Here is a 144,179-nt window from a genome sequence, read left to right as displayed (position 1 = left end):
CAGATTAGCAAAAACATAAAGATCTGTTGAGATGGGATTAAAGAAACACTGTGAGTTTTGGTTTAGCACTTTAGCTTTTTCAAATTAATGTTAAACATAGACTGTCTGATTTATTATGACCGTCCTCAAATGGGAAAAAAAAATAGCTTACTAATGGCATATGATCCCAGACTGAAATCCCAAGCTTTCCCCACTAGTCAGTGTTGATGTTCTAATCATAATTTACAGTGCACTAGAAAATCCATCCTTCAGAGACACTTTATTTTTCTAGGCATTTTTATGGTACAATTAAACACATCTATATCTAGATTATATTTACTTATAAGAGAAATCAATTTTATTTAAAACTATATTCCTTTCTTCATATATTCAAAATATATTTTTTTGAACCAACTGCTTCCCAGGGCAAAGGTGAATGTGGTTTTCCTGTTTTCCTGCTCATATATACCAGTCTTCAGAGTCTTTTTATCTCGCAGCTGGCTTTACGAGAGAAGTCCTCCAAAGAAAGCACACTCCCCCAGGGGCTGAGTTGGCCTGGTTTTTTCTTTTCTTTTCTTTTTTTTTTTTTTCATAAAAAGGGTGATCTTGCTCATGAAACTTTACAAATTTGAAGGGCAGGGTTGCCATGGCAACTAGTGTAAATGGACAACTCCTGTAACGGGATGAACAGCTGCCTGGAACATACCTCCCACTGGGGGACTGCCTCTGCACCCCCATCCCCGCAACCATTGCCTTATTGGGGCTTTGCAAGGGCTCAGGTCTATATTCCAACCCCAAAAAAGATCAAACCCAAAGACCCTGTCATTTGCAACCTTGGGACAAAATCTGTGTGTGACTTACATCTAGCATTTTCACCCACAGCTTTTATTGGCATCGCAGTAGAATGTTCCAGCCAGGTGAGACTTGCATGATGGCGGAATCGGTGTTCTACTTGGGGAGATGAAAAAAAAACTTTTCTAGACCCATGGGAGCCTGAAGATCCAGAGGAAAAGATGAGTAAAGCTCAAATTTTCTGATGCTTTACATTTTACAAGATGGATGGCTCTAGAAACACAACCAACTGTACTTGCTGATAGGTGGCATGAAGTAGGGGCAAGAGCATGGACACACACTCACTTAACAAATGTTTATTGAGCACCTACTATGTGCTGGATGCTGGGGATTCAAGTTTCTGGAGGCTCCAGTTAGCATTTTGCTAACAGTGTGTGAACAAGGGTGCTTTATGACTCTTTCAGTGGAGAGAGGGCTCTGGAATCCATCTTGCATGGTGTTCTGTACACAGTAGGTCCTTCACAAACATTGCCAGTGACAGTCATGAGGGTGGGGAGCAGCAGGCTGAGATAGAAGGAGCGAGGAATTTCAAACCAGGAGGTCTTGGGACCCTAAGCAAGTCACATGGGCTTCTCCGAGCCCGCTTCGTTGTCAAAAAAAAAAGGAGCGGGGGAATAGTAATATCTCCCTTGCAGAAGTGTTGAGAGAATTTAATAAGATGATCTCCCTGGAAGGGTCTAGTGTTGTGGCTGGTGGGGAGGAGCTCTCTGGAAGGACATCTGTAAGGCTAGAGCCGGTGCAGAGAGAAGGATAGAGAAGTAGCAGGGGCCAGATCATACAAACCACCAAAGGGGTCATATTAGCCATTTTGTACTTTCTGCTAAAAGCAACTGGGAATCCCCAGAGGGTTCCAAGTGACTGGGACAGGAGTGGCTCTGCCATTTTGGAAGCCCCTTCTGGCTGCAGTCTGGAGCTGGGCTGGACAGATGGCAGGCTTCTGCCCTGATGCAGATGAGTCATGATGACAACCTGAGCAAGGTGGTGTGGCCTGGGCTGAAAAGCAGGGGGTGGTATTTAGGTGGGTGCCCTGGGAGGTGGAAATTGCAGGACTTGGGGTCTGGTAGCTAAGGCTGAGAGGAAGGAGCTGTTCCAATGCAGGCAGGTCACACTACTATCCTGAGTTTTTGCTTGTACAGCAGACTGGAGAGTGGCACCTCCCATCCCAATTGCTGAGTAATGGCAGAGGAATGTGTTTTTTGGACAAAATGTAGACTTTAACCTTTCAACACAGAGTGTGAGTGGTCTGCAGGCTGACCCAAGTGGGAGGCCCGGGAGCTTGCAACAAGCCAACAAGCCCCAAGGGAGAATGTGTTTCTCCAGTGAGTCTGGACTGGGCTGGTCTGGGCTTGTGTCTCAGCCACATGTTTTACCAGTCCCATTGCCCATGGTCCCACAGATACTACTGAGCACCAAGCCTACAGGGCCACAGGTGAAAGGGACAGATCTGGACCCCTGAGACTTTTCTCTTGCAGCATGGGAGACATAGAGCACACACACGACCAGGATATGGACAGGATAATTTGCCCCCATTTGAGAAGTGGCGGTCAAGAGGTTGGAGTGTTTGACAGTAGCTGGTATGGGTGGGTGGTGCTGTGACTTTATGTAAGGTGGTCAGGGAAGACATTTAAAATCAGGTCGGGAGAAGGAAAGACCCTGGGCAAGTCACAGTGTCTCCTGGAGCCTCGGATTCAGCATCTTGTGTGAATGATGGTGCTTTCTTTCAGATCAAAGGATACCATCCATCAGTGCAACTTTAAGCTCCACAAACGTGCTGTTACCCAGTAACAGTGGCGGCATGGGGAGGTTTGGGCTCTGTTCCAATGTCCTTGATGGCACTAGAAAGAGAGAGGGGCGTTTGCTTACTGCCCAGCATTTTCTTTAGAATCAGAAGTCCTGGCCTGGTGAAGGAGTCAGGCTTCACGTTAAGACCCTGAACCCCAAATCCTCCGGGACTGGGGTGGGGTGGGGTGGAGGGGTGGTTAAGTCCTTGGCTGTACTGTGCTTTGTGGCCACAAGAGGGCTTACAGCCAACAAATGTTTCCTCCAGCAAATCTTACATGTTCTCTTTTGACAGTTTCACTGAATGGGGCCGGATCCAGTAACGTTTGAAATTGCTATTTAATTATGCACGATTGCCAGATGATTATAAGCATTTCTGTGATAGCTAAACATTAATTTTAGCATCATAATTTTATAAATGTTTAAAAGTATTTCTCATGCAGAGTTATTCAAACGCAGAGGATTAAATCAAATGATTGCATTTATAATTTTCTGGAGGTTTTTTAACTTCCCCATTAAAAGTTGCCTTTTGTTGTACCCTCCAATCAGCTGTTGTTTCACGTTCACGGCGGTAATTGTTCTCTCCCGACCATGTGCACGGTTGTGCCTTCCTCTCAGCCGCTGAATTTCTTAGGCACCTGTATGTGCATAGAGGTCTGCTTAATGATTCACTGTGTGATCCTCCAGTGTCAAGCTGGAAATATGCAGGAACAGGACTCTGCAACAGTGGGAACTTCTGGAGCTTAGCAATGTGCATCTCGCAAGATTCCACAGTGAGATTTCCAGGTTGGCGTAAGTGTAGGCAGGGACATTTGGATGCAGGTCTATCTTTCGCTTAGATGGAAAAAACATTCGATGTTCATGGTGATTTCTACTGTGGATAGGAGGTCAGCAGACAGTTATGAATTTCCCTCTCTTGAGCGTACTTTCCTGCGTGGTTCCCCTGAGCCTTGGTCATGCTAAGAGGGGTATGCCCAAGGCAGTCACCAGGCGAAGAAGTTTCCAGCCCACTGACTCCAGGAGCATTCAACCATCAATACTGGCCGCAGGACTGCCATCACTTACATATCTGGATGGGATTGGGACCTCAAGTTCTCAGAATCCTCCTGAGTAGAGGAGGCCTTTACACAAGGCTGGTGACACTGACCCCAAGGAAAAAGACTTCAAGAATGATACTAATGTATCATTAGTATCAGTATCAGGTGTACATTAGTATCAGGTGTACAACACAGTGATTGGACAACTCTACATCATGCAGTGTTCACCCCGAGCGCAGCTCCCATCTGTTACCATTGGATGCAACAATGCATTGACTATATTCCCTACGTTGTACCTTTTGTCTCCATGACTTATTTTTTCCATAACTGGAAGCCTGTAATTCCCATCTGCCTTTGTCCATTTGGCCTATCCTCCCACCCCCCCCCCCCCGCACCTCTCTGGCAACTACCAGTTTGTTCTCAATACTTACGGTTCTGTTTCTGTTTTTTGTTGGTTTGTTGGCTTGTTGTTTAGATTCCACATATGAGTGACGTCATGTAGTGTTTGTCTTCCTCCATCTGACTTACTTTACTTAGCATGATACCCTCTAGGGCCATCCGTGTTGTTGCAAATGGCAAGTCTGATCCCTTCTGATGGCTGAGTCTTACTCCCTTGCATATCCACCACCTCTTCCATATCCATTCGTCTATCAGTAGGCACTTGGGCTGCTTCCATACCTTGGCTATTGTAAATAATGCTGCACTAAGCATAAGGGTGGATATATCTTTTTTAACTTTTGGTAAATACGCAGGAGTAGAATTACTGGATTGTATGGTATTTCCAATTTTAATATTTTGAGGAACCTCCATTGGTTGTGCCAATTTGCATCCCCATCAACAGAGCACGAGGGTTCCCTTTTCGTCACATTCTTGCCAACGTGCATAATTTCTTGTCTTTTTGATGCTCACCATTCTGACAGGTGTAAGGCGATAGCTCCTTGTGGTTTTGATTTGCATTTCCCTGATGATTCAAGAGGAGATGTCTTTAATGCTAAACTATCTCCTGAAAGAGGCTTATTGGTGCTCTGCTCACCTGGATACCTTGCTAGCTGTTTTTATTCTTTGGCACCCAGGCTAGCGGGTCGTCGGGACGGTGGCATGCTTGTTCCAGGTGGCCGCAGCAGCTGTTGTGGGTGTTATGGATTTGGGAGGGGAAGGGAGAGCATTGTGTGAATCTTGGTGGCAGAAAAGATTCTGCCAGAGATGTAGAAGTCAAGAGAGGGCTTGTCCCTGGCCTAGACTCGGCCAATCGGATACCCTCACCTGAAGCTGTGACACACCGATGAAGGGACACTTTGAGGAAACTCTCAGTGAAAGGTAGCTTAGTCAGGGACAAGGTGTTGAGGGTCCAAGGACAAGCCAGACCATCCTTTGGGTGTAACAGTGTATTTTCTGTTGCTTCATTCTCACTTGTTCTTGCTTTTCTTTCTTTCTTCCTTTCTTTCTTTTTTTTTTTTTTTGACTCTTATTCTTTATCTTTTCTGCCAATGTGATAAAATCCATCCAAAGAACTACTTATTAGGTTAGCTAACTTTGCTTTCTGTTCTTTGCAACCAGGACTTTGTGCTCCGGATAGAGCAGCTCATCTTCTTCGCTCCTCAATTCTTTTTTCTCATCTGAGACAGAGTTCTTTTTCAGCACCAGCAGCAGACCTCAAGTTCCAGTCCTCTTTTGTCTAATGCAGATCACTTCCTGGCCCCCAAACCACAACACTTTCCTAACACTTAATGAAACTTCCAGCCGATACCTGCTTCCTGGCCCTCCCCGGATAGCTGTTCATCTTCAGGCCTACATGGCTCCCTCTTCCTGGAAACACAGGGCTTGGGAGGGTGGATTTTCAAGTCAGAGTCTCAGGGTTCACCTGCATCCTCTGCATTTACCTCTGTGTGGTATTGGGCCCAACGCTGAATTTCTTTATGTCTCAATTTTCTCGCCTGAAAGATGGGCATAATACTGAGTAGCCCTTCTAGTTGTAATAATAATTTAATTCATGAAGACCTGTAAAGGGCCTAGGACACTGCTTGGCATGTGGGGAGTGCTCGTTAACAATAACCATTATTATTAGCATTGCCTTGTCAGTTTGTTGTGAGGATTAAGGGAGGTGACGGGTATACCACGTTCAGCATAGTTCCTGACATGTAGTACTCAGCTGTGGTTAATTATGATTGTCCTTTGTCTGATGTATCTTTCTCATCCTTCAGATACGGTTCCAGTCACCTCTGTGCAAAGTGTCCCAACTTTACTTGCCGCTGGTTGACTTAGCCCAAAGGAGCAAGTGGGAAGGAAAATGAAGTGACGGTGGTTTGGGTCAGAAATTCAGATGACATGGAAAATGACTCTGCCCATTAACTGGGCTCCCTTCAGTTGATGACATCTGTCTTTAGGAAGCCCAGAGAGTTCATTTTAATGGAAAGAAACCAATCAGCAGGTACTTGGTGAGCTTGTCGAGCTGGTTTTCTGGGGTTTGTAGTTTTTTCTCTGATTCAATCATGCTTATTTTCCTTTTTCTCCCACCTTCTCTCTCCTTTGGTTTTAGTACGTTTTGGCTGGAAAATTCCAGACTGCTTGGGGGAATGTGAGAGAAAGGTGTGTGTCCAGAAACAGGAGAGTAGCATGTTTGAAAGGCCAGATCAAGCTGGCTCTGGAAGAGCAAAGGTGAGGAGTTTGGGCAGGGGTGGGGGTGGAGGGAGAGCTGGGATCTGCCTGGGAAGGGTCCCATCCTCCTTCTTCATCCCTGTCCCAGTCCAGACTGTTCTCCTTGCTACCCTATGGGCTCCCCCACTCACTCTCTTCAAAGAGGGTTGGAGAAGGATCTGGCTGGAAGTATGTATTGAAAGGGTCGTCTCTACATTCTAGGGATCTTCAAAGCCAGGGAGCAGGTGCTCTAGGATAACAATAGGGCCATGAGAGGACGGATTTGGCCAGGCAGACACATATTTTGAACAAGATGGGCTTGATCTACACCCTTTGCCTGGGTACCCTCTGACCTGTAGAACTGGAATAACTCTTATTGTCTTAGAATTTCTACTGAGGACATAATCCTTTTAAAATATTGCTTATCAGGACACCTGGGTGGCTCAGTCGGTTACACATCTGCCTTTGGCTCAGGTCATGATCCCAGGGTCCTGGGAGTGAGCCCAGAATCTGCTTCTGGCTCCCTGCTCAGCGGGACGTCTGCTTCTCTCTCTGCCTGCTATTCCCTCTTGTGCTCACTCTCTCTCTGTCTCTCTCAATCTAATAAATCTTTTTAAAAAATCTTAAAAAAATCTTAAGAATCTTAAAAAATCTTAAAAAAAAACTTCACCTACAATTTAAAAAATAAAATAAAATAAAATATTGCTTATCAAATGCTACCCTACCCATAAAGACAATGGCAGTAATAGCACCAGCGTGGACATATCTTGAACATTCTTCCTGGTCAGCATTCTAAGTGTACTCTCCCCATTTAGTCCAGGTAACACCTAAGAGATTAGTCTTAGTATTCCCATTTTGCAGATGTGGAAACTGAGATTTCAAGAGGTTCAGTGACTTGCCCAAGGCCCCATAGGCAGTAAATTGCAGAGTCAGCACTTGATCCCAGGTAGGCTCCTGGAAGGCTAACTGATGGCGGGGAGTGGACATGCAGTTTTTACTCTGGTGTGCACTGTGTTTGCCTGTTCCTTTCTAGTCCGGTCTTCTCAAATCTAGAGTCTTGCCACAGAACACTGGGCCCTAGTCCACAGTTGTAGATTCAGTAGATCTGGGGCGGGCCTGAAAACGTGCATTTCTCACATGTTCTCAGGTGATGCTGAGCCTGTTGGCCTGGAGACCACGTGTTGAGAACCATCATCCTAGAGCAATATCAGCCCATGACTATGCGTTGACCGGAAATATCCAATTATAAGGACTTTGTCAGTTTGGACCCAACTTGTAGAGATTCCGCAATCCTTGACTAGGGCTGGGGTGTCATTTTGCACAAAAAAAATTTAGGTCTTTTCAGTGAATTAATAGCACACATGATTGTCAAGAAGAGGTTTAAACTGTGAGGGGAAAAGAAAATACCCTGCCCTTAGCTACTCCTAGCCTGGGTGTGCTAAGCACAAAGCAAAAATTTGTCAATAGGTTGTTTTCCTGAAAGGAACCCTAATTGCACCTTTTGTGGCATTGAAGAGCATTGGTCCACGAAGTAAGAAAGTTACTCATTTTACAAATCTCCGTCAGTTCTAGTGATGTCAGTGTGGAAGCTCCAGTTTCGTACTATTTCCTCGAACACTTTCAAAAACGGCTTCTTCATTTCCTCTTGCGACCAAGAGAGAGGAAGCCTGAGGACAGGCCACAGTCACCAGAATTGAATACACTGTTTTTATCGATGTACTCTCTTTTGCCATTGACTCATCTACGCCGTATTTAAATAGCTTGGCGCCAGTTATGGTGACAGACTGCCGTGGCTTGAATTGGAACTGCCACTTACCAGCTGTGTGACTGTGGGCAAAATTCTGAACATCTCTGGGCTTCAGTCACTTCGGTTCTAAATGAGGATAAAAATAGTCTCAGCTTCAGTGTTGTTATAAGGATGAAATGAGTTAATATTTATAAAGCACTTAGGAGATTGTCTTGACCACAAAAGTGCTAGATAAGTACTTATAATTACATAAATCAGCAAATAATTCCCAGAGGCGTGAAAAGCATTGTCTTAAAGCAACTCAGCAGCAGAGAAGGGGGGTACTGGAAACCTGAGGCTGTCCTGCCCCTCTCAGCCCGTGTCAGACATTGCAAATCCATGGAGGCCGGTCCTGACTCTGCTTTCCCCTGGCCACAGCCTTCAGGGTATCCACAAACAAGCCCTGATATTTAGACTCAAGATGAAGACCCGTTGGCCCACCCTCGTCCAGACACTGCGGTGGACCTGGAATGGAGACTCTGGTTGAACGGGGTGTGAACAGGCAGCCGCTTTGGTCAGGGCAACCCCCACAGAGGCGAGGTCAGAGAAGCTGAGGAGGGCCGTTGGCTCCAGCATCCTCTCCAGAACCTTCCAATCTCCCCAAACTGAAACTCTAGTGCTAGGTTGGGCTTGGTTCTTTTTGCCTCATTAACAGGGTCCTGAGGGAGCTGTGATCCACCGTCCCCCTCAAAGCCAACCAATGGGAGACTCTCAGACACTGGAGGTGGGGAGTTGGGGCATGTTTGCTCCTAATCTGGACAGTCTGGACATGAGAACCGACGGACCACAAATGAGCTTCGTCTTATCCGCCATCTTGCCTCAGTCAGGCCTTCGCTTAATTATCTCTGGGGCTTATTTAATAAAAAGCAGACCCAGGGCCAGCATTCCCTGAGATTCTGATTCAGTAGGGCATTTGTTTCTGCAATAAGCACATTCGTGATTCTGATAAAGGTACTTCATGGAGCATGCTTTTGAAAATCTTGCTTCTGTCTCTTTTTAAAGGGAGCTATTCCTTTGCTTTTATTGTTTTAGGATCTTCCGTGTAGTTCTTTGCTGACACAAAAGTCCCTTTTGAAAGGAAGAAAGTGAAAAAGATGCCACAGATGGATATGGGTGATGGCATTAAGACAAAGAATGAATTTATAATGTGTAGAGAATTTTAAACATTGTCCCTTTCTCTGACTGACCTTTTCAATTTCTTTTGTATTATGAGGAATTTTATAAATTGGTTATTAACAGGAAGTTGTGTGTGCCTAAAATCTTTAACTAAAAAAAAAAAAAAATCAGAGCTTTTATTATTCTATATCAAAAAGTTCAGCCCAATATGAGTTTCTATGCCAAAATTTTAAACTAGGAAGCCAAGAGTGTTTGAATATTATAACCGTTTTTGTTTTGAATTTTCCCCCTTTCTTCTTACATCCGGTGGCAAGTCTGCTCCATTGGGGCTTCCAATTTAGAACAAGTCAGTGGCCAAGAAAGTACACCAGCCAGCCACAGGAAAGAGGAGGTGAGCATGCAAATGAGAATGCAAATGGATGCAAATAAAAATTTAGAATGGTGAACAAGATGAGTTTTGGGGGATGCTGGGAATCATTGCTGTGCTTGGTTCTTGGGTTGATGTAAAGAGATTAAATTGTTCCCACAGGGGATTTTTATTTTTGTTGTGGTAACTACAAATAACACAACATTTACTACTTAGAGTCTTCCTACACACACAATTCTGTGGCATTAAGTATATTCACACAGCTGTACAGTCATCACAATGTCTACTCCAGAAGCTTTTCATCTCCCCACACTGAGACTCTACACCCATTAAACACTGCCTTCCCTTTCTCCCCTCCACAGTCCCCGGCAGCCACCACTCTACTCTCTGATGCCGTCAATTTGACTAGTGTAGGGACCTCATCAGAGTGGAGTCCCCCAATACTTTGTCCTTTTGTCTTGCTTTATTTCATTTAGCTTCATGGCCTCTAGGGTCATCCGTGCTTTGAAGTGAGTATTTCCTTCTTTTTAAGGCTGAATAATATCTCACCCCATTTTGCCTACCTGTTCATCCCTGGGTGGACACTTGCTTCCTTTCCCCTCTTGGCTATTGTGGATACTATTTCTCTGAATGTGGGTCTACCAGTTGTCCAGCAGCTGATTTTCTTTTTTTATTTTTATGTTTTATACTTACTGTAGTTTTAATGAGTTAAGCACAAAGCTCTCCCCTATCCTTCAACACATATGTTTTACAAACACATATATTTTAAGGAAAGAAGATTTTACCTGAAAGGTAGATCACACGCAGTGTCGTTTCACTGAGTTGAGCATACGGCAATTTCCAGATGCCTCTACACTTAAGTTTATAAACACTTACATCTTAATGAAAGAAGTTGTTACTTGAGACAATGATTATACACAGTGCAGTTTCAATGAGTTAAGCACTGGGCTGTTCCCATCCAGCAGGGGGTTTTAATAATAAAAAAATGATGACTCTCTTCTACCTCCCTCTGCTGAGTCTGGTCTGGTTTTCCAGAGCTGGCAAGGGACTGTCCGTTGCTCGAGACACACTCATCAGGAGATGGCCTGACACTCTTCATGGCCAAGCTCTTCAAAATTTCTCTTGGGGCCAAGTTTTTTTATGAAGTCCTTCAGGCTAGAAGTTCTCAGCTTTTCCCCCGCAAGTAGGCACTTAACACATCCTGTCAGTGGTGGGTTTTTTTTTTTTTTTCCCAATTGAATGAATTCCAAGAATTCTATTACATGAAAAAAAAAAAGTTCCATCACATGATTTGAAACCACAGAAAATAATAATAATGGGGATGGAGACAATAATATTATTGTCGGCTTCAGTCTTTTACGTTAAATGTTGCTCCCTGTGTGTGTGTTGCTTTCGCTTTTCTCACAGTGTGTAGTCGCGGTCCGCTAAACCATGGTGGAGTGGAAAGGAATTTCTGGTGAATTTTATTTGGTGTGCAAGAGGGAGGCATCTGCTGCTGGCTAACTGTCTGATAGATTTATTCTGTCGTAGGTATGAGAGTCACCAGGTAGCAGTGACCTGCATCATGGAGGTTGGGTTGTTTCTGAACAACCTGTAGGGATTTCCCCCTCCCACCTGCTAATGGATCTGTAGGAGCAAGAAATCAGATGAGAATCATAGTGTTCTATGCCTCCCTGTTTCCGAGGCTGTGACGGAAAGGAATGGTCGTCAACCTATTCCGTTTGAAGGGAGGGTTTTCAAAGTTGTAGAACTCTCCAGAACAGTGGTGTGTGGTCAGACCAGAGCACCTGCCTTAAAGGATGAATTTCCTTCTGGTTTTGGCCCCTTCAGGGTGCCTTGGTCTCATTCCTCCCTTTAAACTGGCCAACAGAAGCCCCTGCCTCCCCCTCCCCAGGCAGCACTTCCTAGGAGGCTGGGCCGTTTACTAATTCAGGTTTGGAAAAGGGCTTCGAAGACAAAAAAGAAGTGCCTTCTCTTCATGCAGCTCCCCTCTGGAGTCAATCTGGTCTCAGCCTCTCCCTAAAATTGGCCTCAGCCACTGCGGGGGAGATGCTGCGGGCCTGCCCCAGCTGCCTTCTACCTGGCCTGTGGCTGTGCTAATCCAGGAGGCGAATCAGCCTTCCTCCCCAAACCATCCCCATGGCGCTTCAGCCATTTCTCTTCTTGGGTTCTGAGCTCATTCAACTGGTTTAGAGCTTCCGTAACGAGCAACCCTCGTTTCCCCAGCCCTGCCGGGGCCTGGATAACCCAGATCATGGAGATAGACTCTTCCAGAGCGTGAACTTGGGCACTGCTCAGGATGCTTGTTGGCTCTCTTTCAGCAACCACATTACATGCTTATGTTCCTTCGAAAAGAGGAGCTTTTAGAGCTTCACGTGATTACTTTAGTGGGGCCTTCGTCGGGAGGCCGAGCAGGCCACAGCGGGGCTGCCCCTGCCCTCCCTGAGCGCTGACACGTGGGGCGTTTTCTGTGTCTCATCTGCCACGGGATAGAAAACAGAGTAACCGGGTAGCGAACATCGTACATGAAAATGAAGATGACTGACATTTGGGGGAGCGACAAGGACAGAGCTTCTCAAGTCTGTTAGCTCCGGGTTTGAGGGCTGGGTCTACGCTGTACGGGATGGCCTCGCGGGGCTCGTCACTTCATCTCTGTACGCCTCAGTCTTCTCATCTGTAAACCAGGGGCGAGGTTGGCGTGAGGATCCCACAAGGTGTCGTGGGCAAGGTGTCTGGCACCCAGAACCATTATTAAAATTCGTGGAGGGGGAAGTAGCAGGTACTGTCCCAGCCCCCCGACCCCTCCTTACTCGTCATCTCTTGCATAACGGGTCTCCTAGCTTCCAGCTACAGACGCCCGCAAGCCAGCGCTGATGTCTCTCTGGTCGTCATTGCCTGCTTGGCGAGAGCTCAGAAAAGGCCAGAAGTGCCCAGAAGTACCCTCTTGTTGTCCCAGGGGTGATGCCAACTGATAGATGGCAGAACCCTGGCTCCCGGGCCGGGTGGGGGTGGGGACGACTCTGGGACAAGCTGTGTTGGAGTCTCCAACAGGACTGCCCACAGTGTCACCTGCTTGATGTGGACCTTGCGTTGGCGGTCCTCCCTGTTCTATCCCGTGTGCTCACTTTCTCACGGACTCCCTGGGATCACTTCCTAGATAAGCTGCAAGTCCTCAAACCCTTGTCTTGGGGTGAGCTTCTAGAGGAACCCAAACTAACGACGGTTATGACTGGTAGATGCTGCCTCATTTTCCCCTCAGCATCCCACTCATGCTGTGCGTTGTTTGGATTGCACAGATAGACAAAATTCTCTTTCCACACGGGTACATTGTTACAAACGCTAACAAGGGATTTTTAAGATCTCACTCTGTCGGGGCCTGGGTGGCTCAGTCAGTAAAGCATCTAACTCTGGGTTTTGGCTCAGGTCTTGATCTCAGGGTCGTGAGATGGAGCCCTGCATCGGATTCTGGGTTCAGTGCTGGGTCTGCATATCCCTCTGCCTCTGTTCCTCCCCTGACTCGTGCTCTCTCTCTCTCAGATAGGTAAGTGAATCCTTAAGATCTCATTGTGCAATCACAGTATTTGTTCTTCAGTTAAATTTCCAGAAGCAGGAGAGATGGGTAGTATTTGTTTTCAGAACTGAGTCATTAATAAGATCTAATAACGACTTGTTGGGGAAGGTCATTGAAAGGATGTGACCTCAGGTTCACCGGAGAGCAGGACATCGAGAAGGCTCCTTAATCCCCTCTCCTGTTGTTGGAAGGTGCGTTCTGCATGCTGCCCTCACAGTGGGGCCCATTTTCAAGAACACAGCCTTGAGAGAAAAGGTACATGTGACTGAGCCCAGTTCGGACCTCTGTGTAAACTTTTAAGATTCTGGCGGGCCGGTCTGGAGAGCTTCTCCTCTCCCAGCTCCCGAGACACGGCTGGCATGTAAGTTTCTTTGCTTCTCAAACGTGGTGCCTCTTCCTTCCTGCTCTTCCTGCCTTCCAAGGAGTGGGGGCCAATTTCAGGTTTCAGTGGGAAGCCCCAGAGGTTTGGAACCAACACCACTTGCACTCCAGAAGTCTTAGTCAAGCAAGAAGGGGTGGAACCTTCTGGAAAATGAGAAACCTACTCTGGCATCAAGGGTTACCTTGATGAGACGTCTGTCCAGTTTGCGTGGTGGGAGTGCCCATGCATTCACCTGTCGCTGCCCAGCTGACTACTGCCAAGTGACAAGGGCATGCACAGGGCAGACAGTGGTGCCGTCGTTGGTGCATTTGGTGCAAAGGAATGTACAGAGGCCAGAATTTGTAAAACGACCAGCTCAGGGTGCAGCACTCCTAATCCCTGACACCTGCCCGCGCAGGTCAGATGGAAGACAGGGTTTTCCCCAAAGTTTGCATGAAAATGAGCTTATGTGGCTGCAGCAGTTCACACGCCGGTTTTCTTCGATGTGTTAAGATTTATTTTATTTTTTTTTCTAAGATTTGAAAGAGGGAGAACGTGCATGAGAGAGAACATGGGCAAGGTGGAGGGGCGGAGGGAGAGGGAGAAGCAGGGTCTCCACTGAGCAGGGAGCCCAGTGTCACGGGGCTCTGTCCCAGGACCCCGAGATCACGACCAGACCCAAAGGCACACGGCTTAACCCACTGAGCCCCCCAGGCACCCCGGCTGTGTTAAGATGTAGCATGTGACTCAGGCAGGTGTGTGTACTTTCTTATTACAGCTTTCGAAGTGGTTAAAACGTACTTTAAACCCACAGCCATTTGACTGCAGCCCATGAAGCGGAGCCGGGTTTGAGACCCTCACACTCTGGCCGGCGGCCTGCGGAAACGGCAGCCCTGCCTTCCTTCCGTCCGCAGCGCCCACTGCTCTGCTTTCCCAGCACTGACCATGAGCCGCGCGGTGCTCAGCACCTACGCGCTTCTTCTCACCCGGTGCCCCAAAGGCTGCGCGAGGCGGCTGTAATGACCACCACCGTTTTATAAAGACGAAAGCACAGAGAGGTCAGGTCACTTGCCCAAGGTCACACAGTGAAGGAGGGACGGAGCTGAGGTTCAAACCCAGGTCTGTCCCATTCCAAGGCTTCGTCAAAACCACGCCCTGATGGGCTTCATTGCAAAGTGTGTCCTCTTCCTCCTTCCCTCTGTGAATTTATTAACCGTTCCTAATGGCACAAATGAGGAAAGGCTGAAAATGAGGGACATTGTCCCCTGGGAACAGCGTGTCTTTTTGTCGAAGTCATGCAGGTAGGACTCGGTAAAAACTGGTGAAGAATCATGTGCAATCCTCTTTCTTTTTTTTTTTTTTTTTGAACAAGCCATTTGATATGTAGAATCTACAGCATCTTTCTCCCATAGAGGTCCAACCTCCCCCAATTTTTATCTATTGCCAATAAGTCTTTGGGACTGTGAGTGTTTGCAATAGAAACACCAGGGCAGTGGTCGCTGGTGCTGGCCAACACCCCGTGGCCACCCCGTCCCCAAGGACCCTGCTTTGGAGATGACTCTTAGTGATTACAGGGCCCTCAGGCTGCCCTACCTGGTGACACAGCTGGGACCTTGGCCTTTCATTGGCCTGTTTCTGCTTACCAGGACAAAACCAGAGAAAGTTTTCTGGGTTGTGGGCCTCTCCCTGTTGCTTTTCCCTATGTATATTAAAGATGTTATCAGTGTTTAGATCTAATGATGAGGAACTTGACAAGGAGGGAGGGCTGTCACCTTGCCACTTGGACAAAGGTTGGGAAGAGGGGAGATATGGCACCCATTCTCATTAGCATCCTTTGCATGGAGAAGGGGAAAACAGCTTGTGAATATCACTTATTACTCAAGTGTCAGAACATCTTGTGTCCTGGAAAGTTATAAAACAGACCTGTGAATTGAATAAGGAGATGATACTCAGGTAAAATGGGTAGGGGCCAGCTTTGGGCTGGTGACATCAGTCTCTCCTGCTTTCCTGCACTGACCATTCCTGGTCATGCACATGATCGCTAGAGGCCATGGGGGGATGGAGTCACTCTGGGGTGGGGTTTATTCTATGACTCATGGATGGACAGAATAGTCGCTTTCAAAGATCTTTGCCATGTGTACCATTTAATGTAGGTCCCAGTCATTAGCTTCTTGCTTTGTGGGTGTTGATCTTGCTTTCCTAACGGAACCCTGGTGGCCTGTCTACCCTCTGTGTCCTCCACATATCCCTCAATGGTCCTTGGCACATGGCATCACACTGTGATGGATATAAAGATTTGATCAGGTCTCAAAAAAAAAAAAATCTCGAAAAAAAAAATCTCAATAAAGCTGTCATAAACAAAACCAGGAAGGTGATGGCTCACATAACTGGGAAGTCCAAGTGTTAGCCATGTTAGGCAGAGCTTGTCTCGAGACATCATAAGACGGCAGTGGTGTTTGGTCCTTCCAAATCTTACCTCTGCTTTCCTCCATGTTAGCTTCATTCTCGGCATCCCTGTGATGGCAAGGTGCCAGCTTTCTGAGAGTCAGATATAAATGCTATAGCCTCATTGAAAAAGAAACACGTACCCCAGACTTTATAGACAATTTATGGGAGTTTCATGAACCCACTTCAATCCCAACATTACACATATATCATGATTAGGGAACTTTCTAGGTTTGGGAGTCACCTGCGGCGAAGTTGGCAGAAAGTCAGATAAGGCAGACTTTACTCTCAGGAAGGAGGTAGTTTTGGGTTCTGTGTCTGAAAAGACTGTACAGATACAGGGCCATAGCTCTGGAAATCCCAAGGCCCATGCTGTTTGGGACCACTGTGGTGAGATGTCTGTCTGTCCATCCATCACGGTTGTAAACACATTTTCTCCCTACCGTAGACTCTCCTTAATTTCTTTGAGGGAGAATAGAGAGTGGGAAGAAATTTTTAGGAGCTGGGTTCCAAAATGCACTCAGATATATATGAAGGATATATCTATATATCTCTCTATATATTTATATCTTTATGAAACTCATTGATGTCACCTGTACCATGACAGAAAATACTGTGTTATCTCCTTTAAGCTCAAGGGGCAAATGGACGTTCAGACGGGGGAGACAGGTGTAGCTGCTGGGTGTAGTTGTAGACCCAACTCTTCCCTAAAATCTGGGTTGTCTGAAGGAAGAGACGAGCAAGACAAAATCATGTAATACTATAGTCAGCAGATTCGCCCGATGCTTGAAGCTGCATTCACTTATGTGTCACTCCACATGACAACTACTGATACTTATGGAGAAGCTATGCTGTGCCAGGTATTTTTCAAGGGGACACAGCAGGGAGTGGAAGAACAGTCCTGTGCTAATGGCGATCATCTTCCAGTGAGATCTATGTGGTGGGCGTCGTGTGTGGTGGGCATTTGAAATTTGCCTTCCCAATATCTGTTCACCCAAAGTAATGGACTTTAGCTTAAGGCTTTACTCCTTTTCCACTTTCAATCCTCTTGGTTTGAGAGGTGGGTCTATGACCCAGAGTTATCCTAATCAGCCCAATTACACCCCAGATCTTTAGCCACAATGGTCATGTGACCCACACTGGTCCCATCAGAGCCAATGTGAGGATTTTTGCGGGAGCTATTGAGACACACAAACACACACACACTTTTTCTTTTATCTCTTCTGAACTTGAAGCTGAGAGGCTGTAAGCTGGAGCCACAGGAGAGAAGAATCTGAGGACGGAGAGAATAGAAAAGTAGCACTGAGTGATAGTGCCAGAGACACTGAGGCTTCATACGTTGTTTGAGTTCCTGATCAAGCTGAGCCTGATCCCAGAGTTCCCCTCTGGATACTATCGTCCGGGTCCACTTGAGTGGGGCTTCCTATCAATCTCTACTAGAGAAATCATAATTGATTCATCTGCTGGCCTTGAAGACTTGAAGTAGTTTTAGCTACAAGGATATTCTGAGAACCTGGCGTACACAAGGTTCTCAGAGAACAGATAAGCCAACCTGTGGGACAGGTGAACACGGAATTGGTCACCCCTTCCTTCCTGTCATCAATCCCTGCTACTTATGCCCCAGTCCCCCATCCCCCGCACCCTTCCTCCCTTCCCCAGGCACTGGTCCTGGGTTCCAAATCCACTGTCCCCACTGGAGAGTGCGGGCCGGGGGCATGTCGTGCGGTGACGGGCGCTGACCTCTTATGGGAAGGCTTGCCCTTGGCTTCTACTCTGTGCCTCACCGTCTCAGTGGTCTGGGTGGGTCATGCAACTGCCCGAGTTTCATCTTCCAAAAAAAAAAAAAAAAAAGTGGCTCTAACAATAACAACAATGAAACATTTCCCACAGGAGCTGGTGCTGAGGGTCCCAGGAGTCCATGCACGGGGCAGGGTGCTGTAAATAGCAGACTGATAAGGAGAAGACATCTTTGTTCAGCCTAAGGTGTGAGTTCACTTGGGAGAATTTGCTCTTCAAAAGTGGATCTTTGTTTTGTTTTTTAAGATTTTATTCATTTGAGAGAGAAGGAGCGAACTCACAAGCTGGGGTCAGGGCCAGAGGGAGAGGGAGAAGCAGGCTGAGCAGGAGCCCAACGTGGGGCTTGATCCCAGAACTTTGATCATGATCTGAGCCGAAGGCAGACACTTAACCAACCGAGCCACCTAGGCGTCCCCTAAAGGGGATCTTTGAAGAAGAAAACCCTCATTGCTGCATGAGTCAAGCTAGAACGTGAAACGACAACCCTCAGCGAGGACTGATAAGGGTCAGAGACGCTGCCTACATCCCCAGGCATCCTGTGCGGACACCTGCTCCCCCAGCCCTTGCTGACAGGGCGCCACAGCCGATGCCATTCCCGGGAGAGCGGTTATGACCTGGAGCTCCTGCTTATAAAGGGGAGCACTTTTCTTTCCCTGGGTGCCTGTTTTTGCAGCACTCACAAGGCAGAGGTGGTGGGGAGGGAAGAGGACCGACAGGGTGAATCGGGTGCTTTCCCGTGACACGAGAGGATGAAGGGGACGTGGCGTGGAGCCGTCCATGCCTTCCTCTGAAGGTAGAAAGGCGGCCAGCCCGTGACGATACCAGCGGGAAGATTTCTGGCTATGGGGGCTAAGAGCTTGAAAAGACTCCGAGAAACAAATGAAGATTATAGAGGGGAGGGGGTGGGAGGATGGGGTAACCGAGTGATGGGTATTAAGGAGGGCACTTGTTGGGGCGAGCAGTGGGTGCTATATGCAACCAGTGAATCGTTGAACACTATGACAAAAACTAGTGTTGTACTATATGCTGGCTAACTGAACGTAATGAAAAATAATGAAGAGTTTTCCCCAAAAGAATGGCCGGAAGTACCGAGCGTACCGGTACGATCAGGTCAGCGGTGGGGGCAACAACTTCTACTACGATCGGAGTGCCTCCGTGCAAGGAGCATCCAAGCAGCTTCCCGATATTTTCTAGAAGCAACATTGCAGTTTTGGTCTTTGAGAGACCACCATGGCGGGTTTTTTTTTTGTTTGTTTGTTTGTGTGTTTGTTTTGTTTTGTTTTTTTAAGATTTTATTTATTTGACAGAGAGAGATCACATGTAGGCAGAGAGGCAGGCAGAGAGAGAGGGGGAAGCAGGCTCCCTGCTGAGCAGAGAGCCCTATGCGGGGCTCAATCCCAGGACCCTGAGATACTGACCTGAGCTGAAGGCGGAGGCTTAACCCACTGAGCCACCCAGGCGCCCCGGGTTCTGCTGAACGTATCCGACCCTGCGGCAGACAGTATACTCAGATGAATGAAGGAGTTGGCCCGGTTTGCTTGAGGGATCCCACTGAGTATTTCCTCCACATCCTCTGACCTATTGGTTTTCTTTTGTTCTTCCTCTTAAAAAAAAAAAAAAGAAAAGAAAAGAAAAGAAAAACTGAGCCGTAACGTACACACGATGAAATACACGCACAGATTTAAAGTGCACAGTTGGATGAAGGCTGACGAATGTATGCTCCCTTGTATCCAGCATCTCAGTGAAGTAGAGTATTTCTAATACCTCCAAATTCCCCTCGTGCCACTTTCTTGCCTCTACGTAGAGATAAACGCCAGTTTGCTTCTATTGCCAGGGCCCAGTTTTGTGTGTTCTAGAGGCTCTTATAAATGGAATCACATGGCATGCTCTCTTTCATGTCTGGTTTCTTTTGCTCAAAATGATGCCTTTGAGATTGATTCCTGTATTTGCATGTATCAGTAGCTCCTTCATTTTTATCAGTGAATAGTGAGTATTCCATTGCGTGAACACACCATCATTTATCCATTCTCTTGATAATGAGCAGGCGCGTTGTTCTCAGTGTTTGGTTAGAGTGAGTCAATCTGCTGTGAACATTTGTACACATCCCTTGGGCTTGGCTAGCGCAGAGCAGGACCCCGAAGAGATGGTGGGAGAAATGAAAAGAATCAAGGGGAGCCCATGCAAATCGTCAGTTCTCGACGAAGCCGCCAGGGCAATTCATTGTGCAAAGATAGTATCCTTTCCAAGTGAGGAGGGAACCACTGAACGTCCTAAGTGGAAGAGGAACGTCAGCTCTACTTCATGGCATGTGCAAAAAATTAATTCGAGGCAGAATATAGACCTAAATGTAAAAGCTAATATCACAAAGCTTCTAGAAGAGAGCATAGGAGAAAATCTTCACAGATGTGGAGTAGGCAGAGATGTCTTGGGACACAAAAGGAACAACCATAAAAGAGGAAATCGATAAATTGGGCTCCATCATGATTACTAATATGTGCTTTGCAGAAGTACTGTTAAGAAAATGCAAAGTTAAGGCACAGATGGAGAGAATATATTTGTAAGGGCGTAACTAACGGGACTAGTGTTCAGAATATATTGAAAGTTACTTCAAATCAATAACCACAAGTGAAAACCCAATTTTTAAGAATTGGCAAAAGACGTGCATAGGTTCTTCCCCAAAGAAGATGGCAGAATGGTGCAAACATGCATGGAAAGGTGTTCAACATTACTCGCTATCGCAGAAACACAAAACCACAAGACGATTTCAACCAAGATGCAGCCGGGGGTCATCAGAGGGGCGTGACTATGAAGGACAGACTGGGGTTCTGGTCCTGCCCCTGGCTCTGACCCTGACTCCCCCGGTCGAAGCAAGGGAGCAGAACCAACTCTGTCCTAGGTGTATAGGCTTCTTGATCTTCAATTTGTTTTCTTGCATTAATATTCCAGGATCCCAGTTTGTGCCACAGCATCTTTGTCAGCGAGAATCCTGCGGGGGGATCCCACACAGAGGGTTGTCTTTGGATGAAGTAAGGGCAGTGGTATCCTGACCTTTCACATGATGAATTTGAAAACAACAGACAAAATCCTGCTAGGAAAGAAACTTCCTAACTTAAAAACTTCTAAGAAGTAAAGGAATATTTTTTCCTCTGAAAACATCATTAATTCACATATTTTTCTCCTTAGACGGAATTACAACTAGTCTAAAGACATGAGGGGTTAAATCATTTTCAGTGTGCTTTATATCTTTCCTGGAAGCAGGAAAGTTTTCTTTCATTAGGTAGAATTTGGCTTAATGCACTTCAATGTTGAATCTATAGAGCTAAATCCTCAAAGGTCTTATAAATATTACGACTTGAAAAGGTGAAGGAACTGAGAATATTTAGTTTGGAAAAGAGAAGCTTCTCTGTCTCTCTCTACCTTTCTCTGTCTCTCCTCTCCCTCACCCCACCCCATCTCCGGGTCTCCATCTCTCTTTCCAGTTGTAGAATAATTAAAGCGCTGTTGTAACGTAAAGAAATAGGCGTTAAATTCACTCCACGTGGTCCATAAACCACCATTTGGACCTATGGATATAGGCTGTTTCTCCTCCAACAAACAATACCAGATCTCTCCAGAAATGGAATGAGTGGTGAGTGAGTTCTACGTCCCTGGAGGTGTTCAAGAAGACAGATACTTAGTAACTATTAAGGAAGACATTCATGGACCAGGTTGAACTTGATTACCTCTCCTGAAATTGCTCTTGGCTCCTTGGTGTTTTAGGCACGTCAGCAAGTCTGTACCAGGCAGCCACAATGGAAAGCCCAGATCTGTGGGTCTCCAAAGCTGAGGGTCACCGTGCTGGCTGCCCGAGCCATGTCACACTCTTAGAGCAGTTAGGTAGCTGTCATTGAGATACAAAGTGTAACTTATGGAAATGAGGTTATACGACATTGTCGCAAAGTTGTGTTCTCGAAAGGTGGCTTTGGTTTTTGGAAATAGCTGAGTCTGGCCAATATGGGATCATCGTACTGCACGAGACCGTTTGAGGATTAAGCAAATATCCAAGAGCGGAAGCAGGATTATGGAGGGATGACGGGGACTTTCTTGACATGCTCAGAAGCTCAATATAAAATATGAGAGGTTTCCCCAGAGTGGCACTTTGGAAATGTGTGTGGTCACAAAAGCATTGGGGGGTGGGGGGTGGGGGCGGAAGCAGTGTTCATCTGAGTGTTTACATCCTGATGTGATTTTTCAAAGATCAGCCTCAGGCATGGCAGCTATGGTCCTCACTATGCCTAGGCGAGGGATGGACATGTTCATGTTATTTCTTATGCTCGAGTGAGACTCTAAGACCGCTCGAGTCTCTGAGAGTGCTAGAAGCTCTGATCCATGAGTCCTTCCCCGCAGGGTGCATCCCATTCCACGGGAGTCTTAGGAAGACCCAGCAGGAGCTGCTAAGCCGGGCACCCGGCTGCTTTGGCTGGATTGCTTTATCTGACTTGCTTTCATTTCTTCTCTCCCTTGTCAGTTCATTTATCTGCTGGGGTACAACATGGCACTTCTGGAGACCTCTAGGATTTGGCACGTACCCACAGCTCTATGGCTGCTGGAGCCAACCACCTCCAAACCCATGGAAGTGGCTGCCTGCTCTGTGGGACGTGGGACACCAAGAATGTCATCTTCAGTCCCCTTTCACTGGAGAGAGAACCTGCCTGACCTTCCTTAAATTATAAATTCTTCCACGAGGGAGAGCCCACAATGTCTATGGATCCCGGCTTATATAATGAAGAAGGCTAGAGCTTTCCCTTGAGGCCAGCTTTGGTAAATGAAAAAGGAGATCCTTGGGGCAGAAGACAGAGTTGCTGATGGGAGTGCAGAAGGAGGGGAGGAAGAGACTGGGTGGCAGAGGACAAGCCTCAGGTGGCATCAGGGCTTTGATGAAAGGCAGTCCTGCAAATCTGTATTGACAAAGGCAGGTGCTCCCAGGATAACTTATTCACTGGTGCAAGATCCTGGGCTTAGACGGGAACTCATGGGGCGTGTGAGCGGTCCTCAGTCCGCCTGTGTCTGGCATGGAGGGGAACGTGCTGGCCTTCGTTCCTTTGCTCCACATCAATTTCCCTACTCCAAAGTATCAGTCCCTGCTTGTTGCCCAATTTTCCATTCCAGCTCAGGGGCTTAGTGTGAAGTTTCCACTCCCAGCTTTGGGATCGAGCCTGTGACCCAGGCTTGAGACCATCCCTCCATCATGATTCGCTGGCCACCGTCTTTGGTTCATGTGGGGCAGTGCCAATGACCATCAGCGACACTTTTGCTGGGAGCCCTGGGGTCAAGGTCAAGGTCGTTCCCACCAGATTTGATCCTGAGAGCATGTAACGCTGGGATTCTTGCAGCCCACTTGCAACTACCAACTACCCAGGAACCTGAGATGGAAGCCAGTACAGTGCGGCTGGAGCAGACAGGTGGGAAGAACCAATAGAAAAGAGTCAGGCATCAGATGGGAGGTTGAACTGCCCACTTCTTTAGATGTATGTGTTTCAAAGTCACATCTTTTTTTTTTTTTTTTAAGATTTTATTTGTTTATTTGACAGAGAGAGATCACAAGTAGGCAGAGAGGCAGGCAGAGAGAGAGAAAGAGGGAAGCAGGCTCCCTGCTGAGCAGAGAGCCTGATGCGGGACTCGATCCCAGGACCCTGAGATCATGACCCGAGCGGAAGGCAGAGGCTTAACCCACTGAGCCACCCAGGCGCCCTCAAAGTCACTTCTTAATGACTACAGCAGTGAGATCACTTGCCCTTTCAAACTTCCTCTGTAGGTGTCTCAAATACAAACACAAATGATAAACAGAACGCGGCACAATGATTCTAATTCTGTGATCTTGGTGACGGACTCTGGTGAGCAGCATACTACCACTAACTCTGCACCATGAGCCTACCCTCGCTTTGTGCCTCTGCTCTGCCAGGGAGGGGGACTGACTATACCCTCCAAACCCCTTCCAACCTTCTGTAACTACACTCTTGCCCTCACCCAGGATCTCCTCTTTTAGTATTTTCCTACTCTGCTTACAAGAACCAACTGTCCTCTACAAGGCTAGGTCCTTGACCGTCTCAGACCAAAGGAATGACTCTTAGCTTTTGACCTCTGAGTGATCCAGTTTTCTGAAGCACTACTTTGTACTTAGTAATACTGCTTTGCATAGTTCCTTGGCATTTTTTCATGACTCCTTGGCTCCCAATCTTGAGGAAGGATAGGGATTATGATTCTTAGCACCTAGCACTCAGCATTGTACCAGCTGCACTTGGCTGATGTTTGATAACATGGACTCTTGTTAGTAACCTCTCCTGGAATACGGCCACCTGCCAGTCTCAGTTCTGGGTCATCAGAGTTTACTGGGTTGACTAGGGCATCTCCTACACCATTTTGCCAACTGGTGGGATTCCAGTTGTGTCCAGGATGTTGCAGGGTCCAAGACACAGAGGAGACAGGACCGCACTTCCTCCCTCCAAGTTCTTCTCACTCCCCCTAGACCTGACACCTCAGATTGGGCATATAGTACATTCATTCATTTATTCACTGAAGACTCACCAAGAGCAGTGTGCCAGGCCTTGGGTATACATCGATGGGCAAATCAGACACAGTTCCTGCCTGTGGTCTTGATATGAAGACCCCTCCACACAGAGCTGAGATTGCTCTTTCTCTGCCTGCTTCTCTGTCCCTAGACCCCGAGATGTCTGGGCTTAGGTACTTGGGTCTGTCATCCCCTTGGAAGTAGGGTCTGTCTGTCCTTTGCTGGTGCAAGAACCCTCCTTGGAAGGTCTTCTTTCTCCCTACCTACTCCCCCTTTCGTCCAAGACTGAGATATGGCTCCTCATTCCCAGGGACTACCCTCTAATCCATTTCTCCTGCTCACAAAGTCCTGGCTGGGTCTCTCCTAAAACCCATGAGATCTGGTCTCCCCAGGGACAAATTAATGGTTAGTTTGAACTTTGCATCTTGAATGTCTATTTGGTTTAAATTAGTAAACCTAAGGAAATACACATAATCATGACAGGTGATGGGAAAACAAAGCCAAATTCCTCTGGGCTCTGGTTTGAGGCAGTGACCCCCAGGCCACCAGCCAGGTGATGGTCTGGCCTTTGACTATGAACCCCAAGGATGACGCTCCTAGTCTAACCTGCAGCCTCAGCTGCCTCAGGTGCTCAGGACTGAATGCTGTGTTGGCGACCAGCGACCCGGATGGCCTGTCGTGGGCAGCGATTGTGCCAGTCTCTCTCTCTCTCTCTCTCTCTTTTTTTTTTTTTTTTGATTTTCACAGCACAGCTGCCCAAAGATGCTGAGGGTGGGGGTCGGAAGAACTCGTCCCAGGGGCTGCCTGGTGCTGGTGGCTTGGCGTGGAGCCAGGCTCACCTTTGTCCCCAGTCCGTGTGCCAGGGCGTGGAGCCTGGCTGGCGGTTCTGAGGGCAAAACGAAGCTGCGAGTCTTCTCAGGGGAACTTCCTAGGGAAGGGGGAAAAACAAAGAATTTCAGGTCGGAAAGGACTAGGGAGAGCAAAAAGCGGGAGGGAGGGAGCTCTGTTCAGCAGGGTGCCGGGGCTTCCTGGGCCGGAGTCCCCCAGCGCGCCTCTGCCATCTGCCCACGTGCGGGCGGTAGCCGGGAGCCCGGGGCCGGAGAGCGGGAGTCGGAAGCCGAGCCTGGAGCCGCAGAGCAGCCGCAGGCGGGGACCCAGCGAGCGCGCTGCCCCGGGAGCCGAGTGCAGGGGCCGCCCACTGGCGGGGGAGCCGGGGAGCGCGCAGGGGAGGCGGCGGCAGCCGCGGCGGCGGCGGGGCTTCCCCGGGCTTCCCCTCCCATCCCGGGGCCGCGGGCGCACGGCGCCAGGGCGCGGGGAGTCCCCAGGGCGCCCCCAGCTCGGCGCCGGGCTGCGGGGCTGGGAGCGGCGGACGCGGCGTCCGCGAGCCCCGGGGCCCGCGGCGGCTGGCGGTTTGGGCTGAGCCCTCCCCAGCGCCCGCCCGCCCCCGCCCGGCGCCCGCCTCCCGCCTCCCGCCCCCGCCCGCGGCCTGGAGCGCGCCTCCCTCGCCGCCCCGGGTCTGGCGAGCCTGCGCCGGTCGAGCTGCGAGAGCCGCCGAGAGCACCACCGCCGCCGTAGCCCCGGGAGCTGCTCCGGCCGCACCATGCGGGAGCTGGCCATCGAGATCGGGGTCCGAGCCCTGCTCTTCGGGGTCTTCGTGTAAGTAGTGGCGCGCCGCGGGCGCGCGGGCGCGGGGACCCACGGACCGAGCATCTCTGCGCCCCAACTTTGTTTGCGCCACCGCGTCCCCTCGGGGCCTGGATTCGAGGGGTCCTCCCCGCCCAGTGCCGGGGATGTGTCCTACGGGACCCTCATGATCGCCTTTCTGGGATCCGGGCCGCGGAGGGACCCGCGTAAGCCGGACTAAGACTCGCTCCCGCCACCCCCACCGCGCCAGGGAGTGGGACCGGCCGCCGCTCGGTCCCCTCGCCGGCGCCTGTCGCGGGCTGCGCACCAGCTGCCCGGGGAATCGGGGCTGCTCCCCCGGAAGCGGGCGCGCAACCCCGCTCGCGCCCTCGGGAAGTTTCTCCTTGGGTGCGATCTTCTGAGCCCGACGTTTGCAGTCCTTCCTCCTGGCCCTTCTGTAGAGCCCCTCGCCGTGCCCAGGGCTGGGCTCCATCTCCTAACCTGTGCCTGGCTTCGATGCCCCAGGGTTCAGGTGAGCGTTTTCCAAGGAGACGTTTGCGGTAGTTCTCCGGCTGGAAAACTGTTGCTGCGGGGGCTCCGGAAGTCGGGGGCCGCAGCCGGAGCTACGGGCTCCCTACGCCCTGAGCTCAGTGCGGAGCCCTTGTCCGCTTAGGGTGCGGGCGGGGGCTCTTGGGGACAGCAGCGAAATGCCCCTCCTGTCTCCGAGCGGCTGGTACCTGGAAATAGCGATCTTGGAAAGAGGAGGGGGCCCTGGCACAGGCTCTTTCAGAGATGTCTGAACCCCCGGGCGCCCCAGGGACCCGCTACCCACTGGCCTCCCGGGCCCAAGCGGCTGGGAGCGGTCGTGTCTCTGCCTTTCAGCTGCAAACCCTAAACACACCTCTCAGCTCAGACCCACTCCACAGCCCCTTTGATCTCTTGTGACAGAGGCGCCGCACCTGCACTTGACCCTCCATTAGCTGGTCAGGCTCTCTCTTCCCATCTGCCCGTGGTTGTTTTCTGACAACGCTGTAAATATTAAAGTTGCATGAACTTTCTGGACTTGCTCGCTTCTTTTGAAAAGCCCAGGCAGCCGTTCCAAACAGGAGGCCCCTCTCTGGATTCCTGCCCCAATCTGGAGTCATTGATGGCAGGTGGGAGACTGTGAGTTGACTTCTGTTCCTGCAGCCCAGGGTATATACATGAAAAGAAAGACCCTTTCTTGCATGTTTTTCTTTCCTAGGGATCAGATTCCTCCAGAGTATTTATTCACAGCATCATAAAGGATGGTGAGTTCCCCCAGATGCGGACAAACCCCCTCTCCCAGCTTCTGACCAAACACTGCTGTTATTCAGTGGGAAAAAGGACTGAGAATTTCAGTTGGGTTTTGATGCAGTTGGGAAAACAACAAAACAAAACAAAAAACACTTTTCCCTTCTCCTCCTCTATTTTTCTACCTTTGGAATAGACATTATAACTAGTGATAGCGTGTGATCAGATGGGGACAGTTTCCAGTTGGCAGCTAGGCTAAATCCCATTGAATTATTATGTGATGGAAATGATAAAACAGTGTTCAGTACACGGTAGGATTTAGCATTTATTTGGGGAGTGTGTGTGTGAGTGATGCTGAAATAAAGTGAGGTAGGCTTGTAGGTTGCCTGGTTTGATTGTTGCCGGGAATTGTCAGATTAAAAAAAGGACCCGACGGTGTGCAAATATTTATATTGTTTACAGATTTCCCTTCACATATTCCCCAAAACATTCATGAGCTGTTTACAAATAGATGACGGTCTGTGCCGTGGATTTGAAGATGTGATAATTATTGTTTTACGTGCTTTTTGCTTCCTCAAAGAATGTTATGTAAAAATCAGGCGGTTTATATTCTTTTTTCCAAACTTCCCCTTTTATTAATTAATAGGGGATCTGCTCTCACCCAAGGGAAACACTTGGTCATTGATGGTGTTTTTGGATGATTCCCTGATTTCATATCAATTGGACATATTAACAGTGTGTCCAACGTGTAGCTCTTTGACCTGCAAAGACCAGCTTTGGTATCACTGGAAGGATCCCTGGGTGGGTGGGAATCTTGGATGTTTAGATGCTGTTATCATCAAGCAGATAGCCACCATTGGAAGGACAGACTGGGTGCTCACAGATACAGATGACCCTTTGTTTTCTTAGATAAGCTCCGGTGAGATGACAGAGGCTGACTTTTGGAGGAAGTTTTAGTCTTCCTTTTGCCAGTGGTGGTCTGATGGCAAGATTCCGAGGTTTGTCCCCAACTCTGCTCGTGAAGGTGGTGATCTCGGTAGCAGGCCCTCACCTGAGTAGGTTGAGAAATTTCTGGGCAAGCTGCATCTACTTTCACTGCTGCTGAGAAATTCATTATCTGCTCCTGCTTGGTGTAGGTCTCCTATTTCTCAGGATAAGAGAATCATCTTTTTGGGGGGAAGATACCTTGCTTCTCTGCCAACTTGTGCCTCTGGGGAATATCACCTGTGCACGCACTTGTTCTTGGATTATATTTGCTCTGTGTGAGAGCAGGATCCCACCAGCTGATGCCCACCTGCTCCTAGGAGTTCGAAGTTAGCACTAATGAAATGCAGCTTTGGACCCTTGGGTTGTAGGTTATATGTTATATGGCTATATGCTTTTTCTTTCTCCTTAGGGAACCAGTTCTCTGTCTCTAGACCAGGTTTAGTGCTGAGGTTCAGTGATTCAGGGTCCCAAGAGAATGCTCTCCAGGAAACCCCCATAGATCATCCAAGAGGTACGCACTGCCTTTTGGGCAGCCCTGCCTAAGAAATTCATGCCACTGGAAGAAAACTAGGAACGGGTAATGCAAAGCAGGGCTGGCACATAAAGCTTAACCTAACAGGAAATAAATTGGTTAACAGTGTTTAGGAAAAATCAAAGTATAACATGTAGCTTTGAGGCTGCATTTAGCTGGCGTGGAGGCCCCTTTGCTCTTTCTTGTGGACCGTGGGTGGAGCAGAGAGCAGGAGCGCCAGTGGGCTATCTCTGTCCTGCTGCCACCCAGGACTCCAGCAGAGATCCTGTGAGCTTTGGTGGACGTGCGAAGCCGGCCCCAGACCTTGCTGAGCCAGCACAGTGTGGATCCAAGGTGGTCAGCCAACAGCCCCCAGGCAGGTGCCATAGGACTAGAGTATATTACCTCCCCCTCACTGCCCTCGCTGGCATGTAAGTGCTGTTTGTTGAAGACTTATGATGTGCCAGGTGGTCATGAAGACAGTCACACGTACCACTGAAGCCTTGTACATGCCTGATGGAAGGGTACATTGGCAGCTGTGCTCACGCATGCAGAGGTTGAAGCACAGACAGATTGAGGGACCGCCCCGGTCACAGAGCTAAGAAGGGCAGCTCTGAGATCTAAATCGAGGTGCTCCTTCTGTGTCATCGGGACACTCGGTCACCTCACTATACTGCTCCGGAAAAAATAACAGCCAGTGAGGGGCACTCGGGTTTATTGTGCAAAAGGTGTTCTGTGGGATTTCTCCGGTCTCGTCTTGCTTGAGATGTTCTCCCCACTTTACAGGTAAACCAGCGGTTACAAAGGGTAGGGAGCTTGCCTGAAGAGACTCAGCTGGCGGGAGGTGTCGTCTGGGTCTGAGCAGGCGGTCGGCCCCGTGTCCCCGGGCTGCCGGCCGCTCTTACAGAATGGGTCCAGCACCAGGCTTCCGGGACTAGAGCAAAGGCGACCGCATTCTAGAAGCCGTCCCCGTCTATGACCCGTTGTCTCTGGAGAAGCAAATGAATGGCCTGGAATGATGTGTGGAAAGGGCTGTCACTCTGGTTCTCACATTGGAGTCTCAGGGCGACATTTCAAAGGGGGGGCGGTGGTGGTTAAGGTTCCCGTTCCCTAAGAGATGGAATTAGGACACGTTACAGATTTTGAAGGGTCTTCCTTAGGTCTCTGGAGCCCAGAGGGTGAGATGTGGAGAGAAGATTGCAGGTCAGAACCTAAATGGTAGGATTTAGAACCGGCGGCCAGTAGGCTTGTGTACCTGTTGGCCCTTGTCCGGAAAACTCTTTGTTTCTAGCACTGCAGAATGGGCTCTGGAAACATGAGAAATGCTGCATCAGAAATGCTGACGGAGGAGGTGGGCTACCTCTTTCACCCGTGAATCTGTGTTCCCTGCGGTCCTCAGTCCCTCCCTCTTCCTCTCTCTCCTCTCTGGGGCTCCGGGTGGCCCCCTGGCTGGGATGTCCCTCTCGGAGCTGTGGGGCTGCTTGGGACACTGGGTTGCTCAGGTAATGAACGGCGTTTGCCTCAACTCAGATCAGTCCTGCATCCTTCTTGGAGCCCTTCGTGGGCTGGGAGCCTGTGCCGGGTGCTGGGGATATTTGGAGAAGGAAGACCGGGGGCAGGGGGCCTCCCCAGAGCTCACAGGTTGGTCGGGTGAGCACACAGAGGGCCGCTGTTTGTAATTTTCCCCCGTGTAATCACCGGCTTTGAAAGTTTTGCCTTCAGACATTTTTCTGGGGGCGGGCATTGTGCTGGTTATTTTCTTCCCCTTTGTTGGCTCACTTCGGTTGGTAGGATTCGAACAGACCCAGGGAAACCTGGCACTTCCGCTGATCTGGGCGGTTTGCTTGAGGGCACTGGCTGTCAGGTAGGTTTTTGGAGTATTGGCAGAAGGGAACACACTTTCATTACTACCCCTCAGCATCCCGTCTGGGGCTGTAGGCCGGGGGCGGTTGTGGTAGTTGGACAAAGTGCTCAGTTTATTGAGAGGGAGGGAGTAATGAATCCCGGGAGGGAGGGAAGGAGGAGGCAGGGGCCCAGGAAGGCTGCCCCGAGCTGGCATCCCACCCGAGTCTGGAGCATCGAGTGGCAGGTGTGGAGGGCCTGGCCCGAGGACATGCCTGTGGATAGAGTGTCCGGGAGCCAAGGCTGCAGGGTTTAGAGGCGTATTTCGGGTGGGGATCAGGTCCCTAGGTGTGGCCTCAGCACAGAATGTGGGTTTGGAGGTGGCTGGTAAGAGTGGCAGGAGGTGAGTCTGGGATGAGAATGTGGGTGCCCTGACAGGAGGCATGGACATTCCCTTAGAAGCAGTAACTGGGGAGCCCAGGGAGGTTTGAAACGAACAAGTCTCGTGCTCAGATGCTTGCCCAGGATGGAAAGCGATAGCTCCCTTCGGTACAGAGGCTGTTTGCTTGTGTGACAGTACCCAGCTCCGCCGCTGCCGCTGTGCCCCACTGGGGGCCAGTGTTTTCTTCTGCCTTGGGTTGTGGTCAGCCGCCTCCATGTCTGGCTCCAGACTGCTGACTGCTGGACGGTGGGGGCTGGGACTCTATTGTTATCTTCGTTGTTTTCTTTGTACTCCTAGCCAGACCTTCCTTGGCACGAACGTGGTTGGTGCCTCCTGAGTGCCCACCGGATTGCACGTGATTTCTGGCGGTCATCCAGCCCTCCGAGCGATCAGCCTCAGGGCACGACAAGGCCTCCCCAGGGGTGGTTTGCTGACCACCTGCGTCAGAATTGCCTGGGGCTCGGTTCCTACTTAACTGAATCAGCATTTGGGGATGGCGTCCTGGGAATCTGCATTTTTAACAGCAGCTCCTTCTGTGCATCACATATGGGAACTCCGAACATGCAGTCTACACCCTCTCGTGGTAGGAGGGTCTCCTCTGGTTCTTTCCTCCTTTCTGGCCACACAGGAGACTACGTTTCCCAAACCCCTGCCGTAGGGTGGAGCCGTGTGGCACATCGAGGCAGCGTAAATCCTGGAGTGGCCTGTCATTGTCCCTCTCTGACGGTGGCTAGCATGGAGCTCTATGTTGTGATGACAGAGCGGCAGCATGCGAGCTGTGGGACAGCTGCCCTGGAGAGCCATGCCCTTGGCCGTGGGCTTTGTGGGACAGAAGGAAACTTCGTGTTAACAATGATATGGGGGATGGATTAGCTACTGGAAAACAAGTCTGTTCCGTCTGGCTAATACACCCGGAACAGTTTTGCTTGCTGCCTAGAAACAAAGAGTCACTGAGGCAAAGTGGGATGAGGGAAGCCCACGGACTTTGGAGCTAGGCAGGTCTATGTTTGGAGTTTGGCTGTGCCCAGTGATTAGCAAATTGCCTAAAACTTCTTCATGTGGGAAATGGGAACCACACTCAACGTCACTGGATGTTAGTAGATAAGATGCTCTAAGTGCCGACAGTCCACAGAACAAAGATTAGATGCTTCTCCCCACTCCTGTGACTCTCAGTACCCATGAATGAGAGTGTTAAATGAAGGCGTGTTCATCTTGTCACAGGTGCTCAGCAAATGGTAGTTAGGACCACTGTCCTTTCATTGAGATGAATCCATAACATCCCTGAAGAGAAATGCTATAGGCAGTTAACGGTACTCAGATTCAAATGATTCACTGCAGGATCTCTAGAAGATAATAAACTTGTTTAAATATGTTTCAAAGGATTCCTTTTAGCCCCCATCAGTGACGTATGTGAGTTGCCATGAGCTCATTCAATGGGTTGTCCCCCCCCCCACCACCACCATAGAGCAGTGTGGCTGGCTCGCTGTTTAATGAAGGGGTGGCCTCAGCACTGTGCTTTCTTGCGTCGGTCACTTAAATCGGTGGCCATTTACAACAGTGATTTTAGGACATTGAATCAGAAGGGGTATTAGCAGAATTGCCTTGGGCCATGGGGAGTTAAAATGCTGCATTCCTATCCTTTACTTTCGAGTCTGTGTTCATCACCCAGGGCTCTGTGAGAAGCCCGGCGCAGGGACTTTTCCATCAGACACCCTGTCCACCCCCAGTCGGTGCTGGGCTGAGTGTGCCGAGTGCCTCTCCCCTCCCTGGGGAGGCTTCTGCCTTGTCATCTGATAAATGAAGCAGCCTTCCGTTTGAAATATTATTCGCCACTGTAAAGTGAGTCTGCTGAACCCAGAATTCTGAGAATTGATGATGTTTTGCCACAGGGAGATAAATGCTTATAGCACGGCAAAAAAGGAGAGCCTTAGTTTCATAACTTGTGGGTAAAGTTATCTCAATTAGTTATAAGGATTATGCCTTTTATGACCCACCCAAGGCTCATAAAAGCTCCCTACGTTTATTTTTCTGTGATAGTGTTTTTAAATATGAAAATCATCTTAGTCATAGTTATTTCCTTAAAAAATATAATCTTGGTGTTCTGTGGATGGATTAGGAGCCCTGGTTCGTGGCAAGGAGGTGGACTCACACAGAACCAGACCTGTCCGCGTGTTCTCATTGGTCAGCTAAAGGCACAGAGGTATCGAGGGGCTTGGAGATGTCCGGGATGGGTGAGCAGGAGGCAGCTCTGAGCCCAGGGATGGCTGCATCACCAGCTTTCAGGATGACTGTGAAAAACCATCCTGCAGAGCTGAGGGATGAGTTGTTTTTCTGTCTCCACCGAAGACGAAGGAACGAGAAACAGGGTCAGAAGCCGCAGGAGCATCTAAGTTGCTTGTCAGAAAGGTAGCAGTCTGCCAGTCAGTGCTAGACGTTTCCTTTCTCCTTTACGAGTGGGTTTTAAAAACATTTCTACTCAAGCGTTAGTTCGAACCATATGCAATTGCTGATATTTGACTGTCTTGACCTACAAAAAGAGAAATTGCATTTAGCTCAACCTAAAAATAATATACACAAGGAAAAAAATGCATGATTTATAATTGCACGGCTTCCCAGAATACGCTTTACCCATCAAGCCCCATCTCCCCCCCCGACCCCAGCCCCGGGGCGCCACCACCGTGACTTTGAGCATCATTTTTGAACTCCGTGTAAGTAGAATCATACAGCATGACCTCTTGTGTGTGACCGTCGCGCTCAGTCTGTTTTAGAGGTTTATCGGTGTTGCACTTACTTGTAGCTTGTTAATTCTGATCATCGTAGAGGCTTTCCTGGTATGACGGTACATCTTTCTTCTTTCACTGTTTATGGGCATTTGGGTTGTTTGTTGGCTTGGGTTAGCAAGCATAATGCTACTGCCTGTTTCTTGGGTGAACATACTTTGTAATTTCTGTTGGGTGTATACCTAGGCGTGGAAAGGCTAGGTTATTCATTTGAGGTTTTTAACGAAGGATTTGGCCTTTCTTTATCTACTTCTGACATAGGTATGTAGTCTGTATCCTGCTTTACTCTCCATCTGTCGAGCAGTCCGTGGTGGGTCTGGTGAATGACATGGGGGGAGCCAAGGGCTGGGTCCCCCCTTGGCAGGCGGGTGGGCAGCGTGGCTCAACATGAAGGCTTGGGAATTATTTCCTGACTGCTGATTCTAAAGACGAGCCTTAGCCTTCTCATCTGTAAAGTGGGGACAAGAGTATTGCCCACCGGGATGCTGTACGGTTGAAATAATGCAATGTGTGACAGGTGTCTCCTACAAAACTGACACCTGGGAAGTATTCAAGCCAATCTCCGTCCCTTACTCCATCTTCCTTCCTGTGGGGAGGTAGAGTTGGTGGTCAATGCAAAAAATACCCTAATACCCCGATGAAGTGATAATAAGAAGAAGAATGCAGCTGTCAGCCCCAGAGGAGAGCTGAGCCTTGAACTAGGATTTAGGAAGTTTCGGGGGACCGTTCTAAATAATCTTCCAAGAAATCATTGAGGAGAAGACATGGCCAGTACATATATATGTGGAGGTATCTTTTAATTGAGCTGTATCTCCAGCTGTAGAGGGAGGAGAGGAGACAAGCTTTAACGCTTCCTGTATATCCACTTTGCTCTAGGCACTTGTCATGTGCCTTGGATGATTTAATCTTTGCAACCTCCCAAAAGGCCGTATTGTTGTCCTCATTTATAGAGTGAAGAGTTAATGCTCCTCCTATACAAAAAGCTCTCACGAATCAATAAGAAAAGAGCTCTTTAAGTGAAAAATGGGCAGCAGAACTAACAGGGAACTAACAAGTACACAAATAACTAATGCGCCTTTAAAACTGTGCTTTCCATAGAAATGCAAAATACGTATCTGAAAAGGACAAAATAACATTGCGTATAGATTAGCACGTGGTTTTTATTGTGCCAGGACAAAAGAATGCACCGCCATTGGAATTAGGAGGTAGGCAACTATCTGTTGAAGATACCCATACACTGTCGTTAAGTGATAAAAAGTAGGTTACGTAAGTGTGCATAATGTTACTTTAACGTGGTAGTGTAATAAAATCAATTTGTGTTTATATCTGTAAGAGAAAGAGCTATAAAGATATACAACAAAATCTTAATGGTGGTTATTTTGTGCGGATGGGTTGTATAACATTTGCTTTTTTCTTCATACTGTTTATTGTCCACATTATTTTACAGTAAACATTTATTACTTTCATACACAATCAGAAAAATCAATATAGGAGTTTCCTGTTGTGGGGGGAGAAAGCAGCTAATGGACTGTCCTTCCATAGGGCACTGGGTAGTCCTCCGGGATTGCTTTAGAAATAGCTGAAGTGGGAATGTGTTGGAAGTCAACCTTTCTATATATTTTTTAAAAGATTTATTTATTTGAGAGGAAGCACACGACCACGAGAATGGGGGGCAGAGGGACAGAGGGAGAGGGAGAGACAGAATCTCAAGCGGACTCCGTGTTGAGCGTGGAGCCCGACATGGGGCTTGATCTCACGACCCCGAGACCCCGCCACCTTTCTGTATTTAACAGCAACTGAAATATCGAAAGGAAAACCAGAAAGTAAAGAGTAACATCCAGATGTACAAGACGTTGGTGAAGCAGATGTTATTGGGCTGCAGGCGGGATGTAAATGGACATAACCCCTTAGAAGAGCGGTGTTGCACTGCACGGACAGCTGTGAAAGTATCCTGCCCTTTGACTTGAACTCTTAGAAAAATGTCTTGAGGCACTGATGTAAAAATGCAAAAATCCTCATGTATGAAGATATTCATTGCTATAGTCCATACAAAGCAAATCTATTTGTCAAGTAAAAATAAAATAAATTAAAACTCAAATGGTCAATACTTGAAGAATTATGAACATAAGAGAATACTATATGCTATTTAAAATAATAATTTTGAGAATCAGAAGAAACATGGTAACATTTTATGGTGTGATCGTTGAGAGGAAAAAGTACTATACGAGAATCAATCTCAGAATCAAAGCTATGGGGAATATGTTTGATTTGCACAAATATTAGGAAGGATTACACAAAAGTGCATGTGTGTGCTGGCAATGAATGTTTCTCCTCACTTTCACATTTTCTTTAAATTATAAACTAGTTGTGAAAGTTGAAACAATACAAAAAGTGTAAAGACCTGCTTCCCCTCTGTGCCAGTTCCATTCCCTTGACTTTTTATTTTGATTTATTTTATTTTTTTACAACTTTTTTAAAGTAACATGGGGCTCAACATGGGTCTCAAACTCATGACCCTATGATCTACAGACTGAGCCAGCCAGATGCCCCTCCTTTCATTTTTTAAAGTCAAACTTTTAAACAGTGTGTACTCTTTTGTGTGAGTATTTTGCTTGGCACGTACCTGACATTCATTCATGTTGTGCTTCGCTGTAGTTCATATGTATATGTATATATTACATATTTTATTTAATATATACATACAATAAAAATATCAGTACACATAAAATAAAATAAAAATGGAATAAAAACTGAAAACACATTTTATATCTATAGTTGAAATTTTTTACTTAGTTTAGATCTACTTGAGTCTTTTTACTGGCTGTGCAGCGTTTCATCATATTAACCTATTCATGGAATTTGCAGGTGTTTTCATTTTTTCCTGCAGCACACAATGTTATGATTGTGCTTACACTCTGTAGCGCACCTGTTAAAATATCGCTGTGATAGACTTTTGCAAATGAAATTTCTTGGTCAAAGGCTGTGTGTATTTTAAATTCTGTTGGACACTGCCAAATTGTCAGTCCAAAGGGATATATACACGCCTACATTCTGTTTTTCGACATCCTTGCCAACACTGGATGTTGGTAATGTTTTATATTTATAAAACATTTTTATCTTTTCACTCTGGTATTGGCAATTTTTCTTTTTTTCAATTAATTTTTTAATTTTTAATTTTAATTCCAGTATAGTTATCATACAGTTTGGTTTCAGGTGTACAACATAGTAATTCAACAACTGCATACATGACCTGGTGCTCATTATGACTGGTGCCCTCCTTACTCCCCATCAGGTGATTACATCCCCCACTCATCTTCCCTTTGGTGACCATCAGTTTGTTCTCTCTCTTTCCTTTGCTCATTTATTTTGTTTCTTAAATTGCACCTATGAGTGAAATAATATGATATTTGTCTTTCTCTGACTTATTTCAATTAGCATAATACCCTTTAGTTCTTTTCACATCATTGCAAATGGCAAGATTTCATGCATTTTATTGCTGAAATTATATTCCATCACATATATACCACATCTGCTTTATCCATTCATCTCCTGATGAACAATGGATGAGCACTAACCTTCTGTTTACTGTCTCTGTGAACTTGGAAGTTCCTTTATCTCTATCCTTCTGTTCCCTGTTCTTCAAATGGGAGGGTGGCTTGTGTGATTTCTGTGTTTTATAATTTGTTCTGGTTTCCTGTGTGGTCATATACGTGGGCAATTTTTTCGTGAATTTATACAGCTTGAACATAATAGTCTGTGTTTGGTGGTTACAGAGCTCTAAATATATTAAAGCAAGTTAACTGTACTATTCAGATCCTCTATATTCTCACTTTAAAAAATTCATCCTTCTTAATTTGGTCTTTTCTTTGTTAAGTAGTCTCTACACTCAACGTGGGCCTCAAACTCATGACCCTGAGATCAACAGTGGCATGCTCCGCCCACTGTGCCAACCAGGTGCCCCTAATTTGGTCTTTTTAATGTGAAGCTATGCTACCTCTCAACCTAGGGTAGTTAGAGCATTTACATTTTGGGGGGAAATAACTAATAACTAATATTTTGTCATATTGCTGCCAGCTTATTCTGTTTTCTTTTTGTGGTACTCTTATTCTTTTTCCCCTGATTTCTTGCTTTTGGCTGAATAGTTCAAGTTTTCTTCACTGTCCTCCTTTTTTTCTTTTAGTGATTTGGAGATCAGAATTCCCACATCTATACGTCAAATTAGTGTTCTTAAATTTTATCTCCTTCGGATGAACCTTTTAGTATGAGGAAGTTTTCATCTTTGTGTTCATGTTCCTTATCTTGAAGTATGCTTTATCTAATGCATAGCTACATTATATTTCTTGAGATTAATGTCTGCACAGAATACATTTCTTACCCTTTACTTGTAACCTGTCTGTGTTTTTAATGTATCCCTCTTATAAGCAGCATTTAGTTGTACCTTTTAATTTTATTCAATATGGTTCATCTTTGTCATTTAATTGGAGTGGTTAAGCCACTTACATTTGATGCAATTATTGATATGGTTGAGTTTACCAGTTCGTTATTTGTTTCTTATTTGCCCTATCTGCTTTTTGTCCCTTTTTTCGCTTTTCTTTTAGGCTAATATTTGTTAATATTCCATTTAACTTCTTTGTTGTATTTTTAGCTACACCTCTTCAAAAATGTTAACAGTTTCTCTTGCAATTACAATACACATTTTTTAACCTATCACTATTAAGTCAATATTACATCATTTCAAGTACAATGAAAAAATCTTATGACAACATATTTTCAATTCTTTCCTTATGCCTTTGATACATTGTCATAGAATTCACTTCTATGTATAAGTCACATAAAACATTTGTCTTAATTGATATACTTTTATAGAAATTATATAAAAATATTTACCCACATACTTACCATTTCCAGTGATCTTTATTACTTCTCTCAGATTTGGTTTTTCCTTTAGGATTATATCCCTTCAGCCTGCAGAACTTCCTTCAGCTTTTCTTGGAGGGCATATTTGCTAGAAATGAGTTCTCTTGGCTTTTGTTCTGTTAGAATTGTCTTTATTTTGAAAGATATCTTTGTTAGATGTAGAATTCTAGGTTGACAGTTTTCTTTCAGCGATTTAGAGATGGCTTTGGAATTGTCTTGTAGATTTCATTATTTCTGATGAGAAGTTACCTGTCATGGTCATTGTTGCTTTCCTGAATGTCATGTGGTTTCCTTGTTGGCTGCTTTTAAGAGTTTATCTTCATCTTTGGTTTTTAGCAGTTAGACTATGATATGTCTAGGTTGGTCTCATTGTATATTTCCTGCTTGGGTTCCTGGACTTTCTCAGAGCAATGGTTTGATGTCTTTCATCAGTTAAATATTTATAAGACATTCCTTTTTCACATACTTCTCCTGCCCTGATCTCTTTCTCCTTTCTTTTTGTTTTTTTTTTTCAATTATACAGATGTTAGACAGCTTTTATTACTCCCCAAGTCTTGGATGCTGTGTTGTATCTTTGTTGTTGTTGTTGTTGTTATTATCTCTTTCTTCCCTGTGGCTCAGTTTAAGCTAATTTCTAAGCTAATTTCTAAGCTAATTTCACATTCACCTGTTCTTTATTTTCTACTCTGTCTATTCTGCTGCCACACCCATGCGATGAATGTTTTATTTCCGATGTTCATTTTTTTCAGTTACAGAATTTCTATTTGGTTCTTTTTTAGAACGTTAGTTTTTTGGTTGATGTTTTCTTCTTATGCATCCATTCTCTTCATCTTTCTCTATAATCTTTTAATGTATTTATAATAGAAAGCCCCTTTCTGATAATTCCAATATCAAGGTGATCTATGGTTCTGATATTTTTTCCTGTGGATTGTGGGTCATATTTTACTGCCTTCTTCGCATGTGTAGTATTATTTTGTTTCCTATTGGACATTAAATCATGCATCATAGGAACACTAGATCATTACTGTCTGCCAAAGATTATTGGATTTTTATCCTTATAGGAAGTTGATCTACTGTTAGGTCACCTTCGTCCTTAGAACCTTGGTTCCAGGCTATATTTGTGTAAGTCTGTCTTGGTTTTGCCTTCGATCCTACAGTGCATCCTTTAGTTCTGGGATGTGTTTTTTATTACTGTACTTTGACTCTTCTGAGGTTTCAGTAGAAAGTCTAACTTGGAAAAACTTCAAGTCCAAACTCTATCTCCTGGGACTGGCTAGCTGCTGAAATTTCTGCTTCACTTTTAGACTGTGGCTGTTACTTCCCAATGGGGTCTTTGAGGTCTTGTCTTACATGTTGCAATATCTGAGTTAGTCAGTAATTTAAAGGGAATTTGTACACAGAATTTCAGGTTTCCCTTTTCTGGCTAAACTCCTTTTCAGGAAGGTTTCACCTTTGTTGTATTATCTGGTATTTTATTTCTATCTGCTTTTTCTTTTCTGTAGTTTTTTCCCCCTCTTCTGCTTTGCTGATTGTTATACCTTAAGGCTGTTCAGACCAGCTATAGATTTCTTTAGGTTTGCTTTCTTTTCAGTGGTGTTTTTTGAGAGGAAAGAGAGACAAAATGAATGGGTTCAATCAGCCATCTTGGGCTGGATGTCTTTTTAAAAATATTTTGCAAATTTTTCTTGGATACAATGTTCATGTTTTTAAATATATAAAATTATATTTTTAAAAAATTCATTGATTCTTACTTTTACCCGTGAATATTTTTGTGGTTTTCTGAGTCATCATTCGACTGGCCTCTTCTTTGCCCACTTAAAATCCTACTGGTATTTTCCAAGGCTTGGCTCAGAATTTGCTTTTCTGTGTTATCTTGTCTGAACCTATTAGCCCTGGATGAATATGTATATATAAAATGCTGATGACAGAGTCATATAGAAGACCCACATTTATCTTTTCACTTAATGATGGAAATATTTTGTTCCTGAATATGTTGTGCTTTTTTTTTTCTTTGTAAAGATTTTATTTATTTATTTGACAGAGAAAGAGAAACAGTGAAGGAGGGAATACAAGCAGGGGGAGTGGGAGAGGAAGAGGCAGGCTTCTTGCCGAGCAAGGAGCCCGATGCTGGGCTCGATCCCAGGACCCTGAGATCATGACCTGAGCCAAAGGTAGACGCCTAACGACTGAGCCACCCAGACGTACCATGTGTTGTGCTTTAATTGAGTTTTGTGGACCAATGAAAAGATTTCAGTCATGTAAGGAGACCATGTTAAACTTTAAAAATATGAACATGTACTCATGAAAAATAACATGAAACATAGATGCCTTGCTTTGATTTTTTTCCTGACACAGAAGATCCTCTTACTATTTGCTGAAAGTAGCCAGCTGGAGAGGTTTGGCTCTGAGGGTGATGAAGATGATGATGATGATAACAACTAGTATTTATTGAGCACTTACTGTATGCCGAGCAGTGTGCTATGGCACTTTGGGGTCCTTACGCTTTCACACAACCCTGTGAGATAGAAATTTACAATTCTTCTTATTTTTGGATGAGAAAACCAAGGCTTAGAAAGGTTAAAGAACATGCCCAGTGTCACACTGCTAATCAGTGAGATGAAAGCGCTTTCTGTGAAAAATTTAAATTGAGTATTTTAGGAGTTGGAACTATTCACAGCAGATTTGGGTGCAGAGGGGAAGCGAAGGGATTGGTAGTGTGGCTTTCTGATAATGAGATGACCCCGGCAACCCCCGTGAAGTCACGGACATGAAGGGGAGAAAATGGAACATTGACATTTTACCAGAAGGCACCACTGAGTGGATTATATTATACCCAGTGTCTGACCTGACCGGGCTTTAGCCGTTGCTCATCCATCTTCCTCTGTATTGTCTCCCAGATGGCCTTACTCAGATCCTCCTTGTGGTTCAGGAGCAGAGCTGAGCCTAGAACCTCACTCTCTTGACTCCTGCCCCATAGGCTGCTGGGGCGGCTGACGTCCTTTGCTCCTCCTGTGGCATCAGTTCTGCACAGTCGGTCTTGTCCATTCCCCACCCTGTCGGGATCCCTTGAATGCAGCTGTGTTTCTTTTCCTTTTTCCTTTTAAAAAGATTATTTATTTGTCAGAGACAGAGAGAAGCAGAGAGAGCACAAGCAATGGGGAGCGGCAGGCAGAGGGAGAAGCAGGCTCCCCTCCGAGCAAGGAGCCCGATACGGGACTCGATCTCAGGGCCCTGGGATCATGACCTGAGTCAAAAGCAGACACTGAAGCGACTGAACCATCCAGGCATCCCTGCAGCTGGGTTTCTAAACAGCCTCTGGAGGGAAGCTGGAGAGGAGAGCTGATTTTTATCAAAACAAGCTCTTGCTCAACGGGAAGTCCTTTGCCCAACACCGGTTTCCCTACCATGGTCCAGGTATCAAATGAGTAAGTTCTGGAAACCCCAGGCACGGCGTAGTGGTTGTAATTAACAGTCCTGTATTATGTATTTGAAGGTAGCTAAGAGAGTAAACCTTCAGTCTTCTCATCACAAAAAAGAACTGATGGTTCAGTGCCGTGATGGAGGTGTTAATTAACACTAGAACGATAATCATTTTGTAGTACGTAAGTGTATCAAAGCAACATGCTGTGCCCCTTACACATACACAGTGTCCATTAGATCTCAGGACAGCTGGAAAAAAGGAAGTCCTGACAGTTCCCCTCTGTGAACTTATCACACTTCCGTGGCACACGTGGGAGAGACGTGTCCACAGGCCCAGAGCAAGTGAGGTGACAACTGAGTCGTGCCTTCAAGTCTGTCCTCTCCTCATGGTTTCTGTGACCTGAAGTTTCCTGTGGACTTTGTCTTAAGTATCAGGACAAGGGATGAACCTGAAGTTCAGGAGTTGTTGTTTCTGGAGGTGGGTTTTTTTTTTTTTTTCCTGCAGGTGTTTTTTTTTGTTGTTGTTTTTGTTTTTTGTTTTTAGTGAAGTCCAGCTTTGAAAGCTGGAGGGCACTGCTCGTCTCACTGAGAATACCTACACTTTGGACGGAGTATCTGCGGATGGTGACACAGCACTTTCCTTGGTCCTGTTCCCTTATCCTGGGAGCAGCAGTGGGTCACACGGGGGCGGAGACTGCACTCCCTTCACTTCAGATGCAGTAGAAATCACCTCCATCCTTCACGCCAGCAGATTCAGATGTGCGTTGGTTGTGTCCCATTGATTGTGTCCCATACAGAGCCAGGCCCGAGAATGTGAGATGAGGAATGGTACACGCCTGCCTCACCAGGCCATGTCACCAGTGGACATCAGGGACCTTGGAGATTGGGACACACCAAGGCCAGTCCTTCTGGCTTGGGGAACTGGCGGTACAGGGGGCCTGGCCAGGAGGTGGGAGGGTACAGTGGAGTTGGGGTTTGGGTGGGAAGAATGGCAGTGCTCAGAGATGGGACACCAAATGGGGTGAGGATGTCTGGGAGCAGCGTTGCCCCGGCCAGACCTCGCTCCTGGCTCCCCAGCCTTGGGGGCTGCCCTTAGAAGTGCTTGTCCGGGAGTAATAGCATCTTTCTTTTTGGATGCTTCCTCTGTGTCAGGTGAGGGTCTTTTTTAGCATAAGCACATTTAATTCATTTTAAGAAAGTCTAAAAAGTGAAAAATCACGCCTAAAATCAGAATGACCTCATTAATATATTAAGAATTATATCATTCAACATCAGAAAGTATCTTTATTTTCGCAAAAAACCTCAGCAGGGGTAGCTGGAGAACAGCACAGCCTAATAATTTCAGTGACCACATTTTTCACTGTCAAATCGGTTTTGCCAAATACAGTCTAACGATTATTGTTCCACATCGCTGTTTTGGATGACCTGGAGAGGTCTCTATAGAAATTAGCAAATAGTCAGAATATAGGATTATTTAAAAGAAAGGCAGCTTTACGACTTTATAGAAATACAGTAGTAACAATCCTACTTTTTCACAGTGCAACCGGGTGAGGTTCTCAGGCTTTGTGTGCAATTAGCTCAGCTAGTCCTTACGACACCAGCATGAAGTGAATGCTGTTACCTCTCTCCCTTTGCAGGTGGGGAAGGGCAGGGTGGGGTTGGTGATCTGTCTGTGCTCATTTGCCAGTAGGTGGTGGAGGTAGAATGGGAGCCCAGGTCTGCCTGGCTCGGGTAGCTGGTGTTTCTGTCGCTCTCTTGCTGGGGTTGGTTGGGGTGATAGCTTTGTCTGCAGCCACCCACACGCTGGTCTCCTGGACCCTGTGCCCACCAGGGGTCTTGGTCGTAACAGACGACGGTCAGAGGCCGGGGAGTCTTGTGTCGGGGATCCCGGGATCTGGAGCCAGACCGCACATCAGATGCTGCCTCCATCTCTGCTTGGATTACTTCAACCTCTCCTTTCTCAGTTTGTGAATCTGCAAAGTGGGGATAAAAATAGAACCTACCCGAAACTGTCAGGGAATAAATTCTGGCGGGGTGGTGCCTGGCAGGCAGGGCACGCACTGTAAACGTAAGCCGTCATCATCATGGCGGTAGGTGTTCATCTAGAAATTTCCCCACGCTGCTTCTGGGCCCATCTTCAGAGCAAAACGTCTCTTTGGGTGCATTTCTCCCAGGGGTCCTCTGGTCACCTTGACCTCATCTTGTCTGTGAGAGCCACATGTTTATAAGGTAAACCTGTTTTAGTCTACCATAATTGTTATTTCTTTCTTGAACAAGTAGAGCTTCTCTCTGGATGTCAGTGGGCCATGTTGGAAAACAGTGCTGCCTTAGAATAAGCCAACGTAAAAAGCATCAAGAGCCTTGGGTGAAGCTTTATTAATTATCTGTGTACTTGATGCCTCAAATGTGAATCATGGTTTTCATTTTCCTCTCAAGAACGTGAGCCGCCTGCTTTGAATTAATCCAGGAGAACAGTGTTTTAAAAAATTTCCCTACTGCTTTGTCAGCATTCAGAATTACTGCCTGAGGGCTTTCTTCTTCCTCTTCGGAGAATCTAAAGGTAGGCTGAATACTTTTTGGATTAAATTTGATTATTTCAAGTTTGAGAAAAAGGAGAGAACAGAACTTTGTGAAGGTTGTACTCCAGAAAGAAGTGTTCCCATTGTCAATTTTTTTTTGTTTCTGAGGTGTTTTTAAAACCAGGCTCCTGGGTTTTTCTGCTGGCTTTGTTGGAAGTCATGAGCCCCTGCCTACAGAGGGAAGTCGGAAAGCAGGTCTCATTCTGGAGTGCGCCAGGTTCAACTTCACACGGAACGGAGTCAAGTCCTAAGTACAAATCAATGTCAGATAGAAATGAGACCAGGCCTAATTTCTCTTTGTGGCTTTGGGTTATGAAAGCATTTGTCCTGTTCCACTGCGAGCTTCTTGAGAGGAGGGCTCTGACTTTTGTGTTCACCACTGTCCTTTCCACCCCTGATACATGCCTGGCACATAGTAGGTGCTCATGTAATACTGAGCTTTTGCTGAAATGACCTCACTACAGCTGGTACCTGTGTCTACTGTGGGAAGGACCTCTTCCAGTTGGGATCCCCTGGGCCTGTATGCAGGAAGACAGAGGTCAAGGCTTGCCCTTTAGATGTACAGAGAAGCTCAAAGGAGAAGTCGAGGGAGACCATGGGGCACTCAAGTTGGACCACTTTTCCTCCTGAGGGAGAAATATAGTGAGGAAAAGTCCAGATGCTGGAGTGAGATACCCTGTGGGTTTGTGGCGCTGTCAGGTCCCCCGGAAAGGTGACTTCTGACCTTCTCCCATTGGGCTCTGTCATTTAGAAGGCCGTGCAGGCTAGCACCAAGCAAGGAGATGGCAAAGGTGATGGTGTGATAGTGTGGCCATGTGTGTGTTTGATTTAATGTCTGGACAGACACCAGGTCTCCATCCCTGGCAGGGCCCATGTCCAGAGCTAACTCTCCACAACCTTCTTGTGTGGGGTCCTCAGTGGGGTCAGACCCGTTTCCTCAGGCACAGACTTCACACTCAGTTACTTCCCATCTCTTCCTAGCGCGTGGGCTTTTTCACATGGCTGTGTTACCTCTTAGCCAAAGTTTACCTCTTCCAGAACCACAGCTTTTCAAAATGTTACCTTTGCTAGAATTTTTTCCTTTTATTTTAAATAAGCAATATTTTAAGATTATAACACAAATAGATGTAAACTCAGTGCAGGAAACTTCTACAATATGGAGAGGAAAAAGGGAAGAAAGTGAAATTATTTATGATCCTACTAGCCAGAGAAAAAACACAGTTAACATTTTGGTTTATATTCTTTTAGTTTTTTGTTTTTTTGTTTTTCTCCTCTGCCATAACACGTAATACTTTTCTGCACAAAAGGTCTGCTTTGTCTAAAATATAATTTTGTAGCCTGCCTTTTTCACTTGGCATTATACCCTCATTATCTTCCTATGCTAATAAATATTCATCCTCAACTTGTTTTTGTAAAAGCTGTGAAGGTTGGCAGGATACACCACCCCAAAATATGCCACTTTGACATAAAGATTATTTTGAGTTGAAGGCAGCTGAGACAGATGAGGAAGGCTCCATGCCTTCCCCCTCTTTACCTAAAAGTGGGGCATAAATTTTCAAGAGTTTCCCCCCTCCCTTCTGTTCCAGGAAGGACAGAAATTAGTCACTGGAGACAGCCTTGGGCCCTATCAGTTTGGAGATGGCATTGGAGGAATTCGCATAACAAACCACCAACTAGCTTTTATGTGCCATTCGTTTTCTCTCATGTGTTGACTTTCCCGCAGTTTGCTGCCCTTGAAAGTGCTAAAAGCTCTTTTCCTTTGTCCTTTCATTTCTGCACAAATGTATTGTTCTTTACAGGGGATGCTGTACAAGCTAGAGTTCTAAGCACAGCTTTGAGCTACTCATTTTTCCTTCTACCCATCTACTCATTTTCCTGCTACCCATTTTCACATGGGTATCTCCCATATGAAACTATAGGATACATGTTAATAACCTCATGTTTGTCTTTCTGTTGTTTATCTGTCTTTTGGCATAGGGGGTCCAGCCAAGAACTCAGAAGGGAATCTCCCCTACAGCTGCAACACAGTCCATTAAACTAAGGCAAATAATTTGATACACTCAGCTTGCTGGTGGTGGACATCAGTAGGCTGTGCCTGGGTTCAGGTTGATGTGAACAACACTGAGTTGAACCTTCTGGCTCATGTGTTTTGTGCACATCCCTGATTATATTCTTAGACTTAATTCCTGGATGAGGAATTTCTGGGACAAAGCGTGTTTTTCTTCTACTTCTGCCAAAGGGCAGAAAGGTTATACCAGTTGGCATTCCTCTTTGCAGGGCCTAATCCGTCTTGTTCTTCTCATCTTTTCTGCTCAAACGTCCCTTGCTGGAGGAACCTTTGCTGAACATTTTGTTCAATGTCCCATCCCCCACCCTATTGCATTATCATATCCCCTGTTTTAGTGTTTGGATATACTTATTTTAATCAGAAATGATGCTGTCCATTATATATTGGCATCCTTGTTTATTGTCTGTCCCCACTCAGCAGGTTGTAAGCTCTGTAAGTACAGGAACCTTGCCTGTTGGAGTCGCTGCTACTGGGCAAGGCCTTTCCATCCCTCCTCCATTTCCACCCTACCTGTGCATCTTGGTGTGCAAGACAAGTTTGCCAAATGAGTAAATGTTTCCTCACACTGCAAGTAACTCATATTATGCGTTTTTTTTAAAAAAGTTGTTACCTTTATTCTAAAACAAAGGATGACAAACGTAATTTAATTTATTGCTGGTGACCCGTGGCCCTCAGGCGGTTCTGTGGTTCCTTTTGGTGTACTGAGGTGTAAGGCACCTTTCCCATGCACTAATGGAGGGTTTTAATTAATGTGGTTTGTTTCTTATAGTTTAAATGTTTTTCTCTCTATGTGAAAGGCTATGGACACTATGTTTACTTAAAGCAAGTGATGTTTCTACTACAATTTGCAGCTGCTAATCTGCAAAGAGCCTTGAAAGGAGATAGTCATCTTATTAGACCTGTGTGTAAAGTAAGAGTGAATAGGTTTAGCTTCAGGTCTAAATAGCTCTTCTGTGGTTAAGTGCTTGAGTATGGGGCATGCTTAGGGGCTTTTTAAATTGTTCACTGGTTCTTAGAGAGGAATGGTCTTGATAGTTGTGTTCTGCATGAGTGCGATATTACAGTTCTTGTTACTGAGTTTGTGTTCCCCTGGAGTACAGCAGGAGACTATATCATCTGGCTACTGTAGTAGTTAGAGGTTGAACAAGTAGCTCATCCAGAGAATACAGGCAAAGGCTGTGCATCTGGGGCATAGCTGGGCGATGCTGTCAAGGCCCATGCCTCAGGACTCTGAATCTGACCTGCTCTGTCCAGGGTTTTATCAGCTACTTGGATAAAGACATAGACAGCAGGCTTATCAAATTTGCGAATGACACAAAACTGGGATGGAAGTCTAATATGTAGGATAATAGAATCAAGATTCATAAAAATCTTGGCAGGAATGATGAGTCTGAAACTAACAAGGTAAACCCTAACAGGATTACATGTGAAGCCTTGCAGCTCCCTTCTACGGAGCCAGCAGCAGCTGCCAGCAATGGGAGAGGACTGGCTCAAAGGCAGTTTGAGTACAGAAGACCGAGTAAGGACTGAGGGCTTCCTAGATGCTAATTTTTAAAATTAATTATGCCTCATATGCTTTTTAAAATTAATTATGTCTTGTATGCTATTGATAGCAGTAGGACCTCGCGATCTGGAGGATCGTAAATCTCCTCATAGCACTTCTTTCCTGGAGTACTTCTTCTAGTTCCTCTCTCCCACGCCCTCTCTCAAACTATACTGGCCTCCAGCCCCCAACTGAGCTCTGACTTTCTCTGGGCAGCTTCCTCTGAGCCTGCAAGATGGATAGTGCCCCTTCTCCCCATTACAGTGCTCACCAAACCGTGTGGCTGTTGTCTGATTGTCCATCTTCTGCTTTGGACCAAGGACACGTAGGTCCTCTGTCTGCCTTATTAGATGCTCCTCCCTGAGCAGTGACCCTGTGATTGGCTCACAATAGATGCCCAGTGGATGATCTGATTGGTGGTATGACCCCTCTCAGAGGACGGGGCAGGATTCTAGACCTCACGCCATTGGATCTTGTACCCCACTTGCCAGTGATAGGTTTGCAGACCCTGTGCCGTGGGGAACAGGGCATGGAATTGTAGATGCTTAACTAGACCATGCCCAGGTATGGACCGCCAAGGAAGCAGAGCGTAGACCATCCTGGGGGTTCCAAGACCTCACCGAGGATGTCAGGAAGAAAGGACAATGCAGTTCCTTGAATGAAAGAGCTTTAAAACAGGTGGCACTCTCCAGCCACATCCTGCTGCTTGCTTGGTGGGCATCACCGATTAACCGTGAAAGTGGAGTGCTGGAGGGGGAGTTGAAAGCCCGTGATCGGAACAGCCACCACATCAACAGCACACCCTGCCTGGGCTCTCCCTGGCTGCCAGGCACTTTGTGTCACAGTGCCCCCGGCCTCTGGGTGGGGTTTGGTGCTCCTGCTGTCTGTGTGGGACAGAGGAGGACACTGAGACCTTCTTCCAAGTCAGCTAGTAAGCAGCGGATAACTGAAATCTGCTCCTACTCCAAGGGACACTGATGCTGTGATTCTGAGGCCTTGGGGTGTAGTAACAGCCCCTCCAATGTCTTTAATTACAGAACTTCAGTGGCTGGGACTTTGTGCCTGCCTTGGAGAGGCCCCTTCTGCCTCCTTTGTCTGTTTTCAGGTGGGGAGCTGACCCTCTAGTGCCTCAGTGTATGATCCTGGGAGGCTGGTGCTGGATTCCCCTCTTCTCCCAGGACGGCAAGTGGCCCAGCTCATCTGCATTAACACATGATGCTTGTCCTCTGCAGGCCTTGAGGTGGTGTGGGGTGATGGGCAGAGCTCCCAGACCCGAAGCCAGACAACCCTGGGTTTGCATCCCCGCTGCCGCTTAACTAGCTGCAGAATCGCCATCCGATCACTTAAACTCTCTGAACCTCAGCTGTGAGATGTGGAATTAGTCTCCAGTTCTGTAGAGCACTTGACCCCGGGGCCCACTTGACAAAAGATGGCTCACATTCCCGTCTGCTTTCAGGTTCTCAGCTGTGTGGCCCATGGGCGAGGTTGTTAGAAAGCTGTTGTCTAGACGAGCTGAGCCTTTCCATGAAAACCAGCTTACTCCGGATTTCCACCTGTGTGGGGCTTGGGGGGCTTTTCTGCCTTGTAGGGGTGGGGAGGGGTGGAGGGAAGGACGGAATCAAATCCTCAAACTCTCCCGGCCTCACGCAGCCCAGGTCGGGTCTGTGTCCAGGCCTCTCTGTCCCTTGTCATCCTGGCCTGGCTATGCTTGGCCTTCCCAGTTGTCGCGTGCGTGTGCATGCGTGCATGCGTGTGTGTGTGTGTGTGTGTGTGTGTGTGTGTGTGTAGGACACCTACCTCATTTTCCACAACTCTTTCTCGTAGCCAGAAATATGATTACAGACCATTTGTTGGAGGGGATATCAGCAAATGTATGGGTGTTTTCTTTGTTGTTGTTGTTGTTTTTTATTCTAAAACTTGTGGACAGAGAACATCCATTCCTCAACAGATTCTTTCCTCTGTTAGACGCCAGGTGAGAACTCTGGGTCCTGGAGACATAGCGGCAACCAGACGGAGAAAGCCTTTGCCCCCGTCGAGCTTGTATGCCAGTCCAATGAGAAAGACTAAAATAAGCACAGAAATAAAAATATAGTCTGTTGGATGGTGACGAACGGTTGATAAAAAGGCAGCCGAGGAGGAGAGGGAGGACTGGTTCCCAGCGGGTGCTGCTGTTTTATGTGGAAGTGTGCGAGGACACCGGGCCGGCAGGGTGCTATTTGAGTAGAGACCTGAAGCAAGTGAAGGGCGAGCCTTGCAGGTGTCTGGGAGGTGCGTTCCAGGTGGAGGAAATGGCAAGGACGAAATCCCCATGTGGGGTGCTCTTGGCAAGTTCAGGGGCCCCGGGGGAAGCCGGCGTGGCTGGAATCAAGGAGAGAAGCACAAGTCCGGGAGGGATGTGGGTCGGCCAGCCTGTGGATTCCAGACCCTGGGGGGAGGGCCAGATGCCCTCCTCACCTCTGCTAGTCCTCACTGCGGGGCCAGTGACAGCCCCGGGGATCACAGCTTCAAGTTACAGTTCAGGGTCTAGTGCGGACGCACACGGCTCCCAAGTCCTTGCTGTTCCCACTGACGGGACTGGAAAATGTCTTCCCCATCGCTGTCCCTGACCACATCCTCACTGTCCCGGTTCCCTGCACCCCTGCCCCCAGTCTGGCGGACTCCTGGCCTGCAGAGGGGTGTCCCCCCTTCCCTGAGGGGAGCTCCCTGCTAGGTTCCCACCTCGTCTTCATCCAGGTGAGAGCTGGGATAAATTAGACATTATTGTTCTAGTTCAGGACAGGGAGTCGGTGCTGTCTTCCATCAGCAGAGGGGGTGACAGTGCCAGCGACCTTTCCCAGGCCCCACGGTGGTTTTGAGCATGTTGGGCTGGAGTAGTTTTGCTCAGGTGCAAACAGCAGAGCTTAAAATAACGCCGAGCTCTGTGGGGATCGTGAGGACTGAGTGCTGTGGCATGTGTGATGCACTCAGGAGGTGCTGGGGCAGCGTGAGTCCTGTCCTGTGTCCGCCGTGGTCACCACCGGGGGCCTGGGGTGGAGGGACGTAGACACGGGCTCTGTGTCTACACAGCTTCCAGCCTGGCGGGACCCCAGTGGTCCCCGGATATCGGTGTGGTAGTAAGTGTCACACAGGAAAGTGGACAAGTGTGATGTCACAGTGACTGAGCAGAGGTCACCCGTGTTATCATTTTGGGGATTTCTTTGCATCTGTCTTCTTTTCCTGTTCATGTTTGCATGTCATGTCAACAACAACGACAAAATAGGGGCGCCCGGGATTTTCCCTTCGCCTCACAGCGCGTCGTCACAGCTGGTCACCGTAAGTGGCCAGCATGCGGCAGAGTCCTGTCCTGCAGGGACGTCCACAGCATAATCCCTGGAAACTGTGGATGTGTTACCTTATGTGGCAAAGGGATTTCAGGCCCCACAGCTGCTCATCGGGTCACCGGGTGGTGGGGAGTGTTATCAGGTGGGATCCGTCTAATCATGAGGGTCTTTGAAGGGGAAGGAAGCAGAAGAGGGGGCCAGAGAGGTGCGGGGTGCACAGTTCCAGACCTATTCTTGCTGGCCGTGACGTTTAAATAACAAGGAAGACCTCTAGAAGCTGGGAAAGGCAAGGAAGTGATTGTCCCCTGAGCTTTCAGAAGGGAATGCCGCCCTGCTAGCACGTCCATATAAGCCCAGCGAGGTGTGCATCGGACTTTGTGTGTGTGTGTGATTTCATTTATTTATTGTAAAGGGAGAGAGAACACTCGCAAGTTGGGGGGTGGGTCACGGATGGAGGGTGAGACAGAAAGGCTGTGAAGATATTCCACACGGAGCCCAGAGCTGGACCCGGGGCTTGATCTCACAACCCTGAGATCACGACCTGAGCTGAAACCAAGAGTGGGGAGGCTGAACCAACTGAGCCTCCCATGCACCCCCGCGTCCCACTTTTGACCTCTAGAACTGGTGTCGTTAAAGCCACTAAGTTTGTGACCGTTTGTTACAACAACAATAGGAAACTAAAACGGCTGAGTTTCAGCTCCTCCCACCCGCTCCTTCCCTGGGGATGTGTGCTGTGCCTCGTTCACTACCAATTCCCACGCCCAGCACCGCTTTGGGCTCCGCAGACATTTATTAAACTCTTTGGATGTGCTCGGGGTTGTGCCTCCGAGGTCAGGGCTGGGCTGTGTCCCTTCGTCTCTCTTTCCAAATCCAAACCCTTCTTGATGCTGCCACTGGGAGTGGCGGCCAGAGCTTAGGGACCTGCTGCTGGCCCAGGCCAATCTCAGCCCAGGACGGGGCAGCGCAGACCCTGGGGACGCGGTGCTGGCTTAGCTCATGGCTAATGAGGTCTTCGGAGGGGACTCCCTGCAAAACAGAAGGGTTCACGGCTGGAACGCATCACAAGCACACATGTGTTTTGGTGCGGGAAGCTGGATTCCTTGTCACATTTTAAGAAGGACTATTATGGATTGAGAGGTAAAGACAACATCAAAGGGAAAATCCACAGAAAAGAGAAAGGAGCAGAAGTGAAAGGGGAAGTGTCCCGGGGGCCCCTCGTTGCCTCCTGCCTGTCTCTTCCTTGCGGAGTGGCTCCAGGGCAGGGACCCACCATGGTTCCCCAGAGATTCAGTTTGGATTGGTCTGGGACAGGGCCAGGCCAGGGGTGTTTTTACAAGTTTCTTGAGTGAGTGCGATGTGCAGCTTAGGGTCGAGAAGCGCTCCCCAGCACCTTCTTGCTCTGTGCTGTTCTCGCATCAGAAGCTCTTCAAACCCTAGAAGTCGTTCTGTGGTATCGCTTAGAGGCAACCCAAGCACTTTACACGTGGAGAAACGGAGGTTTAGAGACACAGGTGCCCTCTGGAAGGTTGGCAGTCATTCTGCTGGCCTCGTGGAGAGCAGGGCCTCCTTCTGTAGACTTCCCTGATAGGCATTGCCAAAAACCTCCAGCCGAGATGGTGCCACCAGCTTCCCTCGGTGAGTGGCTTTCTTTCCATTTCTTTAAGGTTTTCTCACTTCTTCCCAAATCCTCCTTTAAAAGATCAGCTGACCCTCGGATGGGAACAGACTCCTCTGTCCCAAACTTTCCCTTGATGAGGCAGGAGCACCTAGTGAGCATGAGCACGGGTTCTGAAGCCACGCAGAGGTGGCTCTGAGATCTGGTGGCACGGATGCTGCGTGCCCTCTGAGAGCCTCAGTTTGACCATCTGTAAAATGGAGGGAATGTTAGTCATACTCCATAGGGTTTGTGGGTTTTTTTTTTTTTTAAGATTTTATTTACTTAATTGACAGGGAGACCTTGAGCGAGAGAACATAAGCAGGGGGAGCGGGACAGGGAGAAGCAGACTTCCTGCTGAGCAGGGAGCCTGATGTGGGGCTCGATCCCAGGACCCGGGGAACATGACCTGAGCCAAAATCAGATGCTTAATGACTGAGCAACCAGGTGCCCCTTACTTTGGAATGCACTTGGTGGTGGTCGGCAGTGTACGCACATTGACCTGACGGGGAGTGAATCCTCTCCCGGAGGGAATGATTGTGAGTTTCCAAGTGCGTGCAGGGTTCGAGGAGCTCTAGCTTTGGAGCGGACGCTCATTGGGCGTTTGCACCTTATTTACACCACCTGCGCTGAGGTCAGCCTGCGGGGTCCATCTCCTGTAGGAGCCCAGGCTCCCCGGGAAGAGCCGAGCCCCCTGCTCGCTGTAGGATTCAGGGGATCGGCTGCCTTCCTCTGCATGTCTCTATTACATAAAAATTTTCCAGGCAAGTAATTGCAGAATGGGGTAACAAGGAGGATAATAGGGGGAGATAATTGTGAATAAATCAGCTTGATTACACTTTTCCCCAAACTCGATTACCCGAATTTGCAGTACTGTGCAAAATCTCAAAAGCCAATTAAGACCTTCCAGTGAGGACCGCGGAATCTGGGGAATCCTCTCCGATAAGGCCAGCTGGCTGCCCAACAGGTTGGGAATGGCGAGAATCCCCCTTCTGTTTCTGCTTGGTTATATTTTGGAAACAGCCGGGAAGTTTTATTGTTATGTTTTTGAACAAAGCGATTACATACACTGGTGAGAAGGTACTGTCTCTTCTGCTGAGAATGTGTAGAGTGATTTAGAAGCACCTGTGGTATTTTACAAGGCAGTCATTCTTCTTTTTCTTTTTCTGTGTGCTACATTTCTTTCTTTTTTTAAAAAAATATTTTATTTATTTATTTGACAGACGGAGATCACAAGTAAGCAGAGAGGCAGGCAGAGAGAGGGGGAAGCAGGCTCTCCGCTGAGCAGAGAGCCCGATGCAGGGCTCGATCCCAGGACCCTGGGATCATGACCTGAGCCGAAGGCAGAGGCTTTAACCCACTGAGCCACCCAGGCGCCCCTGCATTTCTTTTTTAAATTTAAATTTAAATTTAATTTTAAATTTAAAATTTAAAAAAATTTAAATTAAAAAATATTTAAATCCAATTTACTTAACATACAGGGTATTATTAGTTTCAGAGGTAGATTTTAGGGATTCATCAGTTGCATATAACACCCTGTGCTCATTCCGTCACGTGCCCTCCTTCATGCCCATCCCCCAGTCACCCATTTCCCCCTCCAGCAACCCTCAGTCTGATTGGCATTATTGCCCCGCTGCATTGGGTACTGACTCGTGTGAAGATGCGTGATAACACTCATAAATTAACCAGCTCAAAGACTTGGGAATCATTTAAGGCAGAGAAGCAACAGTTGACTTCTTTAGCAGTATACTGTTAACCTCCTTTTCCAGTATTCCTTGGTCTTTATACTCAGTGTTTTCCTAGCTTTACTGAGCTATAATTGACACATAACAGTGTGTAAATTTAAGGTGTATAATATGTTGCTCTGGCACACTTGTATATTGAGAAATGATTTTCACTGTAGTATCGGCTAGCACCTGCATTGCGTCACATAATTAGTGTATCTTTTTTGTGGTAAGAACATTTAAGATCTATCTTAGTATATTTCAAGTATATAATATAGTTTTATTAACTTTAATCACCATGCTATACACTAGATCTCTAGAACTTATTCATCTGATAGCTGGATGTTGCTACCCCTTGAGCACCGTCTCCCCGTTTCTTCCACCCCCCACCTCCAGCCCTAACCATCATTCTAGTCTCTGTTTCTATGAGCGTGGCTTGTTAGATTCCACATATGAGATCGTACAGTGTTTGTCTTTCTTTGTCTGACCTATTTCACTTAGCGTAATGCTCTCAAGGTCCATCCTTGTTGTCACAAATGTCCTTCACTCTTATGGCTGAGTAGTATTCCATTGTGTGTGTATATATATATATAAGTGTGTATATATATATATATATATATATATATATATATATATGTACCACATCTTCCACCCATTCATCCATCGTTGGACATATAGGGTTCTTCCCATATCTTGGCTATTGTGAATAATGCTGCGGTGAACATGGGAGTGCAAATGTTAGGGATGGAGATGTCAATTTGGAAAGACCAAGTTGGGCTGGCGTGTTCCTGGAAACACATGTTGTCCCCACTACAGAAGAGCCCAGGTCCTGGGATGGCCTCCTGGGATCAATATTATTCAGGGAGGGCCTGGAGGGAGGGAGAGAAGCTTGGGAAGGAGAAAGTGGGCAGGGAGACGGATCAGAGAGCAGGAGGATGGTGCCCCAGGAGCCCAGGGTCAACACTAGCCCCTTTGAGTAGAGTCACAGAACCTTCTCCTTAGGCAGGATGGTGATGCTTGTTGAATGCATGGCTGCATGAATGAATGAATGATGAGTAAAAACTAGCATTTGTTGGGCCTGCTTCCTCTGTGCCAGTCATCTCATTGATAATTCTTTTCCAGATGGGAAACTGAGGCACACAGAAATAGAGTGATTTGGCCAAGGTCAAACCAAAGGACAAACCAAAGGACATATATTTCAGAATCTGTGCTTCTCATTTAACTACCTTGCTGTACTGCAAATGAATGGATGAGTAAGTGAATAGATTTCCACTTTATTGATAAAGAAGCAAGGCCACTGTGGGAGAGATCTTCCTATAATTACAAACTAATCAGCTTTTTTGATTCCTGGTCCAGTGTGCGGCTAACTAAAGCCAGGCTGATTCCCGTGTTCTGCTGGCAGACTCTGGGTCCATCCGCTGCTCCCGGCACTCGGTGCTGCTGTCCGTAGCCTCCCATGGTTGGCGTCCACAGCAGTGTCCTCTAGCCCATACTTCCAGAAACAGGGGCCTTGGAAACAGCCCAGGATCATGCTTAGAACGCCTGAGGTTGAGCTTCAGTCTTGTTGCTTGTCCTGCTGAATACCCTTGGGCAGGTCAAGGAGGCTCTCTGGGCCTCAGTTTCCCTCTCTGGACAATGGGGACGGCAGTGCCTACTTTTTCATTGTGAGGAGTGATTGAGGGAAGGTGAAACACATGCCCAGCAGGCTCCTGACAGGTAGGAACTACTCAGAAAGCGATCAGCTGACTCATCCTCCTTCGCTCTGCTTCCTCTCTCCCCTTCTTTCCGTCTGGTTGCCTCTGAAGACAGCATCTCATCAACTCTGTTACTAGGAGCCATTCAGACAGTCTGTGTGGGATCAAACCCAGTTCTCAGTAGTGCCGGGGGCTGGGGCCATGCTGTCGCTTGGGACAGAGGAGAAAACGAGGTTGGCAAATTGGTGTTTCGGCAGGGGAGGGGAGCGGTTGCTGATGGTGCTGGTGGGGGTATAGAGACATCTAAATACGCAAGTGCTGTGACCCTGTTCGTCCTAACAAACCACTCAACAGGCAAGCGCCCCACAAATCCAGGCTCCCTGAGTAAAGAGGGACACACTTGTCCACTGGGGGCTCTGGCCTCATAAAGTGGAGTCCTGGAGACTGTGAAGTGCCCCCCACTTGGGGCCCAGCCAGCAGTCAGCCTATAGCAGCCACAGAGACGAGCCCAGATGTCACATCGCACAGTCCAGCTGGAGGATTCACAGCCAGCGAGGGGAGGGGCTGGGGGCGACTGGACCCCGGGCAGGCTTTGCCCTCCCAGGTGGGCGGCTTCTTCTTAACTCCGTCATCAGCGTGTTGCCCTGGAGGGATGTGGGCCTGACGTTGCCAGACCAAATTCTTCACTGGAAGCCAGAGATTCAGATTTTGCTGTAAGAGCTCCTGGTTTTTAATATCGCCCATGAATTATACATTAAAAAAACAAACAAACAAACAGAAAAAACCCACAAAAAAACCACAGAGCTGCCCAAACCAAATGTAGCTGCAAGTTGCTTTCAGTCCAAGGGCAGCCAGGTGCCAGCCTCTGGCTGAGGATTCCGTGTGGCAGAAGATTGGGTCTTTATCGAAACAGCTGCTGTGGGTTTGTTTCGTCCTGATGCAACACGTGTTTATTGAGCACTTACTGCATGCCAAGCACTGCCCTAAGCCCTGGGGCTACAGCTCTGATCAGAAGCAAACAAGAATCCCTAGTGCCCTCTTGGAGCTGGTGTTGTGTTGTGGCCCATCCACTCAGCCCGAAACCGCTGTACCTTTGCAGCAGCGGTGATGACCCAGCTGTTCTCGATCCTTCTCTCAGGATGGTTTCGAACGAGCAGGTGGATCCCGGCCGTAGAGCCAAGTCGTACTAACAGGCAGCGATCGCTTGGTCCTTGACTCTAGCTGGTCGTTTTCGGGGCCACAGAACCCAGCACGGGGGTATCTGCGACTGTGCAAGGTCAAGCCCAGGTCCACGGGCCAATTTGACTCTGCGTTAAGGATTTGAGGGTTTGTGTGCAAGTAGCCAGGAAAACACTTAATGATGCCTACAGACAACCTAAGGCTTTGGGGACAAACTTTATCGGCTTAAAGGATGTTATGAACATCCTTTATCTGCTTAAAAACCATAGGCTTGGCCATGCCTCAGAGTAGAGGGGAAACGTCTTCCTTCCCCAGACCTCAGCTGCCGAGCAGGTTGCCATGCTAAGGGCAGGTGGTCACCAGTGTCTTGTCTCATATGCTCCCCACATGCTCTCCACCCTGACCCGGCCCCTGCCATCAGCCTTTCCTCAGATCGTGGCTGCCCCCGGCCCTTAGCCTTCTAATCTGTGGCTGTTCCGTGTCACGCATGTGCCTCCTCTCACCTAGCAGCCCAGCTGAAGAATATTCTAGAACATGGACAAGCAGGTCATGGAGAACATGGTCAGGGGCTTCGTTCAAGTCAGGGCTCTGCTGCTGTCTGCCAAGGACTTGGGTAAGAAAGGCCTGCTGCCTCCCTGCCGGCTGCCGACTGACCCCAGGAGGAAGTCAGATGAGGCTGGAAGGGAGGAAGAGCTCAGAGACACTCCAAGGGCCCCTGGCTGGTGTGTCTGAATGAAAATTCCAGCCCAGAAGCCCCTTCAAATTAAGTTCTGTCTTCACTGGGTTTTGTCCTGAGTTTTGAGTGGCATTCTATTCTGCCCCAGTGTTCTGCTCAGTGCGGCCTGGTCCATGCAAGGCAGGGAGAATGCTCCAGAGTGCTTTACGCTCTGGCTCCATTCCTGAAGACTTACTTAATGCAGGAGCGAATGCTTCACTGGGCATTCTGGAGTCAGAGTTTAACTGGAAATGAAGTCTGTTAGCAAAGAAATACATGCTTCCCTCTCGTTTCTTTTACTAGGTTGGTTGTTTGATTGTTTTTTTTTTTTTTTGGAGTGGCTTTTGTTTGCCTATGGCTCAGACACAGTGTGAGCAACATTTTCTGCTAGGAGATGTGTCTGGCTCAGAGGATGTTCGTTGCAGAGGGGAGAGCTTTCTTGGGGGAGGGGACTCGGAGCTCCAGGAAGCCCTGCAGCCCGTGGAAAGCAGATTCCCTGGGTTTCCTGGAGTCCCAAGCTCGGTGGCCTGGCTCTGCCCATAGTCACCTGTCACCCACGGCTCACTGTCACTGACCTCTCACCACCCTAGTTTTTAAGAGCCTCCTTCCCGACATCCAGTCTGGGCAGCATCTGGGCCAGGGAGAGGACTCCTCATTGCCGCAGGCTTGGGGTTTTCAGATAGGTCTAGGGGTGCAGGTTTTGGAAGGAACCTCCTTTTGTGAAGGACGTGACCTCTTCCCTTGTCTCTCCTTTCCTTTTGCTGAGTTTTTTTCATTACTCTTTGTGTTAGACTTGCCTGAAATGATGCTTTCCAAGAGCATCAATTGCTTTGGCTGATAAAACACTTAATTTTGTAAGTATCTTTTGGGCCAATGAGCAAAATCATTTAAAAAAAAACTTTTTGGTGTGGAAATTGTCAAATACCCCCTGTCAGTTACCAGCACTTTGATTTCATCCGCTCCCCCCTCCCATGCTATTGGTGGAGTATTTTAAAGCGAAGGCCAGACATGACATCATTTCATACATCAATGCTTCAAAAACCTCAACCAATGAGAACTTAAAAAAAACAACAACAACTAAACTGAACCAGCTCCCCAGGAGCACCATACCATTTGTAAACCCCGATCAAAAGAACACCAAATTTCTTTGACTCAGGACCCAGATAAGGGCCACACATTCTTATGTGGTATGCATGTTTTTAGGATTTTTTTTTTTTTAAATCTGGAGTTTTCCAGTGATAAGTAATGCTCATGCCAACCGTTGACTGCTTCTCGTGGACCCCAGTTCTGATACCCCAATTCTCACGACATTTCAGGTGAGTGTGCTGCTCATTTTACAGATGGGGAGGGGCCTCAGCCACTTCTCCAGGTCACGAAGCCCCAGCTGGACCCAGTGTATTCGCTGTTGCAGGCTACGTATGTGTAGACCAGGATTTTCTGTTTGAATTCAGACAATTAAAATGTTTTCCATCTTCTGTTTACTTCTAGAGGGGAGGCACCCTCTGCGGAAACGTTCAGAAATCGGTGGCTTAAATGTTTGGAGTTCCGGATTGATGTGCATAGTTTTGAACACGGTGCTTCTGTGAAATAGACTTCCATGTACGCCCCTGCTCCGTGCCCGGCGGGTTTGGGGGTGTCCTGCTTTTTCCATGCTGTGGTTTGAAAATGCTGTTGTGACAGGAGACGACTCTTGGGGAGGGGGCATCTGCTGAGCGCAGCACAGTGGGCTCTATGTGGAGGTCCTTGTGCACGACCTCACTGTTCCTTCCTCACTGCGACCCTGAAGGCGGGGGTAAGGGGTGGGGTATGGTTAGCTGCACTTCTAGAAGAGGCACCCAGGGCTCAGAGAGCAGGTGTTCTGTGCCTAGGGTCACACAGGTCGTAAGCGGCAAAGGTAGAACAGAAGCTATTCAACGTCCCAGCTCTGCTAACACTGTATTTCCACTGCTATATTACCTCTGTGCTATTCTCCCCTTTGGGGGTTTCTGCTCCTGGACCTCTCTATACCAGCCTCTCGTCCTGACCAATTTCCAGTATACAGAAAAGTTGAAACAGTAAAACGATCTTCCATCCACTCCCCCTAGACTGGGCAATTAACATTTTACGCTATTTGCTTTATTCTGTAGTTATGTGTTTTATGTACAATTTTCTGAGCTATTTGAGAGGAAGTTGCTGACAGATCGTTATCCTAAGCTCCCTAAATGCATCTCCTAAAAATTAGACATTCTTCTCCATATCCATGTGCTTATGACACTGAAGGAAATTAGTACTATTCCCTGATGATCACCTGATACCCGGTTTGGTCTAGTCCTTGTATTACCTTAGTTACCCTCCACATTTCTTTTTATGGCTTTTTTACTTTTTTGACCCAAGATCCAGTCAAATGTATGTTACATTTGGTTGTTTTGTCTCTGCAGATTCTTGTAGTCTGGAACATTTCTTCTAGCTTTATTCCTGGACTTGTCTAATTATTTGTTTGAGGGCATTTGACTTGTTCCCCTGCCTCTATACTCTGGAAGTTGGATCCAAAGACTTGATTAGGTTCAGAGTATACGTATTTGGGAAGAATGTTCCTTGAGGTGCTGTGTACTTTGTGCGTCAGAGGCACACAGGTGTCTGGGGTCCCAGTGCTGGTGACCACAGGTGGGGGAGGCAGGATAGGGCTGTGTTCCTAAAAGCTGAAGAAGAACTGGCATGAATAGGGAGTCTTTGGGGCGGCAACTTGGTTTTATTCATGCTGCCTCCTCTTGGTCCTTTCTCGTCCTTCCTGGAGCTTGGTAGGTCAAGGACATTCCCAGGCCTGGCCCACATATTTCCACCACTGTCTCATCCCATAATGTTCAGGAGGGCCTCAGCCAGAGGTATGTGCTCTGATACCCTGTCTTCCCCCCATTGACGAGGAGGGATTCCTACCCTGGGGTTCGGGGATGGCCGTACGTGACACTGAAGATGGGACAGAGAGATGGACGGAGTTTGTTGGTTGCGTATACTCACAGCAGAGAAGGAGGACGTTGCTGGCCGGGCAGGGCTAGGAGCGGGGCAGAGCAAACCATCAGGGCCTGTGGAGGCCGGCTCTGTAGCACCAAGAACGTGGGTTGTCCCCGGTTCCTACAGGAGGATGTGATTGGCCTATTCCTGGGCTGGGAAGGGCTGGAAACCCAATACTCCAGGATAAGCAGAAATTACAACTGGTCCCTTGATAAAGGAGGGTTGTTTGGTGGCAGGACCTTACCTGAGGGAGCAGAGTGGGGCGGGGAGCTTGCGGTCAGGCTGTTTGAAGTCCATGTGGTTTCAGGTGTCAGGGCAGGACGCAATATTGGGCTGTAGTTTTAGGCTTTCCCCTGCAGGCCAACAACATATGCCCGTGCCCTTCTAGGCACTTCACATCTTCACCTTGTTTAGAGTCTGTCCAAGCCCCCCGAGATAGGTGTTCTTGTCAGCATTACTTGGCAGAGTAAGGAGACCAAGGCCAGGAAGGGAAGTGCCTTGTCCAAGGTCACGCAGCCAGTAAGGGAGAGTGGAAATCCAGCCCAGGCTGCCCCTCCAGAGTCTGTGCCCACGGAGGGGGAAGGGCATGAGCATCGGAGCCAGGTTCTGCCTGGGCCTCGGCCCCGGGTGGCAGTCGCCCTCGCTCAGCCTGGCTTCTCATCCTTCGTGAGGCTCGCTGCAGAAAGGAAAGAGCCGTTCCTCATCTGGTCCAGGGCTGGTCTCCTGGATGACGTTCTCCCAAGGGCAGGTGAGTGGCAGGTGGCTTTGGTGCGGGGGCACCTGCTTCTCCCAGGAGCGGGGAGGAAGGGGCTGGCGGAAGCAACTTCTCGGGCGCTTCACGTCTCTCGTGATTTCTTCCCTTCCCTCCTTCACGACAAATGTCTAGCTGATCTCAGTCTTCCCCCTGACTGAGAACTGAGATCCCCATGTTGCCTTTCCCAAGAGTAAGGCTATATTTCTAATTGTGGAAAACGGTACCTGTTACTAAAATAATTGCAGATGTCTTTACACTGGTGGGCAGTGCCTGCGTGCGCGTGTGTGCGTGTGTGTATCTGCATGTTCCTTCCTTAAAGTTCCAGAGTATGTGCTTGGGAGGACGTGGGATAGCGGACATTCCATGGCACATGGAGCTGTGATGACTTAGGCAAGAGACCCTTCTCCTTGTGGCCTCAGTTCCCCCATCTCTAAAATGGGGATAACAGCAGTTGCTGTCTCACTGGGCTCTTACGGAGAGTAAATGAGTAACGTTGGAAAGCACCCAGTCAAGGGCACGGTGCAAGATGGCTCCGAACACGGTAACTAGCTATTTTTATAAAAATTGTTACTCTTGTCTTTGGGGCAGCCAGTGACCAGACTCCGGAGAAGGCTGTTCGGGGGCACGTCCGTGTCCTGCTGGCTCATTGAGATGATTTATCAGCATGTTCTCTTTGTAGCTTCATCTTACCCCTGGCCCCAGGACTAATGGTAAATCCAGTCCCCTCCTCCCTCGGTAGCAGCTGCCTGTCTGCTGACCACATCCAAAGCCCATTTGTCCATGTTTTCCCTCTTGCGCGAGAGAGGCCCACTAGAGAGGACAAATCCATAGTTCAATTAAGAAGTGGGCTTTACTTTGCTCTTGCTTGGAAAACTTCTCTTTCATGAGTCTTGATCTTCCCTCCTGCATGTTGCAAGGTTCAGAAGTGACTGCCCAGGTCCTTGTTGGCTCACAGAATGGCCCCGTGGTGAGTGGTAGTTGTTGACATCCTGTCTGATTCTCTTCCCTGGGCACGGAACCTCATGCCCCTCGGTAGGGGATCCTGGGGAGGGGTGTCCTTCTCAGACCCACAGCGTGTCCTCAGCACTGTTCATGCGTACGTTGCAGGAAGAGCATTTGGCTGAGGCATTCATTGCCCCCAGACACCATGCCAGACCCCAACTTTTCTTACCACTAATGATAGCAGTATTATTACTGCCCTGGAAGGTATGGCCATCCTGGGAGGGGTTGGGGGGGAGGGATATGAAGTCTCAGAGAGGTTAAGTGACTTTTCTCAAGCCACCCAGTGGGCCAATGCAAGCAGGGATTTACACCAAGTTTAAGGGTCTGGTTAAGTTCATGTTTCAGTATAATCTTGTGTTGTTTTTGGTTGGGAGTAAAGGAGGTAGAAATCTGTGCCTAGTATGTGACTGAAGTGTTAACCTTTTCTTGAAAAGGGTATGTTATCAAGGTCCATGACTTAAAGATCATTGGCAAGTCTGTGGAGTCTTTTAGAAGGTGATGGGGAGATTCTGGGCCTTTGAGAACTTGACTTTGAGTTAGAAGAGGCATGGGGGACAGAGGCATCACTAATTCCTTGCTAGCGCGATGTCAAGGTGGGCCATTCTTCTGGTTTCCTAACTCTGGGCTAAATCTGTTGGCACATTCAGCCTGTGAACAGTGGTAGATACACATCCTATAACATTTCCAGGGGTCAAGGTCCTTATAAGTGGCTCTAGGCTAGAGGCTATCTCTTGGGTCTAACTACTGGAACACTCCTAACCTGGCATCTCCTCAGAGCAGGGTGGGCTGGCGATCTGTGTAGACAGCACTCTGATACCTGTAACTGAAGACTTCAACATCTCATTCCCCAATCAGTTGGCACTTAGGGTCCCCTGACTGTAATCTTTGCAAGAGTGGGGACCACATATGTTTTGTTCACCAGGGTTCATAGAGCAATACCAGGCATATCACAGACACTCAGTAAGAGTTTGCTGAGCGAATAAACAGTAGGCAGAGTTGATGGTCTGCTGTCTGTCCCCTACTGCACTCCTTCCTATATAAGCAGATATCACAGGCTGCTTGAAGTCAGGCTGGGCTGTGAAAACAGGACTGGCCACCAGGGGGGAGAGAGAGAGAGAGAGACAGAGACAGGAGATAGGAACCCAGCCTAAGGAGGGCGTACACATGAATTAAAGAGAGAATTGCCCAGCATAAAGTTGGAATAACATCTTTGAATCTTCACAATGTACGTTTCCCAATTTCTTCAGACCGCATTATCAGAAAACTGGGGAGAAGACAGTAACACTGTTCTCCTTTGCCAAGAATTGATATGTAGTTTGATTAAGATAATTGTCAAATTCAAACAGCCACGAAATGAAAGAAGCATGACTTGGATCCACATCCAACAGCAAGTTACCTGACTTTGGGCAGTTAGAATTTTCACAAAAGAAAATTACATGTTTACTTTAGTAGTAACTCTTTTCTTTTCCCATCAAAATGTTTTGACCTGCTTCCATGACCGCAGCGGTGCTGGAGAGAATTTTATGGGCTTTGTGAGGTGCGTTTGGAGGACAGACGGTGCGTCCCCACCTCCACACTCATGGGGAGGGCACCTGCCGTTGGTCCCCCTCACCTGTCCCTCTGTCCTCGCTGCCTCGCGGGGAAGCTCTGGGGGGCTTTCAAAGAGAGGGCAGACGAGACTCCCAGGCAACAGTGCCAAAGTAGAATGTAATAGCAGTCTTTGGTTTTCATTGTATTTATTTTGACATTTACCAGCTGTTTATGGAGGGAATGCTGATTTCATAATTAAGCCCTGACATGAAGTTTCTTCTAGGCTTTGAGTTTAGAAAGTCTCACGGAAAGTCACGGTCTGGGAGGAGGGGGAATAAGGCAAAATTGGCTGACTTGATTCTTAAAAGGCCAAAGCTGGGAAGCACCCCATTTCCCGCTGGAGAGCTGTGTGTGTCTGACTCTAGGGCTCCTATGCTTCCCCTGGGGGTTTTATTAAAAATGAAGATTCCGATTCAGTAGATCTGGGCTAAGTCCCAAGATTCTGCATTTTTCATAAGTTTCTTGCCTGTGAGGTGGATGCCCTGGCCCCTTGCAAATCAAGGGTTGACCACAGGTCAGCGGCATTGGCACCACGGGGCAGCCGGCTGGAGTTGCCAGCTCTCTGGCCCCTCCCGGGACTGGCTGTTCCGTAAGCACAAGACTTCTGCCGTAGAAGCTGGGTTTCCATTGCCTGGCTTCCAGGCCACTTCCAGAGAGCGTGTGGAAGGGGGTTTCCAGGCCTGAGATGTCCTTTCGTGGTAACCACCCTATACCATCTCCAGAACTTTCCATGTCACCGCGGGCCCATCTCTGCCCTCGTTTGCTTTCCGCTGCGTAGCTGCCTCACTGTCTGGATTCTCGCAGGCAGACACTGGTGGCTGGAGCGTGGCTGGAGAAGGGACATCTATCTTTCTTGGCTCTGCTGCTCCCAGAGGATATAATTTGCTTGATAGATGCGTTCTGGCTGCAGCTCCTCGGGGTGGGATGTGAAAGTGTGCAAAAGGCTGGGTGCATGAGGCTTTAAAAAATAGCCAAGAGGGTAATAACATCTGGGGCACAAGCCGGGTGAAGAGGGATGTGCTCAGTGGTGTGGCCAGCTGCATGGGGAAGGCACGGAGATTAAGGTCCTGGGGTCTCTGAGAGGGGAGCTGTGGGCCCATTACAATGATGACAGCTGGGGGTTGGCATATCATTATTTTAAACCCAAGTCTGTTATCTTAAGCAGCCCCTCTCTGGTGGGACCTTGCTCTATCCCTGCCAAGAAGGGGCATCCATTCCCCTCTTGAATCTGGGCTGACTGAATGACTCACATGTCACCAGATGACACCACAAGACCTCCGAGACTAGGTCTGAAAAGACATTCAGCCTCTGCTTGGCTCTGTTGGACACCCCCCCCCCCCATTCTGAACTGAGTTCGCCAGCTGGAGAACTGGGCTGGTGGGTCAGTCTGACAAAGCAAACCATCCCCCTGCGGGCTCTGTCCCCCCGACTCCCTTTCCGCCCCATTTTACTCTTGATGGTGTTTGCTTTCCCTCCGCCTGGGTGTTGTGGGCTCCCGGGGTGTGGGAGGGCTGGGGAGGGTGATGAGAGGAGGATGTGGGTGCTTAATGCTGTCTGGTTTCTTGGCAGCAGCCCCAGAATCCTCCCCATTTTCCGTTTCCTTCCCTCCCTTTCTGTGTTCCTCCTGCCCAACCAACGGTCTTCTCTGGGAGGCTTCTCTTGCTCACTCTGCCCCCTACTGGTGGAGAAGTGTCAGGGCGCCATGGGGGTAAGGGAGGGAAGGAGCCCTTGGTTTGTTCTTAACGTGGTTCCTGGCGCTCCTTCACCTTTGCTCCATGTTGAGCCCATTTCCTTCCCAGAGCTGCGCTGCTGGCCTGGCCTTGCCCCACTCTGAGCTCCCCCAGCCCCATTCTGCCCTTCGGCTCCTAGTTCACTTTGAAGCCCTGACTTCTACGGTCTTTGTATGTCAGCTTTGCCGCTGTTCTTTTATGCCCAGAATTGGGCTTTGGTGGCAGGTGCTGACAGAAGGTTCTACAGAGTCTCAGTAATTCTTTCAATCCATGTTGCCCTGCCAGGGCAGCCTGTTACTCCCTTCTCCTCCCCCAGCGGCTGGATTCTCCACCGAGGGCCTGTGGCCGTGGTCTTCTCGGGAACTACAGGCGACGGATGAGCGCTCAAGCTCTCACGTGTCTGTCTTTGTTTTGTTTCAGTTTCACAGAGTTTTTGGACCCATTCCAGAGAGTCATCCAGCCAGAAGAGATCTGGCTCTACAAAAACCCTTTGGTGCAGTCCGACAACATACCTACCCGCCTCATGTTTGTAAGTACCGTGATTTCATGACTGAGTTGACCGGTCTCCCAAGTATGAACCAAATGGGTTTCCATTTCTGCCCTGCTGAAGACCGTAAGCTGTCCAGAAGAAAGAGGAGGGGAACAGCCTGTCCCATGAAACTCAGTTCCAGATCATGATGGACGCTGCTTGGTCATGTGAGAACTGGTAATTGACCTGCCACTTTGGAAGGAGAAGGGACCCGCCTACCTGAGCCGGGCCGAGTTGTTTCCCAAGTATTTACAGTAAAATAAGACCAGAAACCGATTTCCCTGCTCCATGTCCTTCTAGGATAAAACTCGATTTTACCAGACTCAGGCACCATAGAAGGTCCTGTGAATGGCTCTTCTGGTTCTAGCGGGTCAGGCAACCACGGGTGAGACTGCCTTGTATGACTCAGTCCCGGAATAGTGTTTTGTGTCTTTCTGCCTCTAGAGTAAATGGGCCGGCATCCAGAGAGCTGGAAGATATAGTGGCGTTACTTTTACCTCTTCACCTTGACCCCCACCATGGCAATCAAGGCCTTTTATATTTCATTTCCAATGGGACGGGCCCTTTGCTGAAAGCTTGAGAAAGAAGGATTATCTCATTGAATCCCACCCAGCATTCCAGTGAGAAAGCGGTTAGTCTTGTCCACATTTGCAGGTGCAGAATCGCATCCCAGAGAGAGGAGGGAACGTGCCCAGATCCACACAACTAGTGAGTGCCAGAGCCAGGATTCAGATCCAAGCAGCCAGCTCTGAGCCCCGGTCTCAGCCATGAGGCTGCCTTGTAGGGTAGGAGCCCAGTGTCCGGGACTCCTTATGGATGCTGATCGTCTCCTGGGGAATTGCCATCAGGCTTTTCGGTAGCAGAGGAAATATTTAAGCTCCTCTTTGTTACAGAACAGTAATGTGACTTTTGGTTGGCCAGCCTTCTGGTGTGAAGTTCATTCCTGCTGACCAGCCACTGTGTCTCGTGCCTCTGGGAACGTAAGTGATGGGGCCAGAGATTTCTTAGGGCACACGAGGAATCTTTTGACCTTTTGAAAGAAATCCCTCCAATGTTATGTAAGGAAATCTTATTAATTAACGATGATTAGAAGGATCTTTGTGTCTGCAAACATCCTGAAATACCCAGAACATTACATCAGCTTTGAAGTAGTATTTTAATTACTCTTTTTTAAAATTTTTATTTAAAAAAATTTTTTTAGATTTTATTTATTTATTTGACACAGAGAGAGATCACAAGTAGGCAGAGAGGCAGGCAGAGAGAGAGAGGGGAAAGCAGGCTCCCCGCTGAGCAGAGAGCCCCATGTGGGGCTCGATCCCAGGACCCTGGGATCATGACCTGAGCCGAAGGCAGAGGCTTTAACCCACTGAGCCACCCAGGTGCCCTTTAATTACTCTTTAATAATCGCAGGACGCAATCCCAGGACCCTGAGATCATGACCTGAGCCGAAGGCAGAGGCTTTAACCCACTGAGCCACCCAGGTGCCCTTTAATTACTCTTTAGTAATTGCTTTTCCACTGGAAACTAAACTGGGTTTTTGTAAATTTCAGGGAAATTGAAGAGTTCAGGCATTACCTAACACTTGAATATGAAAATTAGACTTTTTCCATTTCTGCTCCAACTCAAATCTCCTATAAATCCTAGACATAAAGGAATTTGTGTATGTCAAACTAGTTTACTCCATGGTTTTGAAAGGGGGGAAGCTCCTACTTACCACTTAGCCACATTCCTCCCAGATTTCACATTTTATGTGCTATAAAACACAATTTGGAGATGAGTGTTCATGTGGGATATGGTGAGAAATTTAGGCCTGTGCCCTAGATTTACGAACAATGGATTGTTTTGAAGTCTAGATACCAATGCCACAAAAATTCTGGCTGCAGACACAAGTAGGAGGGGGTGCATTTGCATGTTGGCAGTGGAGGACCCAAGGCAGTAAAGGAGTTATTCAGTGCTGTGATTCTCAGAGAATAGAAGTGTATTCAGCCTCAAATCCTGATTCCTACCCTCGAGTCCCCTAATGAGATAAGTTCAACCTTTCGTTTTGTTAATAGTAGTTGATGCATTTCATTCATTGGGTCACAAGACTTAATGTGATTCCATTATAACCCAAGGAAAGCAGTAGATACATTTATAATACATGTAACACAAAGAGGAAAAATACTTTGTCACCGCATTAATTAGATTTTTTTTCTCCTGGATTTTAGTAAGAGCTTAATATAAAATATCATTTGTTTGCTTTGATCCTTTAAAGCCTTCAGATATTTATGGAAGACTGTAATAAAACATGTTTTTATACTTTTTTAATAACCATGTTGGTTGCATTAGAAAGCTCAAGTTTTGCTACTTAATAATAAGCAAAATCCTGGGGTCTCTTTTGCTTTTGGTTGGAATGTTTTAATTTAAAGGCAACATTTTTAACTTTTTAACCAAAATGTTATTGGAAGACAGCTGGTAATAATCCAGATGTCTTTTGATTGGGATATTAGGCCTCTGGAGGGGTGTGTGTGCGCGCGCACGTGTGTGTGTATGTGTGTGTGTGTGTGTGTGTGTGTGCATGCACACTCGTGCACATGTGTGAATTTTAGAGGAGCCGCTTGTTCAGATCAGAATGGTTGGGGATTGAGTTAAGCAGAGTGAATGGTGATCATATCACCCAGAAGCCCCTTCATTTGTTCTGTCTTTGGCACTTTGAGTGAAGACAACTGTCTGTCAGCCTGGAAGTTGAATGTAGTTGGGTTGTTTGATTCTGAGAGTTTGTTTCTCTTGATGACTCTGGGTTCCTGCTGAGCAGAGAGACAGGCGGAGATTTCTTTTCACATATACTGAGTCTTGAATTAGCATTTCCTGGGTGTTCACAGACCATTAGCTGTCTTTATGGAAGGCTGCTCCCTTATTCAAAAGATGTCATGGTTCCTTCCTGAGTGTGTGGGGTTTATCATATCATCTTTGGAAATCTTCTTTTTGGTGTAGGAAGACTTTGTGCTGGATTTTGCTTTTTAGTATACTCTTTGTTGCTGTCTTAGTAGTTGTGTATTTGTGCATTCAGGGAACACTTCCAGGAACCTGCTGTGGGTAAGGAAAGCCATAGGAGCTTCAGGTGATGGGAAGTCAAATGAGAACTCGGAATGGGGGGTTTCTTTAGGAATATCCTTAGAGGGTATCCTGGGGGAGATTGCACTCTAAAGAAAAACAGAATTTAGAAAGGGCTAGAGGCTCAGGCAAACTTGTAGAGAGCCTCATCATCACCCTTACCCATATCATCATCACCATCATCATCACCATCACCTCTATCATCATTATCATCATACCATCATCTACCATCATCATCACTACTGCCATCACCATCATCAGCATCATCACCACCACCATCACCCTTGTCATCACCATCACTGTCATCACCATCACCACCATCATCATTACAGCATCATCATCATCATCACCATCACCCCATCATCACCACCGTTAGCATCACCATCAGCATCATCATCATCACCATCACCACCATCATCACCACCATCATCACCTCACCACCATCATCATCATCACCATCACCCCATCATCACCACCATCATCATCACCATCACCACCACCATCATCACCATTCTCATCATCATTGTCATCACCATCACCCCATCATCACCACCACCATCACCATCACCACCATCATCACCATTATCATCATCATTGTCATCACCATCACCCCATCATCACCACCACCATCACCATCACCACCGTCTTCACCATTACCATCATCATCACCACCACCACTACCACCACCATCATCACCACTACCATCATCACCACCACCCCTTCATCATCATCATCATGGCAGTAATAGCAACATCCAACATCTCTTGAATACAGGAATTGTGCTTGCCACTTTGCAGTGGCATCTCAGATAATCTTCTCACCATCTGTTGAGGTCAGCACTTTTGTAATCCCATAATTTCAATGGATAAAATGAAACTGTGGTGAGATTTAGCAACTTGTCCAAGGTTATACAACCACCAGTTGCTGGACCCAGATCTGAATGCCAGCTGCCAGAGGGTGGACCCTCGCAGACCCATTCAGCTGTGATGTCTCCGTGAGGACTCGGGGGATGTGGAGAGGTGGTGAGTAGTGGACTGTACACAGAAGAGCTGGTGTGTAAAGGCACAGACATGGGAGAGCAGGGGCTATGTGGGCGCAGTGAACAGGAGTGTGTTTAGTGTATCTGTGTGTAAAGGGGCAGAGGAAGGCAGGGATAGAAGCAGACTGTGGACAGCATCAGGTCAGTTAATTATTACTTAATTCGACTGACAGTTACAAAGCACCTGCCTGAGCCAAGCATGGTGCTGGGTGCTTGAGGAGCACTGCTGATTATTAGACAGTTCCCTGTCTCCTGGGGGACACAGACGTGATTGGATGGTCACAGCCAAGCTCTGGAACAGGTGAACTCAGGTAATGAGTTGAAGGAATGATCAGTGTTCCCAGTTGCTCTCCTTGGCTTAAAAAAACAAGTCTACCCAAGACCTGTCCTTTGTCCTGGCCACAATGGGTCCAGAAGATTTACTTCTGTAGGATGTTACTGACATCGTGTTGATTTGATAACAGGGTTTCCTATTTTAGTAGAGGATGCTTCTGAGGAAGACAGAAAGTCAATTTTGCGGGGAGGAGGGAAGGAAAAGAGACAAAGCTGGCCCGTGATAGACAGTTTAATTTTTAGACTTTTTGGTTAAGTCTTAGACAGCTCTTTTCTCTGCGATGGGCTGTCATTGTTTACCCACAGCAGGCCCTTTCAGCTGTCTGCACTGCTCATCCTGAGTTGTCTCTATAAGCACTTTTCAGCACACCTTTCTGTCAAATGCCAGAAATTAAGGCACTTTGCGCCCATTGTTTGATATGAATGAACCCCAGTGACAAGCTCTTCTCCAGCAAATATCCTAACATCAGGGCATTCTGGCTTTGACCCCTTTGGTTGTTAAAAGTTCTTGATATACTTATGCCCCTCCCACTTCTGATGTGCTAGTCCGGCTTTGTTATTTTCCAGAAGCATTCTGGCCACACTGTGCCTTGCATCAGCACCCTGGGTGGGGACTGACAGCACTTCCTGGGTTGGTTTCATTGGCCGATACACAGGCAGGTCCTTGGTGGAGATGTCGGTCACGTAGGGAATGGCAGGGAGCCCAGGCAGATGAGGCTCTTCCCTGTCCCTGACCTCCTCCCTGACTGCTCAGACCTAAGGGAATAGCGGGCTGGAACTTTAAACGCTTTGTTCCCAAATGTCTGGTCTCAGGATCCTGGTTCTTCTTTACTGGTTTGGGTCATTTGTTCAGTTTTCCCTGGGAAATAATGACATTATAGCCAACAGCCAGCATTCACCGGAGGCTAACTCTGCTGGACTCTCTGGGTAGGCAGGTTCCAGGGTGGGTGGCTTGAGATCGACTTTGTAGCTTTGTGGCTTGGGAGAACCACCTCCCCTCTCAGTGTCTCAGTTTCCTTGTCTATAGAAAGGGGCTTTAATAACATTTGCCTCTCCCTCCTACGGTGCTGAGAGCATCAAATGGGGTAAGAGACTTACCGCAGTTTGCTTAGTGTTTGGGGCATTGCAAGCATTCAGTAACTGCTGGTGAATTCAAATCTTAGCAACAATATTTGTTATGGATGTCATTATACCCCATCTTATGGATGAGGAGACTAAGACTTGGAGGGGAAGAGGTAGAGTGACTTGCTCATGGTCGTAAAGCTGGTAAGTGTCAGGGCTGGAGCTTGAACCTGGCTTTCCTTAGTCTGGGTCTGTTCCCTACATTTCCCTCTGCAGAGCTCTGGCTTCTCAGCCCGGTGCATAGCATCATGCAAAACCAGCTACGTACCAGATCCTGCCTGATGATTTATATATTATCTTGACATGTGGGCTGTGTGGAGTACAATTAATCAGTAGCTTGCAAATTTTTTCTTTTTTGAAAAAGCCTACGGCACCCGGTATTCCCAGGCAGTCTCCCATCTAAGTACTAACCAGGCCTGACCCTGCTTAGCTTTCGAGATCCGGCGAGATTGGGCACATTCAGGGCGCGTGCAGTCCATAGACTACAAAATGTTTCTTAATGCAAGAATGACCTCAGCCTCAGTTTTCTCATCTCATGCCAAGATGAGGCATTTGGGCTTAGGTGATCCCTGTGATTCAAGACTCCAGCCCAGGCAGCATGGCAGCCCAGGTTGGGGGTTTCCTGGGCCCACCACGTGCATGCCTTCAGGAATTCACTTATTGCTCAGAGTTCTAAGTTTTGTGAGCTGAGCAAGAATAATGTTTCCCCCAACAGAGTAGTTAGAAGATTGGACAAATGGGAGGAACGCCCCTCACATGCTTAATCTGTGACACCTGCCACTGACATTTCTGTGGCTTATCTCTGTTCCTGAACATGAGCCACTTACTTCCTCCTCCATTTCTAGAGAAACGGCATTTACCATGTTTTATTAATGCTTCTTACTTCTAAGGTGAGAACTGCTATAACACCATGGTTCAAAGCACAGAGCTTAGGGGTGCTTTGGTGGCTCAGTCATTAAGTGTCTGCCTTTGGCTCAGGTAATGATCCCAGGGTCCTGGGATCAAGCCCCTTGTCAGGCTCCATGCTCAGTGGGAAGCCTGCTTCTCCCTCTCCTTTGCCCCCAGCTTGTGTTTCCTTTCTCACTTTTTCTCTGTCAAATATATAAATAAAATCTTTTTAAAAAACCCCAAAAAACTCTTATTTTTAACATTAAAAAAATAAAAGCACAGAGCTTCATTTAAACAGGCTAGGTACAAATCTTCACTTTACCACTTATTAGCTGTGTGACTTTCAGCAGGTTGTTTAACCTCTCTGTGCCTTAGCTTCCTATCCATCAAGTAAGGATGTACTAGTGTGTATATTTGCCTCAGGTGCCTAGAACAGACCATGGCCTTTCGTAAGTTTTCAGAGCACGTTAGCCAGGTTATCTGACACTTATGTACGTATACTGAGCAGCCCCGTTCTCATAACTAGTGAGGGAAACTCAAGCCTGAAGAGAGTTCCCTCTGTCCCCTGCATCCTGCAGCAATGAATGGCTGGTTGTTCTGTTCTCTCTCAGGTCCCATTTAATAAGCACTAACCATTCACTGTCTTTCCACTGGGCTCATTCCCAGGATTTTCAAAAGAATTTTGAAGCCATGGAAAGACTAACCTGAGGGAGAACTGTACCAGGGAAATTTTCCTGTCCCCTTTTGCCCTCCATCTCCACACCTGTTTGGAAGTAGAAGGAATCATTCCCCACTTCCCTGTCTCAGTGTCCATATTCCCCTCATGGGCTCGGGTGGCCGAAGAGCAGCTTCTAAAGCCTTGTGTGGGATTTGGTGGGGGGTGGGGTACACCAGGGGTACACCAGGGGTAATTCAATCTGGTTTGTCAGGTGAAAGGTGGGCGGTACAGAGTGGGCGGTACACCAGGGGTAATTCAATCTGGTTTGTCAGGTGAAAGGAGGATTCATTTCTCTTTTATTCAGTTCAGAGGTGCTTTTGCCCAGAAGGAAGTTGTTTTCCTAATGTGTTGGCTTCTGGGGCTAGTCTCTTAACTCCTGTCTTCTAGTTGGAAAATATTAGTAAAAAGGGGAGCACATGGTCAATGTAAATATGTCTCTGTCTGCGCTGATTTGAAGACCATGCTGTCTGAGGATACGACAGCTATGTATTCGGGAAGAAAAATTGGGACTGGAGCCCAAACATCATTAGGATGATGGCAGGAGAGAAAGACGGGCGCGCGGCCACGCTCAGAGATTTCTGCGGCCTTCTGAGTGGGAGCTTCATCTGAGGGATTCCCTCCTGGGGAGCTCATGAGCTGGGGAGCCCTGGCCCTTCTGGGTGCCTAGCACTGGCCCAGGAAGCCATTTGTCAGTGCTTCTAGAAGAGAAACCAACGTGAATCTACCTAGGAGAATCCTAGAATGGGTGAAATGAAGTGCAGTCTGGTTGGGCCATCAGAGTGAGGATCTGGTAGAAACAGGGGAGCTGGGGCAGGGAGCAATGTTCAGGGAGACCCCCTTGGCCACTAAGCTGCAAGCCTACTGGGCAGCCGTAGTGCCTTCTCCAGCCCCTCGTCATGGGCCTGGAGCTGTCGGTCTCCCCTGTGGTGTCTCTGTCCGCTCTTGGCTGTACACTCCCGCTCACGATCTCCTGTAGGCAGCCTCCGAAGTAGGGAAAGTCTTGCCAATTTATATCTTTTCAGGGGTTTTATTCACTCTAACCTTAGAGTACGTCATCTGAGATTGCCTTGGAATGTTTCCTTCAGTCGCACGTTGTTCTCTTCTTTGACTGTCAATGAGGTCATTGCCAAGCTGTTCACTGCTCAGTGAGCTGCTTTCCCCTGTTTGGGAGTGTGCAGCCTGCTCTGCACGCCTGAGGCAAGAGGAAACGAGGATGTGGGGGCTTTTTTGACCTTAACCATAACTTTGGACGTCAGCAAACAAGGGCTTCAGTCATCACTCTTCCATCACTGAACGTGTGAGTCAAAACGCTGACACGGTGTTTCTCAGTAACCAGCAACAACATCATTTGAGATGCTTGTTACAAAGTGTCAATTGCCAGACATGTCCTGTGAGTATACTTGAGGGACTCAGCACTGTAACAAGCCCAACTGTTCTTCAAGGGTGAGAGCCACCGAGGCACTCAGGGGAGCCTGCCCGCATTTGCCAGAAGTATTAACTCGCAAGTGAGTCTTGCCTTTTCCAGTCGCCTTTGGGGGAGATTCTCTGCTTCAATTCTGAATCTCCTCTTCTAAAGCTGCCCTTAGACTTGTATTCTTCCAAGTACCCTCCATGGTGATAGGACTTGCCCATTTGGTGTTTAAACAGCCAATTCACTTAGGGCCACAGCTGATCAGGAGGCTTGGCAAGCTGGTGACTACCATTATGGTGGGAAAGAGACTGGCCAGTAAGGAGAGGGCTTTTCTCATGTCTCATGAACTGCCTCTAAAGACAGTTCCCAAAGAGGAGACCCCAGGATGTGCTGAGCTCTGGCAGTTTGGTTGTAGCAAGTGTGTAGCACATCTCCAGTCATTTTGAAAGACTGTGTTCACTTGGGTGATTTCTATTTTTGTAACAGAAAAGTGTCTCCCAACAGTGCCTTAGCCCGATTAGAAAGCCCCTTTCCACAAAGTGGCATTGCATTTGAGTACAGGTGGAGATTTCCAGAAGTGTGAGCAGTGGTTACCATACCCCACCCTTCCTGCCAGTTGTGGATTTGCAAGATATCGAGTCCCTTCTGATACTGTTATCCTGAGATGTTATAGTCATAAGGATGTAACTGAAATACCTTTTTCTTGGTTGTTGGAATGTCAAAAACAACTTACTAATTGTAGAATGCTGAATAAAGGCTAGACATGGCAGGCAGAAAACCTGGTCTCCAAAGCCTAGCCTTGCTACTCCCCACCTTATGTCCTTGGGCACATCATTGAGTTCCCAAACCTGGCAAAGACACTCACAGAGTCATCATGAGGATTTAAGAGATGCCAGTACCTGATGCTACCTAGACACAGTTCCTGCCTCATAGAGGGCTCTGTAATGAGTGCTGCTTGCATCTGAATTCAACCAGCTTGATTCATTAAACACTTATTGCACTTTTGTGTGCTTTGGGCCAGGGGAGGGAAGGCGAGGGAGGAAAGGAAGAGAGGTGGCAAGCAAAAGGATTAAACTCTGCTTTGAGGGGGAAATGAAATTCAACAAAAGAACACCGAAGAAATGGATGAAATGGATGAATTGACTGTAAGCAAATCCACCGTACTCCCATGTTGCCAGAGAGCTGGGGATGCGAGGCCAAGGGTTCCTGCACTGTTCTGCCGGGGAGGATGTGAGGGGGTTGCTGGCAAAGCTGAGTCATCATGATTATAGGCTATGCATTTCTGTTTAAAAAGCCACCACTTTAAACATGGCTCCCAGCAATTACAAATCAATTATAACCCACAATCAGATCTCCAATTTTTTTTTTTTTTTTAAGTCTTCAGAGTCTCTAAGTATAGATAGAAATCCTCTTTCTTTGTTTGAGGTCAGGAGTTCAGTAAGATCGTTCAACTAGTGAGTCTGAATGAAACTAACTTGAACTAATTATCAGTCAGCCCTCTGATAGCAAACTGCTGTCCTCATAAGGGATTATTTGTTATTTTTTTCCAGGCAATTTCTTTCCTCACACCCCTGGCTGTTATTTGTGTGGTGAAAATTATCCGGCGAACAGACAAGACTGAAATTAAGGAAGCCTTCTTAGGTAGAGTATTCACAGTTCCTGCTCTAGGGGATGGGCTGGACTTAATTAGATCAGTAGATTTTAAAAATCTCTGTTGCACCCAACTGATTTTTCTCTTGGTCAAATTAAGCTTGGGAGAAATAAGGAAAGATAAAACTTTTAACCCTAAGAAAAGCCAATGCACAAAAGTAAGCGTCTTACCTTCAGCCGCAGCCTTGTTGCTGTCCATTGTGCTGAATGTGAATGTCCCAGCGTACCTCTGAGCTCAGCCATGAAGCAAAGAGAATCTGAAACTGTTGCCATTGACTGTCCAATCCCACGTCTGTGGCTAATTAGTCTGTATTACGGGCAATTCAGAAATCAACCATAGACTTCTTGACCAATCACCATTGGCTAGAGGCACAAAGGTCAAAAGCAGATGTAAAATATAATAGAAATTGGAAATAAACTCCATAGCTCATTTTTTGAGGGAGACATTTTGGCAGTGAAGCAGTTGTTATTGTATAAAGAGTGCCCCAGCCTTTGCCATTGATTATGATACCGTTGTTAGAAATTCTCTCCAAGCTAAGCCATAGCTGCCTATGACACAAGCTTGACATTTTTAAGAAAAAACCAGGGATGCCTGGGTGGCTCAGTCCTTAAGCGTCTGCCTTTGGCTCAGGTCATGATCCCAGGGTCCTGGGATTGAGACCCGAGTTGGGCTCCCTGCTCAGCGGGAAGCCTGTTTCTCCCTCTCCCATTTCCCCTGCTTGTGTTCCCTCTCTCACTGTATCTCTCTCTGTCAAATAAATAAAATCTTAAAGAAAAATATTTTTTAAAAATAAGACAAAACCATTTTTATGATCTTCATATTAGTTAAATGACTGAGTAAATGACAGTATTAAGAGAAAACAAAGCTAATTCACTTGCTTAGTAACCAAAATAAACTACCCAATAGTCAGGTTTTCAACTTTCTGAATTATGTTTATTAGAAGTACTGAATTATGTTTATTTTTTTTGACACCTCAATAAAAACTATCCAAACCCTCACATAAACCACTTTTGGTATATTGTATAGACTTACCATTCATTCAGTTAGATATATCTGAAAAATGAGATTTCCCACCTCCAAGGGTATGTTTATAAATTATTGGGCTTTGAGGAAATGGAAATGTAGCAAAATATGGTCTTCTCTTTTCTTGGTACAGGAGTGAGGGTGGTAAGGGCAACATCTGGGATATGCAGAGCAGCGAAGGGGGTTTGTGCTCTGAAGCAGAACAGGGAATATTTCTTACATAACCAGACTTTGGTTGGGCTCTAACTGAACAGAACAGAATCGCTCTCCAATTAGCTCATATAAATTAGGGGTTTAGTTATAGGACTGTATGAGCAATCTCACAAATATCCAAGAATAGGGGGGAGAATGGACAGAAGAGCTTCGTGGGGACTGGAATTGGGAGCTGGGCCAGCAGGGGTGGAGACACACTCCTCTCTATAATGTGCCTTCCCTCTTCCCATCACACATCCTGCCTAATCCTGCCCCGTGCCTTTGGTTTCTATGAGGTTTTGGCTTGCAGGGGTGGGTGCTCCTGTCCCACACCTGTAGAACCATCAGCTCCAGGACCCACCTCCAGGTAGCTCTGTGTCTCATGGACGAGACTTCCCAGGCAGACCCTCTGGCTCGACCCATTTTTCACATTCGGACACAACAGTCACGAGTCTCTGGTCAGCTTGTAGGTGCCCTGCCTCGGGTCAGGTGCGTACCCAGGCTGCTTATCTATGGTTTGGGGATTTGGCGATCACATGCTCAGAGTCCCCTCAGCTGAAGTGGCAGAAAGGTCAGGTTTTCCAAGGAGGGCTTAGGTGCCCTCCCCATGTAGCCCGAGCAGCCAGGGCGGTGTTGGGATAAATATCCCTAATGTGTCTCCAACGTCCTGCTGGTAGCTCTCTCAGTTGACCTGGAAATCCCTTTGCCTCACTTTTTATTCTAGTTGTTTCCCTAGCTCGGAGTCCCTAGATGATATGACTGTGGGTAAGAGCTGTCCTCTGTGGTTATGGTTAAAATTTACCGCCAGCTGTTGGAGTTGGGTGTTGTTGTGGCAGGAAGTTACTTCTCTAGACTTTTTCGTTTTCCACGAAATCTCCCTTAGATGACATTTCAAAACTACACACCACACCCTGCCTTCTATGTGTTAACAGAGAAGGGTAGAGTCTTCGGATGTTCTCTTTGCCTAAATAGATGAGAGCCTGCCTGGGGAGCCTCCTGTTGTACACGACTTTTTTGTTTTTGTTTTTTTAAAATCACTTCTTTTAGGACTCCTCTGAAGTAGGGGGTGAGGGACTGATCTTTAAAAAGTCCAGGACAGAAAACCAGGTGTAGCATTTCCAATGTGATCTGGAATTCAGGACTTTCTCAGCGAGAGTGATTTGGCGCTCAGGTCCCTGAATCCCAAGACTGCCTCTTATCTACACGTCCACAGTGGCCACCTTCATGCTTCTGCTGTGGATGAGACAGGCGAGGACGCTTGCCCCTGCGCAGCATCCTGCTTTTAGGAATTTCGGCTGCAGAACAGCCAGTCGATACAACAGTCTCCTGCTACAGAAATCCTGCAGCTCCGAATTCTCAACAACAACAAAAGTAACAACAAAAGCTCTCTAACCTCTGGGATGTGTATGACCAGTAGTGTTCTCCATACAGGCCACTTGTGGGCTAACTCACATGCCACATTATTTTGAATCTCTTTATTGGACACAGCCTGGTTTGTCGGTTTGTCTGTTCTCTCAAACCCATAGTGCTGTGGGATGTTGTCAGCACGGCTCTTATGAAAGCAGCCCACTGGGTTATTGTTAATCAACAAGCATTCCTGATTGGGGCTGTTCATTTCCTGCTCAGGCAGCCCTTCATGCCTCTTGATCTGGGCCCAGCCTACCCTCTGCTATCGGTGAGAGGCCCTCATACTGGTCCCCTAGGGGTTGTACTATTCAGATGAAAATAATCCCTTCGGTTTACTTCCAGAATGATGAGAGGACTTTCACCCTAAATGTTGTCGGTCAGTAGCCCCATTGTTTTCTGTCTCCTTCAGGCTTCTGGATCAGAGAGGGAAGTTGCCAGCTGTTGGCAGTTACATCACATCTACAGGTTTTCTAGCTCAGTTACTTGAAACTTTTCAAAGAACTGCTCTTTGCTACAATAAAGCCAACCCAGTACTGAGACTGGGGATGTGTATGGTGTTCTGCATTGATGTAGCAGTCTGTGAAGTTCCCCAAGGGCATTGGGAGATCAGCTGGTGATGCTTGTTCCCAGAGACGTCCTCTGTGCTAAGGCCGTGCTAGGACCTGGATCAGAAGGAGGCCGGCCCAGCTGGGAAAACACAGCCGTGAGCCCGCCGAAGCAGCTCTACCAGGAAAAGACCCCAGTCATGCCGGCTGATCTCACAGCCTGTTAATTGTCCTGGCTCGGGGGAGAATTCGGCAGTGAAGAGAGCCCAGGGCATTTTCCCTCCTCTCTGCAAAGGAGACCTCTCAGGGGGGCTCTGAGCTGTCTAGAGAGAAGGAAAGTCAGCATTTTAGAAGGAAGGGTCTGTGCATGCAGAATGGTACCAGAAGATCTCTCTGAATTCCTACACACTCGTTTCCAATTTATCGTCCCAGTTGCCTGCTTGGGGTGTTAATGGCGGTGCTGGGCTGTGACTTCTGCTCGGCTCGCTCCGTGCCATCTGTCTTCTTTCCACACTCAAGATAGGGCCCATAGTGGCCCATCTTGCGCTTAGGTGATTAGTTTCCTTTTGACAAAGGTATTCATTTGAACTGGCCCCTCTGTTCTCTCTGCTTCCCACGACTTGTTAAAAGCAGATAGGTTTTGTATCAATCTCTGTGGCCAGTGCTTGGTGACGGTGGCGGCCATTGCACGGTACTCTCTGCTCAGAGAACACGTTTGTCTCCCTTAATGACCATGCATTGCTCTAGGCAGCTCCTTCCTGGAAATACCTCTCCACCTCTGTTTTCTTACATAAATCTCAGCTACTGTTGAACAGTTAATGGCTGCCAAAGGGAAATGGTAGCTCACGTGCTTTGTTATTCAACAAAGCATTGGAATGGGGCATCAGTAGGTTTTTATGCAAGGCATTTGACCTTCTATCACATTGATTCACCCTTTGTGCAGTCTTGATAAAATAGGAGAGACTTGTGAGGTACCCTTTGAATGATCTGTACCTTATCCAGCAACGTCCTTCCAAGCTACTTAGAAAAAGTCCCCAGGCTTTATATTTTTAAATAACGTAGTCCAGAAGTTCCTACTGCCTCAGGTGGCAAAAAGCACCACGTAGGCAAACCTTCTTAAAACCCAGGGAGGTGTTGGGACTGTTTACCTTCTCAGAAAGTGATTTGTTTGGTAACGAAGGGACAGCTGTCAGCAGGTGATGGGTCAACACAGAGATAATCGCCGAGTGGGAATGTCCTGCTCTGAAGAAGGAGTCCAGCAGCTGCTCTGATTAGAATTATGTTTGAGGAGTTGCCAGAACCAAATAAAAAAGTTATGGTTTGTAAAGAACATGTGAAAGAAACTCGACATCGTGTAGTATTAAATTTGTTCGTATCAGGCCAAAACATAATGGATAGTTTCCTTTCCAGTCTTAAAAATTTTAGTCAAGGAGAAGAGATAAATTTTGTGTCCCAGAAGCTTGGGATTTTATGAGCCACTCTCCAAAGTCTTGCCTTAATTGTGTTGTACTCTAGCCACTCAGACGTCCCCCTGTCTTTTAAACTATTGGCTCATATGTCCATGGTCATAATGAATAGTATGATGATGCAACAGTGATGACGATGATAACGTTGATGACGATGATTGTGGTTTGAGAGCCAGCTGGTTATTCTTCTGTCTGTTGGTTTTGTTTTGTAGCGGTGTCCTTGGCTCTTGCTCTGAATGGAGTCTGCACAAACACTATTAAGTTAATAGTGGGAAGGTAAGTTCCAGAAAGAAACAAAGGGTGGCTTGGACTCTCAAGGTCATCTGTGGATTGGCGTTTGAGCTTTGGCTTAAGGAACACTTCTGTTGCCCCCGGGACATGATTTCTCTTCTCCATTTATCTTGCCTTTTCCCTCGACTGCTCCAGAAGTGAGCTAGTTTCCATAGAGATGAACAGTCAGAAAGACCTAGATCTGAGGCCTGACTTTGGCTCTTGGCCTTGGACAGGTTAGCTCCCATCTCAGAAGCTCGGCATTTACTGATTATCTACCTGGGGGAGGGTGCTAGCCAGGCACCTAGGGGGCAGAACGTGGCTACAAATTGGGCAGTGCCTGACTGCGGGGTGGTGGTGTTCTCCCAACTTGCTGTGTTAAGAGTTGCCTTGGGGCCTCGATAAAATGCTGGTTCCCAGGCCTTGTCTGCTCCGGGGTTCTGGTTCAGTAGGTGAATAACCACACTTGGAGAAACAGTAGCCGAGTACGGGGGAGAGAGTACACCAGAAATTCTGAGAGATTTTTTGATACCGATCATTGATATTTTATTGATATTGACAGATTATTATTGGGCCTAGATCTCAGAGCAGGGAAGAGTCGGTGTGACGCACTATGTGCACAAAAGGGGCCCTGTGTTTACAGCACCAGCAAAGCCTTGCCCATGGCTGGCCTTCAGCAAATATTAGCTGAATTAATGGGAAGGGATTGGCCATCACCCATCTGTGTGAGAATCCTCACCAGAGGAAGGCAGAAAAACACAGGGTCAAGTGTGTCGGTGCAGGAATCCAGTCACTGGGGCGCAGGCTTGCCTTTTCCACTTGCTGGTTGGATGTGACCTTGGACAGGAGTGTAATCTTTCTAAACCTTGATTTTTGCACCTGTCCGATGAAGGAAGTCCCGGGGTTGGCCTAAGAATCACGTGATATGATGGGGGTGCCATGCTTGGCACTGTGAGTGGTACCTGTTAATGGCTCCAGAAGTACCAGCTGTGTCTGCGGCAGGGGGTTTGACCTTGGGCCCCGCTTCTGCCCATGCCCCGTGAAGTCTGTGTCCCCAGACCTGAGTCAGGGAGGCCAGCCTGCATGATGGTGTGCTCTGTACCATGGAGCTGAGCTGTTGGGTCCTTGGTCTCAGTGAGGTTAGGTGAGACCCGCTATTTGAAGAGGAGAGACTGACCATCCAAATTCAAGATGTGGGGACATGGGGAGCCTGGAGTCTGGGCTTCTGGGAGCAGCTGCTGAATGGGAGCTGTCGCTGGAGGCGGGAACTACCTTTTCCGCTGTCACCTGCTTAGGTGCCTCCCATCAGTCCTCTCCTCCAGGCCTCACGACCTCCCCTTGGGGCAGGTATTCATCTCCCCTTTTACAGATGTGGAAGCTGAGGCTAGGGGAGGCTATGGGACCTTCCCAAGGCCTGAAAATGAGTGTGTGGCAGAGTGGGAGTTCCAACTCAGAGCTTTCTGACCCCGAAGCCTGAGCTTTCCCTAAGACCACTGAGTCTGGGGTGGTGCCCGGGGAGCATTGGTGTGGACGGCAGGAGGAGGAGCTGGGGCAGTAGGGAAAGGTGGGGGTCAGCTGGGGGTTCCTTTGTGATGACAGCATGTTATATTGAAAATGTCCATGGTGTCTTTTGTAGACCTCGCCCCGATTTCTTTTACCGCTGCTTTCCAGATGGAGTGATGAACTCAGAAATGCACTGCACGGGTGACCCTGACCTGGTGTCCGAGGGCCGCAAAAGCTTCCCCAGTATCCATTCTTCCTGTAAGTTCCACGGCTGGGATGCCCTTTAATTCCTGGTCATGTCTCCTGACCACTTTCCTTGGGAGTTTCAGTGGAGACGAAAGTGCTGGGACATGAATGTTGAGCACATTTTATGTTTCTTTCCCTGTAGGCTTAGAAACATGAATTCAACAGGAAGTAATAAACCTGGGGATGAGGCCCTAGAGTTTACAAGACATTATATACATTGCTTCTGTGAGCTCAGTGGAGCACGACATGGGACATTTGGCCCTTTGGCAGTACGATTCAGGAGCTTAACAGGGCAAAGCAATTGACCGTGTTCCCTGGGAACTTGCTTTTCAGCTCCATGTTCCCTCTGGCGTATTCGTTCAGCGATGGTACTGTGTGTGTGTACATGTACATACACACACAATACACACACGTGTGTGGGTGCACGCCTCACTATGTAGTCTGGTTATAGACATGTGGGCTGGGACCAGCCTTAGAGCCAAGACTAAATGTTACGATCAGGTGTAGGGTGTGTAATGGAGAGGACACAGGTCTTTGTAGTGACAGACCCTGGCTCTGCCATGTCTTAGCTCTGTGACTTCCCCGCTCTTGGTTCAGCACCTGCGGTGTACCATGGGAATGATGATGCCTCCATTCCGGCTGGGGTGAGGGTTAAGATAAGGACTGCTGGTCGCTGACATTTGGAGCAGCTGTCATGCCAGCACGTGTAGGACATTATCCCATCTAATGTAGTCACTGTGTATGTGAAGTACTCAGGATGCTGCTTTAAATCAGCAGTATGTACCCGTATCGTTGTCTGTAACCAGAGCTGAGGTTCCGGAGTGTCCTGGTTCGTTCCAGCAATGTTTGTTGAGTGACTGAGGTGCCAGCGGTGCTAGGTGTTGGGGACACAGAGATAACTAAGACACAGCTTGTGTTCCAGGGATTCTAGAGGCAGTGGAACACTGTATATTTAGGTTGGTGACCCTGGGATCGTTGGAAAACTGTGGCCACAGACGGCCACTTGGGAGAGGCTGTTCTTATGACCCGAAGTCCTCGATTTCTCACTGGTGTGACATTATCAGCCATTGGCCGGCCTGTTACCTTGATCTTGTCTGTTTTTTCTAAGTATGTAAGACATTTCTTGAAAGTAGCTTGATCAAAGAGTCTTTGGATGCCTTTTCCTGCCGTGTTTGTTGAATATTTTCCTCAGAGCCTTTAGAGAATGGAGCCCTATCAACAAGATATTGGGGTGCCAAGCACTCTACATGAATGACTGTTAATCTGTACAATGGCCTCACCAGGTTGGGTTATCCCCATTTTACACATAAGGACAGTGAAGCTCAGACAGACTCTGTAACTTGTTCAAGGACACTTAGTTGACCTTCCTACCAGCCTCTAACTCGATAGTGTCTCAGGGCTTACCGTGATGAAATACAATGAAGTATCCCATGTTCATGTAAATAAATAACTCATATTCTTGTCTGCTTTGTTGGACTATAGGGAGTTGAATAATGTTCCCCCTAAAGATATGTCCGAGTCCTAACCCACGGAACCTGTGAACGTGACCTCATCTGGAGTATCACCATCGCAGGTGTAATTGAATTAAGGACCTCAAGATGAGATCATCCCGGTTTTAGGGTGGCCCTAAATCCAATGACAGACGTCCCCATTAGAGAAAGACATAAGAATATTTGAGACACAGAGACATAGGCGAGAAGACCACATGAAGATGGGGGTAGAGATCGGAATGGTACAGCCACACGCCAAGGAACGTGGAGCCACCAGGTGCTGGAAGGGGCAAGGAAGGATCCTCTTCTGGAACTTTCAGAGGGAGCATGACCCTGCCCACACCTTGATTTCAGACTCCTGGGCTCCCGCATTTCTCTGTCGTCTTAGGGCATGTTTTGTCCTCCCGGAGGCTCGGTGCCAAACTTGAAGGGGCTTCCGAAGCTCAAAGCTGAAAGAAGTGAAACCCTGAACCCTGGCTTTTAGATGGTTGACTGAGGCCTGCTAGCACAGTTCAGTATCCAGTGCTGCATTTGACCTCGGGCAGGAAACAGCTGTCGTGTGAGTAACTTAGCCCAGAAGACTGCCGGTCCTGGAGAGTAGAGCCCAGGCCCCACAGAAGGGTTCCTTTTGGAAGCACGCCTTCCCTATCAGATGCGTTTTCTGAGGGCTGCCCGCCAGCTGCCACGTCAAGTGCGTGGCTGATGTCCCACCTGTACTCCACTAGCTTTTGGACAGAGGCTGTTACTAGCTTCTGCTTAAGACACTATTTAAAATGTTATGGGTTTTTACTACTTGGCAGACATGGAATTCTACCCATCCTCAAGGCTTCGATGAGAGTATTTTTATCTGTTCTCTTTCTTTGTTGTGACAGGTCAGTGATTGCCTTACAGGGAGCTGCCACATCCACTTAGAAAAGCCATCAGGGCTGTTGTTTGGATTTTGTGGCTAACAGGAAGTGGTTGGCATGACTCTTGGCTCCTGGAGGAGGTGCTGGACCCCAGAGGGATGACCTTAGTGGACCCCCGGGGTGATACACACACTCCTTCTCCCTTCAGTCAAATCAGCTTTGTAGGTTGCTCGGGAGTGAGTGGACACCGGCGTTCTGGGCCACGGGATCTCCGAAGACGAATTCCTCATGCTCAAGAATGACAGCCTTGCTTTGTAGATAACCGGCGACAGGAAGGTAGTCGATGTCTACATACCACCCTGCAGAGAACTTGGTTTTCTTTGAACCTCAGAACCAACGCTGGTTTCTTTTGGAAACAGAAGATCTTCTGCTTAATTTTTTTTTTAAATTATTGAAAGATTTTATTTATTTATTTGACAGAGAGAGAGATCACAAGCAGGCAAGAGAGGCAGGCAGAGAGAGAGGGGGAAGCAGGCTCCCCGCCGAGCAGAGAGCCTGATGCGGGGCTCGATCCCAGGACCCTGAGATCAGGACCCGAGCCGAAGGCAGAGGCTTTAACCCACTGAGCCACCCAGGCGCCCCTCTTGTGCTTAACTGACCAGCCAAACAGCTCTCTACTAACGTGCTCACGTGGTGTCCCGCCCTCCGACGGCCATCTTGTGGGACTTGCTCCGTAAGGAGTCCCAGGCCTCCTTTGTAGGAAAAATGGAGTCACAGTTTCAAAGAACAAGTGGTTTCCTCCAGAAACGAAGAAGTTACCAGAAACTTGGGATTTATTTTTTCATTGTTTTTGAAGATTTATTTTGGACAGAGAGAGTGTATGTGCGTGTGCATGAGCAGGGAGAGGAGCAGAGGGAGAGAGAGAGAGAGAGAGAACCTCAGGCAGGCTCCCTGCTGGGCACAGAGCCTGACACAGGGCTTCATCTCATGACCCTGAGGTCATGACCAGAGCCGAAACCCAGAGTCGGGCACTCAACCCACTGAGCCACCCAGGTGCCCCAGAAACTTGGGATTTAAAGCAGAGAAAGGCAATATAGCTTTAAAGCAGGGATATTCTGAAAAGGGAATTTTCTTTCATTGCAGTCTTGGGCTTTTTGATTGGGTATTATTTCACATTCCAGAAAGAGGATAGCTTTCAGAGAGAAGAATAGAAAGTAAATGTTCTTGAGCATTTACTCTTGTAGGTATGGGGTTGGTAGTCCGGGAGGGTGCAGGACGGCCAGACATGGCCAAGTCCTCTTTAGGGCAAGGATGAATACCAGTTACGTAACCACAGTGGTCCAGAACTGGGGACTAGGAATTCCAAGGAGGGGACAGGAAGAGCTTTGGGAGGAAAAGCACTTTCTCCTATCATTTCCCAGGGGAGGATGTATGAGCTACAATGTTTTGAGATACTTATGTTTGAAATGTCTTTTTTCCATTCTTTTGCTGGATGCAGAATTCTAGGTAGAAAAATCACTTCGGCTCCGGATTCTCATTTAGGAGAGTGTTTGAGAGAAGCCTTGTGCATTCCTTTCCTTGATTTTATTTTTCTTTCTCTCTCTGGAACCTCTTAGAATCTTCTCTGTCTCTGGCCATCTGAAGTTCTGCGGTCATGTACCTTACTGGGATTCTTATTTAAGCTGTAAGCACTAAGCTAACAGGGCCGAGCTCGTTAATTAAGCTTCACTGAAGGACGAATGGGGAGTGAGCCGGGTTTTCACTGGTTGACCCCGAGTGTTAGCATCTGGCCTTTTCTTTGAGGCTATTTCTTTCCCCAGAGGAGGCTCCCTAGGCTCTTGGCAGGGGGACCTGCACCTGGCATTCTGGAAGCTGGGCTGGGAGACTGGGGTTCTTGTAGGTCACCTTGCGGACTAAGCCTTCACCCTTGCTTCTGTCTTGTTCCTCAGCCTTGGGCTCTCCTTGCCTGCTTTTCCAAAGTGCAGAGCCTCACATTGTTTAACATTTTATCTTTAAGAATCAGGAAGGTGGCAGTTTCCTTCCTGGGTTGTAGGATGGGGTGGAGGGTTTAACTGGTCATAATAGGGACTTCCCCCCTGTTTCTCATCTCCATCCCCTGCCTCCCCCTCCCCGTCTGCAGTTCCCAGGGCCTCCAGCTCAGAGCTTTGCAGGCCCTTGCTGGTGAATGAGGGACTTTCCTACTTCCCATCGGCACCAGCCTCTGCAGGCTTTAGACTCGCCTTCTCTGGCTCTGGGAGGTATCCTCTCTGCCAGCTGCTTGCCTTGGCATTCATTGTGGTGTGGACTCCAGGTGCTTCTAGCTCCATCTAAGATAGAATGTATGGTCCTGTTTGTATCAGTCACGGTTCTCCAGAGAAACAGAACCAACAAAGAGTATATGTGTGTGTGTCGGGGGGCAGAGGAGAGGAGGAAAAGGGAGCAGTTATTTTAAGGAATTGGTTTGCGTGGTTTTGGGGGCTGGCCAGTCTGAAATTTGTAGGGTCCGCCTGTAGGCTGGAAGCTCAGGTAATGGGCAGTATTGTAGTCTTGAGTTTGAAATGGGCAGAGCCAGCCAGCAGGCTGGAAAGTCAGGCAGGATTTCCATGTTGCTGTCTTTTGAGGTAGAATTTATTTGGGAAACCTCAGTCTTTCCTCTTCAGGCCTTCAACTGATTGGGCAAGGCCCAGCCCAGCTGGGGAGTGTGAGTGAAGCACCTTAAAGTCCACTGATTGGAAATGTTCATCACATCTAAAAATACCTTCCCAGCGACATCTAGACTGATGTTGACAGAACAGCTGGGCACCAGGGCCTGTCCCCGATGACACGTAAAATTAGCTGTCTCACCGCCGTTCTTTCCTCCTGACATTTAAAAATCCGAAACACCACCAAAACGCTCAAATACGTTAGTTACAGAGATACCGCACGTCAGAAGGTTCTCGATCAGCCTCGGTGTTACTCTGATAATAGAGTCCTTGAGAGTGGAGTGCGCCCACTACGGCTGAACGTCTGGGCGTTTGCTTTCCCTGAACAAATCTGAATGCATTTTAAGTATGGGTTGCGAAATGATCACAGGGTCCCATGTATGCTAACTGGCCAGGTGTGACTCCATGAAGCATGAATATTCAGGATTATAAACCAGCTGGTTCGTCGAGTGTTAGGCGAGCTTTTGCGTAAAGACGCAGGAAAAGGAAAACAGGAAATTCTAAGATTCATTTCTTTTGCATCCTTGAGTTAATTGGAATTGCCATCCAGGGGTTTTGCTGGGTGGGTTTGAGTAGATGAGAAACTTGAAAAATGCCCCCTTTGTCTTCATTTAGAAATGGTATATAACGGCATGGCGGCTGAGGTCGTTGTTCTGGCCAGGACCGGCCAGTGGTCATGTGTCTGAGGTCAGCTCAACTTGTGTGGTTTCCATTAGAACTTAAAGGAAAGCGTCCGGCATGTCGAGGGACAGCCTCAGACGCAGCAGGAGCCCCTCATGGCTTTTTTCCTGTATTTGTATTCTCCTACCTCTCAAGCTTTGAAGGCAGTTTCGAAGGTTCTGGGAAGTAAGCGCTTCCTCTGCCACATCTTTCTCAAGCAGAAGAGTCCCCTTCCTCTGGGGCTGCCAGACGCAGGGAGGGAGTGATTGCTGTCAGTAGGATGCTAGACCTCTTCGTGGGAGAGGTTTCTTAATCTCTCTTCCATTATCACGCCTCCCCCTCGTTTCAGATCTTTCTCCCACGAATTCCTCCTTTCTACTGTGAGAGTTTAATGCCACCCATGTTCTGTCTGTGTGTGTACCATGGCCCTTTTTGGGGGGGGCCACCCGCAATGATAATCCCTACGACTTTTTCATCTCCCCCAGTGCCAGTGTTTAATCCCCTTGGCAGGGGGCAGTGCTGTCCTGGTTGAGGATGCCTGGTTTGGGGTGGGAGTTCTCAACTTCACAGTTTTACCCACCGGGAGACTTTCGGGAATGTCTGAAGAAAGTTGCAGTTTTCACAAGTCCGTGATGGGGGTGGGGGTGGGGGGTGGACCGAGAACGTCAAGTACCCAGAGGTCACCCGTGCTGCTAGACATCAAGACACAGGCCCCACGATACAGACTTAGGTTGGTCCGGATGTCAGTAGTGTCCGGGCTGAGAAACCCTCATCTCAGGGAATTAGGTAGACATGTGGCAGAAGTCAGTCACTCACATGTGAAATTTGTCCCCTTTCCAAGGTCCCGGTCTGACTAAGTAAGATAGGTTGAGAAATGGGCCCTGTTTTAATGAATTCAAAATACTCTCCCCCTAAAACTCGACCCACTATTTGATTTCTATTTAAAAAAAAAAAAAAAAAGAGCAGGGTAAGAGGAAAAGCTAGATACAAGCTGAATGCCTTTTTCTTTCTTTCTTTATTTTTTTGCTTTAAAAAAAAAAGATTTTATTTTTATTTATTTGACACAGAGAGAGAGAGAGACAGTGAGAGAGGGAACACAAGCAGGGGGAGTGGGAGAGGGAGAGGGAGAAGCAGGCTCCCTCAGAGCAGGAAGCCCGATTCGGGGCTTGATCCCAGGACCCTGGGATCATGATCCGAGCCGAAGGCGGACGCTTAATGATTGAGCCACCCAGACACCCCTCTTTTTTCACTTTTTATGATACAGAATTTCAGACCTGTAACAGAAGACAAATCGACTGAACACCCACGGCCCCGGTATGAGGTCCTGTTCTTGCTTTCTGCTTTTCTTTGTCCATTTCCTACCACGTTCAGTACTCATGATACTTCGGAAGAAATTATTTTAGTAATTTAAGGTAAAATTTATATCACAGTGATAAGTCATCGCCATTCAGTTCCGACAGGTGCACCTATCATGTAACCCTATTCCTGTGTGGATATAGAATATTTCCATAATTCTAGAAAGAAAGTTCGTTTATGTCCCTTTTCAGTCCATCCTCATTCCCTCAGGATAGCCACTGCAGGTTTTGTGTTTTTGTTTTAGTTTTTAAACTTCTGATTTGTTTTGCCTATTTTAAGACTTCATATAATTGGAATCGTACGGTATGTCCTTTTCTGGTCTGGCAGCTTTTGCTCAATATAATGTCTTGAAATTCCTCAGGTTGTCATGAGTATCAGTAATTTCTTTCTTTTTTTTTTTAAGATTTTATTTATTTATTTGACAGAGATCACAGGTAGACAGAGAGGCAGGCAGAGAGAGGGGGGAAGCAGGCTTCCTGCTGAGTGGAGAGCCCGATGCCTGGCTCGATTCGAGGACCCTGGGATCCATGACCTGAGCCGAAGGCAGAGGCTTTAACCCACTGAGCCACCCAGGCGCCTCATCCTTTTTTTTTTTTCCTTAAGATTTTATTATTTATTTATTTGACAGAGAGAGAGATCACAAGTAGGCAGGGAGGCAGGCTCTCCACTGAGCAGAGAGCCGGATGCAGGGACTCGATCCGAGGACCCTGGGATCATGACCTGAGCCGAAGGCAGAGGCCTTAACCCACTGAGCCACCCAGGCGCCCCCAGTAATTTCTTTTTATTGCTGAGGGAAGAGAAGGAGGGGGCCCTGTGTTCTGGGCTGTTCCTGCCTGGAGTGGAGTCTTCTATCATCCTAGGGTTCGAGTGAGGAGGAGGGAACGGGTCAGGTTCAAATGCCTCAGATTCTTGCTGTTCTTACTGAGTTTTAGTGCATTTTCTTGAATAAATGTTTATTTAGTTTTTGTATGTTCTTGGGACCATCCAGAGACTTAAACATTTTTTTAAAAAATAATTTTCCTCTGTTTCGCTTGGTAGTGGGTCCACACAGCTCCTCACATTGCCATCCTAGAAGTGGAATTACCTTATGTCAGTTTTAATCATATTTTTAAGGAACTTATACCTTTCCTCTAGCTTGTTGGATGTATTAGGATAAAGTTGTTTATATTATTTTGCTCTTGACTTTTTTGATGTCTGTACGAGCGGTGCTGACAACCCTCTTCCGTTTCTGTTATAGTAATTTGTATTTTCTCTACTTTTTTCTTGATTAATTATACGTGGGGCTTATCAATTTTATTAATCCTTCCAAAGAACCAACTTTTCTGTTTGTTTTTTTTTTCTCTGTTTTTGTCTCTTTTTTACATCATTGATTTCAGCTCTTATTTGTATTATTTCCTTATTTTTAATTTTTGCTTAATTTGCTCATAATTTTCTAATTTCCTAAGTTGGAAATTTAAATCATAGTTGTTTAAGACTTTTCTTTTCTAACTTAAGCATTTACAGCTATAGATTTCCCTTAAGCCCTGTGTTAGCGGTGCCCCCACAATTTGGAGTATTGTATTTTTCATTGCTGTTATGTTCAAAATATTTTCTAACTATCCTTGTTTTTTGTTCTTTGATCTTTGACTCTGTCTCAGACCTTTTTATTTAGAAATGAGTTTTTCACTTTCCAAATGACTTTTCTAGCTATCTTAATGTTTTGAGTTAAGTCTTTAACTTCATTTTATTGTGAACAGAAAACACGTTGAGTATTTTAAAATTTATTGAGATTTGTTTTATTCCCTACTGAAAACTTTTTCTTAAGGAACTTTCCATGCACACCTGAAAATGTATTTATTTATGCACATGTTGGGTGTGTCATTCCATATGTGTTCATTAAGTTATCAAGGTGTCATTCGAAAAAAATTTTTTTTTTCATTCGAAAATTTTTGATCCTTGCTTTTATTCTTTTTGTCTCAGTGTTCTCTAAGAATTCTCAGTGTTACTAAGAATATGGTGTGAAGCTCTTCAACTAGGACAAGAGAGTCATCTGTTTCCTCTTCTAGTTTTACTGGGTTTTGCTTCGTATATTTTAGAGGTCTGTTCATAGGCACATACAGATTGATTGTTGTGGATTCTTGGTATTTTGACTCTTTTATCATTAGGAAACATCCTCTGTTCCTCATCCTACCTCTTCCCATATTATGTAATGACTTCCTGTGGGTACAGGGCTCTTGGGTCTATCAACTGTCAAAAAATTTTTATAATAGATACCTTGTTCTTAGCCCTTGGAGAGGGAATAGACTTGAGTTGTAAAGGAATTATTCAATAGACACCTCTTTTGTGTGGGCTCCTTTTATCTTTATATCAAACCATTGACTCTTAATACAGTCTTCTGAATATGGGCCCAGAGACCATTCAAGATGGTAGCTGGATTCCAAAAATAGAAATGCAAATCATCACATGTCCTCTGTGATGGACATCTTTTGGGATATGTGTGTATGGATGGAAAGAGACAAAGAGAAAGGGAAAGAAAGAAAAAAGGAAAGAAATCAATCAACCAATTGACCATGAGCCAACACTGTCCCACAATCCCCTTCTCTGGAAATTGTCCCATTCTGAGTGGATCCCCTTCCTTAGATGGGGCCCTGCCGTAGAAACATTACCTTTTGGGTTCAGAACACCAGCCTTTTTCTTTGTGTCTTCTCAGATCCACATCTAGCATGCATAGCCTTACCACCAGTGTGCTTTCTCTTCCCTTCTGGGTAGAACTCATAAGAGTATGGACGTTATTTCCGTGGGGGTCTCCACAACAAAGTTTTCATTCCAGTCTTGCTTCCTATGTCTCCCGGTGGGTCTGGGGGCTGCCTCTCCCACCTCTGTTGGCATCTTCTTGGGAAATGCAAAGTCATTTGAATGTTAGCTGGAGCCAACCTAATCAAGAAGCAGAGTCTGCCAAAGGAAAGTGAAACAGGATGATTCTCCAGCCAAGTCTGGGCAGCCTTCAGGTGATTCACACCAGCACTTCTTTGCTCCCGTCAGTCTCTGGAGTCTGCTAATTAGTGCTAAGTAACACCTTCCTTCTGGGAGTGGATTCAGCTCTGGGGATCTAGAAGCAGGAAAGGCATTTCAAGCTTTTGAAGAGTATGACATTCTAGAAAGATGACGTCAGGACACCCCAGAGCTTCACACTCTTCAGTGGCTTCCCAGGCTCCTACAGGATAATCCAGGCCCGGATGATGCTCTGGCCCCGGCAGCCTCTTCAGTCTCATGTCCTTTGCTCCTCCCAGCCTCACTTCCTGGGGTTCAGCTGCTCTGTCCTTTGGATGGCCCGCAAACAGCTGTCATTTATTGAACACACAAAATGTGTCAGGTTCTGCATTAACGGCCTTAAAGGACTTATCCCGTTGAATCCCCACAACATACCTGTGAGGTCAGCACTCTCATTTGTCCTCTTGTGCAGATGAGGAAACTGAGGCTGAGGGGGAAAATGATTGGACTCCACACCACAGAGCCAGCGTGTCACAGGGCTGGCATTTCTGCCCAGAGTGTCAGACTTCAGAGCCAACTTCTTTTTTTTTTAAGATTTATTTATTTGAGAGAGATAGACTGAGAGAGAGAGAGGGGGGGGGATGAAAAGGGGGAGGGGCAGAGGGAGAGAGAATCTTAGGCAAACTCCCTACTGAACGTGGGGCCCTATGTGGGGCTCTATCTCACAACCCTGAGATCATGATCTGAGCCAAAATCAAGAGTTGAACACTCAACCACTGAGTCTCCCAGGTGCCCCCAGACCCCAACTTTTGACAGCTCCCTCCAAATGAGATTTTTTTTTCCTTTCTGGGCTTTTGCACTTGCCCTGCCCTCACTTCTCAGACCCTGTCAGAAGCCTGCCCACCTTCCTCCAGCACTCACGGTGTCATGCATACCCGTCCAGTTCCCCGCTGCCAGCCCCTGCTTCTCTCTGCCTGCAGGCAATTGGGTGTGCCGGGAAGGAACACACACCCGTCCCCTCCAGCAGCCCTCAGCCGCGGACTCACACGCTGGTGTAAGACTATCCTGGCTCCCTTGCCCCGTAGGTGGACCGGGGCGGAAGGGTGGATTTTACCGTCTCCTAGAGCCCCAGCGGGGGTGGGCTCCTGCCTCCCAGAGTGGTAACGTGTGTTACCAGTGTCATCCATCTATGGCTTCCTTCCCATCTGGGTCTTTCTTCCCCACTGGTGTTTTCTTGAATCATCTTCCTAACAGACAACTTGCACTTGAATCCACCTCAGGATCTCATCCTGAGGGAACCCAAACGAAGACATTACCCTGGCTAACTCCTATGACTTCCTTGAGTTTCAGCCTCTATGTGGCCTTAGGAAAGCAGCCATCCTGAACACCCCAGATGCTTTAGCCACCATTTTTTTGTTGTAGCACTTAGTTGTGTCTGTACTCAACCTGGTGGTTTGCTTGTTTTTCTCTACTCCTGCTCCGTGAGGGCAGGAACCTTATGCTCTCCAGCGCTGATGTGTCCCAGGGCCCAGCACTGTGAATGCTCAGGATTGGTGCCCCAAATAGTTACTGAACTAACCGATCTGTTGTCTTAACTGAATAAAGCTTTAACGGAAGCTACGTAGATGCTGCAAATGTGTGAGCAGCACCCCAAATTCATCATTGATGCCAAGTTCCCAGAATGCCCCACACTTTCCTTTGTTTAGAGTGAGAGAGACCTGAGCTGTTAGGGTCAGGTGCTCAGCTGTCCTGCCCCACAGCTGTGAAGTCTAGCAGCAGACCCTTGACCGCTCAGTTTTCCCCTTGACTCTTAGAACATGAAGGGGTAGGGGTGGGATAGGGTGGCGTAGCTTACTTTGATTTTTGAAGCTCTGTGGTTCTCCCTTGGTGTCATCAGCTTTCTGAGAAGGTTCAGTTTCTCTGCCAGAGAAATTCTTGTGAGATTGAAGGGGCCAAAGGTGGGGAAGCACCTTGCATGGCGGCCGGCTCGTAGTCATCGTCCGTGTCCTCCGGTGGAGCTGGGAATCTTGCTAATGACCAGGAAGACCACTTGTGTCACTGGTGTCTGGAAGCCTGAGCAGGACCTGGGGACTTGGGTGTGTGTTGAGGGGGGAGACAAGCTAGCTTCTTTAGTCTAGAGCATTGACACTCACGACTCCTTTTTTTTTTTTTTTTTTTTTTTTTAATAAGCAGACATTCAGAGATTAAAAGTGTTTTGGGAGCCTCTTTGTGCCTGTTTCTACCAGTAAATGGACTCGGTTTCAGGCTACAGCTTGTTCTTTTCCACAGGATTATTTCCCTTCATTTTTGAGTTATGAGGAGCTCTGCAATATTTCATCAAGAAGGAAGGAGAGAAGGAAGGAAGGAAAGAAAGAAGGAATATTCTTTTTTTAAGATTTTGTTTATTTGATAGCGTGAGAGAGAGCATAAGTAAGGGGAGCGGCAGGCAGAAGGAGAGGGAGAAGCAGGCTCCCCACTGAGCAGAGAGCCCGATGCAGGGCTCGATCCCAGGACCCTGAGATCATGACCTGAGCCAAAGGCAGAGGCTTAACTCACTGAGCCATCCAGATGGGAATATTCTTGAGAGCCTCTACCTTGCCTCTCCACATCCCTTGGTGATTAGTAACCTTGTAAAAAATATGGATCATATTTCTGTCCTTTACGAATATGGCCTTTTGGTCCAGTGTTTGTATATTTTGCCTGGGTATTACTTATCACACTTACAAATGAAACAAGCTTCCATTCCACAGGCATTTGCTGACTCTGGCTAGAGTGGGGAAGTCTCATGAGCAGCCGCCAGTTCCTCCCTGTTCCTCCCCATGGCTTGGTGCCACGGCCCCAGGGGTTGTCTCCTCCTGCTGTTGAGCCTGCTGTCCTAGCTGCCGTGACAGGTGACAGTGCCACCATATGATTCACAATGGGGACTTTGTCACCACATCTCAGGTAAACCTTCCAGGACTCTCTAAATGCTTTATAAAGTATTCACTCATTTCTGTCGTGAATCAGTCATTTAGTGCCTACGCTTTGATTGGACGCCGAGTTCGTGCCAGGCCTGTGCGTGGTGCGGGAAGAGACGGTGGGAGGTAAGACAGACCCAGTCCCCGTTGTGGCGGAGTTCAAGGCCGGGGCCTCTGTGAGCCCACAGGGTACTTGTGTCACTGGGGAGAACGAGTCTCTTTCGGCAGACGCAACACCAGGTACAGAGTGTAGAGAGCAGAGAGCAGCCTGCCCTTGCGGCGGCGTGCTCCGGGGCCGTGAGCATCCCCAACAGCCATTCTTGATAGCCCCGATGGACAGCATTGGCCATTAAACAAAAGGCCATTTAATTACACTCCTGACATGCTGGTAGGAAAAATATATAATAGCTGGTAAGTAAAGTGGTATCTCTTACATAATCAGAGGCGTCTGGGACAGTTCATTCTAGGGGAAGGGTGGGCAAGATCAGAGAAGAGGGAATAAGAACATTTCTTAACGGAAAGACCCTGAACTCACCTGTCCCTTGTCATGATGCGTGTGGAGGAGAGGACCAGGAGCCAGCCGGGGATAGGGAAGAGGGCCAGCACGTGTAGATCATTTTAGGACTTTCAGATTCCCGCTCCGAGTACCGGGCTTTCATTTATTTCCTCTTTCGCCATATGTTTGTAGCTACGTATTGTTGGATGTCAAAAGAATGTCAATTTAAGAGCTAGCCTGGCACTAAAAATGGCCTCTTTGTTTTTGTAATCATTGGATTTCTCCACATAAATAAACACTTTCACGTCCAGCATTTCTGTATTGACTATGGTAGAGAAGAATGATTTTCAGACCCCGACAGACCTGAGTTTGGCCTGGCTCCAGTCCCCACAGTGTCGCACAGATCATTTCAAGACTGTGTGTCTCAGTTCACTTATCTGTAGATAGAGTCCCAATTCCTACCTTTCAAGGTGGGTGGGGGGCATGAAATGAGATCCTTTATTGTCTTTCCCCCTTGAACTCTGATTCTGGAGAAGATCGGAGAAGTCTGGTCTCTGTCCCCTTTGTCAGATGAGAGAACAAGGGAGAAACGGAATCCCCTGTCCCCACACCGGGTGTCCGTTTGATGTATTTGTTCCTAAGGCAGCGTGACCACAGGCTGCGAATGGACCTCCCAGGTTTATTTCCCTGCCACAAGGTATGTGTCTGACGATTACATGATGAGTGGTTTCTTTCCTGGCATGTGTGTTGCTGTGAGAGCCGTGTGATAAATTCAGTCAACATAGGTCTTTTGTGTTGGTTCTGATGTTGACACCCACAGTATTCATTTGATCCTAAGTATAGATCTGTATGCTTCAAAAACACAGTGTCTTACAATTTTTGAGAAGAAAGTAAAACCTAAAAAAAATCATCCCCCGATTATGGTCTGCATTTACGAATGGCGGTGTGCCATTTTTGGATTATTCTTGAAGGCCGTCTTGTGCTTCAGAGAACCTCTCCTGAGCTGGGCTAGTGGACGCGGCACAACATGGCGCCCTGGCCTGCCAGCCTTGGGCTTGGAGGTGGGGAGGCCTGCTGGAGGTTCATTTCCAAGAACGTCGGTTAACCCACACCTAGAAAGGTCACGGAGGTGGGGACCCCCAGAGTGAGGTCTGTCTGTGGGTCCGTCATCATGGGCCCAAGCACAAACTGCCAGAGTCACAGCCTGACCTTAGACGGTAGAGTTGCAAGTCATGACGCCATTTCCTCCATTGCGTTGCTCACTAGAGGTGGAGAAAACCCAAGAAGAGAATTACCAGTCCATTTGCTAAGTGAGTAACAGTTTATCAAGGTGGTTGCTAGACATGCAAAGGAAGCCTCTGGGTCCGGCTGGGCCGGTTGTCCGCAAAACTGAAAGGCAACGTGAGAACCGCTGTTCCCTGAGCCTCCCCCAGTCTGTTTGGGAGATGGGACTTGGAGCAGCACGGGGGCGGTGGCCGAGGAGCTGGCTGCCCACGTCAAGAAAGAAGGTGCCCTTGAAGGGCTTTGGCCAACGATGGGGAACCTCAGCAAGAAGTGAGTTTGTGCAGGTCTGCTCGGTTCCTGGATCCAGCAGGCCCATGCATTCCTCAGCTGGTGCCGAGAAGTTGGCCGGTAGAAGCCTTCCATGCGGCGACAGCCACCACAGAACCCACGGTCACGTGACCGCCAATGCCGCTCCCTCCTTGTCCCGGTCATTTGGAACAGTCAGACACCTGCTTGTTGGTAAATGATGACCTCATTTTCCAAAGTCGTCAAAAATTCTCCCGCGCATGTGCCGCGCTCGCTGGGATGGAGTTTCTCTTCTCCTGGGGCAGTCCGCACGCTTTTGTCTTAAGTGAGGCTGCTACAGGAATTCTGTCCCCGGATGATATGAACGGTAGGAGGAGGTGAGGAGGCTCGCTTGCCTCTCCACAGCTTCCAGCATCTCTGGGACACGGGACAAACATGGGTATGGGCATCAGGGCTGGGCCCCCTTGCTGGGGACAGGTGTGAGGAGGAGCCAGGGGGACCCACTGGCCCCAGGGGTGCCTGCTGCAAGCTGAGTGAGTAGTGTCACAGAGTTGCAGAAACCTGGAGGCCCCAGGGACACCCAGGGGACTGGAGTCCATGTCTGGAGCACCATCAGCTTCCAGACCCTTCCTGTCCGAACAACACTGTCCTTGTGTGTAAATGGTAAGGCAGAGCTCAGGTGACCCTGGCACCGACTGTCACAGCTATTGGCCACGGGGTGCTCTGCCTGGGTGGTCAGCCAGTGGTCGCCTACCAGTTCCCGTGGCAGGAAGGGCCAGAGCCTGCGAGGCCCCTGAGACCCAGAGGTGGGTCCCCGGATGTTGTCTCTTCCCCTCCCTCTGCCCTGGAAGGGGCAGTGTGGCATGAAGGCGGCTGGATAAAGGCTTGGCTGTCCTCCAGGGTTTCATTTCTAACTCCTGCCCAAGGAGGAGCTATCGGCCTGGACGGTCCCCCTCCCCCAGCCCCCAAATGCCCCGCTCGGCCTTCCTTCCTCTTCTCTTCCCTCCCCCATGCTGGCACCGGAAGCACGAAATGCTGCTCATGGCAGCGCCTTGAGACCGTGGGGACCTGTGTCACCCACCGTCACTCGCCAGTGTCTGTAAGAGTTCCTCGGGGAAGTTTCATCTGGGGACCTTCCCAAACCTTGCTTGAGCCCGCGTGAGTTTCTTCTCTGATGAGGGTCCTCCAGAGAAGCAGAACCAAGAGTGCGTGTGTGTGACGAGGACTGGCTCACGTGATGATGGGGTCTGAGGGGTCCCGTGATCTGCCGTCTACACGCAGCAGACGTAGGACAGCTGGCCACGTGCGGTCTGGTCCGAGCCGGCAGGCCTGAGAACCAGGAGCGCTGATGACGTGCGGACCCCGGTGCGAGGGAAGGAGAGAACCCACGTCCCCGCTCCAGCTGTCGGGCAGAGAGGAGAATCCCCTCTTCCTCTACCTTTGGCTCTCTCAGACCCTCAGATTGGATGCTGCCCGCGCCCGCTGGGGAGGGCTGGTTCGGAAGCCTCCTCACAGACGTACTCACGAGTGATGTTCAGCCAGATACCAAGGTGCCTTGTGATTCTGTCAAGTTGACACACAAAATTAACCACCACGCTCTCCTACCCGCTTTGGGGAGAGCACGCCCCTCTCCTTTCCAGCACGCACCCTTCCAGCCAAGCAGTCTCAAGCCCCCACAGCCGCTGCCCTAGCCTCTGGCTCCCTGTCTTCCCCTCCAAGTCATGCCTTCCTGGCTCTTCCCGTATTCCCCTTCCACCCCTGCCCGGCACAGAGTAGTGCCGAGAAAGTGAGTGCACACCCTGCCTCCCCATCTTTCGAGGCCAGACTCATTTTCCCAACTCTTCCTGCAAGCCAGCTGTGGTGATGCAGTCCCTCGTTCACGTCTCCGTCATCGTCCACTTTGTTTCTCTTGCACAGTGGCTGTGTGGATAATGCTAGAGAGATCGCAAGAAAACCGTTGCCCGTTGTAAACTCAGATGCAAAGAAGAATACGAAAGCACCGTCCTGTGTTTTTGGCACGGCGTGACTTACTCTGTGCATTGAATAAGAGGTGAAATGAACAACAGCTGTTTACAGGGACTAGGACTAACATGTGTATCCAGTTTCCTGCTAGAGTTCGGGGAAGCCAGACAGTATGTATTTTCCTAAAATGGGTGCTCCTGAAATAACTGCCTTTTGTAAAAACTATCTTTAGGAATGATGAGCAAAGATAATGGAAAGGAACATGATTTTTCTCTATTGTCTAAAACAAGGCACTCAATAAGAACAGTACTGAAAATAGTGTTTAGTTAATCCCTAGTATTTTTTAACTAAAACAAAATAAATGGTTTTCAAAGAAATGTCTAGAAATGAGAAGGCAAAAAGCATCATTCTATTAGGACCTATTACTAAAACAATGGAGATGGCATTATTTTGATCAAACATCTCATGTCACAAGCTTGCAAGTGACATTTCCCTTCTTTATCAATCACAATTTTTGAAGTGAAAGTTGAAATTATATTTATTTTTAGAAATGGTAATTTGGAGGAGAAACCCAGTAGGAAATGATTATCAAAAAGTCAAAAAAGAGCTACAACCATTCAGACTTGACCAAAGTGTTGCTTCTGTAATTTCCACCAACGATAGCATTTTGTTCAGTATGGTGTGCCCCTTCATGGCCATGTGAAAAAACCGAGGGACATCTTTTCTTCTTATGTTCCTTTTTCCATCTGCATTTATCCCAGTTCCATGGGGAACCTTTCCAGAGGCCCGATGCTGGTAATATGATCCTGAGTCATTTACTCATGGCAACTTCGTGGTTGAAGTGGGAAGTACACAGGTGTTGGAATCAGAAGGACATGAGTGTGAATCCAAAATAGCTTTTGTGACTTTGGCAATGGCTAATTTCTCTAAGCTTCGGTTTCCCCGTCTTTGAAATAGCTATAATAATATTTCATATTATTGCTAGGATTATTAGATCACTGAACCTTCAAAATGTACTAATTTTTTCATGTGGTTTAGTCACATGCTGTTGAATTTCTTAGGAATAACGACTGCACGTGGACCAAGATGATTGGTGTTAGATTTGGCGATTGGTTTTCATGGCAACGGTTGTTTAGATTTATTTATTTATTTATTTATTTGACAGACGGAGATCCCAAGTAGGCAGAGAGGCAGGCAGAGAGGGGGAAGCAGGCTCCCCACCGAGCAGAGACCCCGATGCGGGGCTCCATCCCAGGACTCTGGGATCATGACCTGAGCCGAAGGCAGAGGCTTAACCCACTGAGCCACCCAGGCGCCCCTCAACAGTTTGGAGTACCAGAGCTTTGAGGTAAAAGACTTGCAGTTCCGCTGGACTTGCCCCTCTTGTTATTTCTTAAGATTTATAGAGTTGATAAACTCCTGGCAAGACTGGTAAGGGCTGATAGAACCCACAAATGACCCATATCAGGAAAGAAAGCAGAGCGCCTCTTAAATAGCCGGAGGACATTAAAAAGATAATAAGGGCATTTGTGGACAGTTGCTTGCCAACAATTCAACAATGCATGTGGAATGGTCAAATTCCTTGCAAACCACTGCTCATCAGAACTTATAGAGTTGAAACCAAAATACAATTTGTAGTTCAAAACCTTTGTACAAAGAAATCTCTAGGCTCAGATGGTTTCTCTGGAATTTGCAGTCAAACATTTAAGAAGTAATATCAAGCTTCCACAAAACTTTTGAAAAGATAGAACGCTTCCCAGCGAGTTCTGTGAGACTATACAAATACGGTTATAGAATAATCCTGATAACAACATATGACAGAGATATTAAGGAAGAAAAAATTATAGACCGATATCCCTCGAATATAGACACACAGCTCTTAATAAATTAACAAGTACAGAAATGCATACAAAAGAATTGGAGTTTATCCTAGGAATGTAAAGTTGATTTAAAAATTAAAAATTGATTGTTACAATTCACCAAGTTAACAAAATATTGGAGAAAACTATGTAATCACGTCAATAGATGTAGAAAAACACTCTTTCATGGTAAAAGCTCTCATTGAACTAAGAAGAAAATGGAACTTCTTTAGTTTGATAAAAGACATCTATGAAAAACCTACTGTTAACTTTATACCTACTAGTGAGAAGACTGAATACTTTCCTCTTTGGATTTTGACTATCATAAGAGATTGTCCATTATCACTGTATCTGTTAAAAGGTGGGTGGGGGTTCTAATCAGTGCATTTAAGCAAGAAAAAAAATAAAAAGCAAGGAAGAAGTAGTTCTTTTTATTTGCAGATGACACTGTTATTTATTTAGAAAATCTTAGGAAATCCATAAGCAGAATTAACAAGCAGTTTTGAGAGATCATAGGTACAAGGCCAATCTAAAAATCAACTTTATTTCTACGTAATAGCAAGAAAGAATTAGAAAGTTCAGATTTTAAAAGTACCATTTACAGTAGCATCAGCTTATGAAAACATAAGAATAAACTTAACAGAAATTGAAAAATCTATATGTTGTTTTTTTCTAAATTGAACCATAAGGTTCACAACAATCCTATTGAAAATTTTTTTGGTAGGAATTTAAAGCTGTTTATGAAATTTATGGAAAAACTCAAAGGGCCTAAAATAGCCAAACAATTTTGAGAAAGAAGACAAAAATTTGAAATACTGATAGAACTTGATGTCAAGATTTCATATAACTCTGTAGTAATCAAGCTAGTAGGGCTCAAGGATGGGTACATAGATGAATGGAGCAGAGTAGAGCCAAGAAATAGATCCACACGTACATGATCAATTTATTGATTTATTTATTTAAAGATTTTATTTATTTATTTGACAGAGAGAGAGAAAGCATAAGCAGGGGGAGTGGCAGGCAGAGGGAGAGAGCTCTGCACTGAACAGGGAACCTGATGTGGGGCTTGATCCCAGGATCCTGGGATCATGACCCAAGGTGAAGGCAGACACTTAACCATCTGAGCCACCCAGGCACCCCAGGCCAATTTATTTTTGACAGAGATGCCAAGGTAACTTAGTGGTGAAAGGAAAGATTAAAATCAGTGATACTAGAAAGCCTGAATAAAGTATGAAAAATAAATTAACCTTGACTCCTACCTCATACAATATGTAAAAATTAACTCAAAGTGAACCATATACTAGAAGTTAAATCTATAAATCATCTAGAAGATAATGTGGAAGAATATCTTTGGTATTTTGGTATAGTAAAAAATTTTTTAGAAGGAACACAAAAGCACCGATAATAAAAAATGACAGGGGTTGGCAACTGGGTGGCTCAGATGGTTAGGTGTCTGCCTTCTGTTCAGGTCCTGATCCCAGGGTCTTGGGATCAAGCCCCACATGGGGCTCCCTGCTCAGTGGGGAGCCTCCTCCTCCCTCTCCTGCCCCCCTGCTTGTGCTCTCTCTCTCTCTCTGTCAAATAAAGAGATAAAATCTTAAAAAAAAAATGATAAATTGAACTTCACCAAAATTTAAAAGTTGTGCTCTTCAGAAGACATCATTATGAAAAGAAAAGAGCAAGTCACAGACTAATAGAAAATGCTTGGAATTTTTAAAAAAAAAAAAAAGGAAGAAAATACTTGCCATTCATATGTCATACAAAGGACTTGTGCACTCATATCCAGAATATGTAAAGAGCTCCTGTGGGTCAATAATAAAAAGATAACCTCATAAATGCAGGCAAACGGCTTGAACAGAGACTTCATAAAGAAAGGCATGTGACTGTCAGCAAGCACGTGAAAAGGTGCTCAGTTATCACTCATCAGGGAAATGTAAATTGAAATCACAGTGAGAGACCACTTCTTAGCCATTAGCTAGCGAATGGTTAAGTTTAGAAGAACCGGCGACACCAAATGTTTCCGTGGACGATGCAAGTAGAGCTCTCATATATTGCTGGTGGAAACTGGTGTAACTGCTTTGTAAATTGGCAGTCGGTTCTTTAATAAAATTAATCCTGTAGTTACCTTGTGACTCAGCAGGTCCATTCTAACGTATTTACCCAAGAGAAATAAAACCACAAGTCTGTGAAAGGACTTCGATTGTTGCAGCAGTTTTATTCCCAATCAGCTCAAGCCAGAAACAATGCAGGTGTCTATGAGTAGGAGAACAGAGGAAACTGCTGATGAATATGGCAGTCTAGGTGCGTCTCAGAAACGCTATGCTGAGACCAGGAAGCAGGACACAGAAGAGTATCCGCTGTAGTATTCTGTTAAAGAGAAGTTCAAGAACAGTCCAGACTGGTCTAGGGAGTAGAGAGGTTTGTTCTGAGTGGGGCAACCATCAAATGGTTGGAGTATCTTTTGGGGGATTTTCCTTATGTTCGTATCTGCGGATCTTCACCCTCAGGATTGAAGATCTATGCGTTTCGCTGTGTATACATTTTGTCTCAGTGAAAAAAAGCAAGACCAAAAGCAGAAATTTTCAGACCTGCAAGATGTACTGTCCACAGATTCGTGAATCTCAAGGATATTTAGGAACAGCTTGGTCATTGAGGAAGCCTTTCCCATAGCATTTATTTTAACTTGAAAACCCAGCAGGCTAGCCATTGTGATTACATTCAAGTGGCATTTGAAATGACATTGAAAAATAATAGGGTCACCTGAGGTCACTGTTGTCCGCTGATACCGTGATTCAGACCTGTGGGCTCTTACTGTCTTCTTTTGCTCATCATCGGGTCGTTCACAGCAACCAATGGATTTGTGATTACTCTTTTTCTTTAACAGTGTTAGGATAACTGTGTGCCACAAAGCCCTATAAAAATCTAGCCCATGGGGGGCCTGGGTGGCTCAGTTGGTTAAGCATCCTACTCTTGATTTCGGCTCAGGTTGTGATCTTAGGATCATGGGATTGAGCCCTGCGTTGGTCTCCATGCTCAGCTGCTTGGGACTCTCTCTCTCTCCTTCTCCCTCTGCCCATCCCTGCCCAGCTCTCTCCCTGTCAGGGAAAAAAAAAAAAAAAATCCATCTCCTGCCTAACCCTCTAGCTTCATCTAAAGCCATGACCTACTCCAGCCACACTGAACTGACCGTCCCTGGTTGTGTCAACCGCTCTGTCTTTTGGGGCTCCACTGCTGTTCCCTACCATGGACATTCTCTCTGATGCTCTTTGCGTATCTAGCTCTGTCTCATCTTCCAGATTTATACAGAGAGGTGATTTTGCTGACCCCATCCATCATCCTCTCTTTCAAAAGCCTATTTGTTCCTTTCCGAACAGTTCACAGTTTATAATTATTTTTATCTTTAGATTCCATAAGACCAGGAACCAAGTCTGTTTCTTTGTTCCCTGGGGCTGAGAATGACACCTGGTCAGGCATGTAGCAGGAATTAAATAACTATTTGTTGAATGGCTTCATGATAAAACTCTCAACCTCATAACCCCAGGTGGTGATGGTGATCATTACTTCTAGTAAATGTGTGTGCGTGCGCTTCTGTGTCGTGTGGAGTCCACAATTTCTCTCAGTCCTGCAGGCCAGCATCTTATTCAACGACAAAAACTTGTGTCATCATAGGGAATAAAGTCAATTTTTTCTAAATTCAGATATTCAGCCGCCGCCACTTGCATGACCTTTCATCGAATCACAGCATTTCTAACGGCTGAAGCGCTGAAGCGAAAATCAGGGCACGGTGTCATCCTCCCTCCTCTGGATAGAAAATTGCAATCTGACTGGATTGCAGGGTTTTGACATTTTGCCCCCTTGTTCTATCACTTGTTCATCAAAGAGTGTCTTGGGAAGATTCAGGAACTTTATCATTCCCTGTACCCAAATGCACATATCTTCATGCTCATTCCCAGGAAAGCAGCCGGCTGGTGGACCAGATGGACCATTTGACTGAATTGACAAGGACCGGTGGCTGCCTCCTCCCATTCCTCCTCCTCCTCCCTCTCCCCCTCCCCCACCTTCTACTCCTCCCCTTCCCCTACCCCTTCCTCTTCTTCCTCCCTTTCCTCGCCCTCGTCCTCCTCCTCCCCCTCCTTTTTCTTCTTCATCTCCTCCTCCTTTTCCTCTTCCACCCCTCCTCCCCCTCCCCTTCTCCCTCCTCCTCCTCCTCCTCCTCCCCTCCCCTCATCTTCCTCCTCCTCCTCCTCCTCCTCCTCCTCCCCTCCCCTCATCTTCCTCCTCCTCCTCCTCCTCCTCCTCCTCCTCCTCCTTCTTCAGCTGAATGGTCTGAATCCATGACCTACTTTGGCACAATAGAACACAAATGAGCTTTCACCTCTGGGCCTCATTTCCCCAAAGCTATAGGCTCGCCTCAGTGATTGGAAAGGTATCTCAGCTATGCTGATTTCTCCTCTTCCAAGGAGCTGAGTGATAAGGGCCGCAGCTGCTGGAATCCACACAGGAAAAGCCTTCAAAATCTGCAATAAAAAGAAGCTGGGACCCCGGCCCTCAAATTCTCTTCTTCTGATGATTGGTGCAGTATAGACTGAGCCCACTGCATTTGAGAGGAGCAAGGACATCGGGGTTCTCAACATCCAAATTGTTGTTGTCTGATTCTTTGCAATTAAGAGACTTCAAAGTCTCTCTTCAAAGCTACCATCAGTGTGCCATAGTAGTGAATCCACCACTGAAATTCATCTGCTCTCAGACATCTATGCTCTTGGTGGGAACCTGCCACCCCTACTCGGTTCTCAGTGGTTATACGATGTCTTAATAGGACAGTACGGTGGAGGCAGACTGCACGTCTTGAGAAAGATTCAGGGTTTCATGAAGTCAGTGAAAGTGATGTTGCGGGACTGCTGGACCGAAGAGACCAGTTTAACGATTGAGAAGAAGCAAATCCAGTAGGATGAGGCCAGTAGGGTTGCTTCAGAAGAGACAAATTTGAATATCAAAGGATTATGAAATAGAATTGAGGGGAAATGATGAATACTACTGATATTTCTGTAACAAACAAACAGAAAGTTCCTCCTAGTGATTTCAAGGGCAGAATGGGTACGATTGCTGCACACTCTTATTTTCTACATCGTGTCAAAAACCACCAAAACTTGATTTATTGTTTGTTCTAGAAATTCGTTTCGTTGCAACAGTAACCCAACTCTGTTAAATATAGATAACGTTTTCCGAAGTTGTAGTTCAATTTTTTTGAGCTGGAATCTCAGTAAAACTCTTCTGCACTATTTAATATGAAAAGTCGCTTTCTATTGTGAGTAGATTCACTTTAAGTAACTTTTTGTTGTCAGTGAGATGGCCTATCCCTGAGAATACATTTCAGACCTCCTGAGGCCTGTGGAGGTCTGAAGCTCTTAGAGAATCACAGGGAGTTAGAGAGAGAGATCTGACCTGGCCTGAGCTGCTCTCTAGACTTGGCTACTCCCCTCCCCACCTGTTCATCTGGACGCGTGGCAGCTGGCTCTGCCCGTCTACTCTGGGCAGCATATGACTCCTTGCCTGCCTTTAGGAAGTTCTGAGAGTGCTGATAATCTCCCAGAAGCTGTTGGTTAAACTGAGTGCCAAATTTGGAAAGTAGGTTTTGGAAGGGAATAGAGAATCGTACCAGTAAGGGAGAAATAAACCCAAAACACCGTAAGAAGCAGAACCCAAATAGCAAAGCCCTTAGTTTTGCTTCTAGAGAAAAAAAGAAAAACCTAGCTTTTTTGTCATTTACCAAAATAGCACCTCACACCGTTTCCCCACCCCCAGCCTCTTGCTCACTCTTAAAATTCTCAGGTGAGGTTTTAGCAAACATACCTCATTAAAATTTAGACTCACTGAGAGTGTCATTGTGCAAGGCAGAAAGCATGGGATTTGGGAAGCCTGACTAGCTTCATGCCTGCTCGAATGAATGAATGAATGAATGAATGTAATTTGGGTCGTATGTCTGTCACTTTCAGTGGTGACCTTGACAAGATTGACATTCATTCACCCAACTGACATGTATCGGTTCTTCCTGAGTGCCAGGCACCGAATTATGCGTTGAAGTCCAGTAAAGAAGTCAAGACAGTGTAGGAAGGAGCCTTCCAGAAGACCGACCAGGCTGTAGAGGTGGGCATCACCCTGATCCTTGGCTTCTGTAGACGAGGGGCTTGTGTGACTCCCTCCCTCTCTTCCCTGCCTTGGGAAAATGGTGAGCACTGTCAGGAGATCACACTCCAGGCTGTGAATATTGTCAGAGACAAATGGCAGATGTTACCATCATTCATTTCCAGAATTCCAGTTTTCTTCTTAAGCCTTTTTTTTTTTTTTTTTTAAATTAAGTATTTCCAGGGCACCTGGCGGGTGAGGTCAGTTAAGCGTCTGACTCTTGGTTTCCGCTCAGGTCATGATCTCAGGGTCAGTGCATCAGGCTCTGTGCTCAGTGGGGAGTGTGCTTGAGATCTCTCTCCCTCTCCCTCTGACCCTCCCCTTGTTTGCATATGCTCCCTCCCTCTAAATAAATAAATAAATCATAAGGAAAAAAAATTAAAGTCTTTCCTTGTCATCAGGCTTCTGGCACCTTTCTTGTTTTCCATGTTTTAGCAAAGCTTCCTGGAAGTAATTTTCAGTCCATAGGGACGGGTTTTCAGTGTCTAGGGAGTAATTATTCTCTTTTATCATCTTGGAAATCGCAGTGGGAGAAGAATAGTTAAATTATTTCTGGGCCAAGCACCTGTTTATGGGTGCGGGTTTTGGTCTAATTTCACGGGTAGGACATCAGACGGTGTGGATGTGAGTATAAAATTTAAGCTTGCCGTTTGCAATAGAAGGGACACAGGAAAATCCAGTTGGCTGTGGAGGATATTGAACTAAGCATAGAGGCTTTCTCCTGACTCTCTACAGCTACCATTTCTTGAGGATTTACTGTATTCTGGGCATGCACCAAATTGTTCCAAATGCATTGTCTCGGTCAATCCTCAGGAAAACCCTGTACGGTAGATATTCTTATAAATCCCATTTTGCAGGTGAGACCCATAGGGTTAAGTATCTTGTCCAAGCTTCCATAGATAGTAAATAATGAAACTAGCATTCCAACCCAGGCACTTAGATGTTACTTTGCATCAATACATACCTACCTTATATCGAGTTTAAGATGTTAGCTGAAAAAAATCTTCAATTGATCATGTATGCACAAAGTAGTTGTTTTTTTCTTTGAAAACTTTGTAACAAGATATTTAATGTTCACGTTTGTGGAGCATGCTTCACTGCTAATCAATTTCAAAGAAAATAAACAATCCATGTCCTGATTTAGCATATTTCTGAGCCTGTGTAGATCTGGAACAAAAGACACAGAGTTGCAGTTGTGTGTTTTGGGGATGTACAGGAGAAAAAGGGATGAGGTCTGTCTTTTTCACCCTTAAGAAATAGTTACATCAGAAAAATAAAGTAGCAATGAAGCTTGAAAAACGTCCTAGTGTAAAATCTGTAACAGGCAACCTGGCCAGTTTCATTTATTCTGTATTTATTCTCATTACAAGCCTTGAGCGCTCCCTGGGCTCTCTCTTGCTAAAGCAATGTTTTCAGAATTCTCAGTGGCTTGGGTTTTATAATCTGAGAAATCAATCAAGTGCCTCGGGAGAATGCCGTGTCTTATTCTACTGGCGGCCTCCGAACGCCTCTTGTAATTAAGTATTAGTTGAAGTTGGTTGCACTTGAATAATGAGACGATGTTTGGGTAGGTTTCCTTTGTTGCTTTTTCTTCAGGAGCATTGCTTCTGTTTTCTAGTTAAGCAAATCACTGTTGTCATAGAATTGCAATTTAAAGTCTCCATTGTTATGATACTTAGCATCTCCTGAAACCAAATCTAGTACTTTGGGTTCCCTGGTGTGTGACTCAAGCTGACACCCATACCCTGGTGTGCACAGTGCCTGCCCTGTGATCATGGAGCTTTTATAGATAAGCTTTCCAGTGAAAGGAGATCAGGACAGGGTACTTGAACTTGGTGTCCCTTTTTTAAGTAGCTCGACTTACTTGATGACCAAATAAATGGCCGAATAATTCACAATATAGGGCAAACAGTTTGGTGGCTGGCTCTGCCTGGTCTGATCTGCACTTGTTTCTAGACTAGATCATTTTCTTAGTACCCTCCTGTTGTTTTATAGGGGTGGTTAGTTAACAGTGAGATATATGTACAGAGTCACAAATAAAACTATCTGTATGGTTTTGTAATAATATTAAATTTAATAATAGTTACAACAGTAATGGTAATAAGTTAAGTAACAGCACTACTGAATATTAAATCATAACAGAAAACAGACCCTCATGTGCCCACTTCTTGGATTAAGAGAAATAGAATTGAAAAATACTCTTAGAATTCTGGTAGGACCCTTCATGGTGGCTTATTGTTCTTTCTTCCACTGCTGCCATTATCTTGAGTTTTTTAAAATAAGTTATTTCTTTTCTAGATAGTCTTGCACACATGCATACACACGCATGCGCACACACACATGCACGCACAGATGCGTGCGTGCGCACACACACACGTACACAGACACGCACGCACACACACAGACACGCATGCACACACACACACACACACACACGTGCACATTCCTAAACAAAATATTGCTTAGTTTTGCCTATTCTTGAACTTGACATAAATGGAGTCATATAGAATGCATTTTTGTGATTTGTTTCTTTTGTTTACCATTGTTTTTGAGATCTTTCTCTTTATTAATGCAGATGGTAGAAGTTCATTTGTTGTCATTGCTGTGTAATATTCCAGGGCATGAATATCTCAGTTTTTGAAAAAAAATCATTCTGCTAACGGACACTTGGGTCATCTCCAATTTGTATCAATTATGAACAGTATTGTTATGAACTCCTGGTGCACTTATTGCAAAAATAATTCTTAGATATATTTCTGGCAGTAAGATTTCTGGGCGTTTGCTCATCTTCTGAGTTTAAGAAATAATACCAAACTGTGCTTATAATCTCACCAGCAAGTTAGGAGAGTTCCTCCTGTCCACAGCCTTGTGTGCACTTGGGGCCATCAGAGTGTAGGTTTTGCTGGTCTGGGGGTGGGGGTCTGACGGCAGCCCTGGGGTTACCATGTATATCTTCCTGATGACTATTGAGCTGGACCATCTTTTCCTCTAAGTTTAATGGAATTTAGATTTCTGCCTTATAATACTTTACTCTTCCTGTATTTTGCCCATTTTTCAGTTAGGTTGCCTGCTTTTATTTCACTGACTTCCAGGTTTTTTGGAAAAAATATCCTAGATATTAGTTCTTTGTTGGTTATTTGTGCGTTAAACCTCTTCTTCCTCTCTGTGCTTACCTTTTCATGATCTTTTTGTTTATTTGTTTGGTTTTGCCCCCCAGATTTAATTCGTATGTTCATTTTTCTATTAATTCATTCATTGTAATAATTGTTTTGTTATTATAGAAGTAGTACATGCATACAATGGAAAGTTACTACTTCCCAGAAGTCAGCAACATTAAAACACCTTCGTGCATATTCTTCTGGGTTGGACAGTGTGTGTGTGTGTCTGTGTGTGTGTGTTCAAAATGAAAATTCAGTCAATAATGTCTCCCTTTCCATTTGAGTACATGTTCATCTCATGACATATGCAAGCCATCTTCAGATATTTTCAGTGTTCTTTATAGTGGTGGTCAAGCCAGTATCCAATGCAGGATTTTAGATGAACCAGATTCTCAATAATAAATGCAGTCAGTTTTATCAGTCCTTTCTTTATGATTAGTACTTTTGGTGTTTTTATCAAAATACGTCTTCCAACCTCAAGGCTCTGCTAACTTCTAATTGCCCTTCCATTTTGTTGTCTCTTTTAGGTCTGTAATCCATTTGGAATTGATTTCTGGGTATGGTATATACTCTATAATAGAGGTTCAATTTTATTTTTTCCATATGGATACCCATCTTTCCCAGCACTAGTTAGTGACTTATACTGATCTATAATACAGCCTGTGCCATATTTCCTGTCCACACAAGGATGGGTCTCTTCCTTGTCTCTCTCTGTTCTGACCCATGGATCTTTTTTGCTTATTTCTATAACAATGCTACAGTGTTCTAATCACTCTGCATAACAATAACATGAGATTTAGTGGAGCAAATCCCCATGTTGGGCTAGATTGGGCTGTCTTTTGTGTGTAAATTTCAGTGGCTTAAAACTTTTTTTAAAAAAGGTTTTCTTGGGATGCCTGGGTGCTCAGTTAAGCATCTGACTCTTGATTTCGGCTCAGGTCATGATCTCAGGGTTGTGAGATCGAGCCCCGTGTTTGGCTCTGTGCTGGAGGTGGAGCCTGCTTGAAATTCTCTCTCTCTCTCCCTCTGCCCCTCCCCACCCCACTCATGTGCACACTCTCTCTCTCTTAAAAAAAAAAAAAAAAAGTTTGTGTCTTGCTTATGTGACATGTATAACTGTAGTCACTCAGGGGCCCAGACACTGTCACCACCTCATTCCTCCCTTATGGGGAAAGAGAGCAGGGAGGATCCTGTCTTAAATGCTTAGAAGTGACACATGTCAGTTTTGCTTGTATGTCATTGACGGAACTAGTGACACGACCACACCTAATTTCAAGGGGGTTGGGGAATATAATTCTTTAATCACTAGAATCAGAGGATTGACAACCACGTCTCTGACCTTGTTCTTCTTCAGTAGTGTTTTGGTTGTTCTCAACCATCTGCTCTTCCATATGCATTTTAGAATCAACTGGTCAAGTTGCATGAAAATCCTGAGGCCTTGATTGACATTTTATTGAATCTGTGGTTCAACTGGGGAGCTGTGATGCCTTCCTGTCTAAGTGCATGGTATAATTGTGTATTTCAGTCTTAATGTCTGTGAGTAGTTTTATTTCCACATCATTTAGCACATTAATTTTAGATAGTTATATTCATATTGCTACTGTAAATTTTATTTTTTAAATTATGTTTTCTATCTGATTGTTTTCTGTTATCCAGGAATATAATTGATTTTGGTATATTGATATTTTAATGCAGAAATTCTTTCAAACTCCCCTAGTAATTCTGATTACTTATATGTAAATTATTTTGGGTTTTCTACGAAGAAAATCTATTTACCTACAAATAATGACAGTTTTATTTTTTCCTTTCCAATTCTTAAACCTTTTTTATTTCATTCTTTTATATTCACCAGCTAGGACCTCCCTATAGTGTTTTAGAAATGGGGATAGCTAGCATCCATGTCCCATTACTGATGTAAAGGGGATGTTTTAAACATTTTACCACTAAATATGACTTATTGTAGACATTTTTTATCAGGTTCCTTTTATTTCTCATTTGTAGCGATGAGTTTTGAATTTTGCACATCAACAAGTTGTGTGTTTTTCTCCTTTAGTTTGCTAATGTGATTTATAGTCATTAGTTATTAAAATATGAAACAAGTGTTAATTCTTGTAATTAACCCATTTTGGTTAAGCTGTGTTCCCCTTTTTTCTTAGCTGTGTTCCCCTTTTTTCTTAATGCTAGACTTGGTTGATAATATTCTGTTAAAGACATTTGTAAATACGTTCTGAGTGATGTTGGTTAATAATTCTCATTTCTGGTACCGCAGTTGTCTGGTTTTGTAATCACTGTTACCAAAAGCAGACAGGAGTACAAAAAAGAAAGACAGGACCTACAAAATCCACCAAAATTGTTGGAAGCATTATTCTTTATTTCAGTGACTGACAGGTCAAACATAAGTGGGAAAATATAGAAGATATGAAAAGCACAGTTAAGCTTCATAAAATGAGTGTTCCCTCATGTTTAATTCTTTGTAAAGAGTCTGTGTAAGATGATTTATTTCCTTTTGGGATGTCTGACAGGTAGGCCCGTAAAATATTTGGTCCTAGAATTTAAAATACTGAATCAATTTACAGTTATAAAGCTCTTGTGTTTTACCTGTTTTTTCTTGAGATATTTTTGGTAATTTGTATGTATTTTTAGATTAGCTTAGTCCTTTCACATAAACTTTCAAATGTATTGATACAAAGTATTTAATAATATCCACTTGTTCTCAAGTAACATCTGTATTCCTGGTTTTTGTATTGGCTTTATGTGCCTTCTCTCTCCTTCTACCCTGAATTATTTTCTTGTTTATCTTGTCAGTTTAATCTGTTACTCTTTTCTATATGCCCCTTTCCTATGAGCCCCTGTGCTCTGTGTTTGCTTTACATTTCATTATTCCTGTTGCTATCTTTAGTATTTCCCACTTCCAACTTTCGTTTTATTCTGCTCTTTTTTCTTTTGACTTACGGAGTTAACATTACACGCATTACTGTTCTTTCTTCCTTTTCTAACTTAAGCGACTTAGGCTGTGACTTTTCCCATAAATGTTGCTGAGCTACATTCTGTAAGTTTCAATACATAGTTTTCCTTAAATTTACTTTTGAAAATTTTCTAATTTTCATTTTTTTCTATGACTCATAAGTTGATTACAAGGACTTTTTAAAAAAATCCTAAACATATGATATTTTTCTTGTTACACTTTTTAAACAATTTATAGTTGAATTGCATTGTGATTGGATTGTGGGATCTGAAAATTACCAATCCTTTGATCTTGAGGCTAGCTTTGTGGCTTAGCATATGGTCTGTTTTCATTTCATATGGCTTAAAAAGGAACGTAAATTTTAAAATTGCAAGATCTAAAGCTGTACCTATGTCCAAGCTTGTTGTGCTAACCAAATCTCATGTGTCTAATTTTTCTGTTGATGCGTAATTCCTTAATTACAAAAATGTACATTAAAAAGTTCTACCCTCAGAGTAGATGTCATAGTTCTGGGGTCTTATAATTTTGAATATTTTTGTTTGTATACTTTGAAGTGCTGTGTAAACATAGTTTAGAATTGTCATATTTCCTATTCTACCTTGTTCTACCTTTATAATTAAGCCATGACTGTCTTTATCTCTAAAGTTGTTTTTATAGTAAATAGTATCAGACTTTACCATTGAAATCAGCTTTCTCTTGGTTAATATTTACTTTTTACATCTTTTCCTATTCTACGCCTGTGCTCTGAGTTTTATGTATTTTTTTTTTTAACTTTTAGCTGGGGAGCTAATTTTAATTACAGTTGTTGTCATTACTCCTATGTTAGGGTTTATTTGTATCATTCATTACATAGTGTTTTCTCCTTCCTTCCTGTATAGTTTTTATGTTATAATGTCATTACTTTCGTCTTTTCTTTAGCGGTTCTATCAATCCTCTAGTTTAACACACATAGTTAACCAAGTCTTGAGTCATTTAATATCTTTGGTTTTCCCTTTGGAACATTTAGTATGGAGACACTGAATGCTTTCTCTCTGACAATTGCATTCTCACTTACCTGGTAGATCTCTGGTGTTTTCATCCGAGCTTGACTCTTTCTCTCCCCCAACAGAACCACCAACCCATGTGTGTGTAACCCTTGTACATCCCATGAGCGTGTAACCCATGTACAACCTGGGTGCATGTGAGCCATGTACAACCCACACATGTGTAACCTGTGTATAACCCATGAGCGTGTAACCTGCATACAACCTGTGGGCGTGTGACCCGTGTGTGTACCGATACTTCTGCTTACCATCCCTTGTCCACCTCAGCCCATCCACCTTCTGCCTCAAACAGAGCCATTACATTTCCTTCTTTGGTATTCTTTTTTTGGATAAATGCGTGTTGTTTTGATTTTTCTGAATTTCCTTTGTTTGACCTCACGCTTGGCAGACCGCTTTCCTGTGGAGTTCTAATTTGACAGTTACTGTCTCTCTGAACTCGGACGATTGTATTTCACTGTTCTATTGCTTCCATTTTTTTTTTTTTTTTTTTGGTGTTTTTGGCGTTCAGTTGTAAGTCTGAACTTACAACTTACAACAGTTGTAAGTACTGCTGCTCCTTTGTTAATACTGTGTTTTTCCATCCCGGGTCCTTTTACCATCTTGCTTTTCTTGTGTGTCATAAAGTTTCATTATTATGTGTCTTGGTGTGGGTTTCCTTTCACATATCTTGTGCAAGATTCACTGGGCTCCCTAAATCTCAGGTTTGTGTCTGTCAATCTTCTGAGAGGCTCCAGCCGTTGTCTCTTGAACGTTGCTCCTCCCTATTCTCTATTATCCTCTCCTCTACTCTGGAGCCACAGTCTGATTTTCTCACCGTATTATCCACATCACGTTACCTCTCCTGCGAATTCTGCACCCCACCCCCACTGCCGCCTTCTAACTGCATTCTGGAAAAAATTTGAATCTGTCCTCCAACTTATTCATTCTCTATTCAGCATTGTCTCACATGTTTATTTAATCTATCAAGTTTTTAAGTTCAATTACTCTATTTTTTTATTTATAGAATTCTATTTGGTTCTTTAAAAAAAATCTGCTTCATTATTTTTTTTTATAGTACATGTTCTTTGTCCTGCTTTTCCTGGCTTCCCTATAATTTCCTTAAACACATTGCAAATAGTTATTTTATATTCTATGCCTTATAATATCTGAAGTTGTTATGAGTCTGTTTTTCCTATAAATACCCTGAAATCTTTTGTGTTTTGAGCTTTCTTACTCTGGCTTTTTTTTTTTTTTTTGAAGATTTTATTTTTTTAATTTATTTGAGACAGAGAGAGCAGGCAGTGGGGAAAAGGGAGAGAGAGAATCTCAAGCAGACGCCCACTGAGTGGGGAGCCCCACGCAGGGCTCAGTCTCATGACCGAGAGATCAGGACCTGAGCCAAAATCAAGAGTTGGATGCTTAACTGACTGAGCCATCCAGACGCCCATTAACTGGGCTTTTAATTTTTTCCTAAAACTTTGTTTGAGGGAATATTTTTTATGTCTGGATTGAAGGCAGATTTTTCCAGAGATCACTACCTGCTCCAGGTCCATCCAGACTTAATTCTGCCCGTTACGTTGTGTGGGGACCGTACGAGAAGCACAAATTGGACACCAGAATCGTGCGAGAGGTGTGTCACGGTTGTGAGGTCTCCACACTGCGCAAAGATGGAGACAGGCACATCTCCTTATTGTTTCCCCCTTCTTTACTTTGAGTAAGGTTTATTCTCGGGTCTCCTGTTAGACTCGCCAGCTGGGTTAAGCCTGGGTCTGTGTCTCTTCACCCCTGGGCCTCATGGCGACATCGAGGCAGGGGCCCCAGGTCTGCGGGTTTCTGTGAACACACTCAGGGCACAGTCTGACTTGGCCGTTTCCCTGTATCTAAGACCCACGCTTTCCTTTCATTTGGAGGGGACTTGCATTCATTAATGCTTCTCTGCGTGTCAGTTCGGTGATAAACGGACAAGATTGCTGCTCGCTTTTGTATTTCACTCAGCATTTAGTTACTTCCGTCAGCAATGAAATCCTGGACTGGGGACGTGTCAGCTCTTTTCTGTGCTGGGGAAGGAGACTCGTCCCGGGCTGAGAAGCAGACAGATCTGGGTTTGAGGTCGGCTGCGGCGTTTTTCATTGGTTTCCCCAGCGTCTCTACCACCACCTTCTGTTTGTACGGTGGATTTCTGTTTACCAAGTACTTTCACAAAAATCATGTTTTTGAGACTCGGGTGAGGCAGATCATTGTCCCCATTTGGCAACTAGGTAAGACCGCTGGCGGGGGACCCCACTCTGACCCGGAACCCAGCTCGTATAATGCCTGGAAGAGTTCTACTTTTCTTCTATTCTGGGTTGTCTCGGAGTGAAGGATTCAGGACAGCCCCGCAGGTGGGATTCAGTTGGCCGTGTAGAGCAAGTTGCCACTTGGATATTGTCTTAAGGAAGGTCTTCTGAGATCAGAGATAAGGCACAGGAGCTTCTGTCTGCACGGAGTTGGGGCCATCCTCCTGGTAGGTTCACCAGCCTGGAAGCTCCCTGAACCCCATAGTTTGGGGATTTTCATGGAGGCTTGATCATAGAGGCATGATGGATCACTGACCCTGTTGCCAGTCCTTCTCTCCTTGCTGGAGAATGGCAGATGGGGCTGAAAGTCCCAAGCTTGTCTTCATGGCTTGGTCTTTCTGGTGACCAGCCCCCATCCGGGAACCCACCCAGAGCCACTGCACTAGAACAAGAGATGCTCCTAGGGCTTATCACCTGGGAATTTATATGGGCTTTAGGAGCTCTGTGCCAGGAACCAGGGGCAAAGACCAATACATATATAGTCTGTCATCTCACATGTTCTCCTCTTGTGTGAGCTGAGATCCCCGATCAGGCCTAGTGCTGGGGGCGGGTTAGAAGGCAGTTTTCCCCTAACAACTGCAGGTAGTGTAACAACTCACAAAAGGTCATGTCCTTGACAGATAGCTGGGCAGTAGCCATCGTTAAGACTTCAAAGCCTTCTCCTGAAGTTCATGCACCCCACGGAGAGGCTGATCCAAGTGAACACACTGGGCATATTCATGGCGACTGCCTTTTTAGTTGCTTCTCCAGCGCGTGCATCGCTACTGAAATTTCACCATCAAATTTATGTTCCGCTAAGGCCTTTGGAGGCAAAATAAAATTACTTTTCATTAAAATGTTATCTTGATCTGAAGCTGGCCCGTGTTTTTATCATCTCCCCTGATGGTGTTATGGAAAAAGGTAATTTCCCCATTTTGAGGGCATATTTTTATATTTATGTTTCAGATCATTGTGGCATATAATCACAGTAAAAAAAAGCAAAAGTTGTCTTGGCAACTTAGGCCTTCTATAGGTCAGGGTGCTCTGACATGCAAAACCACTTCCCATCTTGGTGACTGTTCATAGCTCTGTCTAGGGTGAGGAGCACCGTTTTACGACTCCTAACAAGGTTTTGCCATCAGGCAGTGTAGGGTAAGTGTGCGGGGGAGGGGTGGGGAAGCCAGAGTGACTTCTGTCATTTAAAAATCCTGACTCCTCCTCTGCTGTTTCACCTGTTCCCAGGATCATGCCTCGGAGGACTAACAAAAGGACGACCACTTTCTTCCCCCAGGGTCCCTTTCCTCCCAGCCACTGGAGCTCCCCCCACACTTTTTTTTTTTTTAAAGATTTTATTTATTTGGCAGAGATCACAAGTAGGCAGACAGGCAGGCAGAGAGAGAGGAAGGGAAGCAGACTCCGCTGAGCAGAGAGCCCGATGCGGGGCTCGATCCCAGGACCCTGAGAGCATGACCCGAGCGGAAGGCAGAGGCTTAACCCACTGAGCCACCCAGGTGCCCCTCCCCCCGTACTTTTTGTGCCTTGTGCCTGAGCTGGTCCTGGGTTCTTTTTCTCAGAACAGAATCCTATTTGAAGATGCAGGACTGGGTTACACAAGGAGCTCCCAGTCTTCCCCCCTTCTGTTTGCGTTTCCTGTCTCCGACATTTGCTTTCAGACTAATTATGAGCTTTTTGGTTCCTTTTGCTTTTCCCCATTGCTCATCCTCAAACAAGACAAGACTCTCATTTCTGTCATGGGATGGAAATCTCATCTGGCTCAGGAAGTTTAAGTATCACCCTGCCTAGACATAGGGGAGGAGGGACATGACCTTTCACGGCCATAATATTTTTCTGACCCCAAGGACCTTGGCCTGTTGCCGGAGTACTTGATAGAGTCCAGCTATGTTTGTGAAGTGAATAAATGGTCTCTACCATTTATATATTCATTTGGTTACCGTGTGTTGATTACTTTTCTTGCCAGGCCGTATGCTGCGTCCTCGGGCTTCGGTGGTGACCCGGAAATATACATGCCTCCTGGGGGTATCGAAACAGATAGGCAGTTAGCAGTGCCGTAATTTAGTTATGCTAAGAAGATTGTGATTTTTTGCTCCATTCGGAAATAATTCACTGTTGGGTGCCCAGGTGGCTCAGTTGGTTAAGCACCCGACTCTTGATTTTGGCTCAGGTCATGGTCTCAGGGGTGTGAGTTCGAGTCCTATATCGGGCTCTGCCCTGGGCGTGGAGCCTGCTCAAGATTCTTTCTCCCTCTCCTCTGCCCCTCCCCATCAAAAGAAATAGTTCACCCATTTTAAGGGCTCTATTAACCTTCAGTCAGTAATTGGACCTATCGGGGCCTCCATTTCTCATCCATAAAATGGGCCTAATACCTATGTCACTGTGTTGTCCCAAGGATGAAGTAAGGCCAGGTAATGAAATCCAGCTCAGTGCCTGGCGGATGGAGTCCCGCCGCACTTGATGGTCTCGCGGTCCTGACAACATTCTTGGAACCTGCTCAAGTCAGCTCGGGTCCTCTTTCCTCCTTTCTACTTTACTGAAACACCGCTCCACCTGCCTGCTTCTCAGACACCTGGAATCTTGTGTTGCTTCCCTTTCTATAGCTTCACTTCATCTGAGAACGCTGTGAGCATCTCTCATTGTTCCCTGGAATCTAGCCCAGATATCTGGGATGGAGGGGGTGGCTGTCTGTCCCTGGGGAACAGAGGGAGTTGTGTTCAGAAGGCTCCAGGAGGATTCTGGGGTTATCCTTGTAGGAAGAACCTTGCAGGAAGTGTGTGTGAGAGACGGAGAGAGACTGACTATGTATATATCTGGAGGGTGGGATATGGCGTGGAAGAATTGCATGAACCCCCCCAGCTTGTCTCCCTCGCGTATCTTATTCCGAGCCAGTGCCTGACTCTACCCCTTCTCCATCATTGGGTGCATCCTTGCCTCCTCCTCCTTTTGTGAAACCTTCCCCGCTTGTCAGAACTGCAGCCATTTATTCACTGTGCACATTTATTGAGCACCTAGTGAGTGCAGGCACAGGGAGCGCAGCGTCTGCCCCCAGAGAGCTTCAGAATTCAGTAGAAGGAAGGTAGATGCTAGGCAATCACATAAAAAGAAGAGTGTGGTGTTAAGTGTTATGAAGGACAGGTATAAGGTACAGTAAGAGCCCATTACACCTGATTGGAGGGGGGCAGGGAGGGCCTTGAGGAAGTGACATTTAAGCTGGGACCTGAAGAGTGAGTAGGAGTTAGCTAGGCAGAGAAGGGATGCTCAACACTGTGCTCCCATAGAGCCCTCTGATCTGGCTTCCGTATTATCCTACTGTTCCTTCCTTTCATTAATGTATTCATTCACTTGTATTTATCAAGCACTCATGACTTGTTTGGCACTGTCCTTGGTGTGGGTCATATAATAGCAGAGGATGTAGACACTGTCTTTGTCGTGGAGCCATGCTGGTGCCACGGGGTTCACATCCTTGTTATCTTGGTACATGCATCTGCTTTGTTTCCTCTTCCACACTTGCAGATTCACTTGGGAGGCAGCATCCTTTTGAGAAAGAGCATGAGTAGGAAGGAGGAGGGAGGGAGAAAGGGATCAGACGATCACCAAGAGCCCCATGCCTGCCATGCGGTTTGTCCAGCGTATCGTGGACACGCTGTGATTGGTTCTTCCAGTCACCCTGTTGGACAGCTGCTGGCTTGTCCATTTTACAGATGGTGAGCCTGAGTTTTAGAAGTTAAGCACCTTGCCCTAGGTCACACAGGTGGCAGGTGGTGGGGTCAGCACGCATACGTAAGTGCACCCAGCTGTGCTACAGAGCTCTTCTCACCTGTGCTTAGGTCTTCACTCCATCTCTGACTAGCTGTAGGTTCCCAATTCATGTTGCATCTCTGGGGTTGTATCCAACAGGTCTGCGTGGCCAGCTGGCCTCCTGTAGTGGGTCAAGGTGGTTCTCTCCATCCCTCTGGAGCAGACAGTCAGGTGGTGCTTGCTTCAACAGTCCCAGGCTCAGCCTGCCTTCCCAAAGCTGCTTAGGATCTACTTAATCTCCTTCAGTCTAACAGATGGCTTTCAGTTTCTCACCAGCACACCAATTCTTATTAAATCTTAAGGCTGATGGTACTGGAGTAAGTCATTCTTCCTGAGGCTGACGTAGCCACTGTGACCATGCGTAGACTCACAGGGAGTTCAATGACAGGGTTGAATGATATGAGCCCCTGGATCCCAGATACTGAGGTGGTTTTGCAGAAGCCCTTCCTTCTATCTGTCCTCCAGCCTCCGATTTTATTTCCTCCATGGAGCTTCCCTTGTTTCCCCCAGTTTTTCTCTCCCAAACAAAACTCCTCCAGGGCAAGAACTGAGTTTTATGCATCTTCCCATCACTGTGGTCCAGCAAAGTCCGAGGTTCCTTGAGGCCATGGATAAATAGGTGTGGAGAGAGTGAATGAAGGAATGTGTGACAATAATATACCTTTGTGGGCGCCTGGGTGGCTCAGTTGGTTGAGCGACTGCCTTCGGCTCAGGTCATGATCCCGGACTTCCAGGATCGAGTCCCGCATTGGGCTCCGAGCTCCTTGGGGAGTCTGCTTCTCCCTCTGACCTTCTCCTCTCTCATGCTCTCTCTCACTCATCCTCTCTCAAATAAATAAACAAAATCTTTAAAAAAATAATGTACCTTTGTGCTAAGGCCTCCCTCCATTCAACACATATTTATTGGGGCCAATCACTGTACTGTAGGACTGTACAGATACAAGGGTGAAGAAGATAGTGTAAGTCCTGCCTTCATGGAGGTTATGGTCTAGTGGGATCTAGGTCTGCCTGGTTATACAAATAAAGAAAAGGAATTATGTGTAGATGCTTATTGAGATAAATCAGGACCTAAATCCTTACCCTTCAATTGTCTAGTTGAATTAGTTGATACTTTTGGGGTTATTGAATTATATTGATTGTGATGAATGCTTGTCCTTAAAAGAAACTTTAGAAGAATCATTGATCGATGTAAGATTAAAAATATTTCAAGGATTTTGACAGTTCTCTTTCTTTGACCAAAAGTAGACTTTTTGCCTCCTTCATCTGAGAAAAACAATTTCATTGCTCCTAAACTGGAGAGGCCAATTTTTAAAAATCACTGTGGTGGGGCATCTGGGTGGCTCAGTGAGTTGAGCCTCTGCCTTCGGCTAAGGTCATGATCTCAGGGTCCTGGGATCAAGCCCCGCATCAGGCTCTCTGCCCAGCAGGGAGCCTGCTTCCCCCTCTCCCTCTCTGCCTGCCTCTGTGCCTACATGTGATCTCTGTCAAATAAATAAATAAAATCTTAAAAAAAAAAAATCACTGTGGGTACTGAGTCTGCTCTGTAGGTTTCATCAGAATTGACCCTTGAAATTGTAACTCCGATTGGGTAGTGAAATCCGATGTTAATGCTCTTCTGTTGATAATTTTATACAGAATAAATACTGTCATTCCTTAAATTCCACTGAATGGTTTTAGGCTACAGATGCACTGTGGATCCACATTCTCCCTAGGATGTGTAGCCATCTATGCTCATCTTTTTTTTTTTTAAAGTAAAATCTCTTAATCAATATCTTAGAGTATTAATGAGTCTAGCTTGTCATAGAAAACAGAGCGAGTATCTTGGCTAGGCTGAACTGTGAATTAAGAAACTATGACATCGAAACTATGGAGGAGAAACTAGTCCCATTAAGGCATTGGGGGCCACAGGGACGTCAAAGTAGGTTCTGACACAATGAAGCTTGTTCCTAGGGAGTCCTAGGAGAAAAGCTATGGGATGGGTCATTTAGCACACGCGCAACCTCCTGGCTCTCTGACCCTCTCATCTGAGAGCCTCAGGCATCCTGCAAAGTGGGATCAGAAAAATATATCCCCTGACTCATCTCCCTGAGTCTTCAAATCTGTTCATTTTACTGGCTAAGATCATTTTATATCTACTGAGAGCCTTGGGGGCTGCAGAATTGTATCAGCCTGATACCTAGCTATAGAACTCTCTCAGAGCAAGCATGCACTTATATAACTGGAGAACTGCAGATTACAAGAGTAGAATTTGCGAAGGCTTTTCTTGCAGAATGGAACTTTACAGAACCAAGGCTATGGGTTAGGCAATGATCACTTGGTGCCAAGCACTAAGCAAAGCATTTTACAATTCCTCATTAACTAATTTGCGAGATAACTTTGTAAGGCAAGTGCTAGTAAAACTATTGCACAAATAAGGAAACTGAGACCCCAAGAGGTGAGCTTATATGGGAGTTAGGTGGCAGAGCTGAGTCCCTAACGGGTTTACCTCAAAAGCCTACACTCCCCAACACCACACAATAGAGATTTTCCTCAACTTCGGATAGGGTTATAACTCAATAAATCCATGGTAAGTTGAAAATACCATAAGTTGAAAAGTGCATTTAACACACCTAAGCTACTACACTTCATAGCTTAGCCTGGCCCCGCCTTGAACATGCTCATAAGCTGGGCAAAATCATCTAGCACAAAGCTTATTTTGTAATCAAGTATTGAATACCTCCTGTGACTTACTGAACACTAATCTGAAAGTGAAGAACAGAACGGCTGTAAGTGTGCTGGTGGTTTGCCCTGGGGATCGTGGGGTTGACCAGGGGCTGCGGCTGGGGTCGCTGAGCATCATGAGAGAGGATCATATCGCATGTCACAAACATGGGAAAAGGACAAAATTCAGAAATTGAAGTGTGGTTTCTAGGGAATGCATGTTGCTTTCTCACCACTATAAAGTTAAAAAAAAAAAAAAAAGTAAGTTGCACCCTTGTAAGTTGGGGACTGTCTGTAGTCCCTGCTGTTGAATGGATTCCTTAGTCCCAAATCCCCTGTGTCACTTAATTTGCTGTTGCTGTTGGTTTAAACAAAATCATCCCAAGCTCAAGTGCTTCTTTGCTTTAGTGTAGAGAGCAGGGACAAATGGATTTGTGTAATTTTCAACTCAGGCACAGAGGGGGATTTAACCAGTTGGCACTGGAAGATGGGGGTCAGGTGACCTGTCAAATTGGCAGTCTGCAGATCCAGCCCTGTTGGCTCATAGATGAGCTTCGTTTGGTCTGCACTGTATTAATTTTTGATGAGCTGTTAATATGTTAAAATGGAAACATTTACCACACACATTGGGATTTCCCTCCTTTGCAGAAGATCAAAACTTCTAGGACCACAGAGCCCACATTTCTACATGGCAGACACCAGCTGCATTTTTAAATGCAGGTTCATCGTACATGGCAAGGCTGCATCTTTAAATAGGCAGATGCTCCCCAGTCCTCACCACTCCCAGCTGTGTCCCACCATGGGGCCAGGTGTTAGTTATCATTTACCATCACAAATGAACCACTGATTTTTTTCAGAAAGTGAAGTGTTTCTTATCTGAGTGCCTAACAATAGTGGAATAATAAAAGATAGACCCAGAAGGGTTTTCTGCTGCAAAAAGTTGCCTCTAATACCGTTACTTTACTCCTGTTCCCTATCTGCCTGACCTCCATGGGCATGACTTGGTGGCCCCCATGGTTCAGTCTCTCAATTTACAGACCAAACTGTGGCCCAGAGAGGGAAAGTGACTTGCCCGATGTCATGTATTCAGTTCATGACCGAGCCGTGATGAGAAATGTCCAGGTATCGACCAGACATGCTCGTTCCCATGTCCTGGTTTTGGATGGTCTTGTAGAGATGCACTGATGTTCTCAAAACCCCTTTCAGTATTAAGATTTATTCAGCCATCTGGTGTTGCCCTTCTCCCTCTTGGAGAAGAAAATTCTAGCTGTTTGAGCATCATAAAATGGAAAATTTGTACAGATTACCTCATCAGGGTACAATTCCATTTTTGGTGCCAGGAATGATCAGTTTGCCTGGGGAAATTCATTAAAATTAGCAAAAGTGAAAAACACAACACACAAAGCAGAATCTGTCCCCCCAATTCTTATCTCATTTTATTTTGAAATCTTTGTGTTTGTGCATGCCAATTTTCTTATTTCTGGCAATCATTGGGGTCCAAAAGTCTTCTACTTGCTTTAAAAGTCAGTGGGGGGGGGGGATGAGCGGGGAGGGAAACCACATTATCTAACCTAAGCTAGCTTCATAAATAGAACTTTGTTTGCAAAGAGAGAGTTATAAACCTGTGGCAATTGGTCTATGAAGCCTGGGAGAAGAACCGGTGATTCCTTTTCAGAATCCCCAGGCAGGCAGAGAGCCCTGTACAGGGGAGGTGACTTGAGATGTCCTGGGCCAGGAGTTTGTATTGTGATGCTTTGGTTATCTCCTCTCATTGAGGACCGTGCCAGGAGTGCGGCTGAAAGTGCCAGAAACAGGGTGGGGAAATCATTCTCCTTCATCTGCTTCCTAGTTTACAGGCTCCAAGAACATTTTTGCTTTTCACAGCCAGATCAACATATAAATATTTACAATCAGCTGTTTCTAGTTCAGAAAACCTGCTACAGGCTCTGAAAGCAAGGGGCATATGCTCTTCCTCATAGATCACTGTGAGAGCTTGTGTGTGTTTCAAACTTTGGAGAGCAAATGAACGAGTTTGGAGCCCCAGGGACAGCTAGAATCCCAGCACCCTCTTGCCCACTGGCTTGGGAGTGCTCTAATCATATTTCTGTTGTTCATGATGTTAGCACAATAGGAACACATTTCCCCTATTTTATGATCTCCATCTTCTGAAATGTCCACCGCCTTGACTGCTCTGCTCTCAGTTCCGTTTCTTAATCATGCTGGGGGCGGGGGGTGTGTTTAAGGGGAGAGGCAGGCAGAATGAACAGGATCTCACCTGTTCCACATGAGCATAAAAGATTTTTCAGCTCTGCAGGGTCTCAAGTGCATGTTTCTTTGAGAAGAGAATAGGGTGTCGCTTGGCTAGCCTTGGAAAGCCTTTCTTTAAAGACTTCCCTGTTTTCTTTCTCTCTCAGTTGAATCGAATCTGAGCCTCGGTGAGCCCCAGGATCCGAGAGCTGGACAGCTCCGGGGAGATTACAGGCTGGTCCCAAACCCCCAGCTTCACAGGAGGAGGCGGCAAAACAAAATGTGGGATCGTATGAATTCAGTGCGGTTTGGCAGAGCCTAGTTCTAATTCGGACAGTATTCGGGAGAGCAGAAATGCAAAGTACCCATGGTGTCCGTGGCTCCCATGTGCCTTCCAGGCCACAAGGCAGAGCCTCAGAAGCCCTTTGCCAAAGGCTGTTCTGCTGGCTCAACAGCTGCCGTGAATGCCACTGAGAAAGTAACAAGCATGAGGTTTAGCATGAATTTGGAGCCTGTCGTGTCACCTAGAAAAGTCAAGGCATAAAGTGCTGCTTTAAAAATGTTGCCCAAAGGCCCAATAGAATATGTAGAAAAGCAGCTGCTGCTGGGTGCCCGCAGGATCTGGACGGTCAACCCAGCCTTTAAAAATGCCTGTGAGTCCTTTCAAAGCAGCAGACACTCCCACACTGGGGAGGGCTGCAGCGTGGGTCCCAGGGCATGAAGGAGAGTACCTTTTACCTGCTCTCCAAAGAATGAGTGCCAGCCCGTGGCTGCCAAAGCTGGCCAAATTCGAGTTCCAGGGGGACCAGGAGGTGATCTAGTGCAGCCTGAGGGCCTGGCCTTGAGCTACCTGCCCCAGGTCTTGACCTTAGAGGGTTTTCAGCCACCCCTTCCCTTGCCGGTGTTGTGCCTCGAGGCTCGGGTGGCTGCTTGAGCTGGGACTTGTCTGTCCTAAAGTCTCCAAATCAATTTGTTTTACGGGGACACAGACAAAGTCCTGCCCTCATCCACCTTGTACTCGTTGACGTCCTCTTTTTGGTTGTGTTTCTTTTCCCAAGAGGTGCCAGTTTGGCAACACTTAAGGCTGCCTCTCTGATTGAAATCTTGGAGATTTTCATCCACGACCTTACACAGCCCCAGGACAGTTCTTTTATGCTCCCACATTCAGCATAATTAGCCAGATAGACTTGCTAAGCTGTCTGGTTTGAGTGAATTCCATTACTCCTCCGTAAGAATTCAGGATGAGGCCAGTACCCACCAGTGCCAACTGTCCAGCCTCCCCCTCCCATTCTGCTACCCTAGAGGAGGGTGTAAGTGGATAGAAGGAGAGCAACGTGGGTAAGGACGGGAAATTAAGAACCCATCGTGCTTGCTAGGCTGGAGGCCAAATGGGACCACTCTCGAGTGCCCGTAAGTCACTTAAAAACCTTCCATCGTAGCAAAAATGTAAAACAGGCCTGGACAATGCAGCTCTTTACATATTCTTCTCTTAAATGGAATATTTAATATGCATGGCCACTGCTTTGCTGTTTATTTAAGTGCTAATCATTGTTCAAAAATGTTTAAGTGCTTCATTTTTATTCCTGAGATAAACCTGATTTAATATTGTTTAAAAAGGAAAAAAACAAAAAACAAAAAACAACCCTCTTACTTACCTTAACTTGGTTGTTGAAAACATTCTACTTTGGCATAAGCTCATGTGTGTGCCTGGGGGATCCCTTTTAAGAAGACACATTATGGGGGCACCTGGGTGGCTCTGTCAGTTAAGCATCTGACTCTCGATTTAGGCTCAGGTCATGAACTGAGGGCCGTGGGATCCAGCCCGGCACTGGGCGTGGAGCCTGCTTAAGATTCTTCCCCCCCCCCTTGTCCCTCCCCACCCCCACTTGTTCTCTCTGTCTGTCTCTCTCTCAAAAAAAAAAAAAAAAGATACATTGTCAGAGATAATTTGGTAAAGCTACAGTTTAACCATTTCTATATGTTGTGGCCACGATTATCTTGAACCTACAATTTGAGGTCCAGCTTTTCCCCCTTAACATGGTACCGTGAGGATTGTCTGTCGAGCTGTGTGAGCTGTGGTTTTCCTGGGTGCGGCACCGTCCCCTGAACGGAAATATCACAGTTTGCTTCTCGGCGCCTCTGCGTTCCCCATCTCCCATTGTTCTATGATTATAAATAACTTGGCCGGGATGTCTTCTAGAGTTGTCCATATTTTTGGATTACTTCCCTGAGGTGCACTCTGAGGGAGTCTTATAAGGGGATGAGTGTGTTTGAGGCAGGCCCGCCGACTGGAGAGTGCCCGCAGGTCTCTCGTGCACCCTGCGAGATGCAGAGTCTAACTCAGCAGTTCTGGGCCAGCCTGACGTTCTTTATCTGTCCCTAACTCGGGGACGCTGAGGCTGCTGCTCGGGCTCGGGCAGTCTCTCCACGCCGCTGGTGGCCTGGCATCTAGAGTGTTTGCAAGACGGTTCTTACCGGGTCCCCGTGGGGGCTGATTACCAAGCAGTCTGCCCCTCTGGAGGATTTTCTCTCCAAGAGGAAAGCTTTGATTAGGTTGGTGTCTAGAGAAGGCAGGGGCTGCGGCTTCTACGAGTGTGCAAAGCTCAACTCTGGCTGGTGCTGGAAGCACTTGGGGAGTACACACATGCACACTCACACACGCACACACTCACGTATACATATGCACACACATGCTCATACATATACATACATGCACACACATGCACACGTATACCCACACGCATGCACATTCATATGTGCACATACATACATGCATGCTCATGTGTACTCACACACTCACATACATGCACACATATGCCCTCAAACATACACATATACTCACACACACATACAGACACACTCACACCTATACACACATACTCACATATACACACATGCACATACTCACGCATACTCACACACATACATACTCATACATATACACGTATACATATTTATACACATTCACATGTGCACACTCACTTACACATGCATGCACACACACTTATACATGCACACACACACACACTCCCACACACATACATTCTCACACACTCACATTCACACTCACACACGTGCTCCAGACCAGCAGGCTAGCACCAGCAGAATGTCTGGCAGCGAGACTGGCTATGAGGATTTTGTAAAGCTTCATAGGTTTTTCAGGTTTTCACCTTTCTACTCCATGGGTAGCCAGGGTGGCAGATCATTCTCAACCCACAGAAGACTAAACCCACACAAAGCTTGCTTTAAATCTCACTGAGTTCCAGCTGTGTTCTAAACCTGACTGGGTGAGAAGTCTTAGAATTACTCAAGCTAAACCTGATCTCTACGCATTCAACAGCAGATTTAGTATAGTCACGAGTTGTCTTTGCAATTTTAAAAATCAATAGCCATAATTTTTAGGAGAAGAAAAGGCACTCGTCGCTGCCAACCTCTCCATCAAACTCACTGCTCCGTAGCTGTGCTGGGTCCATCCTACTGAGTGCCACCAAGCCCAAAATCTCTCCCTTTCCCTCACTCATCAAATCTAAGCAGTCATCACAGTCTTATATTCTATGCACACTTTTTTCTTATAGAACCCAACACATTATATTGAAACCCTCTCTACGCATGGCTGTGTCTTTCAACCAGACCTTGAGACCCTTGACACAGAAAGAGCATTGGACACACTTTGTTATTCCCCCACCCAGAGCAGTGTCTGACTAACGCACAGTAGCTACCCATTAAATCATTGTTGAATGAATGAATGAATGAATGAATGAAATAGAATAGATTTTGATCACACACAAGCCTGGAAGGTCATTCTCATTGTTAAAAGTTTCATACCAGCATGGTTCTAGCAAGAGCACAGATTGCCTAGACCGTGCCTGGTGCCAATATGCCTTGGCCCTGGGGTGTACAAGATGGTAGACAGGATGCCCAGGACATGCTGTGTCCCTGCCACTTACCACCTGCTAGTGTAACACCTGCTGTTTCTCTTTGGCAGTTGCCTTTTCTGGCCTTGGCTTCACGACGTTCTACTTGGCTGGCAAGCTGCACTGCTTCACCGAGAGTGGGCGGGGGAAGAGCTGGCGGCTCTGTGCCGCCATCTTGCCCCTGTACTGCGCCATGATGATTGCCCTGTCCCGTATGTGTGACTACAAGCATCACTGGCAAGGTGAGTCCCTGCCCAGGGCCTGCCTAGTCCTCACGGTGTCGTCTGACACTCTCCTGTAGGGAGGGGTGTAGAGAGGTACCCATTCAGGGAGAACCAGCTGCCCACTGTCAGACCAGTGTAGGTTGAAATAACCACAGATACAGTTTTAGAGAAAACCTGCCTGTTCATGTGAGCTCTGACCTCCATACTGCCCTTGCTGGAGGTAGCCTAGAAGCCCCTTCTTTCTCTCTGTGCCCAGGTTCCAGCAGGAAGGCAGACCTGGGCCTCAGACCCAACTGTGACCACCCTGCTTTATCACTTGCCTCAGTCTTCAGACTTGGTGCCAAGTGGTTTTTGGCTCCTTTCCCATCTCACATCCGTCACACAAGGACATATCTCTCAGCACAGATGCACTTCCAAAGGATGGGTCCGGCCCAGGGATCAATGCCAGTGGCGTTCTGAGCCGCTGCTACGAGGCTGTTGTGAGGTTTACCTGTATGTGACTCCTGGAGTGTCTGAGACAAGGGAAAGTAACAGCCAACAAATTCGGGGCTGGGATAAAACTGCAGCACGCCCTGTCCCCCGCAGATAAGCTGCGGCTCCGGCCGGCCGACCGGCGCCAGCACCTGCCGTGGCAAGCAGGGAGCAGGGGCAGAGGGGGCGTCCATGGGACTCCGCTCCCCCAGCGTGCAGAGGGCCACGTTCCCCACAGGGCGAGCCTCAGGTCACCTTGACCAGGCCATCCTGACACAGGAAGCCAGCTCCGGGGGTGGGTCTGGAGCGGTGGCCAGGCGTCTGCATTAACATGCAAGTCGGTTATTTCTGATGAATTCTGAGCGGCTTTGGGGAAGAGCTCTAGTGTGTCAACTTTAAGCCAACAGACTGAATTACACACGTGCCGAATCCAGTTTCCTGCGATCTGAACGCCTTTCCCCATCAGCCTGTGGTCTGCCCGTCCTCTCCCTTGCCACTTCCTGCTGCCCTCAGGCGGTTCTCCTCCTCCCCCTTTCCTGTCTCTGCAGCCAGCTGCCTCGTGTTCCCGCACACTTCTGGCCTCTTCCCAGCTATTTATTCCAGCGGTGGTGATGTAGCAGATGAGGCCAGAGGTGAGGGGCGCTCCTAGCTGGGGACAACCTCTCCCCATCTTTTCTGGGGCCTCCCACTCCTCCTGGTACTTCTCCAGCTTCTCCTGCTCCTTCCCTGGCCTCAGCTCCACTCTCCAGCCTCTTGGAGCTCGGGCTCTGGGCTTCCTTCTAGCAGCAGCTTTGAGCTAAGAGCCAAGGCTTCGGGGTAAAGAGAGAGACTGGTGCATGGTCTCCGCAGGTGGGTGGGTCAAGTAGAGATCAGAGTCTTGAGGCCCCCCTGAAGGGGGCAGTCACTAGAAGCCATAAGGCTGAGCCCTGTGCCCTCCCTTGTGATCTGCTTTGAACAGCGACTCGGACGGAGCTCCAGATGACACAAAGCTCCGTCACGGGAGGGTGGCAGGGGCAGAGTCGCCGAGCCAGCGGCACCGAGGCCTACCCACCGCGCCCGGCACTAGTTTCCAACAGAATCATTATTGCCCAGATGATGAGGACGTCTCTCCGTGAAGAACATGACGGGCTGGCTGGTGTCTTAGGGACGGCTTTTCATTTACCCCTTGTGAGCTGTAGTTTCTTCTTCCGAACTTGGGAACAGTCATTCCCCAGTACTTCACATGCTCTTTTACAGACATTTTACAGAATGAAATAATGGATCCGAATGTATCTTGTGAGCGAAAACATACGACACAAATGCAAACTGGTATTGTTCTTGCTTCCCCCATTGTCTCTGGAGGAGGATGGTTTGTGTTTCCCCAGCAACTGATTTGGAGGCAGACGTGATTTTGGAACGTGGTCTGTTTGTAAGCCGTGAGTCCCCGGTTTGCACTTTGATTCGGGCACTTTGGATTTGTGAAACGATGAAGGGTTTCATCCTTGAACAGAGCGCTGCTTTATCTTGCAAGGCAGTCAGGGCCTTTGTGGAGTGAACTTGTCCTGAAACCCTCAGACGTGAGATCGGCCTCTCTTAAATACTTGAGGTCCTGATTGGTTTTCCCTCATTACCTTGCTGGGGCCGGTACATCAGGAAAGGATGAAGACTCACAGTCCCAGGCCTTACGGAGGCGGTGGGCTTATGATGCAGCCGGAGCCTTGAAGGCTGCTGGCAACGGGGCTCCAGACCCGTCTTCTCCAGCTGACGCAGAAAGGAGCTTGGAGCAGTCGAGGGAGACGGGTGACAGGTAACGCTCTGTGGGCTGGTAGGAAAGCAGAGCAAGAGAATTTATGTTCGGTGACGTTTATGGCCAGACTTGAGCTATGCTAGACTCCCACAGGCAAAACAATGTACATGGGATGTTCTAGGTCATTGATGTGGCCCAAGGACCAGTTCGCCGGTGTCGTCTGTTCAATTCTTAGCCCCAGAATCAGCCAGGAGAGGAGTGAGTGCGCTTTTCCTTGGCCTCTTTAACGGGCTCAGAAATGAGTCTGGCTCATTTGACCTGAATTCCCTTTTAGGAGGCCGTCTGTCACTGTCTACACCGGTGGTCTCAGCAGGGGGTGACTGTACCCTCAACAGGGGGTGACCGTACCTCCAGGGGACATTTGGCAATAGCTGCAGTTATCTTTTTGGTCTGTACAACTGGGGGCTGGTGGTGGTAGTGGTTGCTTCTGGAGCCTGGTGGGGAGAGGCCAGGTTTGCTGCTAAACCTCTTACAATGTACAAGACGGTACCTACCTCACAGCACAGACCTCCCCGGCCCTGGATGGCTGCTGCTAAGGTTGAGAAACCCTGATCTAAGGTGTACCTCATCCGCGCCATCTTTTCTCGCCCTTATTACATGTTAAGAAGCGGCAGTGTCCAATGAGTGGGAAATTTTATTCATTGAACACTCACTCATTAAGGGAGTCATCAGGGAGGCCTCCCAGTTTTCCAGCTTGGAGAAGGGATGGGCAGCGTGGGTGTGTGTGTGAGGCAGGACGCCTGATGGAGAGAAATAAGTTATTTTCCTTCGCAGACTGAGCTGCCCACTGACCGTGGGCAGGCGCCGCCCGTCATGATGGGAATCCACGCAGAGCCCCAGAGGCGTCCGCAAAACCCAAATCCCTCTCATTATAGACTTTAGTTAACAGCATTAATATTATGAGATTTTTATGACTCCATTTCAATTTTGACTTACACAACTGTGTCTAATATAGAAGTACATCCAATTACTTGATTATATATTCTTATCCAATAAATAGCCCATAATCTCAAATGCCTCCCTCTTTCCATTACCATGGTTATTTTCTGTTATCAACACCCTTCTCGTCTTTTCTGCCTTCCCAGCTCCGCTCCAAACAGACAAGCCTGTTGTTTTATTAAGTGAAGAAGATGGGGGGGGGGTGCACCGGCCATGGCAGGAAGGGGCCTGTGAAACATTTAGCAGGACTTGTGCAGAAATAGAGCCAGTTGGAGGGGGCCTGACGCCGTATGTGGCTGAGAGTCTCCAAGTCTTTGTGACGTGCCCACTTCCAGGTCAAGTGGAAGCTACAGGGTTTCATGGGTGATGCTAACTGCCAAGCCCAGCACCTCAAAAAGAGGTTTGACCTTTGTGATTAGCCACAAACAAAGGTTTGACCTTCGTGTTTTCGAGAGTTAAGACTTACGGAACTCCCCTGCTGAGAAAAATGTGTGGAGAAAAATGTAGAGAAAGAGCAGAGCTTCTTACTGAACTCACTTCTGCCTCAACTCATCGGCTTGTGGGTTTATGATTTCTAGTCCGTGAGAAATCACAGGCGTGGCAGGAAGGTATTGTCTGTTATATGAGTGGACATAATCGTGAGCTCCCTCTGCCCCTCAAATTCCTGTATCTGGATCTAGGCTTTCCTCATGCGACTCCACATTTGGGAGTAATCTTCCAACCAACACTGGTCTCTATAATCATTGTGTCATTTAAGCGGCCCTGGGTGCTTGTGCGGTGTTTCATTCTAAGAAAGAGCATCCCCTCTGAGTGTAATACAGGAAAGTGGGTCTCAAGGGAGGAAACGGTCCTTCATTCCCACCCAGCCCGAGGTTAGCAAGCATCCATGGCCGTCACAGACGCCGTTATTTGGCCGGGCTGAAGTGTTCAAGGGGGCTGCCACTGCCTTCCCCGTGTTTCCCTGACTGGGCTGTGATGGGTTTGTGATTTGAAATGAATTTTTGTGTAGTCACCAGACTTCAGGAGGTGATCAGCCCTGCAGATGAGGTGGTTGGGGGCGGGGGGCACTTTGCTGGATGGTTCATGTGCCGCAGGAAAGAGCCAGGAAGAGGCTGCTACCCCTTCCCCGCTAAACACACACACACACACACACACACACACACACACACACACACACACAGTTGAGGGATACACTCTGTTGACCAGGGGTTTCCTTGGTCTGTCAGAAGCAGTCTCTAGATTTTCTAAACAAAATGACTTGAAAAGGAGCCCTTGGCACTGGGTGTGGTGCATAAACAATGAATTTTGGAACACTGGAAAAAAAAATAAAATTAAAAAAAAAAAAAGAAAAGCAAAGGAGCCCTTGATATTATATTACTGTTCCTACCGGGATCCCACCGCCTTGAGTAAAACAGAAACACGGATATTCTCCCACAGATAGTCTCGGTCTGGAGTGAATTGATTTCAACCCATTTTCCCTCCGCGGTGGGCTGCCCTCTGTGGTAGGGTCTGTATTCACATTCAGCATCAGCTGCGGAATGTTGCTCAGGGTCTGGGAGCCTCTCCGCCTCTCGGCCTTATGAGTCTGCCCACCTCTGCCTTCCTCTCCTAGGCATCCCCCACAGGAGGGCTGGGGCTGTCTACAACCCCCCGGTCGTCTGCCTGCCTCCCTCAGAACCCACGGGACGGCGCTTTGGGCCAGGCCCGAGGAGCATGAGTCAGGCCCTCTGCCCTCTCGGCCTCCAGGTCAGCCCTGGCCTTCCCCTGTTGCTCGGTCCCCAGGGATGATGGGTGTTGGCTGCTCACAAGTCTCATTGATGACCACCAGGCTTCACGTCATTCCGATCCCTCTCCCCTCTACTTCCTCTCATGTTCTCTGGTGTCTCTTATGGGTTCTCTGTTCAAGGTATTTCCAGAACTCGACTCCCTCTGTAGGTGGGCCTCGTTCCCTTCCCCCTCCCAGCTTTGGCTCAAGTGTCCCCTTCGGGGGGAGGACGTTTCGTGATGACCGCTCTTGGAACCGCAGCCCTTTTCCCACACTCCCTGTCGCTCTCATCTTTCTCACGCATCTCTGTCTAACACACCGCGTAGTTTGTGGTGTGTTGATCATTGTCTGTCCTTATCCACTACGACAGGAGTCCGCAGGCTTTTTCTGTGAAGGGTCAGACAGTAACTATCTTAGGCTTTGTGTGAGCCGCACGGTCTCTGTTGCAACTCCAGGATTTGGCTGTAGTCGTGTGAAAACAGCCGTGGACAACACGGAGCCAGTAGCTCACGCGATGCGTAGTTGGGAAACTCCGCACTAGAGTCCGGCCTCCGTGCGGGCAGGGATTTTCGTCTCTTGTTGCCGTGGCGCGTGGTAGGTGCCTGTGTTAGTTTCCTTAGGGTCTTGTAAGAAGTTCCCCAGACCCGGTGGCTTAGAAGAATAGAAATGGTCTCACAGTTCTAGAGGCTGGAAGTTCAAAGCCAGGGTGTGAGAAGGGCCACACTTCCTCTGACAGCTGTAGGGAGAAGACCCTTCCGTGCCTCCTCCAGCTTCTAGTACCGCACATGCTCCCTGCCTTATGACAGCATCACTTCCATCTCGACCTCCCATGTTTAGCTCGCGTTTCTTCCCACCTTCTTCCTTCTGTGGGGGTCTGTCCCTGTGTCCAAATTTACCCTTTTGTAAGAACACCAGTCACAGTAGATGAGAGCCCACCCTCAGGATCATTTTAACTCAATGACCCCCGTACAGAATCCGTACCTAGATGAGGCCACGTTCTGGAGTACTGGGCTTAGGACTTCAACTTATCTTTTTTTTAACAGGGTGGGGAGACACAATTCAACTCCTAACGGTGCCCAGTCAACGTGTTGAATGAGGGAATGAATGAATGAATGAGTCTTACTAAATCATGTTTCTTTCTTAGTAGTATCATCTTTTTCTTCACACTGGTTTTATTAAAATTTGGGGGGGGGTATTAAAATTAACCTTTCCTCTACAAGTTCTTTCCCTTCAAAAATGAACAAAAAAATGTGACTTGAAGCGTTCATTCAGTCATTAGGTCACTGGTGCCTGTGTCCCAGACATATTCTCCCCCCGATGTGTGGTGTTGAGAAAGACAGACGTGGCAGCCGCCCTTCCAGCTCCCGGTACACCAGCCAGATCTTATATCCTCTGTGCTGTGGAAATTCTTTCATAGAAGCTCAAAGTCACAAAAATAGAAAGCTTCACTAGTAGTAGAATGAAAGGAACAGAAACTATCATGTGGGGTTGTTGAGTTTGTCAGAGCTGATTTTTCCTGTAGTGTCCTGGGTCATACAGCCCAAGGCATACAAGTTCCTAAGTCAAGTTAGCTCAGTGATATTGGATGTCGCCATGGTGACAGAGAGGGCTGTTTTCCCCCAGAGGACTTGACAGCACATCTTCAGAAGCCTTTCTGCTTGTTTGTGCCAGGCCCAGTGAGATCCTCTCTTGTCCTTTGACCTCATGAGAAGGGGGAGGGGTCATGCCCATTTTATAAATATGATTCAAATCCATGTTGCATGATGCAAAGCCGCTTTCTGCTACCATTGGAGCCTATCTAGTGTTGTTTCCCACCCCCCACTTTGTTGATGTATAATTCCTAACTTAGAATTCATCACTTTAAAAGTGCATAACTCTGTGGTTTTTAGTATGTTCAGAGCTGTGCAACCATCATCACTATCTAATTCCAGGAAATTTTCTTCACCCCAAAAGAAACCTCAACCCCAGCCCCTGGCAACCACTAATCATTCTTCCTTTCTCCATGGATTTCCTTATTCTGGGCACTGCACGTACATGGGATCACACAGCGTGGGGACTTTTGTGGCTGGTGATGTCGCTGGTTTAGGGCTTCCGTCTCGTCAGTGTGGGTCGACGTGTCCCGGCTCACCGGACATTTACCGAGTAACGATTGCTGGGCTCTGGGAAACGAAGATGAGGAAGGCCATCAAGGGGAGGCGAGCCCTGAGTGGCGGGTGTATGTTAAGAAGTGTGCACAGACAGTCTCCTAGAAAGCCAGTGGGGTCCCTGGTCCATGCTCGAGGGTACACGGACTACCTGATGGTCAACTTCTGTCCTGCAGAATGATAAAGACACCAGACCTTTGTAAAAGATGGTCCTCCCTTCTGTTTCCCAAATTTGCCAAGCCCCTTCCTTCTGTCCTCTGCCTGGAAGACTGCAGGCATCCCTGCTCTCTCCACTTTCCACTTCTGGCTCACGCCTGCCATCCTGCACGGCTGGCCTGGGGGGCAGGGGGCGGTGCCCTCCGTGAAACTCACCTGGTCCAACAGGACTAGCCCAGGCTGTTCCGCTGGGCGGTCTCACAGACCCACGCTTCTCCTTTGCGACGTGTATCACGGCTGTGGCTCACGGATAAGCCTGTCGCTAGTCAGGGTCCATCTGGCCCCTTCGGACTGTGAGGTGTCTGTGTTGTTCAGCCTCGTGCCCAAGAGCCAGACGTCGCACCGGACACCTGATAACACGTGTGGAACACAGACGTGGGAGGAATGGAATAGCATTGATGCTGAGTAAGGAGACCAGCATCCTGCACTTCAGGGACGCTGAGATCCATTCATTCCCCTTTCGAACGCTCCAGTCCCATGCTGCCATATGTAGGGTAAAGTCGATCCCAAGCTGTTTTTCCCGTAATAACGTCCTGCCTGTCCCCTGCCTGCTTTTCTGTCAGCACAGGCCGGACAGCATGTGAGAGTGATTTCATCATCATAACAGTGGCCCCCTTGAGGCACTTGATGACCGTCTCCCTCATAAAGGAAGTGAGTTTTTGGATCTTGTTCACCACCTTTGTAATAAACAAAGTGCCACATGACCCAGCCGAGAAGGCGGCTTGCCTGGACCTTGCGTTGCCCTTGTTTTTTCTGGTGACTCCGGCGGACCTGTGATACCATGTTCCCTCTTCCCGTTCACTGGGAAAGCAGGGTGGGCAGCCCTCGCCTCGCCCTCGCGTGCTGCTCCACCAGTAAGCCTGGAGAACATTCGCTCCAGATGATTCTATGTCCCATGGCCAGTGGTGCACCTAAGGAGATGCCCTATCCCAGAAACTTGCCAACCGAATGACATTATTTGTAGGCTTTGCTCTTTGGTTTGCTCAGTAAGTCGGTGACTCACATGCAGGTGCCATGGATCATTTCAGACTCGAATAAGAAATCATGCCCCATGCGGCTGCTCCCTGGTGTTAGAGAAATATCAAAACAGCAGTGGAACTCTCCGACCTCAGACCCGGGAGTCCTGGCATATTTTTATAGGCTGCTGGCCACAGGCACTGTGAAGAGCTTCTCCTTTTGAGGAACTTGGTGTAATCCTGTTGATTACGCCTTGTCTTAATTTTATTTTTCCCTCCCTTCCCCATGATCTGCTGTTTTGTTTCTTAAATTCCACGTATGAGTGAAATCGCATGAAATCAGAAAGGGAGACAAACCATAAGAGACTCTTAACTCTAGGAAACAAGCAGGGCTGCTGGAGGGGAGGGGGATAGGGGGATGGGGTGACTGGGGGATGGGCACTCAGGAGGGCCCTTGATCGAATGAGCGCTGGGTGTTATATGCACCTGATGAACCCCTCTACTCCACCTCTGAAGCTAGTAATATGCTATGTGTTAATTAATTGAATTTAAATAAAATAAAAAAAGAAAAATTATGCCTTGTGACCCCACTCAGGAATGCTATTTGCCTCTAAGAGGTGTGTGCAGCCCAACAAGATTGAAAACGTGGAAGCGGAAACCCCGAATGGAGAATGACAGTTCAGCATGGCAGAAATCTTCAAAGGAGTCCCAAATTTCTTTTGTTAGGGAAGGTTTTCCAGTGTGCTGGGGTCTTTCTGGCAAGAATTATCCACAGACACGGTTTAAAGTGGCAACACGGGCACATCCACACACAGGAAGTGAGGGTTGCTGGGGTGGACTGCTCCGATGCCGTCTCTGTTGGGCATCAGCCGAATGCCTGCTTGGGCAAGGGGCTGCCCCCCACTGCCCCGCCGTGGAGGGGCCTGTTCTGGTTGCAGATGCCCCCTCCTGCCCCCACCTCCCCGACCCTCTCTATCCCCCAACTTGATGAGTTGCTGGAGGGACTGGGATTCTTACAGCAGAGACGTGTTGAGTTGCCAGTCCTGGTGCACAATAAAATGCTGACGTTTGTGACTCCGAAGTGTATTGCTTCCCTGGGAAATCACCGACCGCGAGGCAGAGACCGCACGCCCAGTGGGTTTCCATAGCTCGCCGGCAGTGCTGGCCTCCAGCAGGAACTTGCTGAAGGATAAGAAAGCACAGCCCCCCACCGGGGTGTCTCAACCCTATAGACATGGCTGGACTTCTTCCAGAACCTAGAAGTGGTTTTCACATTCAAGAATGCAAATCTGAGTTCACGCGATGTTTGGGTCCATATTAAAGACCTAAGAGCGAATCAAGAAAGCATTTTCAAGGAATCTTTAAGTCCTTGAAATGGAAAGATCTGCAGAGGCCACCAAGACCTAAACCTCCAGCGTGGTTTCTCTTTGCGTTAGTCTCGCAAGGGGTCCAGCAAGCAAGCCACTCACTGCCGCAGGTGAGCAGAGGGCTTTCTGGAAAACGTAACTGGCCACATTTGAATGTGTCATAACACTTTTCTCCCGTTTTGCTCTTTCTGCCTAGATTCTTTTGTCGGTGGAGTCATTGGCCTCATTTTTGCCTACATTTGCTACAGACAGCACTACCCTCCTCTGGCCAACACAGCTTGTCACAAACCCTACGTCAGCCTCCGGGTCCCGACGTCGCTGAAGAAGGACGAGCGGCCCACAGCTGACAGTGCGCCCAGCATGCCTCTGGAGGGCATCACCGAAGGCCCCGTATGACCAGGGTCTCCGGAGGATGGACGCTGAGCCCGGGGCACGCTCTCCCGCCCCGCACCCTAACGCAGTAGAAGAGGTTTTTCTGTAGTGTGTTTCTCATCCGTTGTTTCTCCAAGTTATTCTTCTGCTTCCATTTTGCTGGTGGTATTCCTGCTACTTTAAATGTGTCTTCTCAGCTTTCTCGAATTTGCAAAGGGAGGACACTGTGAGAGACCTAGGGAAGGAGGCCACAAGGACAGGGCGGGTGCGACTCGGTCCGTTCCTTTATCTGAAATGTTCGCTGTAACCGCCACCGTCCTGTGTTTTCATGGTCGTAAAACCTAATAAAACCTCCCACTTGGAAGACACGGTGTTGGCTGGCCAGGGTGGCCAAAGTCACTCGGAGACACCGAGGCCGGGGTGGGGAGCGGGTCCAGCCGGGTGCCAAGCTTTGGAATCTTTCTGAAAGGTCAGCTTACCAGGGCATAGGCCCCCGAAACAGAGCTGAGGTTTGAGGCTCCTGCCTTGGTATTTCCAGAGCCTTTGAATCCTGGAATTCAGAAGGAAATGAGACGAATGAGTTCACACAGAGGCTTTCAGCAAATGCAGTGAAAACAAAGGGGCCCGAGGGCCAGGATGGAGAGGAGGTCACTGCTGTGTTCTGAGGGCTGGGGGGCTCTGGATCCTTCACAGGGAGTGGCTGGGTGACCTCTGTCTATAAGAAGCAGCCTCCAGGGAGGAGTTTTCCCCTCTAGGACCTGAGTCTTGCAGGACTCTGCTACAAGTCCCCTTCAGACAGTGGTGCCTTCCCACTCCTGTCCGGCCAGTGGCGTTTCAGCATGGTAGCCAGGTTCTGGAAGAAAGTACAGGAACAGAATCAGGAATGCCCTGTTCTAGCTCAGTCCGTCGAGAACAGTGAGCCCTCCCTCCATTCAGCTCTGGGCAGACACACCTGTGATTCTCCAGATCCCTGGGCCTGCTGCCAGGGGGCACAACTTTGATGACTAAATACTGTCCCCTTGCAGCAGTTGCTGCCACAGACTGTCTCTAGAAAGACTCACATGGCTGTACAGATTGTTGCCTGGGCAGCTCTGGGCTGGGGCTGCCAGTGAGAACCACCGGGATGTTCCGATCAGCTGTCTACACTGCGAGCTCAGGCCTAGAGTGCACACACCACCGTGTGAAGACTTTCACGAGCCAGCCCCTGTGCAGCCCTCTCCAGCTGCAGTCCTTCCAAACTGGGCTCAGCACAGGGCTGTGGGGAGACCCTCCCCTTGTGGGGTGGGGGAATGGAGGGCTTGAGTTGGCTTTCATCCGAAATCAGACTCTTGATTTTGAAAAATTACAGCAGTTACACCCATAAACAACTTTGAAAACAGATGTGATACACTTAAAGAGCTTAATCATAGCCATTTATAAGACATAATTTGGAATCCAGAGCGCAAGTTCATATAAAATTAGAAAATTAAATATTCGGATTCAACTAAATGTTTATAATTTTCAAAAAGAGTTGAAAATAAAAATGCAGGAAAAGGAGTCTTTGCTCCTATTTTAAAAAAAACAAACAAACACAAAATCAAAACTACCTGATGTAGGTCAAATACTTATTTGGTTCTATACTTACCAAAGTTCTGCTTAGTAAGCAGGAAGAAGGTGAGAGTTATACTTCATCCTGAGGACTTAAAATCCTGGGCCATGTAATGTAAATTTAATATAAATACTTGTATTTACAGATCAATGGAAGTATTCTGAAAAGTAACAAAGAACAGAGCATTATTAATGCTGAAAATTGAATGGAAATTCCTCTGATGGGCCATGTCAAAGCTTTCGTTAAATTATAAAGTGACAGAGTATGTGATAGCATGAAGCAATAGCGATGGGAGGATTATCACCGTGTCCGTTCACAGAAGGCGGGTGATTTTGTGAATCCATATATGTTAATTTCGTGCTCTTTGAACGTGAAGGCTAAGTAACACCATGATGTACTAATGAGGCATTTCTGTCTGCCCCAGTCTCTTCTGGACATGAAGGGCTCCTAATGCAGGCTCGCTGGCAAAGCAGGCGGCACAGGGTTGCCAACAGATCCCACCTTGAAGCTGTGGTCCCTGAGATGTTTCTTCCTCCACTGAGTGAACCTGCTCAGATCAATTCAGAGACCAGCAGTCACAGGTCAGACTCCTGGAGGGACTAGCAGAGGAATGACCTGAGGGAGGAGGTCAGGATGTCAGGAGTGGAGGAAGTCTTGCACAACTCAAGCGCACGCACCCCAGGTAAAAGGAACTGGTTCTCTTTAGTTCCAGGTTGCTGCCGGGTAGGAAGACAAGCCCAGTGTTGCCAGATCTTCTGATTTTTCAAGAGAAGTCAAGAATCTGCATTCTCATGTCAAAATGCTTGGTTTTACATCAGATTGCTATTCCCACTAAGATGCTTTAGGATGCAAGTAATAAAAAACCCAGTTGAAAACAGCTTGACCAATAGGAGTTTATTAATATTATAAAAAGAAACTGGGAGGTAGGTGGCCTCAAGGGCCCCCAGCCCTTCCCATCCTCTTGCGGGATCATCTCTAGTATGCCAGTGATACTCTCCTCATGATCACAAAGTGGCTGCAGTATCCCTAAGAATCACATCTCCATTCAGTCATGCTCAGATGTAGGAAGAAAGGAATCCAGTCATGTGACAAGATAAATGTTCTGAGTCTCTCTTTAGAAGGAAGAAACTGTTTCCCAACACCGCTGAGAAAAATTCCCTTTG

At 47.0% G+C, this 144,179-nt stretch overlaps 1 protein-coding gene across 1 annotated transcript; it reads left to right on the top strand.

Annotated features, from left to right (window-relative positions):
* Positions 1-25,754: 25,754 nt before the first annotated feature.
* PLPP4 (phospholipid phosphatase 4) lies at positions 25,755-141,791 on the top strand. Its single transcript, XM_080823188.1, has 7 exons — positions 25,755-25,927; positions 67,026-67,134; positions 77,289-77,379; positions 82,235-82,298; positions 83,929-84,053; positions 131,260-131,430; positions 141,253-141,791. Exons 1-7 carry the CDS (start codon positions 25,872-25,874, stop codon positions 141,450-141,452), a joined length of 816 nt encoding a protein of 271 aa, XP_080679314.1. The 5' UTR covers positions 25,755-25,871; the 3' UTR covers positions 141,453-141,791.
* Positions 141,792-144,179: the final 2,388 nt, after the last annotated feature.

Source organism: Martes martes (assembly GCF_963455335.1).
Source record: "Martes martes genome assembly, chromosome: 14".
Taxonomy (NCBI): Eukaryota; Metazoa; Chordata; class Mammalia; order Carnivora; family Mustelidae; genus Martes; species Martes martes.
This window is presented reverse-complemented; position numbering and strand designations above follow the sequence as displayed.

Coding starts and splice junctions, on each gene's coding strand:
- PLPP4 (XM_080823188.1), top strand. CDS start 25,872: ATGCGGGAGCTGGCCATCGAGATCGGGGTCCGAGCCCTGCTCTTCGGG. Junction 25,928..67,025: donor CTGCTCTTCGGGGTCTTCGT/GTAAGTAGTGGC, acceptor GTTTTGTTTCAG/TTTCACAGAGTTTTTGGACC. Junction 84,054..131,259: donor CCCCAGTATCCATTCTTCCT/GTAAGTTCCACG, acceptor TCTCTTTGGCAG/TTGCCTTTTCTGGCCTTGGC.